The following is a 144179-nucleotide window of genomic DNA, read 5'->3' on the forward strand; positions in this document are numbered from 1 at the left end:
CCTAACTAACCTAAGGACATCACACAACACCCAGTCATCACGAGGCAGAGAAAATTCCTAACCCCGCCGGGAATCGAACCCGAGAACTCGGGCGTGGGATGCGAGAACGCTACCGCATAGTGCTGTCCATAAATCCGTAACTAAGAGGGGATAGAGATCTCTTCTGAACAGCACGTCGCAGAGTATCCCAGATATGCTCAATAAAGTTCATGTGTGGGGAGTTTGTTTGCCAGTGAAAGTGTTTAAACTCAAAGAGCATTCCTGGAGCCACTCTGTAGCAATTGTGGATGTGCGGGACATCGCATTGTCCTGCTGGAATTACCCAAATCCGTTGGAATGCACAATGGACATGAATGGATTCAAGTGATCAGACAGGATGCTTACGAACATATCACCTGTCAGAGTCGTATCTAGACACATCAGGGATCCCATATCACTCCAAATGCACACGGCCCACACCATTACAGAGCCTACACCATCTTGAAGAGCCCCCTGTTGACATGCAGGCTCCATGGATTCGTGAGGTTGTCTCCATACCTGTACACATCCATCCGCTTGATACAATTTAAAACGAGACTCATCCGACCAGGCAACATGTTTCCCGTCATCAACAGTCCAATGTTGCTGTTGACGGACCCAGAGAAGACATAAAACTTTGTGTCGTGCATTCATCAAGGGTACACGAGTGTTCCTTCCACTCTGAGAGCCCGTACAGTGATGATTTGTTGACTGGTTCGCACACTGACACTCGTTGATGGCCCAGCATTGAAATCTGCAGAAATTTGTGGAAGGGTTGCACTTCTGTCACACTGAACGATTCTTTCCAGTCGTCATCGGTCGCGTTCTTGCAGGATCTTTTTCCGGCTGCAGCGATGTCGGAGATTTGATATTTTTGCCGGATTCCTGATATTCATGGTACACTCGTGAAATGGTCATACAGGGAAGTCCCCACGTCATCGCTACCTCGGAGATGCTGTGTCCCATCGCTTGTGCACCGACTATAACACAACGTTCAAACTCACTTAAATCTTGATAACAACTGTACCAGGCACTTGTTGTCTTATATAGGTGTCGCTGACCACAGTGTTGTATTCTGCCTGTTTATCTCTGTATTTGAATACGTTTGCCTGTACCACTTTCTTTGGGGCTTCAGTATATATATGCTTTGATGTTGAATTATAATAAACTGAATACTACATTTAATACACAGCATGCCCAAGTGCCTGGGAAAAATTTGTTCAGTTTTAGACTTACGCTTTGCTGCTAAACCGGTGATTGTATTTGACACTAAACTTTCTGTCGCAGCAGACGAAAACGTACGAATACGTAACTTTCAATATTTTATGAAAATAAGTAAATTTTTCAACCAAATTCTTTTTATTTATGAACTGATAAAAGATAGAAGCTTTTAGGCTAACGTTGCCTCAGGCAAGCCATTCAAACAAACATAATCATATAACTAAAGTAAATGAAAGTACTTTTGCCAGCGATGAGATCAATAATGTGAGGCACACTTTAGTGTAATGTGGGTTATTCATGAGAAAGACCTATGTTCCACTGAAAATGCTCGTGCTGGTGAAAGGTGGTCTTGTCTTTCACAAACATTTTATGTAGTGTAAAAAATATTCTGTGCGGGCCCCAAACTGTGATCTCTGTGGATGGTGCGTATACAGTGACGTAATGTGGCAGGGACAAGGTGCAGTGTGATGAGCACATTAGCACTTGCTGGATGTCGACATTCGTGCCTTGGCGACGCCTTGTGAAGCTGTCACAAACACCTCAGAGAAAACAGACATACCAGAATGTAAACACTAAAGACAAATGAAGACTGTTAATCTAAGACTTTAAGTTGAGTTCAGTTTGGTCAGATGTATTGAAGGATGTATTTGAAGTTATGGGTCATTGATAACTGGATCTATCTTCACAATTAATGTACGTAGTTGAAAAAATCCAGAAGATTATGTTCGAATATGTATTTATCGTATAGTAGCCGGAAATAGTGAGACACACTCATACATCACCTCGCTGCCTGAGGACAAACTCGATGGCCGTGGTATGGAGTAGCCAGACCACGAGAACAAAACGTAAAGGCGAGTGTACCTGAAGAAGAGAAGTAAAAGGAAACTTTGACCACATCAGACAGACAGATCCGCCACGTAGTGTTCCTTAGTTGTGCTTGTGGAGTGACAGTCAAGTCAGCTCTCTCTCTCTCTCTCTCTCTCTCTCTCTCTCTTTGACACACACACAAACACGCGCGCGCGCGCCCGCCCACACGCGAAAGGGAAACACTGTAACACCACATCTGTAATGATATTTTGGTGTCCTCAGAATAAAAAATGATAGCCACCTCCGTGTACAATAGAACAGATACATCTATACATTTCAGCTTTATATTAATTAGGACACCAGAAATAGCACAGATTCTGCTGCTCAGAAAGTTTCTTCCTTCAACTGATGATTATTGACACAGTCCCTTGCATAAAATGCATTTGTAGCTTAATGCTGCATTTATACATAGTTCAAATACTCATTAGAATAATGCTTCTAAATAATAAATATGTTAGAATCTATCCTACTAGTCAAACTTCCTGGACACACAAAGCATTTGACGCTTAATTCCTCCTCTGAATACACATTATTGTTTATATATTTTTTATAGTTAGGCTTACAATCATAGTAAATGTGTTTAACAGTGAAGTTTACCTTGGGTACCACTGCCTTAAATTGCTTCAAAAATGCTAATGGGTGTACAGAACCATCTGGTTTGAAATTTAAAAATTCCTTCTGGTGAGCTACAATATTGTCCAAAGATCTGATGATTGTATCTATAGACCCAATGTTCTTTTGTACTTTTAGTTCAAGTAATTCTTAAGCTCCTCCAAACTAACCATAGTATTGGCGTTAATACTTACTTCACCACATTCTTTATTTTATTCTAGTGCCTCTACCTGATCTTATATCAATGAGATTTGGGAATGTATACTTCCAAATGTCTGTGTTGACTGTCAGTACCAGTCTGAATTACCGCGATTGACGGTTTAGCATCTGCGTGTGCTCATAGGCTGAATAAGGGAAGTAGGCTTGAGTCAGCTTGATGTAACAGTTTATTAACGAAGCCCTGCGGCCAGAACAGACAACAATACACTGCAATCAACAACTTGTGCGAAGGCGTGAGTAAAGTTGAGTACGGTAAATTATTCCGTATCTAACAGTTGGATTCATGCATTAGGTCAAGGAGTAAAACATGGAACAGAAAACTACAATCAAAGAGTAAATCACAGAACAAATGTCGCTTGTGTATAGCGTCTCTGGTGTTCAGCGGGGAAGTTTCGTGCACTGTACTTGGAAACACCCGTGCATGTCACGGCGCTGGATGATGACAGAAGACGCCACGTCAGCCCCCGTGGTGGAAGCGGAGCGTCATTATAAATAATAAATTGAGATGTCACCCGTACCTTGAGGTGCGTGGTGGTGGGTCAACTGTGGCCTTCGGCTGCATCTGTGTCAATGATGACATTGACGGAGTGATTGCTGAGTGAGGCAGAAGTTGTGGTAGGTCAGGTGTCGTTGCTTCCGGAAAGACATACGCAGGTTTCATGCAGTCAGTGGAGACTGTAGTCAGTTTCCCATTGATCAAGATGTCCACAGTCTTGCTTCCTCTGGTTACGACACAGTGTGGGCCGGAATATGATGGTTTTAGTGAGGGTTTAATACCATCCTTTTGTAACATGACGTGTGTGCAGGAGGAGAGGTCACAATGGACAATAGTCATGAACATGGTCTCGAATAAACCAAAAGGAGTGATTATGGCTGTCTTTGGAATGTCACGTTCAGCTATAGGTATCTGTGTATAGGCCTTTGTACAGTCTAACACAGTGAACACTACTGATCCACTCAATGTGTAATTGTAATGGTGCAACAAGGGTACAGAATAACGATAGGGTATTGTCCGGGCGTTCAGGGCTCTATAATCACCGCACAGCCTCCATGCACCTCCCTTCTTTGGCACTAGATGTAATGGTGGGCCTAAACGTCGTGGCCTGCAAGAGGTAGGGGGTCCATCAGTAGTCTGAGTATGATGGACGGTATCGTGTCTTACCTCCTTAGGTGCCCCGGGTAGTCACATCAGGGCTGGAAATCTTCACATTAGCTCTGCGTAATAGCCATCCACTACCTGGATTACCTTGGCAGTATGGACAGCAGCATCTCGATGGAATCTGAAAGTTGTTAGGCCGGTGGTGTTGTCGACCAGACGAGAGTTCCTCATGTCAGGCAATAGGTTGTAGTGGGCAAGGAAGTTGGCTCCGATGATTGGTTCGGCGACGTCCGCGACCGTAAAGTCCCATGCGAGAGCACGCCGCAACCCGAGGTCGAGTTCCGAGTGCATCGTGCCATACGTCATAATCCGGCAGTTATTAGCAGCTGTGAGGCAAATGGGTGTAGACGGTCACTTCCGATGTAGCATGGGTCGAGGAAAGATTGACAAATCTGAACCAGTCTCTGCTGAGTACTTCCAGGTGGAACATCGGTCACTCACAAACAGGCGCCTGGATGTCGGACAGCAACCGGAGGAGCCGCTCCCTTCTGATCGCCGCTGCTGTTTGGGTAGTCGCAGAGTGTCATACACTTACGTGCTTGCTTGCCAAACATGCAATGGTACCAACAGACTGCTTGTTCTGTCCCTGTCATAGATGAGGTTGTCGATGATCGGCTGCGTGAGCGACAGTGGAATCAATGTCAGCTCCTGTTGTCCGTGTCGCGGCAGTATAACAGCTCACTGATTTGCCGTGTTTACAAGTACACTTTGTTGGTGAGAACATCATAATTTGCGCGTGAAACAGTTGTCACCGTGCAGGCGCACGCCGCGGTGGCGGAGCTAACTATTGACAGTGTCATTGTCTCTCGGATCTAAGTGGCTAATTCAGCCACTGCATCTAAAGATGCATCAGTCTGCAACACCACGATTGCCTTCACTGGTGGTGGTAACCAGCTGCTCCAGATTGTGCACAGTAAGCTGTCCGGGACAGTACCTGCGTCTACTTTACTCCGCAGATGACGTAGGTACTGTGAAGGTTTCTTGTCACCGATGTCCTCTGGGGCAAGCACCTGCCGGATTTGTTCTTCTTGCGAAGCGGTCAAATGCCAAATTAGTTCTGGTTTCAATCAGTCATAGCTGTTCATTCCCGGCAGGCTAATTACGATGTCTTGAACCTCGGCGGCGTACTGGTGATCTAGTTGGCTGACCACCAGTGCGAATTTTGTGGCATTGACCGTGATACCCACGTAGAAAAATTTTGCTTCAACTTGCGCAAACCACAGGGATGGATTGTGCGGCCAGAAGGGTGGTAGTCGCACCACTAGATGCACCACAGAAGTATCTGTCAGCTCCGGTGGATTCGCCATCTCAATTTCTTGCAAGGACTTCTCATAAATTCAGCGGGCATGCAGGAGATCATGTCAGGGTCACCAACTTGTCGTTACCGGTTTGAATTACCACGATCGACGGTTTAGCATCTGCGTGTGCTTGTAGGCTGAATAAGGGAAGTAGGCTTGACTCAGCTTGATGTAACAATTTATTAATGAAGTCCTGCAGACAGAACATAGAATAATACACTGCAGTCAATAACTCATGCAAAGGCATGAGAAAAGTTCAGCACAGTAAATTATTCCGTGTCTAACAATTGCATTCACACTTTACGTCAATGAGTAGAACGTGAAACAGAAAACCACAATCAAAGAGTAAATCACAGAACTCCCGCGCCCGGGTTCCCGGGTTCGATTCCCGGCGGGGTCAGGGATTTTCTCTGCCTCGTGATGGCTGGGTGTTGTGTGATGTCCTTAGGTTAGTTAGGTTTAAGTAGTTCTAAGTTGTAGGGGACTGAAGACCATAGATGTTAAGTCCCATAGTGCTCAGAGGCATTTGAACCATTTTGAAATCACAGAACAAATGTCGCTTGTGTATAGCGTCTTTGGCGTTCGGTGGGGAAGTTTCGCGGCACTGTACTTGTAAACACCCATGCGTGTGACGGCGCTGGACAATGACAGAAGATGCCACACTGACGATTTCTCCTACCCAATCTGTAACTTGTTAGGCAAATTTAATATTAGTGTTTCCGTATTAGAAATTTTATCTACTTTCATAGGTATCTGCTCTAATGTTCACCCACGGTTTGTGATACTGGTTTTCACATCTTTAATACTAATAGATAATTCCTGTGTGGTTGTTTTAACACTGTCTGACAATTCTTCTAACATAGCAGTTAATACCACTAGATATCCTTCCATTTTGCACATAGTGGCAGGCATACAGTAATAACAACATTATACTCAATAAATATCACTGAAACACAATTATGCACTTTTTGATGCCAGTGCTCGACTCTAGAAGAAAGTATAGATACAATTCCACACACTTAAAAAAATAGGACAGGGCTTTTTACTGCTCACCTAATCCGGCACAAAGGAAGCTGTACTTCTCTGCCGATACGTCACACGCTGGCACGTGTAGTTATTGCATAGTCAGCTGACTGGCTGCCACGCTGTGAAACAAAGTAGTGCAGCCGTAGCGTCGGGCGGCTGCCACAGGGATCGCCGCTGCACTCGTAGCCCCGATATCAGCACTCGGAATAGTTCTGTATTGTCGGTGTACTGCTTCTCAACTCGCGTGCCATAAGTTTTTAACTCTAGCCCACAAATATAGCTTCCTGTTGACCTCATTGCTGTGATGAACAATTTCCTTTTCTGCAGTTCTGTGTGACAATTGAAATTCCTTTGGGTTTCACCAAATGAAAATTATTTATTCTTAAGTACTTCAGTTACTTCATTTGATTCTAAAGCATGTGCTCAAATATACTTCTTTCACTGTTTACCTCGGTTGTTCTAGACAATGTTGCATTTCCTTTCCCTACATTTTGGAAATTCTTCTTATTTGTGATAAAACTCTCTTCTTTTTGTCCCTCTTATCTGTGCCCTGCACTTGGGGTGCCAAACTTCACTGTTACCTTCCAATTGATCTGTCACCCTGATGTTGTCCTGAATAATTTTTGCCTTAATTATTTTATAGTGTGACAACCTTACTTGACTTACCTCGATGTAGTGGGCTTGCTATGCGGTGCCACTAATTCTTGCTATGAGACTACTTCTCCATCTGCAGAGGGTCGAGAGCTGGAAGGGAGTTTCAAACTATTCGACCTACTAAATGACACGAACTTCTGCAATAACTCTTCTGTATTTTGTTGCTCCAATATAACAATTACACGGTTGGGTCAACACATATCTTATAAATCAGTACCTCACATCATCATCTCAATACAGACTCCTAGAATGAACAAAATAGAGCCTCCAAACAGAGTCGAATAGGATAGAAGCTGAAGTAATGAATTAAAATTTGTGCCAAGACTAGGACTTGAACCAGGGACTCCCACTTGTTAGGCTGTTGTGTTATCCACTTTTCTTTTTCTTTTTTTTTTAATTTTTTCGGTATTGTTAGGTTCGTTTGGTCTGGGCAGACGTCACACAACATCCGTTCAAGTTGCTCGTCGATTCTTGTACTCAGTTTTTCTTTTATTACAGAGGACAATCGGCCCTCTGAAATCCACTAGACCACCCGGGCATTGTGACTAGCACGGCTGCACAGACTGTCCTAGTCCAGCGCCATCCCTAACACAAATTTAGGCTCAGACAAGAGTCCACAGAAGGAATTTTTCTAGGATAATGAGTGCAGCCTTGCTAGCCACAGTGCCTGGGCAGTCTACTGGATAACACACCTGCCGAGTGACCAGGAGACATGTGTTAAAGTCACGACCCGGGCACAAATTTTAATTCGTCACTTCGGCATCTATACTTATCAAAGATACAGTTGAGATTCACTGTGTCTCCAGACATACATATTTGAGCCAGGGTAGAATAGACTGACATTTCCCTTCAGCTTCTTTCAGCTGTTCTTAGGGCACTGCCACTGACAGCAGCACCTCTCGTCCTCTGCCTTCTGAGACGCTGCCGAGCCGCGGTGCCGAAGCGTAAGCGACCCTTCACGCTCGATTGCCGTCACGCCCCGACTGTCGAAAGTTCTCTACGTACTAACTACTTAACAATGTTTTCACATGAACATTTTTCATCTGATTGTGAGGAAGTGGTGGAACGCGTTTTTCTGAATAATGAACATGTCACACCACAAATGCTGCAGATTGTCACTGAAAACAGATGACGGGAAGTTATCTGTCGAACCTTTTATTATGTTTGGTTTGTGGGGCGCTCAACTGCGCGGTTATCAGCGCCCGTACAATTACCCAATCTTTGCTCAGTCCAATTTCGCCACTTTCCTGGATGATGATGAAATGATGAGGACAACACAAACACCCAGTCATCTCGAGGCAGGTGAAAATCCCTGACCCCGCCGGGAATCGAACCCGGGACCCCGTGCTCGGGAAGCGAGAACGCTACCGCGAGACCACGAGCGGCGGACAAATCTGTCGAACCTGTTAGCAGTCAGATGTCACATACAGGGTGAAAGGTATTTCAACCGACAAACTCTGGGAGGTTGTAGGGGACATCAAAACAAATATTTTTCCCTAATGTCATTTTTTCCTATGAGGTGTATTTAAACCGGTAGAGGTGTTTTCTCTGGTGGCAAATTAATTAAACCAACAAACACTTTTCCATTTTTTATGACCAAGATACAACACATTAAGACAACACAATTTCAATTACAGTAGATTTTCAAAAATGCCTCCATTGACACGTAAACAAAGGTTACACCGTCGGATGGTGTTCTGTCAGACACGGGCAAAAACCCCAGGAGTATCCTGAATTGTTCCTGCTGCTGCTACTATTCGGGCAACCAGATCCTCTTCTGATGCAACAGGTGTAGCGTAAACAAGGTTGCGCATCTCTCCCCACACAAAAAAGTCCAGAGGGGACATATCTGGGGATCGAGCAGGCCACGGTACAGGACCACCTCTGCCAGTCCACGTTTCTGGGAACCGCCGGTCCAGGCATCGACGCACACGACGACTGAAATGTGCCGGCGCACCGTCATGTTGGAACCACATGCATTGTCTCGTAGGGAGGCGGACGTCTTCCAGCAATTCTGGCAATGCTCTGGCGAGAAAATTGTAATAGTGCCTGCCATTTAATAGCCTAGGTAGCAGATACGGCCCAATTAAACAGTCCCCAACAACACCGTGTCACACATTAACGAAGAACCGCACTCGACGAGCGCTAGTAACTGTGGCATGTGGATTATCCTCACTCCAAACATGCGAATTGTGCATGTTGAAGACTCCATCATCCCGAACGTTGCTTCATCGGTAAACAACACAGAGGATGGAAATGTAGGATGCATTTCACACTGTTCCAGGTACCACTGCGAAAACTGTGCTCTGGGTGGATAATCAGCTGGTTCCAGGTTGGGACATGCTGTAAGTGAAATGGACGTAACAACAGCTCTTGAAGGACTGTTCTTACATTCGTCTGATTCGTCCCCATGTTACGTGCAATTACACGAGTGCTGATTGAAGGATGCCGCTCCACATGCTGCAAGACAGCTTCCTCAAATTGCAGCGTTCTTACCGTGCGACGGCGTCCCTGCCCAGGTAATCTGCTAAATGACGTGGTCTCACGCAGACGTTGTTACACAGCAACAAAGGTCGTATGGTGCGGCATACGGCGATTAGGATATTATTGTTGATAAACCCACTGTGCAGCTCGTCCGTTGTGGTGCGCTACGTAGTACGCACCAACCGTATCAGTGTACTCACTGCAGGTGTATCGCTCCATTAGTAAACAGAGACAATGCACTACTACACTGGTGGACAGCAGTTTCCTACAACTGAAGAGCGTAATACGGCCTCTAACAACTGCAGAGTATAATACGGCCTCCACCGGTTTAATTAATCCCTATAAGAAAAAAAGACATTAGGGAAAAAATATTTGTTTTGATGTACCCTACAACCTCCCAGAGTTTGTCGGTTTAAATACTTTTCACTCTGTCTAGTTCCTGTAACATTAATGTTGAATGTGTGGGCGCGTGTCGTATTGGCAGTATTCCATTGCTGCAACTGATTGTAACACAATAAGCAGTATACATGTTCCGAGAAGAAGTACTTTCTTTTATTTAGTTCAAAGTTGCAGTCATTTCAAAATTTACTGGTCTTTATCAGAAGACTCGGCTGCAGAGGAAACAAAGTCCATCTTGCGGCACATGCTCAGTCGCTCGAGATGAAAAACACGTAAAATCTTAAATGTGGTTCTTGCGCAGACAAAAGAATGGGCAGTCAGTGAACTTACTGATTTAAAGAAAAGAATAACCAAAAAGGTACAAAAATTTGAACAACACACAATGGAATATTGTATTAAAAATCAGAGATAAATAATAAAATGTCTAAACTAACATCAGCCATTTTGACTTTACCCTCTTGTCACACGTGACACACATGTGTGCGTTCAGCTTTTTCCGTGCAATTCCATGGGACACACTGTTATCGTGTCAGACATAATATCTGGGCCGTTTGTATGTTGGAGGTCGCTACTTCCCTACTGAATCTTTCTCTGTTGCTCTGGAACATCAGAAGTTGCTATTTTGCTATCTAAACTTTGCCTGTTCCTCTGGATTGTGGAAGTCATGTTTTACACGTTCTCAAGTTTTACTGCCACTCTTACACATATACCTTCCTGCACCAGCAGTTTTGCAACTGTTTTAGCAGGCTTGTGTATGTAACTTTGCTTCAAGATGTACCAAACTCAGAAAAATTATCAGTAAGCTTGTCCTGTGTGTGTGACACTGAATACGATTTTCACATTTCCCACACTGTGTGTTTTAAATATCAATTAAAATCATATATAAATTCAGTTTTTGGCATTCTTATGACATTCGTTTATTACACTTATAAGTATTATCATTATTGTTTAAAATTAGTCTGCAATTCTCAACAGAAAAATTGGAAAATTGACCACAGTTGGAGAATGGGATGTAATGGGCCTACTGTTGTTCAAGCAGTATGGGGGTGGACTGAGGAGGCTAAATGTTTTTGTGGTTGCCGTTACCTCTCTACGCTGATTGAATGGACCGTTCTATCTTGAGACCACAGACTCCATTCTCGAAGGTGTCGAGTCAGTGCCAGATGGAAATCTCATGCTGCTCCTTTATCACGTACCGCATTTATGCAAATCTAGTGCACACTTTTTTTTACCGTATGAAGTACTCAAAATGGGGTGTGCATAAGATTCGATGGCACATTAGATTCGAGTAGAAACTTGAATCGTTCACAGATATTACCTACCTTTGTGACCTGAAGTAGCAAAATATTTATGAAACTCCAGCAAGAAAATATAGGTATGGTATCTGTGAAATAAAGAAGGACGACGTAAATCGAGTAAGAAGTTATCGAGTTGAAAAAGCTGGTATATATTTCCAGTTCTGAATTCTGTCCACAGGCAGTGGAACAAAATCCATTACTGCCATGAGAGGAAATTTTCTTCAGTAGTCGGTTAAAATAGAACCTGTCTTTTTTTCCTCCGTCGAAATTTATGTACTTGAACCGTATCATCTTCATCTTTGCCTAGGTGTGGTGTGTCGTCTTCCGGAGCCTTGCCTTTGCTCTGCCGCGATTGGTCCGTTTGCTTTTAAATTCCGGAGAGCGCTGGGTTCTGGGAGAGACCTGCTGACGACGAGAGTATGGAGTGCTGCTGCCGGAGTGAGACGGGGAGTTTAGTTTCCGGTTGTGTGGCAGCGCAATGTTGCGGGAAAGGTGGTACAACTTCCCGTAAACGCACGTGATTGCTACGAGCGTGTGTACTCGGGATGGTGGCAGTCATTCTGGACGGGCTGTGTGGTAAGGAAGCTCGGCGTGGCAACTGTTGACGTGGCGTGTCAGCGTTGCTATGGCGGAACTGGGGCGATTGACCCAACTCGAGTTGGTGCTGGCTGCAACCTGTGGCCGAATGCTTGTCTGCCTTCTGGACTAATGGTGAGAATTTCTTGACTTGATGTGTCTCATTCAATTTCTGCGCACGTCGTCGGGTGTGTTTTGCTCTAAAGTCGTGTGCCATGATGTTTCGCAATTTTAGTAGGCTCAGGCGTGCCCTAAATCCCGATTCAATGATCTGCTGTTATGTTGTCAAGTGTAACTATCACTAGAAAAGAGTGTTAACTCTCTGTACCTTAATAACTGAACCTAAAATATTATCTGCGGTTGAAATTTTATTCTGACCCAAGTGCAATAACGATCTTGTATTTTACAATTTGTTGAGTGGTATTATTATTTAGTACTGGCTGTCGCATTTACTAAGTCGAAGATTTACGAAAGCCAGTGGGCGTCATTAACAGTTCCTGCCTAGAACATTTGAACCATGTGTTTCAATGTTTAGTAATTTTATTTTATGTGTTATAGAGAGTTGCTGTCATGCCCTATGTGGACGATTCGCCACGTTGGTGAAGTTTCTAGTTGTTCTGCTGGTCTGTGCCATATTGCTAAAGCAGACAGTCCTAGCACAGCTGACTGTAAATTTTTCCTAGTGGTGAGGAGCACGGGCTGGTTTTAAGTGCTAACTCACTAACTTCAACCATTCTCAGATATTTATTACGACTGATATTCAGGCCGTTCAGGCCGAGTGGCGAGGTCACTACGCCTTTTTGGTTATTAAATTTATCTTGTTAGCTTGTTTAATTAAAAAAAAACCTTTCGTATATGAATTTGTCTTTTGGTCTTTACTGCTCCTTTGGACGAAGTAAATTAACTGTTGGTTTTGCGTCCTTGTAGCATTATCAAAACAGCATTTGTGGTTATATTTGATTGGCCCTTCTGGCCGAATGATTAAAGTCATTCCTTTCAGTAACTTATTGTATTGGTCAATAATTAATCAAAAGTGTTGGGTCCTTCAGACCGTGATTATCTCCTTGTGTTGAATCTTAAGGTTGTCATTCAGACATTACAGTTGTGAATGTTCAGCGGCCCTTATATATATATATATATATATATATATATATATATTGCACGTGGGAAAAATATATATAAAAACAAAGATGCTGTAACTTACGAAAACGAAAGTGTTGGTATGTTGATAGAGACAATTAAAAAACACACAAACACACACACAAATTTCAAGCTTTTGCAGCCCAAGGTTGCTTCATCAGGAAAGAGGGAAGGAGAGGGAAAGACGAAAGGGTGTGGGTTTTAAGGGAGAGGGTAAGGAGTCATTCCAATCCCTGGAGTAGAAAGACCTTAGGGGGAAAAAGGACAGGTATACACCCGTGCACACACACACACACATATCCATCCGCACATATACAGACACAGGCAGACATATGTAAATGCCTTTAGCATTGTTGCTAATTTAAACGGCTCATATATCACAGGATGGTTCAATATAGGTGCATTTATTAATGGTTGCTCGATATTCTTAAAAGATTCTTAAACCCCTTTGTCCCATATCCATTTAGATCTTTGTTTTAGTAACGTTTACAGTCTAGCATTGTTCATTACTTGGCTGTGCATGTAGTGATGATAAAATCTTACTAGTTCAAGGAAATGACATGCAGGTTCTATGTGGCATTGAACCATAATAACACACTTTTAGTATCGAAACGACATTTATTTCGTCACTTAATAGAGCAAATACAGAAAGATGGCTGTCGATCATAGCACTAGAACACAAAGACAAGAAGACCAAACCAAAGATCATAGTAAAAGAACTGTCGCTTCGCATCAGAGACGCAATAGCCATAGAGCCCCCCCCCCTCCCCCGCCCGCCTACACCCCGGGGCAGTACTGAGCTCGACGGGGTGGAGCTAGCACACATCCACAAAAAAACATTTGTGTCAGTGCGGCGTGTGGAGGTGGCGTCCGGCGCTTGCGCAAAGCGGCTCGGGCATGTCATCATCAGGGTCCTGCACGTCAGACAGCTGCGCAGGCAGTGACGAGTCGAAGAGGGCTGCGGCAGTGGCAGGCGAGGTGTCTTCGGAGGCAGGTGAGCAGGGGGCGATGAAAAGTGGCTCCAGGAGGGACCACGCAGGCTTTAAACCCTGTACCGAAACTGCACTCGTGCGCCCACTGAGTAGAATCACAAATGCATTGACCCCACGCCACAATACACGGTGCGGGTCAGGGTACGGAGGTTGCAGAGCCGTATGAACAGAGTCACCTCGTAACATGATAAAATCGCATGATTTTCAGTCCTTAAGAACAAACACCTGTGGCGTGATGTGAGCGCGAGGTAGAGGTGGTCGAAGGCAGGCCACGTGAGCACGCACTCGTTCAACAAGGGCCGGCAGGACGGTAGCGTCCGTGTGCTCGACGAATTCGTGGGCAGGACGAGCGGTTCACGATACGGGACCTCCGCCGACGAAGCACTGAGATCCACACAGTGCGCGGAGAGGGTTCCCAGCAATACCGACGGCAGAGCCTCAGACCGAAGCCCGCTGTGGCACTGGAGTGCAGCCTCCAGCGTTCTGTGCCATTGCTCCACTAGTCCATTGGCCTGCGGATGATATGCAGTCGTGTGAAATTTCGCCATCCCGTACAACTCACACGGCGAGAAAAAAGCAATGACTCGTATTGGCGGCCCTGGTCCGTGGTAGGTGGTGGAGCAACCAGATCTAGCCACCCACACTGAAATGAAAGTGCGAGCGTTTCTCTCAGCCGTAATGTCCATCAGGGGTACCGTCTCAACCCAATGGGTGACGCTGTCGATCATGAAAAGGATGTATTTGGTCCTCAGATGGGGGGCAGAGGACCGACCACGTCAATGTGCACGCTGCACAGACGGTCCCTGGGGATGTCAAACTGCACACCTTGCTCCATTGACAAGGTATGCACGCGCGTGACCCCGAGCAGCAATTGTGCCGCACGCTGGCCAGACGAATCTTCGGTTACGAGTTGTGGCGTTGTCCACATTCCGGGGTGGGCAAGGTTATGTAACGCATCGAAAATCCTGCGCCGAATGGGGGAAGGCACTGAGGGATGGGGCGAACCAGTAGAAACGTCGAAGAGGATTGGAGTTGATGACCTATGCAGGGCAATAGGTTTGATGACGAGCGAAGATCCGTCATCCAAGAGTAGACATTGTGTGTCCGCGTCTTCAGCCTGAAGCCGCCCCAGTCCCTCTAATTTCAATGGGGCATTTCATCGAAATGCGGGAACTACGTTCAAAGAAAGTTGGCAAATAAAATCCGTGTGCCGGAAGGGGCGCGCTTGGAGATCTTCCGCCGGGTTGCGCATTACGTCATCATGAGGTTTATGGTCCAAAATAGATGGTGAAAGCACACCCTGCGATGTCACTCCTGAAATGTTTGACTGCCTCATAAACCGCGAGGAGCTTGTGGTCAGAGGCTGACCATTAACACTGAGTCCTTGTTAGCTTTTTGAGAAGAAACGGAGCGGCTGCATTCAGTCTGCAGTGTGCTCTTGGAGGACAGCACGTACCACCGACTCATTAGCATCGGTAGTGATAGAAATCCACGCCTCGGGGTTGGGGTGTGTGAAAGTGATAGCCTGCATCATGGCCAATTTCAAATTGCCGAAAGCATCCAACATGGGCCTAGTCCATTCCAGTTTACACGTTCCCGTTGTATTTTTACGTCTGTGCAGCGTTGTTTAAACCTCAGGGCATGAAGCAGTAATCGAAAAGGCTGAAAGGCATAATGACTGCCTTTTTCGGAATGTCGCGAAGGATGCATTAGAATTTAGTGATATGCCTTCAAACAGTCCAAGGCAGAAAAATACTTCGAGCCATGCAGTAACTGTGTGAAATGCTGAATATGAGAAATCGGATAGTTGTCTATAATAGTTGTAGCATTAAGGAACCTATAGTCACCGCACATGTGGAGTGAACTGTCTTTCTTAGGCACCAGCTGGCTGTCCGATGGTCGGAGCACACCCGAAGTCAGCAACGGCACCTGCCACCAAATCCGCACCACGGATGGCCCACTCGTGGTTCAAAAAGCTCGACAGCTTAACGTCGTAACGCCAGGATATCGCTGACATCGGTGGCAGTGTCAATGAGAAAGCGCATGCCCGACGACAAGTCCATGACATAGAGGCATCATGCTGTTGGTGCAAGTGGTGCAGCATCAGAAGATAGGCGCCGTTGATGATCATGGCATGACGTGGCGCCTAAACGTGCCCGCCAAAGTCGTTTGGGTACACACAAGGCTCGCAGGATTTGTGAGCGCCGTCTCCGTAGGTTGCATGGTACCAGCAAAATGGGTAAGCTTGGAGGAAAGTCATTGCGGCGCAGGTGGGGGATGCAGCTGGCTGCGTCGGGCGTCGTAGCTGGAGAACGCTCGGGCTGCTGCTCGACCAAGGTCAGCTGTTGTCAGGAGGGCGCAGGTAGTACCTCCTGTAGGCCACCAGGAGGCAGCTCCTGGCAGGTCGCTGAGCTGTTGAGGTGTGTGCGCTGGCCTCTAATGGTGGCGCGTGGAACTGGCGAAGCAGGGGTGACAACTGGAGGCGAAGCTGTTGTCGTCCGTGGCACAGTGTTAGTGACGAATGATTGCGTAGGCCCGATCGGCCAAGCGTAGGCAGACCTCGAGAGGGTCGGCGGAGTGCAATAGCAGGTGAAGCTCCGTCTGACACCAGTTTGACCATCCACAGAGTCCACAGTGCAGCATCGGGTTGTGCTCAGTCATCAATCAATGTACAAAGGTGCCGCTAGAGCTGCGAACGTGTGCGGTCGTCGAGGTGCTCGTCATGGATGATGTGTTGGATGGCATCAGTCGGAGGGCGAGAAAGGCCTTCTATAGGCAAAGGTTACGCCACCAGATATATTTGGGCGAAGCGGGCGACGAGCGTAGCAGATCACTGCTTATGTCAGAATGGTCGTGGAGGTGCCTCACCAGGCAGACGAAACATGTGTTGTCATCCAGGATCCCGTGGATATCCAGTAGATGGTCCACCAGAACGAACCAAGTCTTAGGGGTTGCTCTTTTGCAACGATCCTTTAAGTTTCTCTCCACCTGTTGTAGAGGCTCACTTATATTTTGGTGTCGTGGCTTGGTGGTGCTTCAAAAGGTACAGAGCAAAGGGCACTGGCTATAGTGTTAGCTCGGACAAACAACTGAAGAATCGTTAGGAAATTGTCATTTGGTTATATGCTACCCAACAATATAAAAGGAGTACATGGATGTATGTTATTATCTGTTGTGAGTTACAAAGTGAGAGAGATATGTATACCCATCATTAAAACTGGAACTGTACATACAAAATATGCATAAAATACAGATGAGTTACAACAATGTACAACGTTTAGTAACTCAGACAGACTGAGAATTTCTTTCAGCATCTGCCCCTCGGTACAAGGTGAAGAAGTCACACATCACAGTGTAGTGACATTACATGCCCAGACCACTCAATCAGTTGGCTTAAAGAATGGTGACCAGTAATTATTTGTAAGGTAAAGTTGGCACACACATTGCAGCTGGTTGACAGATTGTACATGCAGTAGAACACATTATCAACCAAAAATCGTCCACTCAGTACAGGCCAAGTGTTTTGAATTTCCATGCAGCCTTACTTGTCAATAACCAACTCACAAATCCATTCAACTGAACTAAACTTAGCTAGCATATTACCATCTCTTTCAGTTTCAGTATGTTTGTTGTATGTTTGTATCTTACCATTACTGATCTGAATATTTGTTACAGATTCTTCTTGGCATAGCAATTATGCATTAGCAGCCAAGCGTATACCAGTGCTGTTCATCATTCTCCGTGGGTTTTCCATCGCCAGACTCATTTTATGAGGTATTACTATCCGATGATTGTCAGTTTTCCAAGACAGTAATTCTGCACCAAATCTTGTCATTTTATATTTCAGTAATCAATTTATACCAAATAATATTTGCAAATTAACATTGTGTGCTATTGGTAGAGTTAGCATAAATTGAAATTTCCCAATATTCATAGGTATACGCATTTCTTATTTGATTAACTCACCTTTGCATCCCATGATCGCTGTGTTATATACACTGGTAACAGATAGTATAGGACACAGGTCTTTATTTCTAGTGTTTGTAATAAATCTCATGACATCAGTGAAATCTCACCACCAGAATCTACACTCCTGGAAATGGAAAAAAGAACACATTGACACTGGTGTGTCAGACCCACCATACTTGCTCCGGACACTGCGAGAGGGCTGTACAAGCAATGATCACACGCACGGCACAGCGGACACACCAGGAACCGCGGTGTTGGCCGTCGAATGGCGCTAGCTGCGCAGCATTTGTGCACCGCCGCCGTCAGTGTCAGCCAGTTTGCCGTGGCATACGGAGCTCCATCGCAGTCTTTAACACTGGTAGCATGCCGCGACAGCGTGGACGTGAACCGTATGTGCAGTTGACGGACTTTGAGCGAGGGCGTATAGTGGGCATGCGGGAGGCCGGGTGGACGTACCGCCGAATTGCTCAACACGTGGGGCGTCAGGTCTCCACAGTACATCGATGTTGTCGCCAGTGGTCGGCGGAAGGTGCACGTGCCCGTCGACCTGGGACCGGACCGCAGCGACGCACGGATGCACGCCAAGACCGTAGGATCCTACGCAGTGCCGTAGGGGACCGCACCGCCACTTCCCAGCAAATTAGGGACACTGTTGCTCCTGGGGTATCGGCGAGGACCATTCGCAACCGTCTCCATGAAGCTGGGCTACGGTCCCGCACACCGTTAGGCCGTCTTCCGCTCACGCCCCAACATCGTGCAGCCCGCCTCCAGTGGTGTCGCGACAGGCGTGAATAGATGGACGAATGGAGACGTGTCGTCTTCAGCGATGAGAGTCGCTTCTGCCTTGGTGCCAATGATGGTCGTATGCGTGTTTGGCGCCGTGCAAGTGAGCGCCACAATCAGGACTGCATACGACCGAGGCACACAGGGCCAACACCCGGCATCATGGTGTGGGGAGCGATCTCCTACACTGGCCGTACACCACTGGTGATCGTCGAGGGGACACTGAATAGTGCACGGTACATCCAAACCGTCATCGAACCCATCGTTCTACCATTCCTAGACCGGCAAGGGAACTTGCTGTTCCAACAGGACAATGCACGTCCGCATGTATCCCGTGCCACCCAACGTGCTCTAGAAGGTGTAAGTCAACTACCCTGGCCAGCAAGATCTCCGTATCTGTCCCCCATTGAGCATGTTTGGGACTGGATGAAGCGGCGTCTCACGCGGTCTGCACGTCCAGCACGAACGCTGGTCCAACTGAGGCGCCAGGTGGAAATGGCATGGCAAGCCGTTCCACAGGACTACATCCAGCATCTCTACGATCGTCTCCATGGGAGAATAGCAGCCTGCATTGCTGCGAAAGGTAGATATACACTGTACTAGTGCCGACATTGTGCATGCTCTGTTGCCTGTGTCTATGTGCCTGTGGTTCTGTCAGTGTGATCATGTGATGTATCTGACCCCAGGAATGTGTCAATAAAGTTTCCCCTTCCTTGGACAATGAATTCACGGTGTTCTTATTTCAATTTCCAGGAGTGTATATAAATATGAACCTTCCAGACATATATTTTTCCAACTATTATAAGGTTTGGCCAACTTTCTTCTTTTTTCTACTCCTTGTTCAACATCCATTCTCACTCTTACATATAAAAGCAATTAACTTTTCTTTGTATGGGCTTATAATTTTATTGTCACATTCTGGATTCTGGTTCCTGTCCCTTGAGACATAATGTCGTGTTCATTACCTGTGGAGGCCAATATTTAAAGTTTAAATCCTGGTACTTAGTTTTACGTGAAAATGTTTTAAATCCTGGCACTAAGTTTTAAGCGAAAATGTACGTGCTACAGAAATGCCACAATTTTTGAGAATGTAAAATTCAGTTCTCTGTATTTCGTTTACATGCACTATTCAAAAAACTTTTAAAAAATATGTGATTCTGTGTGATAAAAAGGAAAATACTATAGGCTTTGTTTAGTGTAATAAATTCAAAAAGGAGTATTTAAACAACTCTTAAATAATTGTAGAAATAAATTTTATATAAGAGAAATTATAAATTTCAAATGATTGGGGCATTGAATCTCACTTTAAACTGAGGTATCTGAGAGATCCCTCGTAGTATACGTTACAGAAAAGTTACCCCGTGAGTTAAGGGTTAAACTGTCACAATAATTACACTGTTTATAGAATGTGGTTCTTGGTGAAGCTGGGGGGAAGTTGGTCAGTGAGGACGGCGGGAGAGGGGGGATGGTTACAAACCATCTTTCAAGGGGGGGGGGGGAGGCTGGAGCGGATTTTACAGGACAGATGCAGACGGTGGGGACGGGAAGGGTTTTTCTTTTTTTACGTAAGCCGAGGGGGTTGTGGCAGGGAAGGGGGGGGAGGAAAAGAGGGAAGGCACCGTGGTCCATGAGTCGCCTCTTCGATGCCGCTCCCGATACCACAGATATTCGATAGCCAATTGAGGGCCGTCTTAACAAAACTCAACAAACGCCATTTATAGTATTTTACAGAAGATGTATTCTATAGTTGTACTTAATATGATTGATTCGAACAATTTGAAAAATGTAATACTGGTCATCCATGTAGATAGGGGTCGATAGAGAAAAACCGAAGTTCATCATTAACCTTCTTCATTGAGGAAAAACAAGTTAGAAATTACAAATTTTTACAAAACCCAACATATTCATGTTTCCACGCGCTTTTCTTTTCTTAGCTCTGCGATTACATTTACATTGTTATTCGTACCTTTGCAAAGGAGTGAGTGAATTTTAAAATATAGAAGCTCTTTTTATGCAGAGACTGATCATCTACACCTCTTGTGTATGGTACTTTTCATTTGAATAAGCAGTTTTTGAGTTATTGACGTAGGACCACGAGCATAACTCACTTTCCCGCAAAACTGATAAAAATTGGAGATTTTTGACAGTCGATTGTGGCTAAACAGGTGAATCGCTAATAGATCTTGGGTAGAGAACTCTATGCGAAATTTTATGCTCTTTCATTCCGATTTTGGAAATTTTTGGTGGGATGTATCGTTATCGAGTTAATAAAAGAAAAACTGTAGGAGTTCAAAATTTTCATGGTTTTTCGGCCCTGAAAAGTTTAGCACAAGCCAGAAATTGTCGCAGACTCATTTATTTTGGATGCCTAACTTCCTTTAGAATTATTTCCATCTTGCGCGTATTTATTGACCAGGAAAAGTCTAATGTACCTATAATAAGCGTAGTAAGAAATCACCCTGTAAAATCTTTGTTTTATTTGTATAGAGGCTATCTCTAAAACGAATGAGATTATTGAAACACAAATATCCTGCTTCAGACGTTGTTTCTGTTGTTGTTTCACTACAGTTACAATCTGTATCGAGATCTTCGTTTGAGGGTGCAAGTGCGCACTTGTCTCTCTTTGACGTTGACGACTCATGCTTTATGTTGCACTTTTCACCTTGTGAAGTGTTTCAGAATCTTCCGAATGTTCTAAAGTCTTAATAATGATGTTTGAACAAGAGTTATACTGCAGTACCTACTTGTGTCGTAGTGAAACAGTGAGTGAACACGGGAGATAACTAAGTGGGACAATACGTATTGTTGTCCAAGAGACACTTAGCAAAGAGTCCGTTTTTCTCGCAGGATGTTGTGCGGCTGCATGACAATTAACATGTGCGAGTGTAAAGGATATTAAAGTTAACATCTAAATTTTGTGTTCTAAGTTTCAATGACTTTTGTTATTTGGGGAGCAAAATAAGCGATGATGGTCGAAGTAGAGAGGATATAAAATGTAGACTGGCAATGGCAAGGAAAGCGTTTCTGAAGAAAAGGAATTTGTTAACGTCGAGTATAGATTTAAGTGTGAGGAAGTGGTTTCTGAAAGGATTTGTGTGGAGTGTAGCCATGTATGGAAGTGAAACGTGGACGATAAATAGTTTGGACAAGAAGAGAATAGCAGCTTTTGAAATGTGGTGCTACAGAAGAATGCTGAAGATTAGATGGGTAGATCACATAACTAATGAGGAGGTAGTGAACAGAATTGGGGAGAAGAGGAGTTTGTGGCACAACTTGACAAGAAGAAGGGATCGGTTGGTATGGCATGTTCTGAGGCATCATGGGATCACGAATTTAGTATTGGAGGGAAGCGTGGAGGGTAGAAATCGTAGAGGGAGGCCAACAGCAGAATACAATAAGCCGATTCAGAAGGGTGTAGGTTGCAGTAGGTACTGGGAGATGAAGAAGCTTGCACAGTGTAAGGTAGCAGATTTTGTACCTTACATGATGCTAAATCAGTACTAATACACCGAATAATAATTGATAATTGGCCCACGGGTAGGAGAGAATGGACACAGAAAAGGAAGTTGTGTGTGTCATGTCGACTAACGAGATCGGCTCAGAGGCTGGAACACGGCCGGAACCCCTAAGTAAGGTGTCTATGTGATGTCAAACTAACGGGATGGCCGCGGCCGGACCCCTTTGTCGGCTGGCACTTGAGACCACCAAAGACGTTCGGAGAGGCTGGGCCATCACAACAAGAAGCGAGAAGGAGCTATATGCGAAAGAGAGAAAGACGATTTCGCGCCACAGTGGAAAATTTGCGGAAGACTGTGATGGGACTGGCGCAGAGCGCGTAGAGATACGTGTTAAGGCCGGTTCCCACTAGAGCGCGGCAGCGCGTCGTGCGGCAGCGGCAGCGGCAAGCGTTTTCTGCTTTGACGCGGCGGCTCGCGGAATTGGCGTTCCCATCTGGAAGCGGCAGACGCTAGCGGTAGCCAATGACGGACAGCTACTTAGGTACGGGTCGGGACCCACTGAAACTCCCGGTGCGTTTGAAGAACTATATCTTACACCTACATGGAGGAAAGACGAAGTTGGGTGAAGACATACCAATTTTTCATTTTCTGTACAGTGTACTCTTTCACATATTCCATTATGCATGTTTTCTCATGCCTGACGTCACGCTCAGCGCGTTCTGTGATTGGCGGCGCGCACCTGGGGCGCGTCACGCGGCAGCGGAAGCGGTTCGACATGGTCAAACCGCGACGCAGAGCCCGCCGCGCCGTGCCGCTGACGCCGTTTCCATGGCAACCACGCCGCTGACGCGCCGTTTTGACGCGCGGCAGCCCTAGTGGGAACCGGCCTTCACAGGTTTGGCGGCAACAGTAACCGCGGGAGAATTCCGTGTCGTGGTTGGGTACAAACGCGCACGGATACATGGAAGTCTGTGTCGTGATTGGCCACCAACGCGCACGGATCCATGCGGCGAAAAACGGCCAGGTTTGCAAAAATTCTGATGGACGACTCTGGGGCCGGCTGTGGAAGAGAGCAGTCGCGGTGTCTGGCTGCCCTGCGTGGAGAGCGTGGAGAGGAGTAGGTTGGAGAAGTTACAGGCACTGAGTCCAGTAGTTACTCTCAAAGTCTGAATAGTTTAGAGCGTACGACTCCACACACGTAGCATTATCTGTTCCTGTGAGGAGAGAAACAGATTTGTACTAACTTGTGGTGTTCATATGCAATCTGAAGTGTACCTTTGCTGCCGCGCACTCGAGTCGACCAACTACTCTTGGCATATGTGCAAGTAGCTTGAGTATTGACTAGTGACGAACTGCGCAATTGAACACTTACGTACAGGAGTATACGGGCGCAAACCACGTCCACGTTGGAGATTGAAGCCAAGCTCGCTCACGGGAAAGACGGCATCACGACGTTGGCTGGGCCGACCGTCGTAATCGTCACGGAGAATTACGGTGATATTAGCAATCATCAGCCAAAGTAGGGCACTGTAATTCTAAATGAGTTCGTATTCCGCTAGCTCTCTGACTGGCGCTCTCTGAGTCTGTGTCCGATCAGGCAGAACTGCAATAGGGTCACTTGCGGGTTCAGTGTTGACTTCAGGAGTTAGGAAAAGAGGATACATTGTGCCAATGATAGGCTAGTTAGGTTAGCGAGTGTATTGTATTGTCACGTTAGGCTACAAATATTGCTCATCCTGTTCTGAATAAATCTTAATTTGGTATCATATGCTAATCACCGCATTATTGATTTCGTAGCTAGCAATCACCATATTTTTGTTTAATAATTAGAGTGTAATGATAATTTCGATGCAAATGATACTGGGGGCATAACCGCGCGTGTAAACAGAGCCAACGTAAGTTAGATAGCAACTCAAGGTGTTGTAAGACAAGCAATAGATATTTTTCAATATATCGATGATTTTACAATAAACCCCCGTACGTTGCAACAGGATAGAGTAGCATGGAGAGCTGCATCAAACCAGTCTCAGGACTGAAGACGACAACAACAACAACAACAACGACAACAAGTTTCAACAATGGAGTATAGAACAGGATTGGTGGAGTTTTAAGAAAAATGGACTTGTCGAGTTTTACCAAAATTTACTACATTCGGGAGCATTTTACGAGAGCGAATATTCAGTTTGGTCGTATATTCTTTTAAACCATTGTGTGAGTCTCCTATAGAAGTACCAAAATCCGTTAACGTGCTGGCGTAAGCTGTCGCCAGTACACCGGTCGGAAAAGCTGAAGCGGAAAGATCGATAGTGGGCGCTAGATCGAGCGCGCCTATCGCGAGAGTTTGCGACCGACGTGTGGTCTGTTGTGCGTGTGTGTCTGTCCTCTCTCCTGACAGACGAGCTCGATGCAGCTCCTACTACCGATCTTTGCGCTTCAGCTTTGACGACCGGTGTGCTGGCGAGAGTTTACGCCAGCACAGCTAAGGAACGAAAAAAAGTGGCGTCTGCCGAGTTTTGTCGGAACGGTCCCCAGCTGCGGCGACGCCTGTCTCGAAGTGACGCGCGACAGTGCCCGCAGGCGGCGCCGCAGCGCTCAGTCTTTCTTCGCGGTCTTCTTCCCCCGCACAGCCGCGGCGCCGCAGAGTTTCCGCACGAGGAAGCGGACTGCGAGGGCGGCGGCCAGGGCGGCGGCCGCCGCGCACAGCAGCAGGAAGGCGGCGACGTCGAGCAGCAGCAGGCGGTACCAGGGCAGCTCGAGCGCCGCCGACCGCATGTGGCGCGCCCCCCCGTGCCGCAGCACGTACTCGACGGAGCGCGCCGCCAGCTGCAGCGGCGGCTCCGGCCGGTCGTGGAACAGCCGCGAGCACTGGCGCGCCCTCTCAGCGTACCTGCCGGCAGCCACAGGGCGGCTGAGCGCGATCTAGCAGGTGGGGGGCGGTCTGTCGAGCTGGGAAACCGCCTCAGACTGGCCTACAAAAACCACACTCGCCACAGCATTTCGGTCTGCCAGGTGTACCCGTACGAAATGAGCGTTTTTTTTTTATGTGAAAATGAAACAATAATTTTGAATTGGAATCTCTGCCGATTACCAACTCCTCCGCCTCACTCGTCTCCTCTCCCTCCAGCTTAACTCCCGTCGCTCCGCCATTTTTGTCTCCCTCGACCTCGAAAAGACCTACGATCGTGTCTGGCATCCCGGTCTCCTGTTTAAACTCCAAACCTACGCCCTTCCTATCAACTACATCCGTCTGATGGCCTCCTTCCTCTCCCGCTGCCCCTCCTATGCTACCATCCGTAATGCCAATTCCCACACCTTCTACCCCTCTGCAGGTGTGCCCCAGGGCTCTGTCCTCTCCCCTCTCCTCTACCTCCTGTACGCGGCAGATATGCCCCAACCCCCCACCCCCCTCCAGTACACCTCTTGCAATATGCCAATGACACCGCATTCCTCCCCCTCGCTCCTACCCTCCGACGGCCCCAACGCCTTCTCCAGAATCACCTCGACCTTTCTGCCGCACGGTGTAACCGGTGGCTCCTGAAAATCGATCCTTCCGAGACCCGGGCAATAGTCGTAGGTCGTACCACTCGCTCCTTCCGGCTCCAGGATTTCTCCCTTACCGTCTGTGCCCGTCCTGTCTGCCTCACCCCCACCCTCACCTACCTCGGCCTCATCATTGACAGTCACCTCACCTGGATCCCTCATCTCCGCTCCATCCAATCCGAAGCCCACAAGCGCCTCCTCTCTGGCCGGACTTGAAGGTTGCACCCCTCTACCGTCCTCCACACCTACAAATCCTTAATCCGTCGCATCCTCTGTTATGCCAGTCCCACTTGGATATCTGCCTCCCCCCCCCCCAAATTCTATAAGTCCCTCCAGATCCTGGAGCGTCATGCACTCCGCCTCGCCTTCCGTATACGCCTCCCGTCCCCCACGCGGATCCTCTATGAACACATTCCTTTCCCCCATCTGCTACTATTCCTCGAACATATCCGCATGCTCTACACCTCCCGCCACCTCGATCCCCCTCACCCCCTGGTTGCTCCTCTCCTCTCCCATCCCCGCACCTTGCCACGTCTTCACTGTTGTTTCCCCCCTATCCTACAACTCTGCACCCTTCATCTCCTTTCCCAAGGTGGCTTCCATCAACTCCTCCTCCCGGATGATGCCCTCTCTCCCTCCTATCAACTCTGATCCTCACCCCCCCCCATCCTTTCCTCCATCCTTTTCTTGGGCTCCCTCTCCCCCCCTTCCATCCTCTTTTTTCCCCACCTACCCTCTCTCTCCCCCCTTCTCTCCCTCGAGTCCTTTTACATTTCGCTCCTCTGCCTTTCCCTATTTCCTCTTGCGTCTGCCCTGCCCCTCCCCCCCTTATGAGTCCACTCCCTCCTTTGGTCCCCCCCCCCTTTCGTTTTTCCTCTTCTCCCTCCTTGTTTTCCCCCTCATCTGTCCAGGTCCCCCCCCCCCTCCCCCCATCTGCCCTTGGCTATGGTGTGTCCTCTTTGTGCCGACATTTTACTGCAGTGTTTCCAGTGAGTGTTCACTGTTGTGTGTCTTTTATGGAGTGTTGCGAACGGCCATCATACTGTCGCTGGGTGTGCTTTTATATCTCTTGCGAACAGAAACCAGACTGTCGCCATGTTTTTTAATTGTGTGTATACTATGTTACCTGTCTGCATCCTGTGTATTTTACTCGCTTTGCCAACCCTTTGCTTTATGTTTTAACTTTCCACAATTTTCCACCGTTTTACAATTTAAGTCCCCACTTTATCGCCTGCTTTTATTGTTTCTTAACTTCTTCTTACGTTTTAAAAAGTCTGTAGGCTGCAGAGCAGCGTAATCAGCTGCTGCCAGCAGCTCGAAATACAATAAAGGAAAAAAAAAAGAATTGAATTGAAAAGTAAAAACATTTTATTCAAAGTACTGACCATTGCTTTCTATACATTTTGACCACCTTTGTGGCAATTTGTGGACAGCACGCCAACAGAAATGTTCGTCTTTTGAAGCAAACCAATCAGGCACCCATTTTTCGACTTCTTCGTAGCAATCGAAGTGTTCCTCAGCCAATGCGTGTCCCATTGATGAAAAGAAATGGTACTCGGAAGGGGCCAAGTCTGGTGAATACGAAGCTCATGATACACCACAACTTTCTGATCCCACCAAACACAGAGCACTGTCTTCTTGCCGAATCGATCTGGTTTTGCAGTCGATGTTGATGGTTGTCCCGGATTAACCCATGATTTTTACCGTTTAGGATTCTTTAATAAATCCATTTTTCATCGCCAGTAACAATTCGATGCAAAATTGATTTTCTTTCTTGCCTTTGAAGCAAAATTTGACAAATGGTTTTTCGGTTTTCTATCTGTCTTTCATTCAATTCATGTGGCACCCATTTTCCACACTTTTGGATCTTTCCCATAGTTTTCAAACGGTCAGAAATTGTTTGTTGTGCAACATTTAGCATTCCTGCCATTTGCTTCTGACTCAAAGTATCATCTTCATCCAATATTGCTTGCAATTCGGCGTCTTCCAACTTTTTTGGTGGTCTTCCACGTTCTTAATTTCTGAACAGTTGAAACCATCTTTTGCATGTTGCTTCTGATAGAGCATGATCACCATAGGCCTCGACAAGCATTCGATGCTACTCTGCAGCACTTTTTTTTTTTTCAAATGAAAACAAAAAATTATTGCTTTCCGCAAATCATCACTTTATGGTACAAAATTGGACATTGTTAACAAGATGAAAACATATGATGTTTGTTCCATGACTTGATGTATACTAAATATCTTTGACAGATGTCATACGAACCAAACAAAAAAAATTATGGCTCGTTCACAACAAATGTTCTATAGACACATTTGTATCTTAACGCTCATTTCATACCGGTACACCTGGTAATCCTAAACGAGGGCGGAGTGGCGTCACTTTTAAGCCTCCTCACGACCCTCTTCCGAAAACCTCTCTCTCGGGCACGGTGACCCGCTTGCTACAGCCCCATCCCAGTCAGGGTCTAGCCGCCGCAACAGTATGCGACCTCTAGGGCTTCGTCCGTCCGTTTTTGCCTCTACGATTGTTCTTTCCGTTGCCTCTTGCCTCCTGATTATGTGGCCAGAATACATACTTAAGTAAAAAGAAGAAGAAGAAGAATAAACCACCTCAAAGGAATTATCCGAATGGAACGCAAATCGTAGATGTGACGTCCATCTATAGACAAAAGCTTATATGGCCGGCCGTTGTGACCGAGTGGTTCTAGGTGCTTCAGTCCGGAACCGCGCTGCTGCTACGGTCGCAGGTTCGAATCCTGCCTCAGGCATGGATCTGTGTGATGTCCTTAGGTTACTTAGTTTAACTAGTCCTAAGTCTAGGGGACTGATGACCTCAGATGTTAAGTCCCATAGTGCTCAGAACCATTTGAACCATTTACAGTTTCAAAAATCGTATATCATTTATTTGAGAGTAAGAGTTTCACAAATTGAGCAAGTCAGTAATATGTCGGTCCACCTCTGGCCATTATGCGAACAGTTATTCCGCTCGGCATCGATTGATAGAGTTTGTAAGAGGTCCATGACTAAGGAATTTTTTGCTAGCGCAGTCGAGCAGATGTAATTCCGATGGATTGCTCACGCGCTGCCTGCGATGTGTAAGCTATAAGAGAATCTCAGACCAGAGAGCAATGTTGTACGCAGTAGGAACTGTGTGGCAGTAGGAGTAAGTAGTAGCCAGCAGTCTGGTGTATGGAGTTGGCAGGGCCGGTAGTGCGGAGTGATGGCACTGCCTGAGCGATGTAGTACAAGGTAAAAGCAGCCTCGCGCGTATGTACAATTGTTATATCAACTCCTATGTAAATGTTTTTAAAAAATCTCTTACTAATAATCTTTCTTATAAAAATTAACTTTTGACACTCATTCATCTCAATTTAAAGAATTTACTAATTTCTCCAATCCATGGTCATCCCGATTATTGTAAAGAAAAATCAGTTGTTTCTTTTTATACATGACAAATCTATCGGCTGGCATTGCACTGGGCTGTGCCAGAAAAAAATCTTATAGGACCAGATATATATGCGTTATCCGACGACCTTATTGAGGTAAGAATTTTCAATTTATTCAGTATGATCTCTCAGGGCCATGACGCAGCACTGCTCGGCCAAATTTACCAGTTTAGATTCACAGTCAGTTCATTATTGAAAGGTTATAAGTAAGCCACAATTTTATTGAGAGATTAGTCACGTTTTATTATTAGTAGCTTACGAAATTTATCTGTTGGGAGGTTACAAGTTGTCGGATGACCTCCTGAGGGATATCGTGGCTCATTCTGTCCAATCACCGAGTTACATCCTCAAAATCCCGAGCTATTTCGAGGCCCTGCCCATAATGCTCCAAACTAGGATTTGGCAAGCAAAAAACGAGCAGTAGAGACCCTCGCCGTGTACAGGCGAGCGTTATCTCGCTCAAATGTAAGCGCAGCATGGCTCGCCATGAAGTGTAACGAATCAGGGCATAGAATATCGTCAACGTACCATTGTGACCATTGTGCTGTAACTACGCCCCAGATGACAACCAAACGGTCCTGCACAAGAAATGAAGACTGTGACTCCTGGTTGTCAGGCCGTACAGGTAGCAACAATCTGGCTGGTATCTCACCACTGTCCAGGCTCTTTCCAGACACGTTTTCGGCGTGGAATATCATTGAGTAAAGTGGAATTGTCTTCAGTTTCAGTCCCACTGACGAGCGAAGATGTGTCTGAGACGTCCCAGACAGTAGTGGCATACCAAACTTGACTGTTACCCACCATATGGCCCAACAACCACGAGTCACGGTCTGGGGCACTATTTTATTTCATAGCAGGACCCCTTCATCGCTATCATCGATATTCCAAGCCTCCCTTTGTTGCCTTTCATGAGAAGGCGTCATCGGTTTACATTCCAGCAAAATAATAGCCACCTGCACACGGCGAGAGTTTCTACTGCACATCTTCGTGCTTGCCAGATCCAGCCTTGGCCAGCAAAGTCGCCAGATCTTTCCGCAACTGAGAACGTTTGCAACATTATGGGCAGGACCCTCCAACTAGCTCGCCGTTTTGACGACCTAACACGATAATTGGGCACAATTTTGCATGACATCCCTCAGGAGGAATCCAACACCTCTGCCCACCAATACTAAGCTGAATAACTGCTTGAATAAGGGCGAGATGTGGACCAACACGTTATTGATTTGCTCAATTTGTGAAACTCTTTCTCTTGAATAAATCAATCAATTTTTTTGAAACTGTAGTCATTTGTTTCTCTGTACTTGTATGTCACATCTATCGATTTCCGCACCCTTCGTCATGCGTTGTTTTACTTTTTCTGTCTTAGAATGAATTTCAACTCATTTTGGATGACAAGAGGAGGAGGAGGAGGAGATTAGTGTTTAACGTCCCGTCGACAACGAGGTCATTAGAGACGGAGCACAAGCTCGGGTGAGGGAAGGATGGGGAAGGAAATCGGCCGTGCCCTTTCAAAGGAACCATCCCGGCATTTGCCTGAAGCGATTCAGGGAAATCACGGAAAACCTAAATCAGGATGGCCGGAGACGGGATTGAACCGTCGTCCTCCCGAATGAGAGTCCAGTGTGCTTGGATGACAAGAGTCGACAGTCTTATTCTGATGTCGACTTTCCTCAGGACCAATTCATTAATTTGATGTTGCACCCACAGTATTCGAACTAATCCTCTATAACACCAAGTTTGCAGAGCATCAGATCTGCAACAATCCGCCCTCTTCATCGTCTTAAGTCTCTGCTGCGTTGGTCACGACGGGGAAGATTAGTGTTCTGATGAGGTTGAGATTTGTCTTTGCAGTTATGGAGGGGTTCTTCCACGTGCGAGAAAGTTTTGCTGTAAAATTTCTCGCAGTCTCAGACTTGCAATCTCCAGTATTACTGACGACAGATCCAACATAGTACAAGCGTCTGGCGAGCTCCCGTCATTGGGGCGATCTACGATCATCTCTTTAGTATTTTTGTTCTTGATTCAATAACATATTCCTTACTTCATAGCAAATTTGATGTAATTTTATTTAGTACTGGGATAGGTTTTGTCTAGACACTGCAGCTTTCGAGTCGGTCGAGAAAACCATACAAAAGGGACCTCTAATCACACCCTCACCCTCAGTCCCCCCTTCCCTCCCCTCAAGTCAGGATTTGCGTCTGTTGTTCGTGGCCCTTCCTCTTACCACTGTACAAAAATTTATGCCTAGACTACTTATTTCCGATATCCAATCTTTTTGGTATTCTAAGAGCTATTACGCTACCAACTTAGTCGTTTATTTCATCAACATTAATAATGAAAACTTTTCCATGAGGCTTTTGAAACAGTCAAACTTTTTAACAGATTCTATGTAAACTACTTACGTTTACAATTCGATCTCATTCCTCACAAGTGCTGTAGCTTCGAACTAAGAAAGCCACACAAACAACGATTTAATTGTTAATTTCATGCTGTTAGATTAAATAAAACTGTAACGGACTGTTTAAACAAACGCCAGTTTTAGAATTTGTAAGTGCACGATAAGCTGGTGGCGTAATAACACACTAGTAAATGAAGACCAAAAAACGTCCACTGTATGGGTAAATCGTGTAGTTGCAAACTTTTGTACGGCGGTAGCAGAGAGGGCCATGAACAACACATCAGAAATCCTGAGGCTGGGACCACATTTGAAGGTCATTTTCGTACGTTTTCCTCGAATAATTCGAAAACTGCGGCTCGTTGAGGAAATGTATGCGAATACAAAATTAAATTACAGCAAACTTCCTATTAAAAAGGTATGGTTCATCTTTTTCTAGGACTAATAGTTCGCATTTAGAGAGCAAGATAATACGGAAAACGCTGTAACTTTGGTGTTTTTGTAGGCCACTTTGTGGTTACTTCCTGTCTTGACAGAGTACAAGTGCCCTGTATCAAACTTGTCATATCGACTACCTCTACACCACTGTGGTACGTTGTAAACAATCGTCCTTTACATCCTGCATCGTTAACATAGAAAGGCTACCTGTGTTTTATCCTTATTAACCTCATAGAAGCGTCACTAATGGTGAATTCTGAGTAACATCTACATTTCTCATGTTGATATGTTAAAATTTGCTTCTTTTTCCAAAACACAGCGAAGTTTACACAACGTTACCTCACTAACATTCTCACGTAGTTAAATTATGACAGTATCGTGAAACAGTGGTTTATTAAACGAGGAATTCGTGACAAGTCATTTCAATAACTTATGGAAAAGCTCATTCCCGGAATAAAAATAAGTGTGTAATATCTAATGTTGTTGTGAATCCACACTAATTTTCATTTCACTAGCTATCACTGACACTGAACTGGAAAGGTCTGTACTTACTCGTGTATCACAGTAGGAAACTAAACTCCGGCCGAACAGGCCATGAAGGCCTTACGGTACCGACCGGCCACCGTGCCATCCTCAGCCCACAGACGTCGCTAGATGCGGATATGGAGGGGCACGTGGTCAGCACACCGCTATCCCGGCCGTACGTCAGAGAGCGGAGCCGCTACTTCTCAATTGAGTAGCTCCCCAGATTGCCTCACGAGGGCTGAATGTACCCCCGCTTGCCAACAGCGCTCGGCAGACCGGGTGGTCACCCAGCCCAACCCGAAAGTGAGCTGAAGGGAAGCGGTGTTACCACTGCGAGTGGCCGAGCGGTTCTAGGCGCTACAGTCTGGAACCGCGCGACCGCTACGGTCGCAGGTTCGAATCCTGCCTCGAGCATGGATGTGTGTGATCTCCTTAGGTCAGTTAGGTTTAAGTAATTCTAAGTTGTCGGGGACTGATGACCTTAGAAGTTAAGTCCCATAGTGCTCAGAGCCATTTGAAGCATTTACCATTGCGGCAAGGCCGTTGGCCGTATATCGCAGTAGATAACGTAATTCCGCACGCTAATCATATGCCAACGTACTCTCCCTCTTTCTGTTCTATCATTTGCTAAAATCTCCTTTCGGTAGCTCTAACCATTTAGGCAGTGGCGCTTTAAGGCCCGAGCGACTAAAGCCGCCGCTTGTGGTGCCAAGCTGAAGGGGCCGTCACACAGGTGCCAGCCGGAGTCGCCGACGGTTCTAGGCACTTCAGTCTGGAACCGAGCGACCGCTCCAGTTGCAGGTTCGAATCCTGCCTGGGGCATGGATGTGTGTGATGTCCTTAGGTTAGTTAGGTTTAAGTACTTCTAAGTTCTAGGGGACTGGTGACCACAGAAGTTAAGTCGCATAGTGCTCAGATCCATAGGTGAAAGTGTAAGAGGTTAATTATTGGGGGGGGGGGGGGGGGATAAGTCGCTTGGGTGGAAAAATATTCCCAAACTGGGAATACCATGGATCTTATGATTACTTCATTCTTACTGTGTGATCAGCGTATGCGAGTGGGTGTGAAACTGCTACATACATTTTCTTATGACTGGAGGTAGTTATACACACCTGGAAATGGAAAAAAGAACACCCACCATACTTGCTCCGGACACTGCGAGAGGGCTGTACAAGCAATGATCACACGCACGGCACAGCGGACACACCAGGAACCGCGGTGTTGTCCGTCGAATGGCGCTAGCTGCGCAGCATTTGTGCACCGCCGCCGTCAGTGTCAGCCAGTTTGCCGTGGCATACGGAGCTCCATCGCAGTCTTTAACACTGGTAGCATGCCGCGACAGCGTGGACGTGAACCGTATGTGCAGTTGACGGACTTTGAGCGAGGGCGTATAGTGGGCATGCGGGAGGCCGGGTGGACGTACCGCCGAATTGCTCAACGCGTGGGGCGTGAGGTCTCCACAGTACATCGATGTTGTCGCTAGTGGTCGGCGGAAGGTGCACGTGCCCGTCGACCTGGGACCGGACCGCAGCGACGCACGGATGCACGCCAAGACCGTAGGATCCTACGCAGTGCCGTAGGGGACCGCACCGCCACTTCCCAGCAAATTAGGGACACTGTTGCTCCTGGGGTATCGGCGAGGACCATTCGCAACCGTCTCCATGAAGCTGGGCTACGGTCCCGCACACCGTTAGGCCGTCTTCCGCTCACGCCCCAACATCGTGCAGCCCGCCTCCAGTGGTGTCGCGACAGGCGTGAATGGAGGGACGAATGGAGACGTGTCGTCTTCAGCGATGAGAGTTGCTTCTGCCTTGGTGCCAATGATGGTCGTATGCGTGTTTGGCGCCGTGCAGGTGAGCGCCACAATCAGGACTGCATACGACCGAGGCACACAGGGCCAACACCCGGCATCATGGTGTGGGGAGCGATCTCCTACACTGGCCGTACACCACTGGTGATCGTCGAGGGGACACTGAATAGTGCACGGTACATCCAAACCGTCATCGAACCCATCGTTCTACCATTCCTAGACCGGCAAGGGAACTTGCTGTTCCAACAGGACAATGCACGTCCGCATGTATCCCGTGCCACCCAACGTGCTCTAGAAGGTGTAAGTCAACTACCCTGGCCAGCAAGATCTCCGGATCTGTCCCCCATTGAGCATGTTTGGGACTGGATGAAGCGTCGTCTCACGCGGTCTGCACGTCCAGCACGAACGCTGGTCCAACTGAGGCGCCAGGTGGAAATGGCATGGCAAGCCGTTCCACAGGACTACATCCAGCATCTCTACGATCGTCTCCATGGGAGAATAGCAGCCTGCATTGCTGCGAAATGTGGATATACACTGTACTAGTGCCGACATTGTGCATGCTCTGTTGCCTGTGTCTATGTGCCTGTGGTTCTGTCAGTGTGATCATGTGATGTATCTGACCCCAGGAATGTGTCAATAAAGTTTCCCCTTCATGGGACAATGAATTCACGGTGTTCTTATTTCAGTTTCCAGGAGTGTAGCATCGCAATTAAAAAAATAAGAGTGATGAAAACTCCAGATTTAAACCACGGTAAATTTTTTGCATGAGCTGTGTGCGACGGAAAAACGCTTTGCTGGGCTTTCGCCGTATAGTTGAATATTGAAGGTAGCCGCTGAAGGTATTGCAGTCAGTCGTCTAGTAATCTCTCAGTTCCTTCGATATCCGACTACGAGGAACAGATCTCAGCAAGGGCTGCCACTGGGCTGACGGGACGATCAACAACAGAATCCTCACAGCCACCCAAAAATGCGCATCTCCTGCTCCTCTTTTATGACGCGCTCAACTGCATTTTGATAGTAACGCATGATAAAGCTTCGTACGTTGGTTCCCGTACGTCTGGCAGCATAAGTGTCTTGTTATTTTTCGCCATAAATCCCTTATCCTAACTCCAGATCACTTCTTTTGGGTTCAGATTAGAAAAGTGCGACACCAACTGTGAAAATGCAGTATTGTGCGGTGTGCTCGACGCCGTGAAAATTATTGTTCTTCACGTTTCTACGACGCTTTTCATTGTGGCTCGTGGTAGACCACAGCTGTGGTATGAAACGGTGGACATATCCAAATAAAAAGTATTTGATTTCTCACTTTTCTCCCAAAAATTTAGTTGTACGATGATTTCTTAAGTTTTACAACTTTCTACAAAACATCGTTAACTAAGAATTTATATTTGCAACGAAAGCTGGAATTTTGCGTGCAGTATGTAATTAGAAACAAGAAGACCTGCATTTTTCATGAAAAATGATTGTTCAAATTCAAATGGCTCTAAGCGCTATGGGACTTCTGAGGCCAGCAGTCCCCTAGATGTAGAACTACTTAAACTACCCTAAGGATATCACACACATCCATGCCCGAGGCAGGATTCGAGCCTGCGACCGTAGCAGCAGCGCGGTTCCGGACCGAAGCGCCTAGAACAGCTCGGCCACAGCGGCCGGCACAAAAATGATGGTAAATGTGATTTAATTAGCCTATATTTGATGAAGTTTATATTTAAACGAGTTAGGTATGCAGACTGAATAAAGGAAAAACTTAAAGGCCACAACAAGAACCGAACCAGTGCCACCTAGATTTCTCAATTAGAAGAATTCAGCGCTGCCGATCGCGCTACTCATTTCACGAGCGCAACACTCTAGAGTGTAGAAAAGAGTGTTTCACGAAAAGCTTCAAAGCCGATTTTTCTCTGTAATTTGGCGGAAACATTAAGAAGCACTTGTCTCGGCATATTAAACGCTGTTCCGCGGCTCCGGCCAGTGTGGCCGAGCGGCTCTAGGCGCTTCAGTCTAGAACCTCGCGACCGCTACAGTGACAGGTTCGAATCCTGCCTCGGGCATGGATGTGGGTGATGCCCTTAGGTTAGTTAGGTTTAAGTAGTTCTAACTTCTAGGGGACTGATGACCTCAGATGTTAAGTCCCATAGTGCTCAGAGCCATTTGAACCATTTTTTGTTCCCCGCGCGCGTTTCACTAGGCAGCCAGAAGCGTCGCCGTCCCTTTTGACAGTACGTACTAACACCGCGACAGCCGGAGCACAAGTAGCGTTTGCAGAGACTGCGACAATATAGGAGTTTTCAAATAAAAACTTTGCTGCTAATGTACGATTAAGAAAAACGCTGATGGCTGTTAATACGTTGGAATGTCTTAAAGTTTCAGCCACAGTGACATAGTAGCAAGGTACCTAACGCATAAGATGGACGTACTTCCAGGAGCGTAACCAATACGACTGTACTTTTGCTGCGGCTACTGTGCAATCGTGGTGTTTGTGTCTGTTTACATCCGGTTTATTGGTATGACGAAGGAAGCGCAGCAGCTTCGCCTCGCCTATCGCGTCCGTCTCCCCTCCCCCACGCGGATCCTGTACGACCTCCTTCCGTTCCCCCACCTCCTCCTTTCCCTCGAACGGATGGGGATCCCCTACACCTCCCGTAAACTCGATCCTCCTCACCCGCTGGTCTCTCCCATCCTCTCCCGCCCCCGTCCGCTGCCGCGCCTGTATTTCCACGTCCCACCTGCTCTCCATCTCTCCATACGCTCTCCCAAGGTGGCTTCCGCCAGCTCCCCCTCCCTGATGATGCCCTCCTCCCCTCCATCTACCACTCCTACCAACTTTGATCCTCCCTCCCTCTTCCTGTGTTTGTTCCTATGAGCACCCTCTCTCCCTTCTCTCCCCCTTCCCTCCCTCCTCCCTCTCTCCCCACTCCTCCCCCGGGCTTCCCCTAACCCCATACCTCCATTCCTCCTCCCATCTCCTCTGCCATTGGCATCTTTGCTCTCCTCTCGCCCTCCCCCTCCCCCTTCTTCCCCTCTTGGCAGGTCCCCGGACTCGCACACGTTACGTGGACATTCGCGCGCCGGAGATCCTCGCCATCAGTTTCTCGTGTCCAGAATGAGATTTTCACTCTGCAGCGGAGTGTGCGCTGATATGAAACTTCCTGGCAGATTAAAACTGTGTGCTCGACCGAGACTCGAACTCGGGACCTTTGCCTTTCGCGGGCAAGTGCTCTACCATCTGAGCTACCGAAGCACGACTCACGTCCGGTCCTCACAGCTTTACTTCTGCCAGTATCTCGTCTCCTACCTTCCAAACTTTACAGAAGCTCTTCTGCGAACCATGCAGAACTAGCACTCCTGAAAGAAAGGATATTGCGGAGACATGGCTTAGCCACAGCCTGGGGGATGTTTCCAGAATCATTCATTCATATCAGCGCACACTCCGCTGCAGAGTGAAAATCTCATTCTGGAAACATCCCCCAGGCTGTGGCTAAGCCATGTCTCCGCTATATCCTTTCTTTCAGGAGTGCTAGTTCTGCAAGGTTCGCAGGAGAGCTTCTGTAAGGTTTGGAAGGTAGGAGACGAGATACTGGCAGAAGTAAAGCTGTGAGACCGGGCGTGAGTCGTGCTTGGGTAGCTCAGATGGTAGAGCACTTGCCCGCGAAAGGCAAAGGTCCCGAGTTCGAGTCTCGATCCGGCACACAGTTTTAATCTGCCAGGAAGTTTCAGTTCCTCGTGTGTGCGCCGTCGTGTTTGTGTTTAGTGTTCGCCGTCACGCTCCTACGTTCACCTGTGCCGTCGAAGCCGTCAGTGTTTGTGCGCCCTGCCGACAGTTTTTAGTGTGTTTTTCGTCGAGTGTGAACGGCTTCGTGATTTTTTGTATTCGGTGTCTACTGTCTTTTGCCCGTCAATTTGTTCAGTCTTTTCTGTGTCTTCTTTATATTTTTTCCATTGTCGACCTGTGGCTGAAGAGCGGCGTAGGATGCTGCTGACAGCCCACCTTTTGTAAAGGTGTTCAAATCACAATAAAGGGAAAAAAAAGCGCGGCGGACAGACGGCGTCCTGGGGGCAGCTGCCTACCTGGGGTCGCCGAGCAGCTGGTCGAGGGCCCAGCCGAGCGACTGCTCGGTGATGTTGTGGATGCGCAGCAGCAGGCCGAAGCCGGCGTCGCGCGCCCGCATCAGGTTGGCCTCCTGGTCGCCGAAGATGGGGAAGCCGAGCAGCGGCACGCCGGCGTACAGCGCCTCCTGCAGGCTCATCATGCCGCCGTGCGTCACGAACAGCCGCACGTTGCGGTGCACTGCAACAGGTCGGCGGCCGCCGTCAAGCTACAGCTGGGTCCACTCAGTGGCCAGCTGCCAAAAACCTAACTACTGCCGTTCTATTTGCATTTGTATTTACACTGAAGAGCCAAAGATACTGGTGCTCCTGCCTAATATCACGCAGAGCCCCCGCCAGCACCAAAAGTGCCTCAACATGACGTGGCATGGACTCGGCTAATCTCTGAAGTCTTCGTTGATCCTTTATGAGTTGTGGGACGACGGCTGGCATGAATTCCTTGATGCCATAATTTACCAACAGCCGTATGTATTGTAGAAATTTTCTTTTATGAACTTCTATGTGCCACCAGTTTCGGCATTGTATTGATGCCATCTTCAGGCCCCACTCGTCACAGTCGTAAAATCACTATACACGGAAGGAGCCATATAAGTGGATCCGTGAATCAATTCGTCCTGCAACAGCTCTCGGTGGCCAGGTGTTGCAGGACGAATTGATTCACGGATCCAGTTACATGGCTCCTTCCGCGTACAGTGATTTTACGACTATGACGCGTGGGGCCTGCAGATGCCATCAATGTAATGCCGAAACTGGTAGCACATAGAAGTTCATAAAAGAAAACAAATTTCTACATTACATACGGCTGTTGGTAAATTATTGCATCAAGAATCTCTGAGGTAGTGCTGGAGGGAACTGACACCATGAATCCTGCAGGAATGTCCATAAATCCGTACGAGGGGGCGGAGATCTCTTCCGAGCAGCACGTTGCAAGGCATTCCACATACGCCCAATAATGGTCATGTCTGGAGAGTTCGGTGGCCAGCGGAAGTGTTTAAACTCAGACGAATGTTCCTGGAACCGCTCCGTAGCAATTCTGGACCTGTGGGGTGCCGCATTGCCCTGCTGGAATTGCCCAACTCCGTCGGAATGCACAACGGACGCGAATGGATGCAGGTGACCAGACACAAACCTTACGTACGTGTCACCTGTCAGACTTGTGTCTACACGTATCAGGCGCACCATACCACGCCAACTGCACACGCCCCACACCATTACAGAGCTTCCTCCAGCTTGAACAGTCCCCTGCTGACGTGGAGGATCCACGCATTCATGAGGTTGTCTCCACACCCGTACACGTCCATCCAGTCTATACAATTTGAAACCAGACTCATCCGACCAGGCAACATGTTTCCAGCCATCAACAGTCCAATGTCAGTGTGGACTGGCCCAGGCGAGGCTTAAAGCTTGGTGTTGTGCAGTCATCAATCGTACGCGACTTGGCCATCGGCTCCGAAAGCCCATATCGATGGTGTTTCGTTGAACCGCTCGCACGCCGACACTTGCTGATGGACCAGCATTGAAATCTGCAGCAATTTGCGGAAAGGTTGCACTTCTGTCACACTGAACGAGTCTCTTCAGTCGTCATTGGTCCCACTCTTGAGAATCTTTTTCCGGCCGCAGCGATGTTGGAGATTTAATGTTTTACCGAATTCCTGATATTCACGGTGCACTCGTGAAATGGTCGTACCGGAAAATCGCCACTTCATCGCTACCTCAAAGATGCTGTGTCCCATCGCTCGTGCGCCGACTATAACACGACGTTCAAACTCACTTAAATCTTGATAACCTCCCATTGTAGCAGCAGTAACCGATCTAACGACTGCGCCAGACACTTGTTGTCTTATATAGACCTTGCCGACCGCAGCGCCTATTCTCCCTCTTTACATATCTCTGTATTTGAATACGCATGCCTATTCCAGTTTCTTCGGTACTTCAGTATAATTACAGTGTGCGAAAATAATTTCGTAATGACGGAACGTGTAGCAGCTACACGTAAGGATTCTCACACTCCAGGGCCGTGAGGATGTGGAAGGGCAAAGCGTTGTTTCCTTTCAGTGGTCACCGTGTGAAAGTATGAGTGGCCGTGTGTCTGAGCTGGTAGCAGAAAGACTAACCAAAGGTACAGTGCGGGTGGTGGAAACTGTGGCGACGACTGAGCAAAGAGTCTGGCGGGCATTAAGGCTGGCGAGTGTCGGTGGGCGGAGAGGCAGTGAGTGAGGCGGCCCGGCCATTTTCGGCAGTGTTCCAGGCCGGCTGACGGGGAAGACGTCTTCGTGGTCGAGGTCACGGTGGTAACAAAAGTGTCCGAAAAATGAGCCACAGAATCGTTACTCTTGCGAGCAATGTGTGTTTTATAGTCAACGTCGGCGGGGAAACGCTTGATAATATGATAATTTTGCCACTTTTGGGCTATTTCACTGGTGGTAAGATAGGGACTTGGATTCCTGGGATGGAGTACTGGCCATCAGTTTGGTACTCAGGTAAGCCAACAATTAATAAGGTCATTCAGTGCATAGCTCAAGTGAAATGGTGCGATTTCGCGTGCGGTTTGTAATGCTTTAATGATAATTTTCCATACCTTTCTTTGTATCATAGTAGAGACTACATCTGGCCTTGAGCCGTGACAATTCTCAAGTTTCTTTCACCGTTCTGCAAGAAACATTTTACATATTTGTGTAATGAAGTATCATTGGTTAAAAACAGCGAATTTGAGATTTTTGCCACGTGGTGGTGATGAACAGCACCTTCGGGCCTTAGATGTAAAATAACTGAATAGTTAGCGGAGATAGCTGCGAATTCGAGCTCAACTTAATGTGGGGCAATTTTCGGTATTTTGGGCCGTTCTCTTTGTACTTAACTTACGGAAGCACACTTTGCGCCAAATCCGTTAGTGTTTTTGAGTTGGCTCATATCCTCCAGTGTGTTTATTAGTATAAGTTTAGGTGTTCTTTCAATGCAATTACAGCCCCGTGATTGCGTTTAAATGATTTCATAATGCCTATCTTGTGTGATTCCTTTATGAAGAGTCGAGGTCGACGGCCCCCCCTCCCCCCCCCCCCCTCCTACACACACACACACACGCACACGCATCAGCTTGCATTACGTGCCCTGCGCGAAGGCTTTCGCTATGAGAACGTAATGGAGGAAATAAATCGATGTGGCTAGGCAATTACCGTCGTGTGTAAAATCCATAGGTAGATTTTGAGCATTGATGTTTGTCTGTTCTAAGAAGCGTGATGGACATCAGTTACTTGTAATGTTTCAAGGATTCAAAATAATAATAAAAGAATACTTTCAATCCAAGGTAATTTATCGCGCTTGGTGGCGTTTCCGAAAGCGTTCGCATAACCAGTCAGATATAATTAGAGAGTATAAATCGTAGGATAACTTAAGTTTCTTTTCATTATATTAAAATAACTTTAGTTTTGCCGTGGTAACTTTACTGAGCGCCTAACAGTTTATTACGCGTTATTCTTCTAGGTTCAACTTGCTTGGTCAACCCCTGCACAATCTTTATAGAGTTGCACTAGCTCAGATTACCCTGCGGTTTGCAGGCCTTTGTCTTCAGTCCGAAACAGTTTCCACCACATGATTATGTATTTCCCTCGATTCTTTTATAGCCTGACGCCCTTAATTAACGATTAGGAGGCCCACTGACAGTAGACTTAAAGTAATGAATCATTAATTTTGCGTATATAGAAAGTGAATGAAACATAAGGAATCTTTTTGAAATAGAAAATAAATTATGTGTGTGCCCTAATCTCCCATAGTGGTCACGATTTTAAATTAAGCCCAGCCATTACATGAGATTTGAGTTAAAAATAGTCCAATAAAGCAGGAAACAGATGGGCAAATACAAAAACCTCACCCTCCCTCCAGGCTGCTCGCTCTGAATGTAGACAAGAGCGGGGAGCGTTGTCCATTGAGTACTCTCGTTCCAGCCTCAATGAGAGACAAAGTTGTCATTTTGCCTTTTGAGCCGTTAATATAGAAATACCTTGTTGCCTGCGGGACTGCTACGGTCGCAGGTTCGAATCCTGCCTCGGGCATGGGTGTGTGTGATGTCCTTAGGTTAGTTAGGTTTGGTTTAAGTAGTTCTAAGTTCTAGGGGACTTATGATCTAAGATGTTGAGTCCCATAGTGCTCAGAGCCATTTGAACCTAGCTGCCTAACGTTCACAATGTGCGAGGAGAGGTAGCCTCCAGAATCACATCAAATAGTATCACGCCCAAACATAACGAATTTATAAGGGGCGTGACACACGAACAGCCCATCTGTGTCCATTGCTGGCCAAAAGATTCAGCAAGCTCAGCAGATGGTTTTAGCGGATGGCGAGTTCCCATCAATGTGGTAGCTTCTTCTTTGGACACGAGTCACAGTTCTGCCCATCAGATCATCCGCAATGATCTTGGCTTGCATAAAGTTTCTGTATGATGGGTACTGGAACAGCTTACTTAAGAACTCGAGGACAAACCTGTTGGCATCTGCCAGCTCTTAATTATCTGTTTCAACAGGGAAGGCGACTCGTTTTTGACAAAGATAGTCACTGCTGCTGAATCGTAGGTTCGCCACAATGAAGCAGAATCAAAACGCCAGAGTATTGAGTGAGAAAACTCTGGATCTGTGGGAAAGAGACGCAAATGGGCTTGAAATTATTATAGTACACGATAAAGGGATCAATCATCAAGAAAGAGTTTGTGAATCGTTGGGAAACGAGCTAAGGTCACCACATCACATCAGACAAGGTGGTCTGATGTCACAGAAAGTGCTGCTGTTGCATGACAACACCTGCCCCAGCCCTACGCTGTTGAAACCATCGAGAAGCTGGGTGCTAAGTTGCTGGAACACCCACCCTACGTCCCAGATCTGGCCGCCTCCAACTTTCAGTTGTTGGCCCGCGCAAGGGTGCTAAGGGAGGTATTAGATTTCCCTCAGTTGTGGAGTTACAGGAAGCTGTGCAAAAATGGCTTCACGACCAGCCAAAAACCTTCTTTTCGGCTGGAACAGACGAGCTTGTCGACCTCTGGACCAATTGCATTGAAAAGGAAGGAGAATATGTTGCAAAATAATATATAAGTCGAACCATCATTATTTTGTAAATACATTGCGGAGCTAAAAGTGTAGATAAATTTTTATTCTCTCACGTATTTAATTCATATACCATTTTGGAATGTGTTGTAAGAATTGTGGGTAAGATGTTCAATTCTGGGCACTGCAGTCGGTAGATGGCGCTCCTGCAGAGGGTATTACTAGATTGTTCTTGGCCAGGATGTAGTTTAAATCTTGTTTTTTCGCAAAACATTTATTTACTAAGTCCCCCCCCCCCCACCCTCAAAATTTGTCGTTCCACTGCAGTAAACTTACCGAGCAGGTCGCTTTGTGGAAACCACTTGCTGATCCTAAGGTTGGGCGGCTGGTTCGGCAGTGAGTCGTCCTCGAACTTCCAGAGCACCTTCTGCTTCAGCCTGGCGAACGTCTTCAGGAAGACCGCCCGCAACTCCTCGGACAGGTCGGCGCTCTTGATGTTGCTACCCATGCTGAAGTAGACCACACCCTCGGTGGCGGCGTCCATGAACTCCTGCAGGTCCTGGACAGGGGAAACCCAGCTGCTAGTTCATCGTATGATTGATTTTATAAGGGCTCCGTGCGCAGATTAAAAAATTTGTGGCACGAAGTCAGTATATATTTCTTGGATATGTAATATTTAGCAATTCAGAAAATTGAATTGGTTAACTTGTTTGGAGTTGCTAGTTCTCCATTTTAGCTTGATGGATCCAGTAGGGATCCTGTTGAGGGATCTAACTTTGGTCATAGGTGGAAAGATTGTGAAATTATAGATCCAAAATCATTGTTCATGAAATTCTCATTGCTTCCTGGTACGATATGACAGTAGCTCTCATGTCCAACTGTGATAAAGGAAATAAAGCAATTCTGTATGAAAATGAAAAAAAAAAAAAGTTGTCTTCAGTTCTCTTATGGAATTTCAGGTATTAAAATGGAATTCTTGTATAAAATATTAAGGTACAAATTAAAAGAAGTAGGCAAACGCCTCTTGTACCATACGCTGGCTGCTTTTGTTAATGCAGTTCCACGCCAACACTGTACATATTGCTGTAGCCCAAAGATCACCCCCAGTCACTTCATCAAAAGCAGTAGGATGTGCCTCATCAGAATCATTTCATATTTTATTCTGTCCATACTGTGAACCAACACTGTTTAATTTATGAACAGAAAAAATGTGCGGTTATTAAACTCGTCATTTTTTGACTTCTCTTACAATAAAAATGTTGTTGATACATTACTGTCTTTCTCCTAAGATTCTGACTCTTCTAAAAAGAGTGAGGCTACCACAAAAAAATGTGATGCAGAGCTAAACTATAAAAACCAGAATATGCAGTCATTAAAAAACGAAGTTCATGAAAAAAACATACTTCTCTGCAGTCAACAGAAGGATGTCTCAGTTTTACGTTTTTGTAAAACACGGTCACAAAATTTCTATTTTCAACACTTAAAATATTAGCTTTTAACATTACAAACTGTTTACTTAGAACAGAATCTAAATATTGGGGAACTTGCATTTATGTAAAGAACATTTAAATTATAAGAGTGTAGCAGCTCTGTGTAATTTTTGTTGTGAAAGTGGTTTTGAACCCGACTGAGTAGGTGGTAGAAAAAAAACTGTTACTTTATGTGTGTACAGATTTTCTGATAGCAATATGGGTGACTTTTTTCCAAACAACAGGCCTGGGTCTAGGCTATCTAAAGATTATTGCGAAAATAACGGTAATCTGTGCAGATTTTAAGACTGATTTTCTGAGCCAAAGCGCTCACAGAGAAAATTTTTTTGATACAATAAAAGCCTAAAATCTGTGTTTGGCTGTTAGCTGTCTTACCCACATAACAAAAACTGGTGCCACTCGTATGTGTAAAGTGAATGCCAGAAACCTCTGATACCAGCTACAGCGACCGCTTCTCGCAGTTAACAAATGTAAATCACATTTTAACCTGTGCGGAAAATGTCTTGCATAAATGGAGCTATAGTCAGAGAATAGTGACCATTTCCGGAAGCTAGATAGTGGAACAGGCTTGGCTACAAGTGCAGTATATGATAGCTCTGTTACCAATGAAAAGATTGTACATTTTTTGAACATTTTCAAGGCTAACTTAGAAAACACTATTCCAAAAATAAAGTAATTTTCAGAAAGACAGATTAAAAAATGGATAACTCGAGGTGTTAGGGTCTCTTGTAAAATGAAGTGCAAACTTTTTTTATTCTAAGAAACAAACAGAGGCTTAGAGTTTCTATGTTACTTACAGAAATACAAGTTACTTCTGAATGTGTCATAGAAAAGAGAAAAATGAAGGAAAGTGATAAATATATTATGAAACTAAGTACAGGTGAAAAATTATGTAGGGTCTTATAAGGAAGAAGACAGCTACCAAAAATATAGTCTTATCACAGGATAGAAGAAATGTCACTGATTCTAGGGCAACTGAGAACAATTTCAGTTCTTGTTACAAAATCTCTGTTGACAAATTAGTGAAGGAAAAATGTGCAAATTTACCGAACACAACACTAAAGAACTTTAATGTATTCAAAGAAACAATCTATCCTAGTTTTTTTCTCTGCAGTCCAGCGGGCTGTGATGAACTTGTGAATACTATTAATTCGCTGAGGAGTAAATATTCAGTTGGTATCTATGACATCCCGGATAATTTTGTAAAAAAGTCAGCAAGGCACATGAGACCTCCTTTGTCAAATATCTGCAATTCGTCACTCTCAAGTGGCGTTTTCCCAAAGCAGCTAAAAACAGCAAGGGTAATACTGTCACATAAAAAAGCTGACCAACAGTGTAAAGCTTACTGTAGGTCTGTGTCACTCTCGTCAGGGGTTTTAAAAATTGTTGAAAAAGTATTCCTTTCACAACTGACTACATTCTCCATAAAAAATAATATTATTTCTGGACGCCCAGGAGGCTGCGGTCCAGAGCAGGCTGGCGTCAGTAATGCTGGCCAACACTATCCCAACACAACACGAAGCCATGCCAGGCAGTCTGCATCTCAGGGGCTGAAAGTTTTTTGCCCCTACCTCTTGTCCTATTTTCTATGGGGCAAGTGATAAGTGTGCCAAATTCGGTTGCAAACGATCCAGTAATTTTGATGAAGGTGCTGGACATTCACACATACTTCCTACTTTTTATATATATTGTTTACTGTCTAGCTTTGTGTCTCATATGCACAGCACATACCTTTGGGAGGGCCTTAGGAGGCCTGATGTGCATCCCAGCGACCTGCACAGCGTTGGGCACCAACGGCCTCGCGTAGTCGAAGCTGAAGTGATTGTTGAGCAGCAGCAGGGACATGTTGCGCTCCATCTCCGCCAGGGGGGGCATGCTCGGGTCACCGAAGGCCTTGCGCACGATCTCGTCTAGGGCCGGGAAGTAGACCAGATCCCGGTAGAGGTTGAGTGCGAGGGAGAGCAGAGAGTTGTAGGTCTTCTGGAAGAGGCTCATGCGGGTCGTGTAGGCCACGCCGCCCTCGGGCAGGTACGACAGCGGGTACGGGTTGCCGACCGCGTAGTTGATCCAGGAGTTGCCGCCGCCGAAGGCGCACGCGAGCACAGTCGGCGCCCGGTACTTGTGCGAGAAGGCGAAGAAGCAGTCGTGGAAGAACGTCTCCATGATGAGCAGGTCGTACGTCCGCTCCTGGGAGTCGATCAGCTCGCGAACGGCCGGGTCGTCCATCAGGCGCTGGCAGAAGTCCGTGCCCATGTGGAACAGGATCATGAACTGCGTGAACGTCGGGAGCGAGCCGTAGCCCAGGAAGTCGAACTCTGTCGGAAAGATAGAAGAACACTGTCCCTTCATCTACATACATATAAATTTATGTGAATGTGTGTGTGTGTGTGTGTGTGTGTGTGTGTGTGTGTGTGTGTGTGTGTGTGTGTGAGTGTGTGGGGCAGGGGATTCTGTAATGAGGATAATGGACAAGGAGCACTACATTAGTCGTGTGTGAAAAAGTTCAGAATTTGGATCTGATGGGAAGAGTGCTAGGGTAGTTCGTGCAATTGTGATGACCTCTGTGTCCGGATGGCTTAGTGGTCAGAGCACCTGCCTACTAAGCAGGCAACCCAGGTTCGAGTCCTAGTCTGGCACAAATTTTCAACTTTCTTCATTGGTTTCAATCGATACCCATTTGCAGCCAGTGTCTTAAGTCTTATTCGTCCTTGTCATCTGTGATACACTGAATGACCTTTGCTTTTTACAATGTCACTTCCTAGTGTCGATCACTGGAATACACTGAATGATCTTCCCTTTTTGTGATATTCTCTTCTAGAGTCGATGGAAAGGGTGGGGTGGGGGGGGGGATGAAAGGCGCAGTATCAATCTTCCACCCCATCTCTCATTCTGGGGGGAGCTCTACCCACGGCACTTCCTCCCACTGCCTTGTCTGTGCATTTTCTTCATCTTTTATCGAAACTCCGCGTTCCATGTTCTCCGTAAGTCACTTACTGTGGCAGTGTCACAGCTCTTCCCCAAGCTCTATCCGTAATACTCCCAGAACTCTCCTTTTAGCTCGCCGACTGTTATGGGGATAAAGGAACTAATAACCACGCAGGTAAGCTCCTCTTAAACCCTATCGAGCGTCATAATCGTCGTCAGATGGGCGGCATTCGAATCTGATCGGGAAGTGGCATCTGTCTCTCCACTAACGCACAGTCCGCCTTTGTACCTGGTCTGGAGTGTGGAATGAATGCTGCAGCTTCCCAAGCAACCAATTTGCTAATCTGAACCACGAATGCCGAACTCTGTCGTGGTTCTCAAACAGAGCGGGTTGGTTGTTGCGGCCGCTGAGGTAGCATCCTTTCGCACTTCCCTGTCTCGCAGTTTTGAGCTGCGATCGGAAACGGCCAGTCGAGTGAAACTCGTCGACGACCTCCCACTCGTATCTGAAGGGAAAAACTTGCGAATAAATTCATTTTGAAACGAATCTCGCAGACAGGACACTGTCTAATCAATGGCAAAATGAACTCTTGGTCAGACATAGAAAAATTTAACTATTTGACTGGAGACAGAAGAAAGCCATTGATTAGCAAATCTGCTGAATGGTAGACCTTGCACGAAATTAAAATAAGGAAATAAGATGCCTTACCGGTATTCCTAGCCCCATTCAGCTACCGAGAAGAAAACGTACTAATCTGTGCCATTATCGTAAAATATGAAGTTTCTGCAAATCTGACGGCTGAAATGAAGACTTTGCTCAATCGGTATGCATGCGGCAGATATGAAAGTAAAATATTCCGGAGGTAAAATAGTCCCCCATTCGGATCTCCGGGCGGGGACTACTCAAGAGGATGTCGTTATCAGGAGAAAGAAAACTGGCGTCCTACGTTCGAAGCGTGGAAAGTCAGATCCCTTAATCGGGCAGGTAGGTTAGAAAATTTAAAAAGGGAAATGGATAGGTTAAAGTTAGATATAGTGGGAATTAGTGAAGTTCGGTGGCAGGAGGAACAAGACTTCTGGTCAGGTGACTACAGGGTTATAAACACAAAGTCAAATAGGGGTAATGCAGGAGTAGGTTTAATAATGAATAGGAAAATAGGAATGCGGGTAAGCTACTACAAACAGCATAGTGAACGCATTATTGTGGCCAAGATAGACACGAAGCCCACGCCTACTACAGTAGTACAAGTTTATATGCCAACTAGCTCTGCAGATGACGAAGAAATTGAAGAAATGTATGATGAGATAAAAGAACTTATTCAGGTAGTAAAGGGAGACGAAAATTTAATAGTCATGGGTGACTGGAATTCGAGTGTAGGAAAAGGGAGAGAAGGAAACGTAGTAGGTGAATATGTATTGGGGCTAAGAAATGAAAGAGGAAGCCGCCTGGTAGAATTTTGCACAGAGCACAACTTAATTATAGCTAACACTTGGTTTAAGAATCATGATAGAAGGTTGTATACATGGAAGAACCCTGGAGATACTAAAAGGTATCAGATAGATTATATAATGGTAAGACAGAGATTTAGGAACCAGGTTTTATACTATAAGACATTTCCAGGGGCAGATGTGGACTCTGACCACAATCTATTGGTTATGACCTGTAGATTAAAACCGAAGAAACTGCAAAAAGGTGGGAATTTAAGGAGATGGGACCTGGATAAACTGAAAGAACCAGAGGTTGTAGAGAGTTTTAGGGAGAGCATAAGGGAACAATTGACAGGAATGGGGGAAAGAAATACAGTAGAAGAAGAATGGGTAGCTTTGAGGGATGAAGTAGTGAAGGCAGCAGAGGATCAAGTAGGTAAAAAGACGAGGGCTAGTAGAAATCCTTGGGTAACAGAAGAAATATTGAATTTAATTGATGAAAGGAGAAAATATAAAAATGCAGTAAATGAACCAGGCAAAAAGGAATACAAACGTCTCAAAAATGAGATCGACAGGAAGTGAAAAATGGCTAAGCAGGGATGGCTAGAGGACAAATGTAAGGATGTAGAAGCTTATCTCACTAGGGGTAAGATAGATACTGCCTACAGGAAAATTAAAGAGACCTTTGGAGAAAAGAGAACCACTTGTATGAACATCAAGAGCTCAGATGGAAACCCAGTTCTAAGCAAAGAAGGGAAAGCAGAAAGGTGGAAGGAGTATATATAGGATCTATACAAGGGCGATGTACTTGAGGACAATATTATGGAAATGGAAGAGGATGTAGATGAAGATGAAATGGGAGATACGATACTGCGTGAAGAGTTTGACAGAGCACTGAAAGACCTGAGTCGAAACAAGGCCCCCGAAGTAGACAACATTCCATTGGAACTACTGACGGCCTTGGGAGAGCCAGTCCTGACAAAACTCTACCATCTGGTGAGCAAGATGTATGAAACAGGCGAAGTACCCTCAGACTTCAAGAAGAATATAATAATTCCAATCCCAAAGAAAGCAGGGGTTGACAGATGTGAAAATTACCGAACAATCAGTTTAATAAGCCACAGCTGCAAAATACTAACACGAATTCTTTACAGACGAATGGAAAAACTAGTAGAAGCCGACCTCAGGGAAGATCAGTTTGGATTCCGTAGAAATACTGGAACACGTGAGGCAATACTGACCTTACAACTTATCTTAGAAGAAAGATTAAGGAAAGGCAAACCTACATTTCTATCATTTGTAGACTTAGAGAAAGCTTTTGACAATGTTGACTGGAATACTCTCTTTCAAATTCTAAAGGTGGCAGGGGTAAAATACAGGGAGCGAAAGGCTATTTACAATTTGTACAGAAACCAGATGGCAGTTATAAGAGTCGAGGGGCATGAAAAGGAAGCAGTGATTGGGAAGGTAGTGAGACAGGGTTGTAGCCTCTCCCCGATGTTATTCAATCTGTATATTGAGCAAGCAGTAAAGGAAACAAAAGAAAAATTCGGAGTAGGTATTAAAATCCATGGAGAAGAAATAAAAACCTTGAGGTTTGCCGATGACATTGTAATTCTGTCAGAGACAGCAAAGGACCTGGAAGAGCAGTTGAACGGAATGGACAGTGTCTTGAAAGGAGGATATAAGATGAACATCAACAAAAGCAAAACAAGGATAATGGAATGTAGTCGAATTAAATCGAGTGATGCTGAGGGAATTAGATTCGGAAATGAGACACTTAAAGTAGTAAAGGAGTTTTGCTATTCGGGGAGCAAAATAACTGATGATGGTCGAAGTAGAGAGGATATAAAATGTAGACTGGCAATGGCAAGGAAAGCGTTTCTGAAGAAGAGAAATTTGTTAACATCGAGTATAGATTTAAGTGTCAGGAAGTAGTTTCTGAAAGTATTTGTATGGAGTGTAGCCATGTATGGAAGTGAAACATGGACGGTAAATAGTTTGGACAAGAAGAGAATAGAAGCTTTCGAAATGTGGTGCTACAGAAGAATGCTGAAGATTAGATGGGTAGATCACATAACTAATGAGGAAGTATTGAATAGGATTGGGGAGAAGAGAAGTTTGTGGCACAACTTGACCAGAAGAAGGGATCGGTTAGTAGGACATGTTCTGAGGCATCAAGGGATCACCAATTTTGGAGGACAGCGTGGAGGGTAAAAATCGTAGGGGGAGACGAAGAGATGAATACACTAAGCAGATTCAGAAGGATGTAGGCTGCAGTAGGTACTGGGAGATGAAGAAGCTTGCACAGGATAGAGTAGCATGGAGAGTTGCATCAAACCAATCTCAGGACTGAAGACCACAACAACAACAACATGTTGCAAAACGCCGCTCATAAAAACTGGATTTTTCCGGTGCTCGTACCTCGGGTTCTGTTGGTGATAAAAAGGTAGGGTCAGGTGTTTCGGATAGCCCTTCGGCTAGGGACCATTGCATGTTCAACAGGAGGACCGTTCTTAGTGTCACTATCCTACAGTACACGGTCAAAGTATGAATATTACACACTTCCTACTGTTTAAGCAAATGGAGCAAATCGGTTCGTTCTTTTTTACTTTTGATGTGGTCTCCTGTGGACTTGACGAGGCTTATGGATATTCCATTAGTTCATGGGCGCTACCCCGGAAAACCCCACAAAAAACGTGTCTTTACTATATTTCCAAGGGACTGACGACCCCGTAGTTTGGTCCCTTTCTCTCCAAACCAACCAGATAACTATATTTCCGCCGTCACCTGCGGACCAAAACCTAGCCGACAGTTCCAAAAAAACGTCTAAAATTTTTTCTATATATTCCTAAGATCCCACCGAGCGAGGTGGCGCAGTGGTTAGACACTGGACTCGCATTCGGGAGGACGACGGTTCAATCCCGTCTCCAGTCATCCTGATTTAGGTTTTCCGTGATTTCCCTAAAATCGTTTCAGGCAAATGCCGGGATGGTTCCTTTGAAAGGGCACGGCCGATTTCCTTCCCCGTCCTTCCCTAACCCGAGCTTGCGCTCCGTCTCTAATGACCTCGTTGTCGACGGGACGTTAAACACTAACCACCACCACCACCACCACCACCACCACCACCACCTAAGATCCCGATCTCGAACAGCCTTGAAAATATTCTGGATATCTTCATCCGTTTCCAAGACACGGAGGCTCAAAGTTACCCTACTTCTGTGCGAAAAATCCGGTATGAAGCGAAATCTACATTATAAAAAACCGCAGCAATTTGTCATATTTTAAAGGTATATTCTCTGGGGGTCTATCTAGGAGAGCCATCTCCCTGTTTTCAAAAATCATTATCCGTTATCGAGAAACACCCCAAAAACTTCAAACTTCCTGGCAATTTCAAACTGTGTTCCGGACCGAGACTCGAAATCGGGACCTTTGCCTTTCGCGGGCAAGTGCTCTACCAACTGAGCTACACAAGCACGACTGACGCCCCGTCCTCACAGCTTTACTTCTGCCAGTACCTCGTCTCCTACCTTCCAAAGGCTGTGAGGACGGGACGTGAGTCGTGCTTGGGTAGCTCAGATGGTAGAGCACTTGCCCGCGAAAGGCAAAGGTCCCGAGTTCGAGTCTCGGTCCGGCACACAGTTTGAAACTGCCAGGAAGTTTCATATAAGCGCACACTCCGCTGCAGAGTGAAAATCTCATTCTGGAAACAGCCCAAAAAACTTATTTTTTGGGTACCAAAACCAGTCGCGAATTCCGAGATGGCTATGCACAGCAAATGACGATATATTCCTAAGATGCCGATCTGGAACAAACTTTCAAATTTTTTTCATATCTTCATCCATTTCCGAGATACAGGGGTTCAAAGTTATCCTACTATTACACGTAAAATACGCACGTAAAATCCGATGTGAGGCGAAAACGTGATTTATAAAGTGACGTAGCACTGTGAAATATACTGTTAAGTGGCTCCATTATCATCTGGGAACCCCATGTTGTAGCACTGAAGCACAGGCAAATTTTTTTTTGCGCGTAAAATCCGGTCTGGGGAGTAAAATTAGTTTGTCGTTATTCCAGTTTGACATAAGTAAACTATCTAAATTTTAATGAAAAATGCATTTCTTTTCATACGAGCCACAGGGGAAAGAAAGGAACCAATCGAACAATTCTTCTCTCAGAGCAGAAAAATAGCGAATACGTTCCTGTTTGTTTAAAAGAATCTGACTAAAAAGTGGGATACCAGCTGCCTCATTCTACATTCGACAGCATCTTTAGATTTTTACCAAAAATTTTGGATTACAAACATATTCCCGCTTTTTTATGCTGAGAAAGAAGAAGGCGGTGCAAGTGGCAAAGAGACGGAAAAGTAATAAACACTGGAAGATAGTAGACAGTGGTTGAGTCATACAAAGTGCGAAGCAGACAATGGCAGTGTGAGAGAAAGACAGGGAACAGTGGCAGTGGACGTAGTTGACAGTAACGGAAGAGCACTAGGAAAAGAGTGAAGGAGACAGTGCCAGCGGAACAGGAATAAAGAGAAAGTGGAGGTGGGTGAGAGCAAGTGGTAATGAGAGACAGTCTGTGGCAATGACAACGACGAAGAGAGGTATAGCAGCAGTGAGAAGAGACAGCAACAGAGGGAAGGAAGGAAAGCGGTAGTAGCAGTAAGAGAGAGCAAGAGGGGGATAGGAGACTGTAGTAGTAGGACAGAACGGATGAGCAGGAACAATGGGAGGGACACGAAAAGATAATGACAATGAGTCGGGCTGAATGAGTGAGTGAGTGAGAAAGGGCAACTAGGAGTAGATGGGTGTGAGCGATAGACTAGTGGGGGTGAGTGACCTACAGTTAGGGGAGGTTGTGGGATGGTGCTAAAGAAAGTAGAATGAGGTAGCTTTTATCCCACTTTTCGGTCAGCCTCCTTCAAATGAAGAGGAACATTTTTCCGCTGGTACTATTTTCTTGAATTCGACGAAGATTTATACGGATCGATCGGAGAACATAGACGGCGACAATGTAGGATGAGCGGGATACAACACAACGGAAAGTTATCAATTGTCTGCCTAAGGAGGCAGAGGCAGCAGTCTATTACGCGGAAGCTATCAAAAAAATGGCTCTGAGCACTATGGGACTTAACATCTGAGGTCATCAGTCCCCTAGAACTTAGAACTACTTAAGCCTAACTAACCTAAGGACATCACACACATCCATGCCCGAGGCAGGATTCGAACCTGCGGAAGCTATCCCAGTTAGAAAAGCAGTAAAGTACGGCAGATCTCGCACGCGAGGGAGGGTGGTGGTATTAACCGTTTCCATAAGTGTACTAAACAGTCTTATGAAACCAAAATGGAACGGAAGTGAATCGTCTGTAATTATGAACACTATTAAAGAAATCGTTATAAATAAGCAATCAGGAATAGTTACAAATATCTTGTGGATTAGAGGGCACAGTGGTATCTATCATAATGATATAATAGACAGCTTAGCCAAGTGAACAATGAACTGAGGTGAAATCCTAAATAACAGACTTCCTTATCAAGAAAAGCAGGGCACAGTCAATGAGAAAGCGAGAAACGACTGGAAGGCGCATTGGGATTCGACCAAGGCAGCAAAAAGAGTACAGTACGACCAGCTGCCACTAAAAGTAGCGTTATCCCCTTGGTTTACTGATTGGAAAGGAGCAAATGAATCACAGCAACTAATACTCTCGTGCCCTTAAATCTTGCCAAATTCCCAACCCGTCTGTTCTGCAAAAGTCGGAAGGAATCTCTGTTATGTGATTTTTATCAATGAAGACGGAATGTGTATCGTGTACTATTCTCGTGTACCAGATACAAGGCACAACAAGGCTGTGGCGCCACCAGCGTAGACGTTGACACCATCTCAGACAGCATGACGCAACTGCTACCAATCTGAAGCCGTCCTTCGGCTATATAAGGCCACCACAGCAGCAATTTCGACAGTGCGCGCTCTACGCGCGCAGTATGAGCGCGCAGCTGATGCGCAGCCGCCTGCGACGAGATCGGAGCGTGGGCTACCAAATGGCGGCTCGAGTTCAACCCTGGGATGAGCCAGGCTGTGGTGTTTACGCGCAGGCGCATTCCCGGTGCGCTGCAGCAAGTGCGGATCGTGGGGGCCCCCACTGGAAAATACCTCGGCGTCATCTCGGACCGGCGCCTCACCTGGGGACCACGCATCAGGGAGCTGAGAGGCCGAGCGCTCCGCAAGATCCTCTGCTGGGCCCACCCACTGCGGCATCTCGCTGTACGTAGCACTCTTCAGGCCGGTGCTCGAGTAAGCGGCCGTGTTGTGGGGAAACGCGGCGGAAACCCGTCTGCACTGCAGAGAGTGCAGAATAAGGCCCTCCGGCTGGCGCTCCATCTGCCGAGAGACTTTGGCACGAGGCAGCTCCAAGACATCGAGGGGATCCCGACGCTGCAGCGCCTCGCGACGAGGTTCTACGCATCTGCGAGGACATCGAGAACCCCGCTGGTCAGTGGACTGGGAAACCAACTTCATTAGCGCCCGGCTACCAGATGGCCAGACCTGCTCCTGGAATGATAACCCGGCACCAAGAGAAGAAGATTACAACCGATTGACAACCGCCGGCCGGGGTGGCCGAGCCGTTCTAGGCGCTACGGTGTGGAACCGCGTGACCGCTACGGTCGCAGTTAGAATCCTGCCTGGGGTATGGATGTGTGTGATGTCCTTAGGTTAGTTATGTTTAAGTAGTTCTAAGTTCTAGGGGACTGATGACCTCCGAAGTTAAGTCTCATAGTGCTCAGAGCCATTTGAACCAATTTTGTTTTATTGACAACCAAGAAGACGGGCCGAAAAGAGAAGAAAACGAATACACTACGATTCACTGAAGCAGGAACAGCAGGCTCTGCTTAACCTGCATTGACGGTGCATGGACTGCACATCTGTCTGCTGTCTGTAAATTTTGACACTCTGTTGATACTGACGAAGACAATGGTGGAAATCGTCAGAAGCTCGAGGTCAAGACCCTGACCTGAGGCCGGCCGGTGTGGCCGTGCGGTTCTGAGCGCGTCACTTTGGAACCACGTGACCGCTACGGTCGCAGGTTCGAATCCTGCCTCGGGCATGGATGTGTGTGATGTCCTTAGGTTAGTTATGTTTAAGTAGTTCTAAGTTCTAGGGGACTGATGACCTCAGTAGTTAAGTCCCATAGTGCTCAGAGCCATTTGAACCATTTGAACCCTGACCTGATGCGGCAGAAGTTCGCATACAATATACAGGGTGGTCCATTGATCTTGACCGGACAAATATCTCACGACATAGGCGTCAATCGAAAAAACTACAAAGAACGAAGCTTGTCTAGCTTGAAGGGGGAAACCAGATGGCGCTATGGTTGGCCCTCTATATGGCGCTGCCATAGGTCAAACAGATATCAACTGCGTTTTTTTAAAAATAGGAACCCTAATTTTTATTATATATTCGGTAGTATGTGAAGAAGTATGAATGTTTTACTTGGAACCACATTTTTCGCTCTGTGATAGATGGCGCTGTAATAGTCACAAACATATGGCTCACAATTACAGACGAACATCTGGTAACAGGTAGGTTTTTTAAATTAAAATACAGAACGTAGGTACGGTTGAACATTTTATTTCGGTTGTTCCAATGTGATACATGCACCTTTGTGAACTTATCATTTCTGAGAACGCATGCTGTTACAGCGTGATTACCTGTAAATACCACAATAATGCAATAAATGCTCAAAATGATGCCCGTCAACCTCAATGCACTTGGCAGTACATGTAACGACATTCCTCTCAACAGCGAGTAGTTCGCCTTCCGTAATGTTCGCACATGCATTGACAATGCGCTGACGCAGGTTGTCAGGCGTTGTCGGTGGATCACGATAGCAAATATCCTTCAACTTTCCCCACAGAAAGAAATCCGGGGACGTCAGATCCGGTGACCGTGCAGGCCACGGTATGATGCTTCGACGACCAATCCACCTGTCATGAAATATGCTATTCAGTACCACTTCAACCGCACGCGAGCTATGTGCCGGACATCCATCATGTTGGAAGTACATTGCCATTCTGTCATGCAGTGAAACATCTTGTTGTAACATCGGTAGAAAATTACGTAGAAAATCAGCATACAATGCACCATTTAGATTGCCATCGGTAAAATGGGGGCCAATTATCCTTTCTCTCATAATGCCGCACCATACTTTAACCCGCCAAGGTCGCTGATGGTCCACTTGTCACAGCCATCGTGGGTTTTCCGTTGCCCTATAGTGCATATTATGCCGGTTTACGTTACCGCTGTTTATGAATGACGCTTCGTCGCTAAATAGCACGCGTGCAGAAAATCTGTCATCGTCCCGTAATTTTTCTTGTGCCCAGTGGCAGAACTGTACACGACATTCAAAGTCGTCGCCATGCAATTCCTGGTGCACAGAAATATGGTACGAGTGCAATCGATGTTGATGTAGCATTCTCAACACCGACGTTTTTGAGATTCCCGATTCTCGTGCAATACGTGTGCTACTGATGTGCGGATTAGCCGTGTCAGCAGCTAAAACACCTACTTAGGCATCATCATTTGTTGCAGGTCGTGGCTGACTTTCACATGTGGCTGAACCTGTTTCCTTAAATAACGTAACTATCCGGCGAACGGTCCGGACACTTGGATGATGTCGTCCAGGGTACCGAGCAGCATACACAGCACACGCCCGTTGGGCAATTTAATCGGCATAGCCATACATCAACACGATGTCGAGCTTTCCCGCAATTGGTAAACGGTCCATTTTAACACGGGTAATGTGTCACGAAGCAAATACCGTCCGTACTGGCGGAATGTTACGTGATACCACGTACGTATACGTTTGTGACTATTACAGCGCCATCTACCACAAAGCGAAAAAAGTGGTCCAACTAAAATATTCATATTTCTTTGCGTACTACACGAATATGTAATACAAACTGCGCCATCTAGCGGGCGAACCATAGTGCCATCTGGTTTCCTCCTTCAAGCTAGACAAGCTTCGTTCTTTGTAGTTTTTTCGATTGACGCCTATGTCGTGAGATATTTGTCCGGTCACGATCAATGGACCACCCTGTATACATGTACAACAGTGCCGTCGCGAAAGACTTCGTGTTGTGGCGTAGCAAGACAGCCACACCACTCGGAGGTAGCCGAAAGGCACGCGATGTAATGCAGACGGGCGTGAAGTCTGAAACAGGAGAACTATTGAATGGTAGCAAGAAAAGTACGTAGTTGCTTTATACTTAACTTTTATTCTCTGATGAATACAGCGTTCTTCTTGAGACATTTATACTATAACTCTCAAAGTAGGTAAGGCTAATGGCGCCTTGCTAGGTCGTAGTCATGTGCTTAGCTGAAGGCTATTCTAACTGTCTCTCGGCAAATGAGAGGAAGGCCTCGTACGTCTAGTCGCTAGCAATGTCGTCCGTACAACTGGGGCGAGTGCTAGTCCGTCTTTCTAGACCTGCCATGTGGTGGCGCTAGGTCTGCAAATACTGACAGTGGCGACACGCGGGTCCGACATGTACTAATGGACCGCGGCCGATTTAAGCTACCACCTAGCAAGTGTGGTGTCTGGCGGTGACACCACATTCCTCCCCCGCAAATCGGCGAACGGTCGTGTTATAAGGCTTCCGCCCGCCGTGGGGAGGGCCCCATGTTGACGTATGCGATGAGGTGGGGAGCCTAACAACAGGCGAGGCTGTGCCACCCGCACCCGGCCATTCGGTCCGAGGGGAGCTAGGAAACGCCTGGAAACCTACTCCAGGGTGCACGTCAACATGCGGCGTATGCGCCCGTAATGAGACAGGGTCGACCTCCATTGCGTCGGGGTAGCCGACGCGCGATGACGCCATGTGGTCCGGAGCGGGCAAGAGTTCCATGGCGGAGGACAGCTGGTCACGGGAAGCGATCGGCGGCGCGTGACCCAGGGAGGCGGATGGCGGCTGCAGCGAAGCGTCCTCCGTGGGCTGCGCCGGCGGCGGCGGCGGCGGCGGCGCGACGCCATGGGGCAAAATGGAAGGCATCGTCGGTAACACCGGGGGATGAGGCGAGCCAGTAGATGGGTCCCCAGGGCGCTGACCGGACGGCTCCGTCGCTGAAAGCAGACGGGGAGCGGCAGAACCCAGGCGACGACAGAGGCGCAGCTGAGTGAGATGCCGACGCACCTCACCAGAGGCCCCCAAAACCAAATACATCGCGCGGCCGAGGCAGCGAAGAATGCGCCCTGCGAGCCAACGCCGTGAACCGCGATAGTTGCGATAGAATACAACGTCGCCAGGAGCAAAAGCAGGAGTCTGCCGCTGCACAGGAACCTGATGCGGCGGATGCAGCAAAGACATCAAGGTTCGATGAGGACGACCGTGAAGCAACTCAGCCGGCGAGCGACCATCGCGGGGCTGAGAGCGATACGAAGACAAAAAGAGCAACAACGCGTCCTCCCGAGAATGCGACTCTTTCAACTTCAACATCTGTGACTTGAAAGTCCGGACCAAACGTTCAGCGGCACCGTTTGACTGAGGCGAAAACGGCGCGGATGTCAGATGTTGAATACCATTGGCCTTGCAGAATGACTGAAATTCTGCGGACATGAATTGTGGACCATTGTCAGAAACAATAGTCTGCGGAAGACCTTCAATGCAAAAGATAGCAGACAACGCTTGGATGGTGGCAGAGGACGTCGTGGAAGACATCCGGACAACAAAAGGAAAATTACTGAAGGAATCGACAACAACCAACCATCGAGCATTCCAGAATGGACCAGCAAAATCTATGTGTAAGCGTTGCCAAGGGGAAGTGGCTTTCGGCCATGCAAAGAATTTCCGCGGCGGTGCGGATTGTTGTTCGGCACACGCCATGCAAGAAGAGCACATATTCGTAATCGCTGCATCGATTCCGAACCAAGTACAGTGCTGACGAGCAAGTTGTTTCGTACGCACTATACCCCAATGTCCTTGGTGGAGAAGCTTTAAGACAGAGGACTGTAACGAACGTGGGACCACGACCCTAGACTGATCATTATCAGAACGCAACAACAAAACACCACGTCGTACAAAAAGTCTCTCCTTGTGAGCAAAGAATCGGCGAACCATCGGATCCTCGATCCGCGACTTCGACAAGGGCCATTGCGTAGCAACAAAACGCAAAACGGTAGCAAGGACAGGGTCAGCAGCTGTGGCTGTAGCTACACGACGAAAATCAATCGGAAACGATTCGACCACGTCATCGGTTTCCGCATCAATGAACATGCAAGCAAGTTCGGAAGAATCGAACGCTTTATCCTCAGCAACTGGCAAACGGGACAACGCATCTGCGTTTCCGTGCTTAGCAGTGGACCGATACAAGATATCGTAGCGGTACTGCGAGAGGAAAATAGACCAGCGAATGAATGTCTGCGCGGTACGCGGAGGTACAGGCTTGTTCGGATGAAAAAGCGATGTCAAAGGTTTGTGGTCTGTGATGATGGTAAAGTGACGACCATACAAGAAATCGTGAAACTTCGTAACACCAAACACGAGAGCCAAAGCTTCTTTCTCTATCTGGGAATAATTTCTTTGCGCTGACGAGAGCAATTTGGACGCAAAGGCAATAGGGCGATCATGCGAACCATCTTTGTGCGCAAGCACAGCACCGATCCCGAAATCCGATGCATCTACCATCAACAAAAGGGGTTTCTGGGGATCGAATGGCGTAAGGCAAGTATTTGAAAGCAACGCCGATTTCAATTGGCGAAAGGCGCGTTCGCATTCCGTCGACCAGACGAACGGAACACCTTTACGGCGTAAGCGATGAAGCGGAGCTGAAATGGAAGAGGCATTGCGCAGAAAGCGATGATAATAATTAATTTTTCCCAACACACTCTGTAGCTGCTTCAAATTTTGTGGTGAAGGCAAGTCCTGTATGGCACGGAGGTGCTCTGGACTCGGATGGATGCCTTGGGCATTTATGACATGTCCCAGATACGGCAAGTCACGAGCAAAAAACACACATTTGTCCTTCCGCAAGCGAAGACCATTCTGTCGCAAGACCTGAAATAGTGTTCTGAGATTTTGTAAATGTTCTGCTTCTGTCTTTCCTGAGATCACTATATCGTCCAGATAGTTTGCTGCAGTAGGGACCGACGCACAAATAGTTTGTAAATATTGCTGAAACAATGCAGGGGCGGATGCACACCCAAATGGCAGTCTTTTGAATCTGTACAATCCAAGATGCGTGTTAACCACCAATACGCGCTGGGATTCTTCGTCCACCGGTATTTGCAAGTACGCATCTGCGAGGTCCAACTTTGAAAAATATTTTCCCGGGCACAGTTTGTCAAAAAGATCTTCCGGGCGGGGCAAAGGAAAAGTAGCAGTCACTAGTTGTGGATTCACTGTTGCTTTGAAGTCCACGCAAAGTCTCAATTTGCCGGAAGGTTTTTGCAAAATCACTAAGGGTGAGGCCCAGAGAGAAGCCTGCACACGTTCAATGACACCTTGCGATTCTAAATCTTTTAATGTTCTTGCGACCTCATCACGCAATGCGTGGGGAACATTGCGCGCTCTGAAAAATTTCGGTTGCGCGTTGACTTTTAGTTCCAAATGTGCTTCATAGTTCTTAGCGCAACCAAGGCCCGGTGCAAAAATGTCTGCAAATTCCTCACATAGACTAGAAACACTGGCTGAAGGCACAGTCTGGTTCACTGAGAGAACCTGATTCACAATAGACAAGTTAAACAATTGAAATAAATCTAAACCAAACAAGTTCACTGCAGCAGAAGAACGAAGAACGTAAAACGACACAAGTTTTGTTTGTCCCTTGTATGTTGCAAGAAGGCTGCACTGTCCTAACACAGGGATATGCTGTCCTGAATAACTAGTGAGCTGAACATTTGCGGCACGCAACGGCGGTGCGCCCAGTTGTTTGTACGTGGCGTGATTGAGCAATGAAACTGCAGCTCCGGTATCGAGCTGGAATGGTATCACTCGTCCGGCAAAGTCCAAATCTACAAAAAGTTTATTGTCCTGCTGACGACAAGAGCGACTGTTTTGTGCAACGTGAACAGACACTGGTACAGAATCACTTGCGACGTGACGGGATTGCCGTCGACGTCGACGCACACTTTTTGTGGGACGAACACAGTCACTAGTAGAGAGAGGAACACTGGGCGGAGTGGCATTAACTACATGAATGTCCATGGGCGAAGGTTCCCGAGCCTGAGCGTCCGTGGTTCGATTCCGGCGCGAAGCAAAGGGCCTGGAACGGTTGTGATTGTCTGATCTGAGCTTTTTCTGGCAAACACTTTGAACATGTCCTTTCTTGTGACAGTAAAAGCAAATAGCGTGGCGTGACGGGCAATTTTCACGCGAATGTCTAGTAGCACACCGCGGGCATGATTTCACTGCATTTGCGGGCTGGCGAGGCACACCTGGTTTAGAGCGCGGCGTCAGCTGCGTCGAAGTGCGCGAGGGCCGGTTACCGGGCCGCGCAGCGCGTCCAGCGGGCCGGTTAATGTTACACACTGCTGGCGAAGCTTCAAAAGATTCCTGAGCACAGTCAAGTGTGTCTTGCCTATCCAATATGTCTATCACTTGTTGAAGGGAGGGGTTAACTAGTTTCAAAATCTGTTCCCTTATGCGAAAATCAGAAACGTTCTGTGCTATTGCATCACGCACCATTGTATCTGCATAAGGAAGGCCACAGTCACACTGAAATTCACAATCCCTAGTAAGGCCTTGCAAAGTTGCAACCCACTCCCTATTAGTTTGACCGGCCGTACGTTTTGTACGAAAGAACGTATACCTTTTTACAACTACATTAACTGATTCTTTGAAATAGGCATCTAAAGCCGACACAATTTCTTCGTAGGACAGTGTAGCTACGTCGCGTCGGGGAAACAATTTCACTATCACACGGTACGTTTGCACACCGACACAAGACAATAAGTGAGGCTGCCGCTCGTTACCTTGAATTCTGTAGGCTGCCAGATGAAAATCCAGCTGTCGGGAATACTCCGCCCAAGTCTCTTGAGTGGAATCAAACGGTCGGAATGGCGGCGCAACTGCATGTTGTGGCTGCGGTAGCTGTGACGCGGCGGCGGCCGCATCATTTTGCAGCGCACGTTGACCCTGGACGAGCTGTCCCAGGGCATCCAATAACGCCTGCGTCTGCTGATTCTGCAAGCGATAAAATTCGGACAGTACATCTGGAGATTGTGGCGAAGCCATGACACAAGCAAATCAAATCAGAGCAAAACAAGTAGGAAGAACACGTTGACTCGTCGCCAAACTGTTGTGGCGTAGCAAGACAGCCACACCACTCGGAGGTAGCCGAAAGGCACGCGATGTAATGCAGACGGGCGTGAAGTCTGAAACAGGAGAACTATTGAATGGTAGCAAGAAAAGTACGTAGTTGCTTTATACTTAACTTTTATTCTCTGATGAATACAGCGTTCTTCTTGAGACATTTATACTATAACTCTCAAAGTAGGTAAGGCTAATGGCGCCTTGCTAGGTCGTAGTCATGTGCTTAGCTGAAGGCTATTCTAACTGTCTCTCGGCAAATGAGAGGAAGGCCTCGTACGTCTAGTCGCTAGCAATGTCGTCCGTACAACTGGGGCGAGTGCTAGTCCGTCTTTCTAGACCTGCCATGTAGTGGCGCTAGGTCTGCAAATACTGACAGTGGCGACACGCGGGTCCGACATGTACTAATGGACCGCGGCCGATTTAAGCTACCACCTAGCAAGTGTGGTGTCTGGCGGTGACACCACACTTCGTTCTCGTGTGACACATCGTAACTGAAAATCCCAGTTAGCGAAAAGTAAGATTAACGGAAATGACAGCTCGCAGACTTACTGGCGCTGCCCGCCAGGGGCACCGTGGGCTTGACGAGCTCCCAGGGGTCGCCCGGCTGGTGGAAGGGCGTCACCACGGTCAGGTTGTGGCCGCGGCGCGCCAGCTCCACCAGCAGCTCGCGGTTCACGATCCAGTGGCTGCGGCCCTCCATCGGGAACACGGCCAGGATGTTGGCACCCCTGGCGGCGGGGAGCCACCCGCAGCACCAAGCCGCCGCCGCCCACACAGCCAGCGCCACAGCCGACATCTGCAACACCGACCACACGTCCACACGTCAACACTCGTCGGTCAGCAACTCGGTACAAGAAACAAGAAAAAAAAAATCAGCCTAAGGACTAGCGCATCGTGGGTTCTATACTGACTTGCCACCTGAACAATTATGCGTTATACACTGAAGAGCCAAAGAAATTGGTAAACCTACCTAACATCGTGTAGCGGCCCCGCGAGCACGCAGAAGTTCCATAACACGACATGGTATGGACTCGACTAATGTCTGAAGTAGTGCTGGAGGGAACTGTCACCATAAACCCTGCAGGGCTGCTCTTCTGAAGAGCACGTTGCAAGACATCCCAGATGTGCTCAATAATGTCCTTGTTTGGAGAGTTTGGTAGCCATCGAAAGTGTTTAACCTCAGAATACTGCTCGTGGAGCCACTGTATAGCACTTCTAGACTTGTGGCGCGTCGCATTGTTCCGCTGGAATTGCCCGAGTCCGTCGGAATGCACAACGGACATTACGGAAATTATCCACTTCTTTGCCCACAGTTTTTTCTCGTTTTGTTTGTCCTCGCGGCTTCTAAAACAGCCAAGGCAAACTTCTGTGTTTGTTTCTATGTAAAACCAAGTAGGACCTCTTAAAACGAACGCAATGAATCGGTCGGCAAGTGTGGAGGCTGCCACAAGTTGGCTGGTTGGTCTGTCAGTTGATTGGTCTGTTGGTTGGTCGGGCTCTCGGGTCGTCGGTCTGTTGGTTGGTCGTCTGCATGTTGCCGGTTTATCGGTCTGTCTGTCGGTTTGTCGGGTGGCCGGCAAATTGATGCCTTTAACCTCAATTATGTAGGTGCCCTAACAGCGATGACAGGTTATAAAAGCACGTAAAAAGACGTAAGACAGAAAGGCCCAACTGCAAGTGTCAATATACATTTTAAGTTGAAGGGGTAACAAAAGCCTGGTATAGAATTTTTATCTATTAAAAATTGACAATGGCGCCATGGGCCGATAGTGCGGTAGCAATTCGTTGTACTTTCCAATATCCTGGAGACGTAACTGGCAGCTGCTGTGCGGAGGACCGGGGCTCGGTTCCCAGTATTGCCAGTGTTCTCCATGGAGGAGAGGAGAGGGGTGGGGAGGGGGCGGGTGGGGGGATCGGAACAGGCCTTGTGAGGCCAAATGAAGAGCTACGTGATGGAGAGATAGCGGCTCGAAGGTCGGAGCGTCGGCAACGGCCGGGAGTGACGTGTGCCTACACTGTGCCCCTCCATACAGCAAATCTCGAGACCAAGACTATAAAACGAGACAAACGGTGTACAGAGTACGAATAAAATACGTGAATACAAGACACTAGCGCACATTCAACTGTTGCAGTTTAACTGTGCGCAGAAGGGAGCACGTAAAAGTGCGAGCACAGCACGTGTACATCCTGTCCACTATCCCAAGGTTACTAATAGCAACATCAAACGCTACTTACGGGCTCTACACAGGCACCAACCAAACGACCGACCGACAAATTGGACATGTGTAGACGCTTTGGCTAACCGACCAACCAAATTTCCTTGCTGCGATGCTCCCAAAAGCCACCCTCCCACCACTTCACCCAACAAATTGTGGTGTGTGTAGCGCTGTCGTGCCAACCGCCCTAAAAAAGTTCGTTTTTGTCTCTGCGTACAGGATCAAATGCTGCTCTAATATGCATGACAGGGTGCCAAGCGGACGAAAGCTTAAGGGCAGGCATTGCCTGCAGGGAGGAGCAACTGTGAAAACTGAGTTTCTGAAAACAGCCACAAGTCGCAGTTTTTTTATTTATTTACCGGTTTCTCTCTTCAAATGAACACGAGGATCATCGTAATACGAAGTGTAAAAGATACAAATGGAGATAATATTGAAAACCTACATTGATGTAACGTAAATTATATGTTCTATTTCCAGTACGGCGAAATAAGTTTAAAGCTGACTGACAGTATTAAAGTTAAACCACTGATTGTACTACAATACTTACGTTTAAAGTACAGTAGTATGATGACATTGATAGCGCCAAAGACTGCACTGAGTGTACAACAGTACTTGTAACATACTTGGTATAGTGAGTGCATCCAAAGATAATTTACGAGTACAGAAAACGAAATTTATATTTTATTCGCCTCTCTTGCGGGCATATATATTGACATCTCATATTTTTATATGTCTGATTCATCTTTCAAAAAATATGAGTACATCTGTAAAGATTAAAATATCTCAAAACATTATAAAAATACGCATATAAAAATATCTTTACCAAAAGGCATTTAAAACTACCGTTTTTAAATTTCTGTTAGGATAATATGGCAGGTATTATATATTTGGTTGCTTATCTATAGCACTTCATCAAATAACTGGGATGACCCATACAAATTAAATTCGTTTTGTTTGTTTAATAAATTTTGCGAGTTTTTCTTCTTTTCTGCGAAAATTTCTAATTCTTCTAAAACAGTTAAAAATGGCCTTTATCTGCGGTGTGGATAATTTTCGTACTGTCTTGAATCTCACCTAATGTATCTTTAGTTGCTGCCAAATGTTGACTCAGTGCTGACCATTAGAATTTCAATGACCCTAAAAACATATTTTAAATGCTCTTCTAGTATGGCCAATGTACGTGCTCTGTGAACTTTGGCAGTTCATTTTATATACGCCTGAATTACTGCATGTGTTTTGTACATTCTCTTTGACTGTTAGTGCGTGTCTAAGGAAGCTGCTAGTTCAAAATGCTACTTTAACTTTCTGTCGTGGGAAACTTCTCACAATACGGTCTGTTACAGGACCTTTGTATGTGAGTGTAATGTATCTTTTATTTTCTACTGGCTTGCCTGTACTGTTGTTTTTCTTTCGTCTAATTTTTCTGTATAGTGTGGTACAATTTCACTATATCACGTTCTTGGTGTTTGTTGCTTAACGTTATCTTTTTGATTGTCTGTAATTCTGTAGCTCTGTCCTGGTCTGTGAGTGGTAACTGTAACATTCTATGTAAAGCTGAATAGAACTATGCTTTTTGGGGCTGTTTGGATGATATGAGTTATTCCCAGTAATTATATCTGAATATGTAGGCTTCCAGTAAACTCTAAAAGTACGTTTCCTGTTCGATCTACTAAGTGACAAATAGATAAAATTCATGCTGCTATCTGTTTTATGTTCAACCGTGAACTTAATTTTTGGGTGCAATTGGCTGAGATTGTCTATTGCATTTAAATCATCTGTGGTTCCCTTAAATAGAACTATACTGTCGTTAAAATACCTATTATAATGCAGTGTTTTCAGTTTTATATCCGGAAACTTATAAAAAGTCTAATTTCCAAGTCATTAAGAAAAGTTCTGATAAGACGCTATATAAACTATAGCTATCGCTAGACAGTCTCCCATGAATTTTTCCATTAAAGGTAAAATTCTTGAATTCAGGGCTAATTTGCAAAAAGTCTAACAGCTCTACAATCTCACCTACTACCATCGTTTCGTCCCCGATCACAAAGCGATGTAGAAATCCCTTCCGTTTTTGCATCTGAAGCAACTGTAATGTAATACATTACGTTTCATTACCTCTAATGTTTCATCAGTTGGTATAAGGAGAAATTTAAGGCAGCAGATCTTTTTGGGCACGTCTTACAAGGAGCATAGCAATATAGGTGCAAAGAATGAAGCACAAGTTTAATTTTTTTAAGAAATCCATATTGGTTTCGTGTCACACATAAGATGAATAAATGTCTGGTGACCTTCTGTATTTCCGTTTGTAGGTTTTATTTCCGATACTTATCGGAAATCAAGTCTAAAAACTGAAATATCGACATTCAGTTGACGTTAATTCATAAACTATACTTGCATCGTTGTTACAAATGTTTAAAAAAGTTCAGCCTATATCCAAATCCTCTGTTATGAAGAGCGAAGGGTGAGATTGTTTTAGAACTATAGTAGTTGCTAAATGGCTCATTTGTTGTGTGTTATTTTATTTGTTAGATGATGTATGCGACCCCCATGTGTAACGTTTCTTCTTCGAATTTGAAATGAGTTTCGTCCGCTGCTCGTGGTCTCGCGGTAGCGTTCTCGCTTCCCGAGCACGGGGTCCCGGGTTCGATTCCCGGCGGGGTCAGGGATTTTCTCCTGCCTCGAGATAACTGGGTGTTTGTGTTGTCCTCATCATTTCATCATCATCCAGGAAAGTGGCGAAATTGGACTGAGCAAAGATTGGGTAATTGTACGGGCGCTGATAACCACGCAGTTGAGCGCCCCACAAACCAAACATCATCATCGAAATGAGTTTCTTAAGTTTACCGGTAATAGTTTATGCCACATACATAAATAGATTAATAATGTTTACACGAACACCTTGTGTTTTATTTATTTTGCTTTGCCATGATGTATTTGCTCAGACAACTATATACTACGTTGCAGGTTTCAGAAATCATTTTAGTTAATAATTCTTCTAGTGGCTGAAAATTGTAATGTAGCTATCAGCCCCTACTCGAAACTTACAGACTCTCTCATGACTGTTAAGAATAGTTTGATGATGACCAGAAACTCCTAAATACGTGATAGATTCCTTCTTAGATAACTACGAAAATTATCGGCTTCCATCTGGTTAAGTAACAGAACGGAACGTGGTTGAATTTCTTTCCTCGTACAGTCCACTTCTTTGCCCACAGCTTTATTTTATTTTTTGTCCTTGTTACCTCTGAAACAGCCGAGGCAAACCCCTGTTTTTGTTTCTGTGTTAAACCAAACGGGCTCTCGTAAAACTTATTGGATTTATGATAAACAAATCACAACAACATGACGGCGCTGTAATCGCCGAGTGCAGTCGGTCGGTACGCGTGTGGGCTGACACGAAATTGGCCAGTCGGCCGATGAACTGGTGCGTGTTAGTAGTGCGCGATGAGTCGAGAATTCGGGTCGGATGGAAAGCGTGCTCGGATATACGAAGCGGTTAAAGGCGACCGCTCGCATAATTTTAAACTTTCGCCCCTGAATTATTTCAACGCCCAACTGCGCCTGACGTCGGAACCTCCGTCGAAATACATTACGAAGTAATTTAGCAAGTGAAATGCGAAGTGCGAAAAAAAAGGAACGTCGTGTCGGCAAACAGTCTGTTGCACGTCAGAAAATCAGGAAACAACGAATGAGATGCAGAGTACGCCAGGGCGAGGAGGGAGCGTGGCGCCCGCGACGATCTCGCCGCAGCCACCAGGGGTCGCTTTCCGCGCTGCCGCGGTCAGCTGCGCCGAAGCAGCCGCGCCGTCTTCACACAGGGCGGTAAGCGGCGGAATTTTGTTCCGGAAACTATTTCGTAATTTACCAATGATCAATGAACTTTTTGGAGGTATAACGTTCCTTTTCTGCACCTCGCATTACATTCGATGAATTACTTCGTAATTTACTAACTGCAAGTGCCCCAAGCTGATTTCCCAAAATCTTCGCTCAGTGAAAGATGGGTGAAAATAAGCGACCACGTGTCTCGCACTATCCATAGATATTCGACCGCATCTGAGAAAAACGACGGTCAAAATTTTCGAGGCAATTTGTGTACGTTTTAGCGAGTGTACAGAACAAACGAAGCGGTAGCATAGTGGCCAGCTGTGCCTAACAGTTTTGTACCCCGCGTTCGAAACACGATTTCTATTTTTATCTATCTATCGATGTCCGTTGAAGATTAATACCCGAATGTCTTCCAATGTCTATTGAAATGTTTTTCCTCTAATTGTACGTCCGGCGAATGACTTTAAAAGAAAGAAAAACACAAATGTAAAAATTGAGTTTTCGGTAAAATTCCTGTAGTGTATCTTCATTCATAACAACTGCAAGCGCCAGTTTACGGAAAAAGAGATCCATTTTGCGTGGTTTGTTCTCGAAATTATTGCCAACGCCTGCAAGCTTTCAGCAATGTTAACGTCGTTCCTTTCTCGAGTGAGTCGTGCGAAGGAACGTCTCTCTGGAAAAACTGCCTTCGCGCGATGCTGTTAGTGTCGGAGGGCGACCGCTACGGTCGCAGGTTCGAATCCTGCCCCGGGCACGGATGAGTGTGATGTCCTTGGGTTAGTTAGGTGTAAGTAGTTCTAAGTTCTACGGGACTGATGACCTCAGCAGTTACGTTCCATAGTGCTCAGAGGCACTTGAACCATATTTTGCTGGTGTCGGAAATTTTTTGTTTAGAGTGTTTCTACGGTCGGTATCATCCAAGGAATTGCACCAAATCTCCCTGAATAATAAATGTAAGAATTTAAGAATTAATAACGAAATATAAGGATGAGAATTTAGAAAGATTGTAAACCCTTGAAATAACATACACCCGTATATTATACAATAAATGCAAGAAAGTCATTGAGAAACCCAGTTATAATTTTACGCTTAACGTAACGACCTTGTATCCCATAACTTGATGAGAAAAGTTCGTGTATTAACCTACAAACGTGGATAGATAAGTGAAAAAAATAAGACAAGTAAAAACGATAGTCGGGTGTTGAGCTCAGGACGCAAAGGTGAGAAGCCGCGACAGTACCCGCTGTGCCACTAGCTGAGCTGTGCTTCCCGCGCGCTAAAAGGCATCTAAATTATGTCAAAAACTTTGATGGCCGTTTCTCGAAAACGATCGACTATCTATGGATGAGCCGCTAATTTTGCCACCTCTTCCATTGAGCGAAGTTTCTGGGGAATCAGGTTATGGCACTTGCCGTGTTCTCGTCGTAAGGAGCACCTTCCCCTGTCAATTAGCAGCTAGCTCACTGAAATGGTTGTTTCATATTCACACTCTCTCTGCATATTTCATTATTTTCAGTTGTTGCACTCTTATTACTGAAAGTTAACCTGGCAGTTTACTTTTATATAATGTTCAGTTTTGTTTGATTATGAATTCTGTTTTGTAGCTGTGCGTACAGCGGTGTGCTGTAGCTAATGCACGTTTCTTTTTACATTATATAGTGACATCACGATACTCACAGTATTCTTTATGACTCGGAACTTGATTGGGACTTGTTACCCTTTTTAACGATATTTTATGGTACCTTCTTTTGTACTATTTTATTTTTATTATACATATTGGAATAACATTTTGTGAACAATATTTGTCTATTTTATGGTATGAAAGAAGACTGCTAGTGCAATAGAAACCGTTTGTATCATTACATGTATAATTCGCGCAATCTACGCAAGTTGTATCGAAGCTTAAGATCACTTTTCCATGTTCTTGACGACGTTTAAACGTAAGTAATGTTTTGTGTGTGTGTGTGTGTGTGTGTGTGTGTGTGTGTGTGTGTGTGTGTGTAATATATACACAGGGTGTTACAAAAAGGTACGGCCAAACTTTCAGGAAACATTCCTCACACACAAATAAAGAAAAGATGTTATGTGGACATGTGTCCGGAAACGCTTAATTTCCATGTTAGAGCTCATTTTAGTTTCGTCAGTATGTACTGTACTTCCCCGATTCACCGCCACTTGGAACAATTGACGAGAATCCGCACGCAATTGTGCAATCGAGTCATCAACACAGATTTTCTCTGAACGTTTGGGCAGGCATTGTTGATGTCTTGATTGGGCCCCATGTTCTTCCACCTACGCTCAATGGAGCACGTTATCATTTCGTACGGGATACTCTACCTATGCTGCTAGAACATGTGCCTTTACAAGTACGACACAACATGTAGTTCATGCACGATGGAGCTCCTGCACATTTCAGTCGAAGTGTTCGTACGCTTCTCAACAACAGATTCGGTGACCGATGGATTGGTAGAGGCGGACCAATTCCATGGCCTCCACGCTCTCCTTGACTTTCATTTATGGGGGCACTTGAAAGCTCTTGTCTACGCAACCCCGGTACCAAACGTAGAGACTCTTCGTGCTCGTATTGTGGACGGCTGTGATACAATACGCCATTCTCCAGGGCTGCATCAGCGCATCAGGGATTCCATGCGACGGAGGGTGGATGCATGTATCCTCGCTAACGGAGGACATTTTGAACATTTCCTGTAACCAAGTGTTTGAAGTCACGCTGGTACGTTCTGTTGCTGTGTGTTTCCATTCCATGATTAATGTGATTTGAAGAGAAGTAATAAAATGAGCTCTAACACGGAAAGTAAGCGTTTCCGGACACATGTCCACATAACATACTTTCTTTCTTTGTGTGTGAGGAATGTTTCCTGAAAGTTTCGCCGTACCTTTTTGTAACACCCTGTATACACACACACTGTATAACGGCACAACGTATCAAAAATTTTTTTGTAAGAGTTATTTCTCAGCAAAGTGTACCCTGCAATAATAGTACAAGGTTTTCAGACTTTCTTAACACCCTGTGTGTACGTAAGCTAAAACTCCGTCCGAATAGGACCTTGAGGGCCAAACGATACCGGCCGACCGCCGAGTGTATATATAATCTGTAGTCACGAGAACTGACATACGGCTGGGAGAGCGGTGTGCTGACCACATGCCCCTCCATATCCGCATCCAGTGACGGTGAGGATGACTCGGCGGTCGGTCGTACTCTTTGGCCCCTCAAGGTCCTATTCGGACGGAGTTTAGTTTGTATATACACAGGGTGATAAAGTTTGAAATGCTTCTACAAATATTGCAGGGTACATTCTGCTGAGAAATAATTGTTAAGAAAAGAATTTTGATACGTTGCGTCGTTTGAGTTAACTAGCATTGGAGTCAGCCACTCACTCTTGCACGCACAAATTCTTTTACTTGAAGTCAGTCCTAGTGTCCGAAGATGTACCCTTTGCGCCTTTAGTTGTTCTATGTTATAAGATTTTCTATTAAAATACCTTTTAATCGAAAGGTTTCTAAATTTCATTACGATTTTTAATATGCAAAATGTTCTGTGCTACATTGCACTGTTACAGATAAACTTACAATGTCTGTTAGTCACGCGATATTTTATTTCCGAACTGAGTGACCTAACTTAGCACTATTATTCGCACCCAGCGAGCTCCTACTGGCGCCACTTGTGCGTGCGTTCCATCGATTCTAGCACTTATTCTGTCGTGTGTGTGGGGGGTGGGGGGGCGGACGGACGGACGGACGGACTTGTGTGCGCGTGCTTGTATTTGCACACTGCCTTACTCCTTGTTGAGGAGCCCTTCGTGTTGTAGGTACCTATTTGGTGCGTATCCCAATCACAGTCTCTTAGTCCCTAAGAGGCCCCAGTAAAGTTACACGTAGACTTATTTAATCGTGTATGATTGTTAAATGACTGTGTACATTGTTATTGCTAGGAAGGTTAACTTGTAATGTTTTTGAGCGGGCCGCGCCTATACTGAAGTTTTAACTGTCGATTTCCTTGAAAATCTGTAATTGCCAGTTTAAGTATTGATATGTGTTAATCTGAATCAAACTTGTCTACTGTTTGTTTCGTATGTGTTGACAGCCTTGTATCGGCAACCGCTCTTGTGCGCAAGTTTTAATAGTCGGTTTCCTCGAAAATAATCTTTAACTGCCCCGTTAAGTACTGCTGTAAATTTGTAGCAAACCTTTTTGTTGTCTGGTATATGTTGACAGCGTTGTATCGGCAGCCGCTCCTACGCATAAGTTTTAACAGTCGGTTTCCGTGAAAGTAATCTTTAACTGCCCGTTTAAGTATTGGTGCGTATCTTAGTTTTCAGCAAGCTTACTTGCTGCGTCTTGTTTGCTACGTATTTTGACAACGTTGTACCGGCAGCGGCTGACGCGTTGCTGTTCTGCAGGTCCGGAGGAGGGCGGCCCTTTCCCTTTCCCTTCTGCTTCTGCGTCCCTCCCACCATCGCACGAGGCCCGGGTGTTGGCACGCCTCACGGGATTCTGCCGAAATCCCGTTCAATCCTCACGTTGAATAGTTTGTCATTCTTTTGATCTCGTGCCACGGCGGGGGCGACCCAGGATTAACACTTGCGTTTAATGATTTTCTGGAAGTAATTTACTCACTGTTTCTGTTATTGTAAGACCCTCGTCGGCGTGTGATGAAAGCGTTTAGGCAAACTGAGCACTCACTTTCTTGATTTCTTTTCAAGAAAGGGTTAAACTGTAATCATTTTAAGTGTTTTACGGGCCAAGTAGTTAAAGTATTAATTTCATTTATGTGGTAATCAGTGAAGTATTGCTGTTTGCTTCGGTTTATGATATGTATGTCATTTAACATTTGTTGAACTTACATTCAAGGCCTTTGGGATGCTCGTCTCCGCAAGTTTCTTTAATCCATTAACTGTTTCTAATCGGGCCACCATTGTACTCCACAGCTGACATGTTCTTAGAGTACCATTTGTCATGTTATGAACTATTTGTAAGAATTTGGCAAGAATCTTGGTAACTGTTAGTTGGCTTATGATGGACTTGTTATTAATAAAAAATATTTGTTAGGGAATGGTAAGTGACGCGTCAGGATGAACCACTCTTCCATCTGTTTTCCTTAAATTAATCCCGATCCTTGTCCTGGACCTCAACGCTGTTGTTACCTGATGACCCTACTGTTCTGGATGTTCTGGAGATAACTTTTTACTTGACGAGAGCAAACGACTTCAATCTAACGTACCTTTTCAACACAATATGTAACAGTAGTCTTGGTTTCTAGTAGTTTATACTCATTTATTCCGTTTTGCTCGAGCCTTTTCTGTAACCAATCAAACGCCGGCCGCTGTGGCCGAGCGGCTCTAGGCGCTTCAGTCCGGAACAGCGCTGCTGCTACGGTCGCAGGTTCGAATCCTGCCTCGGGCATGGATGTGTGTGATGTCCTTAGGTTAGTTAGGTTTAAGTAGTTTTAATTTCCAGGGGACTGATGACCTCAGATGTTAAGTCCCATAGTGCTTAGAGCCATTTGAACCATTTTTTATTTTTTTTGTTACCAATTTCTCGGTGTTAGTCTCGTTCATGGGAATATAATTGTATAATTGTCGAAACCTACGTTAAGGGTTCTGATACATCTGTGTTACGCAACTAGTTTGCTGATTGTTTCATCCTTTCCAAGACTACTGCTACACAGTTAGTGTTCACCCTGGTGTTAAAGATTTTTTTACCCAGATGATATCCTTCCAGCATTTGACAATCAGACCACTTAATAACTTGCAACACGCTTGACACAGAATTTCAACCCTTTACGAAACATTTTCTCGCTGACACCTCACAGAAAACGACGAAAGGAAAAAAGTTTCTGGCTTGCAAAGTATTCGCTCATTACGCAGACATTAGCACCAGGCATGACATTTTATTACTCTAGTAGAAATTCTGTTGGCGACACTTTTGCAGATAGTATCTACATGTACCAGTACCTGCAAAATAGTATCATTCTGAGACACAGAGATACGACGCCATAAACATTGGGAAGCATGGAAACCTTTGCTTAAAACGGAGTGGGAAGTGCCCGCACTATACTCATCCAGTGCTTGATAGTGAGAGCTCTTAGCGAGTTGGAACAAACTTTAGACATAATTTCAAACCTTTTCTGTACTTTTCTCTCGCTCACATGTTTAACATCAAATATTTAATTGGTGAATAACTTTGATGCGTTTATTAAACTTATGGAAAAATGCTACGGATACACAAAAGATACATTGCAATACATTCTCCGTCCGTATTTACAAGTCTACGGACGCTGGGGTAATTTTTAGATTCCGCAACTCACGTTTTTTTTTTCCCTACATCTACGTGATTACTCTGCAATTCACAATAAAGTGCCTCGCAGAGGGTTCAATGAACCCACCTTTAAGCTGTCTCTCTCTACCATTCCACTCTCGAACGGCGCGCAGGTAAAACGAACTCTGTAATTTTTTCCTGTGCGAGCCCTGATTTTCCCCTATCGTGACCCTCCCTATGTAGGTGGGGTGCCAACAGAATGTTTTCACAATCGGAGGAGAAAACTGGTGATTGAAATTTCATGAGACGATCCGTCGCAACGAAAAATGCCTTTGTTTTAATGATTGCCACTCCAATTCACGTATCATGCCTGTGGCATTATCTCCCCTATTTCGCGATGGTACAAAACGAGCCGCCCTTCTTTGAACTTTTTTGAGACGAAATACAGGTCGAGCTCATTTTCATCCGGAAAAAGAAGTTCCTTCAAGATTGTTTGAAAGAGAGGAAAAGCTGAAAATCTGATGGCGCAAGATCAGGTGACTAAGGTGTGTGCGGAACTACTTCCCGACACACCAACTGTGCAGCGTTTATTGCCCGTGTAGCAGAATGTGGGAGGGCGTTACCGTGCAGCAGCGTCACTTCACGCAGTCTTCCTGCTCGTTGTTCTTGGACTGCGTCTGCAAGTGTGCCGGTTGTTGATAATAAATGTCATCAGTGACGCTCGCACCTCGGGGAAGGCATTCGTGGTACAACACACTGTTCCACCAGAAACATAACGCTTTCTTTTGTGGATGCGCGCAGTTCTTTGTACAGGGAGTTACTGCTTTGTTTGGGTTCAACCAGTCCTTTCTTTTCCTTATGTTATCATAAACACACCATTTCTCGTCACCCGTAACTATGCAGGGTACGAATGGTCGGTGTTGTTCACGAGACAATTTATGACGAGCAAGCAGAGATGCATACGTGGCCACCAGCTGATTTTTGTGATTTTGGCTTAGAGTGTGAGGCATCCATACACCATATTTTCGAGCCTTCTCCCACTGCATTCAAACCCCGATGTTCTTCCTGAACGCAGAGACTCTCTAATCTCAAAACTATCTACCTCGATACGAAGAGGCTTTTTGCCGTGCTCTGTCCACTGACGTTACCGCCATACGCGGCGTAAATAAATGTTTCTGGCTGCCCCGCTGCTGTCACCGTTCTGTTGATTCACGTGGCTCTGAGCACTATGGGACTTACCATCTGAGGTCATCAAGGGCTTAGAACTACTTCAGCCTAACTAACCTAAGGACATCATACACATCCATGCCCGAGACAGGATTCGAACCTGCGACCGTAGCAGCAGCGCGGTTCCGGACTGAAGCGCCTAGAGCCGCTCGGCCACAGCGGCCGGCCGTCTATTGAACTCCGACTAATATGTCGGAAGTGTTCAGATTTCTCCGCCTGGCACTCCATTTTATAGCGTCCGAAGCTCCACGCACTGCCTCCAAATGAGAGAACGACAATACGTAAACTCAGATGGCAACAATGAACTACAAATAAAAGACTGACAATTGATGAATAAACCCAGAGCAATATACAAAACAAAAACGCTAAGAACTCATACATCGACCTAATATTTACCACGTTTATAAAAGTAATCATACGTTTTGAGGTCCTTTATAGATGGGATTTAGATTCTTTTAAGAATCGTATGTTTACCGGTAGGACCTAATAGAAAGTAATATCGATATTGGACTAGTAATCCAAGGGTTATGGAAAAGTGATCGCAAAAACTATTACCTAAAAACAAAAATGAGCGTATAGGAAATTAAAATTGAAATACTTTTTCATGAAATCCAAAATGTTGAACAAGGCGGAAAACTTCTGCTAAGTTCAAAAACGGTTTTTCTTTAAAAACTAAAAAACTATAGCTCCGATCGAGAAAGTTCTGCCAATCGTATTTATAATTATCGGTTGCTGTCTTCGGTTTCCAGATCCTTCGAAAAAACTGCTCAAAGTCCCGTTGTCTAGAAGTCTTTAACATTCACGTTTCTGTACTTGCTGTTTAGTGTAAGTATAGCCCGCGGTAAGTCAAAAACACTTGTTTGAAAAAAATTTTAAATTTTTTCGAGATCCCTGTTGTAGGGAAAAATGGCAGTCTCCATAATTATATGTATAATCTTCTCAGCGAATGGCCAGATAGTAACGATATTAGACTTACTTCCTTCGTAAAGAGTTGTGCTACCATACTATTGAATAATGTTCATGATTTTATTAGTTGTATGGCTCACTAAATGATTCCGGAAAACCTACACTTCTGTTGGCGATGCTTTTAACTAGCTCAGTTTTTACTTTATGTAAATAACTTTTTAAAAAATAAGTTGCTGACTTTTTCGACGCTCCGTTTGCCCTCACTCCGCCACCCGCTTGCACGCTGCAAGTTGTCACGCAGTCACCAGCGTACTGCTAAAAATCACTGAAACAAATCCAACTGTTTCTTCCTGAAAAGATATATTGAATGTTAACTTCCAACAAGGGCATCGCTGTAAAATGTTGACTGCGTCCACTAGATATTTTAAGGAAATAAGTTTATCGGCTTCTGAAGGTGGTAGGAAAAAATTTTCAAGTATGTGGAAAAATGTAAGCAACTTCTTTGTTTAAAAATTGTTTTAATAAAGTAAAACCTGAGGTAGTTAAAAAACACGCCCAACAATAGTGTAATTTTATGCAGTCCTTTTTCGATCCTTACAATTAATAAAATCGTAAAAATTAATTAATAACATGGTAGAGAATGAAATAACCCTGAAAATGTTGTAGGGCCATCCGCTGAGAACAGCTAGCCAATTATCAAGAGCGCCTTTTTCAATAAATCGACGTAGCTCAAAAAATACTTCTTATTTTTCAAACTACTGCTGTTTTTGACTTACTGTGGGCTGTACTTACAATAAATTAAGTTTGGGAACGTAGATGTTCACAAGTTATAGTGCACCCGATTTTTAACGATTTTTTCGATACAGATCGAAACGTAAGAAAGCCATAGATACTTATAAATAAAAGGATTGGTTGATCTTTTTAAGCCATACAACTTTCTCATTTAACATTTTGCGAACGAAGCTATAGTTCATTTAAGAACAACCGTTTTTTAAAGCTTTGCGAAATTTTTAGACCTTATGCGCCATCTTGGATCGAGTTTCATGAAGAAACTTTTTCTATACGCTCAAATTTTTGCAAAATTTAACAGTAGGCTGTCACAGAGCGCTTGGACTATGGCGAAGGAGGTAATTCGAACACGTATTCACTGTGTAATGTGACTGGAGTTCCGCCACGGCCTGGCACCTCGTGTGCTGAAATTAGTCGTAACTGTTCTTCGATAAGGGTGCTGCTAATATCGATATCACTCATTCGTGTATGCGCGCGCGCCTGTCGAATGTTGGTATGTTCTTGCGCGAATACAGTTTCGAAAGAAAATGGTTCAAATGGCTCTGAGCACTATGGGACTTAATATCTGAGGTCACTTACAACTACTTAAACCTAACTAACCTAAGGACATCACACACATCTATGCCCGAGGCAGGATTCGAACCTGCGATCGTAGCGGTCGCGCGGTTCCAGACTGTAGCGCCTAGAACCGCACGGCCACAACAGCCGCCCCCCCCTCTCTCTCTCCCTCTCTCTCTCCCTCTCTCTCTCCCTCTCTCTCTCTCTCTCTCTCCCTCTCTCTCTCCCTCTCTCTCTCTCTCTCTCTCTCTCTCTCTCCCTCTCTCTCTCTCTCTCTCTCTCTCTCTCTCTCTCTCTCTCTCTCTCTTTATCTATCTCTCTCCCCCCTCTCCCCCCCCCCCCCCCCCACGGCTACAGTTTCGAACGCGGAATTTAAAATTTCTGCGTTCTGTACGCTGTCTTGAGTTTTGACAGCAGGCAGAGCGGGAAACAAGCGGCAGCCCTAATGATTTTCGCCCTGAGCAGAGAACTGCGGCCATGCCACACAGGCTAGGACAGCGGTCGTCAAACTTGTCTCCTTAAAATCCAATGCTTACATTGTGGTCCGCATCCGTACTGATCTTATTACTAACTGGTAGCGTATATAAATTATGAGCTCCAGACAGACTAGAGCGCGGTAAGTTGGCCGCCGTCCCCAGGTACTTGTTAAATGTCGGCGTCATTCGGAATACTCCGTGTCAACCGGTCTTTCTCAGATCGCTGCCAACCTCAGCGACCTAACAACTGCGATCCTATAGTTGCGTAATGAATAGTTGGTTTTAGTAACTCAAAGGGTATTTGTATTGACGCTCTAAGACAAAAAGAGAAATTGAGCAAGTCAATGACGCGTTGGTCCATCTCTGGCCCACCTGTAAACCGTTATTCGGCTCGGCATTGATTGACAGAGGTCTTAGATGTCGTCCTGAGGGATACCCTACCAGATTGTGTCGAGTTGGCGCGTCGGATCGTCAGACACCGGAGCTGGTTGGAGGGCCCCGCCCGTAAGGCTCCAAACGTTTGCTATTGCGGACAGATACGGCGGCCTTGCAGGTCGAGGTGGGGTTTGGCAGACACGAGGAGAAGCGGTAGAAACTCTCGCCTTGTGCGGCCGGGCGTTATTTGGCTGAAATTTAACCTCAGGTTGGCTTCCCACATCAAACTGGGGCGAAGAATATGGTCGACGTACCGCTGTGGTGCCAAGCATGACAACCAACGGAGTGCTGCTACCAAAAGGAGCGGCACCCAACACCGCCACTCGTGGTCCTCGGGCCGTTTGTCGGGCGACAGTCGGGCTGGGACCCCACCGCCGTCTGCGGAGGGCGCCTCCAGCTACGTCTTGGCCCCGGAATCTCATTGACTGGAGTGGAACTGACTTCGTTGTTGAGTCCCGCTCCGAACTGAGCCCCGATGACCAGAGAAGATGTCTGGAGGCGCTCCAGACAGCGGTGGCGTACTAGCGTCACTGAGACACCACCACAATAATTAGATAAATGATTAAATGCCAGTTTTCTTCTACTCATTGCGTTATATTAGAACAGCCTCAGTTGTATGTCATATTCCTTGCTAGAAATATGCACCGCGTTCGAACATAACTCTCTCTGTAACAGGCTTTCAGGAATATCAATTACTTCTTTGTCAAAATACATACTACATGATTGATGGAAAATCACATATAAAGATGTGAAACAAAAACTAACAAAGAGATAGAGCGGATGGCCAGTACTTAGCTCAGTACAGCCGATAGATACACAAAACAGAACAGAAAATTTACGTATCCTAGCTTTCGGAACTTTGTTTCCTTGTCAGGGAGGAGAGAGAGGGGAAGAAAGGGGAAGAAGGGAAAGAAGATTCAGTTGCTAAACCCAGGTTATGAAGCAACAGGGGAAAGGTAAACAGGGATGGTAGCAAAGAGGGAGGCATGGGTATCAGAGGCAAGCCAAAGATATTCTACTGTAAGTACTGTGCCAGCTTCAAACCAAAGAGGATGCACACAGAAGTAAACAGGTATATAGTATAAACACAACTATGTAGGATGAAAAGATGCGTGAATGGCTTTAGCTGGCACAGTACTTAAAGTAGAATATCTTTGGCTTGCTTCTGACACCCATGCCTCCATCTTTGCTACCCTCCCCATTTACCTTTCCCCTGTTGCTTCATAACCTGGGTTAACTGAATCCACTTTCCCTTCTTCCCCTTTTTTCCCCCTCTCCCCTCCCTGACGAAGGAACAAAGTTCCGAAAGTTAGGATACGTAAATTTTCTGTTCTGTTTTGTGTACCCGAGCTGAGCTGAGGTAAGCACTGGCCAGCCCCTCTATTTCTTTGTTAAAATACGTACTATTGCACCTGATCGGTACGAGTTGCCTGTACTGGAGCATAGATAAGACATTGCCCCCCCACCCCCCCCCCTTACATCCGCTTACCCCACTGTGGCTGCCATATTGTTCCTCTGTCCTTGAGGTGGTCAGCCGACTTTACTTCGCCCACGGCGCAGTTTTCCAAATTCAGTTAAAACTGAACTCATCTTGAGAGATTACTGTCCCTATAAATCTCTCTGTTACTGAACAGGGGACACACACTCTCGAGAAGCTCCTAACTTTGACATCTTGGATCCGGCAGTCAGTTGCTGGTTGCACGTGGTACTTTTACTACCGCAGTTAGGCGGCCAGTGGGCGAGATGGGCGCCGCAGGAGGCGGCGCTGCTGCGTTACGTCTTGCGTAAGCCTGGCCTCCAGATCTGCCAGTCACTCATCTCCTCGCCTGTTCCAAAGTCCCTTACTTTGTTTTATGTCCGTATCTTATTCTTCCCTTTTCCTTTCACTCGCCAAAACGACCTCGAAGTGGGGTGTGTTGGGCGGTAGGCAACCGGTCTCCGTGTGACTGCGGTCATGTGGAGCCACTCCAGCGTGCAGGTCTCGCAGCACTGACGCACACTCGGCACACGTCAACTTTCATATACAGGGGCCGTTCAGTACACAAGCACCATTTTCTTCAGTCGTTAGTATACAGGCTGATGCAGAAGTAGCTGCACGAACTTCCCGGTAGTAATGTGTGCACCAAAATAAGGCAGCCTCTGTGTGCTATACACGTACCACACTTCAGTGCAGCGAATCGGAGAATGTTTTCGCTCGCTCGCTCGCCCGCCGGTCACGTCGGAGTATCGGGGAATGAAGCTGCCGAGGCTGCAGTCAGACTACCTAGGCCGTTTAGCTGTTCTGTCACTTCAGATGATTTCGTGTTGCCGCGCGTGGGAACACTGCGCGCTGCTGGTCTTTTCTATACGGAACAGACTGTGGGAAATTAAACGTTTCCCGACGGCTCGGACTACTCCTTCCCTCTTCGCGACGAGATACTTTCAACTCCGCTGAGTACTCGGCACCGTCGTTTGCCGCCGTCATTTGTCGCCGTCATTTGTTAAGTGGACACCCCGCACATCTCTGTGCTCACTTAACTGACCTTTTACAGAGCGCCATTTTCTGACCCGATGCCGATTTTATAACCGTTCACGCTTCAACTTACGTTTGCCATCCGAAGGATCAGATATTTTAGCACATACAAAAATGGTTCAAATGGCTCTGAGCACTATGGGACTTAACTTCTGAGGTCATCAGTGCCCTAGAACTTATAACTACTTAAACCTAACTAATCTAAGGACATCACCCGAGGCAGGATTCGAACCTGCGACCGTAGCGGTCGCGCGGTTCCAGACTGTAGCGCCTAGAACCGCTCGGTCACTTCCGCCGGCTTAGCACATACAGTTCGAGCTGTATATCGCGGTAAAACATCTCCTAGTGGTAACATGGCGAAGGAAACTTTATTTCCAGCCATTTGAACATCTACTTCAAAGGGGACACGATCATCTTCAGCAATCCCTCTCCGCCAGTCGATTAGATTCCGAGTATTATCGACTACAAATTCATTCGGCAATTGACCATTTTAAGCTATGACGCGAACGCTTATCACCTCGGTTATTTGGCGCCCTAAAGCAACAAAAAAATTCAGAGCTATGCAGCAGAGTAGCGATCACAAGTGAAACATAAACCACACTAAATTAATTCTTCTCAGAAAGCAACGACGCGAAAGGACCCGAAATTCAACTGTCACGCGCTGTGCGTTCACTCCAGCACAGGTTCAGAACGGTGTCTGTGCAGACTTCTTACCGCTCTCGCAATGTTGCAGGCTCCGTCCATCTCATCCCGCATTCCCAATTCTAACGCCATACACGACCACCTCCAGCCGGCCCTACAGGTAGTAGTCCACAGGTTGAGAACCGGAGATCTGGCGGACCCAGCAACTGGCCACTTATCGGGACAGGCAACACCGAGGTACGCTCTCGCCTGCCGACTGAAATGTGCAGGGGCACCGTCGACAACCCTGTACAGGTACACGGTGTAATGCCTACCACAGACGACGTTACGCGTCGTAACTCGGAAATAAGTTTCAGACAAAACACAGTTAACATTTTACTCTTACTCTGATCCGTACATTACACCCACGAAGATCGTATAGTTACTTTTGAATCGGCCTGTCTCTGAGTAGTGCTTAAACGAAAAGGTACAAAAAGTCGTAACAAATAAATTGGTTGAAATCTGCATCTGGCTCTTGGGATAACGTACTGAGACATCTGGCGGTGAGAATGTAATGTCCAGTGTGATCGTACGCGTATTCAGGAGACAAGCAGGCAGCTGCGTGTTCCTTTCATTTAAGGGTCAGCGCAAACTGAGACGCGTGTGAAGGACGTGACATTACACCGCGACGCGCACGTCCTACAATGTGTCGTGCACCTCCTGAGACGTGTAGACATTGGGTGCCCACGGCGGTTGTCAACAGAATCGAGGCGCGCCCTCTGTAATCTTTGTCAAACGATTTTACAGAAACTATTCCCTAATTAATTTATTTAAATTTATCAGACGTAGTTGAATTTTTACTTGCACATAGGATTCAAACTCGAGAAAATGGATTCCATGTAGAACGTTCACTACCGATCGCATGCGGGCGAAGATGAAAAATTTCAAACATCCCTCATATCTCATAAACCTGTCGAGACATCAAAGCGAGATTTTGGCAAATGATAGTACACAAAGAGGAGAATATTTTGGCAAACGATATACACACAGCTTTATCAACGGCGGTACAGCAGAACCTATAGTTTGTTTTTTCAATCCACTATTGTAATTTTTAAGTCATCAACAGCTAGTGAAAGAATTTCCTAGTATGAAAATAAGCATAAATTTCCGCTCTTGTGTTATTGAGAAACTGTACAGGGAGGTTTTCTGTAAGCTATTATTGATCTCAGGTCGCAATTTGCTTGTTTAATAACACTGATTCAGGATTCTGTCGCAATAGGTGATTTTGTTTCGGCAAAGAAAGCAAAATTTAATGTGGCATTGTGGCGCACAATGCCATCACGAAGCTCTGTTTACTAACTACAGTCAACTGTTCACTTACCAAAGTTTATACTGTCTTATTTGTTTACGCGGTGTACACATCATAGTCGCCAATGATGCTGTGTCGAACGTTGGTGCAAGATTTGTTTATAGGATTTCGCATGGCTCGCGGCTACTGTATTCCAGTATCCGTAATGTGGTTTGACACACCATCGACCATTTACAACACAGACTGCGCATGGTCTATGTGACACACAAACGTTCAACGATTTTACTGCCGACAGCAACATCGTTGGTGGCTGTGATATATACGTAACAGGATCGTACTATCTTTGATAGGTCAACACAGTTGACTTCAGATAATAAACATATCCCCGTGCGAGTTCTGTGAGCCATCATATGTACAAGAAAGAGAATTATATGACTGACAATTCATGTTTCCTACCTGCTTGTTTTTAACTGTGCCTAATCACATGTTAATTTCAAGGTACGTAATACTACAGGGCAGTATAGATGATTTAATTTACCCGTGTGTTGAAATATGTAGTTATGCGAAGTAATGATTTCTCTCTTAGTTTACAGAATTCGATAAAGGGATAATGTAGCCCCGAAATATGTTCTGTTACTTAATTATATCAATAATACACAATGTAGAAAGGCTCTATTCAGTGCGTTGTAATAATTTTGGGAACAGAGAAAGGTCAGATTCCACCCATGTGCTTTGACCCAGAACGTCATATTTCGAGTAAAAACGATCGTTTACCTGCTTACTAAGACAACCTCAGATAAAATTTAATAATAGGCCGATTACAGTTTTCAACATGGCGGCTGTAAGACCATTATGGTCGAAAACAGACGTAAGGTTTTCAATCGGCTAAGAAAATAAATTAACGGGACACCATCGGAAATGAGATGTTTTGGTCGGGGACTAACTAAAAAAGGTTAATAAGCCGAAGATGTATCAAAACAACCAAAAAACTGGAAAATAAGACACACGAATTGATCTAGAATAAATGAAACGAAACTGTACAGAAAAATAAAAAACTGCGATCGAGTAATTTGCTTGACTTACATAGCTTAAACGAAAAAAGAAATATCACACACACACACAATCACCAAAACGAGATAATGTAAAAATGACACACGATTTTCTCTAGAATAAACCGAGCCAAAAATTACAAAAATCGGACATTTGCAATCGAATTCTTCTCTTGACCTGTATAGCTCATACGAAGACAGGGATACCACACACACTCCCAGAAAACGACGACTTAATAGAAAAGCAACACAGACAAAAATTCATCCAGACGAACCAAAAGAAAATACATAAAAAAATAATTTGGAATCGCAGTAGAAACGAAAATTAAGAGGTCAAAAACCGAAAACAAAAAACTAATAACCAAAAACTCACTCCCATTCAACCAAATCGTTACTACAAATTACATTAAAAAAAAATAAATCTCCACCAGAAAAGTGAGACGCCAATAACAAAAATACGACTCCTTAAAGTTCAGTCGAAACCATATACGCAGCTCCACGACGACATCACTTTCGAAAAAAACACCCAAATTTTGTGAGAAAAAATAGAACTGTAATCGCCAATAGATTCTAGATCGAAAATTTAAGCTATGCTCCCAGGTTCTACCCAAGCAATACCCACATGTAGTACGTCACGGGATAAACAGCACAGTTCACAAATATGATAGATTACACAAACAACTAAGACAACCGGACATAACATTTAATAACAGGCCACTTACATCTTTCGCAGCGTAAACTGATATCATATAGGACGACATGGGTCAAAGCAGATGGGTGGAATCGGACCGTGCCCTTAATCCTGATTTTGCGTATGTATGTTTATTCTCTAGCACATAAATAGCGATGTTCTGAATTGTTTGAACGACATACTTTCTATTGCTTCAGTTACTACACAAACTTTATCAGCATTATTCGTAATGAATTTTGCTTTGACCATTAAATAAACTTCATTGCTAGATACTTAATTCTGATACTAAACGCCTACTTTTTGTATCACTGGGGACCTTACTAGTTGAGCAAAGTATACAATAAAATACGCACATTTCTGCACTCGTTTTTTTTTCTGTTTTTCTTCATCAGACTTCCGTCTGGTCCACCGTCAATACCTCTCCTGCTCCAATTTCTTCATGTCACACTTGCAACCTGCGTCCTTAGTTATATGCCGGATGTATTCCAATCTCTGTATTCCTCTACAGTTTTTACCCTCTACAGCGCCCTCTAGTACCAAGGAAGCTATTCCCTGATCTCTTAACAGATGTCCTATCATCCTGTCCCTTCTTCTTGTCACAGTTTTCCATATATCCCTTTCCTCGCCGATTCTGCTGAGAACCACCTCATTCCTTATCAGTCCACCTAATTTTTAGCATTCTTCTGTATCGCCACATCTCCAGTGCTTCTGGTTTCCTCACTACCATACAATGCTGTGCTCCAAACGTACATCCTCGGAAATTTCTTCAAAATAAGATCAATGTTTGATGCCAATAGACTTCTCTTGGCCTGGGATGTCCTACGGTCTGCTTTTTATGTTCTTGTTTCGTCCCTTATGTGCAATTTTGATTCCTTCTACTTCGTGGTCCTAATTTCGGTGTTAAGTTTCTCGGAGTTCTCATTTCTGCTATTCCTCGTTACTTTCGTCCTTCTCAATCCATATTCTGTAGTGGCTAGACTGTTCATTCCGTTCAACGGGTCCTGCAACTCTTCATCACGTTTACTGAGGATAGCAATGTAGCCAACGAATCTATTGGTATCCTTTCACCGACTCTTAAATCTTTCTTTTACTTCAGTCATTGCTGCTTCGATGTATAGACTGAACGGTAGGGGCGGAAGATTGCATCTTTTACATTTCGTTCTTGGCCTTCCAGTCTTATTGTTCCCTCTTTCTTCTTTTATATTCTGTGTATTATTCCCCCCCTCCCCTTTGCTTTTACTTTACTCCTATTTTTTTTTGGACCTTTCGAACATCTTGTACGATTTTACGTTGTGAACGCTTTTTCTAGGTTGACAAATCCTACGAGCGTGTTTTGATTTTTCTTAAGTCTCGCTTCCATTACCACGCGTAAGGTCAGAACTGCCTCTTTGGTGCCTTAACCTTTCCTAAAGCCAAACTGACCATCTAGCCTATTCTACATGTTCCTTTTCCATTTTTCTGTATATTATTCTTATCGACAGCTTGGATACACGACTGTTTTGTTTTTATATCTTTATTTTACACGCTTCATTTCGTAGGATGAAATAAAGGTGCATATTTTCACCGTCATTGAACGAGTCGGTACATGAAATTATCAGAAAAGTTACGGGAATCCTATGCAGACGACAAACTGTTGAGTATATATTACCATTGTCGACAACATAACGGAGATATTGACTTATTTCCAGGAAATCCGCGACGAAATGGAAGGAATGAGCCTTCAGGAAATTCTTCAGCTCGGACTTGAAAGTGAGGGGCTACTGCTAATGTTTTTGAAATCCTTGTGGATGCAGCAGAATATGCGGGCGTTACTGTACAAGAGTTGAGGAGGTGCGATGCAAAAGCAGCCTGTCAGCTGACTGTGCGAAGGTCAATTAAGCGAGGTGGATTTCCGCTCAGACGAATATGGGGCAATATCCACAGCAGCAGAAAAGCATTTGATGGGAGAACTTTTCGTTGCGAATAGTAAGGCAGGGAAGAGAGTGAGCTGCTGGGAAGAGCCCGGTAACAGCGATGTCCTCGTCAGGATCGACTGCAAACCAAAGACAAGAAGAATAGTTAAAGTGTATGTGCCAACGTCGTAAGCAGAAGATGGAGTAATAGAGCGAGGTCAGTATATGAGGATATTGAGCAAGTAATTCAGGAAATAACGGGACATGAAAATGCAGGGCACTGTGGATGGTCAGCACAGTTTCGCAATGAGTCGTCATTATAGACTTAGGTAGAGGCAGGTTGTGTGGTTTACGTGTCGCGAGCAGATAAGGCGACACAGCCTGCGGTGCGTTCTTGTTTGTTCTGCGTTTAGTGTTGGCGCTCTAAACGCCACACAGGGTTACCAGGTGTCTGCCAGTCGTGTAGTCTAGTGTAGTGTGCGGTCGCAGAGGATTTCTCAGCAAGGCTGGTATTTACGTGCCTACGTTGTCTTGTACGGAGTATGCGGAGAGGTGTGTGTGTGTGTGTGTGTGTGTGTGTGTGTGTGTGTGTGTGTGTGTTACTGCTTCATGTTGAATTGAAACTGCTGGACGGATTTGGATGAAATTTGGAATGGCCATAGCTTATGCCCTGAATTAACACATAATAACCGTGAATAAATACATAGTACATGCTTATCAAAGGGGTGGGGTGAAAAATTAAGTATAGTCCACGACGCGCGAATGCTAGTACTTCATTCGTCCAGTATTTGAGAACGAGAGCACTTAGTGAGTTTCAGCAGACTTCACACTTAATTTCAATCCTTTACGAGACCTTGTCTCGCTGACAACTCTCACAAAATAATGACAGGAAAAAAGTTTGCCGGGCGAAGTGGCCGAGCGGTTCTAGGCGCTACAGTCTGGACCCGCCGACCGCTACGGTCGCAGGTTCGAATCCTGCCTCGGGCATGGATGAGTGTGACGTCGTTAGGTTGGTTAGGTTTAAGTAGTTCCAAGTTCTAGGGGACTGATGACCACAGCAGTTAAGTCCCATAGTGCTCAGAGCCATTTGAACCATTTCAACCAAAAAGTTTATCACTTAGTACTTTTTCGCATGAAGCATGACGTTTTAACTTACTACTTTCTTACTAATGACTGTATTCGTAACACATTTTGCAGGCAGTGTTCACATACATCACTGCACGTACCAGAAAAATTACATCACTGTACCACACATAGTTCAGGAGATATGACGTCAGAAACATCGGGCTGCGTGGAAGTTAAACTGCAGGGCGAAATTCGCTGGAGATATACATTTATACTCTAGATTACATATAAATGGGTAATCGATTATGTAATTACAAAAATGATTCAAATGGCTCTGAGCACTATGGGACTTAACATCGGAGGTCATCAGTCCCCTAGAACTTAGAACTGCTTAAACCTAACTAACCTAAGGACATCACACACATCCATCAGGATTCGAACCTGCGACCGTAGCGGTCGCGCGGTTCCAGACTGTAGCGCCTAGAACCGCTCGGCCACTCCGACCGGCATGTAATTACATGTGAATGTGATAATTGTGCAGTATTCTGTCACTCAGTCATTGTAGATGTGGATACCGCTGGTGCTCTGCTAACCACACACGCACACTCCAGCCGAGCGGTCTAAGGCGCTGCAGTCATGGACTGTGTGGCTGGTCCCGGCGGAGGTTCGAGTCCTCCCTCGGGCATGTGTGTGTGTGTGTGTGTGTGTGTGTGTGTGTGTGTGTGTGTGTGTGTGTGTGTGTGTGTTTGTCCTTAGGATAATTTAGATTAAGTAGTGTGTAAGCTTAGGGACTGAACACCTTAGCAATTAAGTCCCATAAGATTTCACACACATTTTGAACATTTTTTGAACGCACACTCAGAGCTGTGCGACACGTTGCGTTGTCCTGCTGGTAGATGTCTTCGTGCCGAGGAAAAACAAACTGCGTGTAGGGCTGGACTTGGTCCATAAGGATAGATGCATGCTTGTGTCGGTTCACTGTGCCTTCGAGAATAAGATCATCCAGCGAGCGGCACGAAAACATTCCCCAGGCCGTAACGCTCCCTCGTCCGGCCAGGACGTTTACGACCTGTCGGCAGGGAGGTGGCTTTCAGACGTTCCAAGCCGACGGAGCATAAAGCGCCGTTCATGTGCAAACGCCTCGTGTCGGTACTCACTGCACGCCCAGCCGCAGCACCGCGGCGCTGAACTCCAGCTCTCGTCGCCGATCTGCAGTCGGCACGGGTGCCTGCTGCGGCGGCACACAGCCAGCAGCGTTCGCCGAACTGTCCTCGAGCAGACGCTGCCGCCAGCCCCTCGGTTCACCTGGGCGGTCAGTTGCTAGACAGCTGCACGTCTGTTGGCCCGCGCACATCTCCACAGCCGTCGTTCAGCCCTGTCTGTCACCTATGGACCGCGGTGCTCCACAGTTGCCTCGTGCGCCGGTTTTGGGTAGCGCCATTTTGCCATGCGCTGTGTACTTGAACCACGACAGCACGTGGACAGGCTACGTAGTTAGCCGCTTCGGAAATGCTTCCACTTTCCGCACGAAAGCAAGTGGTCGTGCCCTTTTGGGCGCGAGACAAACTGCTCCGTCTGCGCATTACGATGACGACTGCATTTTTTCCCGCGTCCTCCCCCCCTCCCCCCCTTCCCCACTCCCCCCTCCCCCACTCCCCCCTACCCCTCCCCCTCCCCCACTACCCCCTCACTACACTGCTAGTGCTGCCATATGACGTCTGCGAGTGGTTGTTCCAAGTTGACGTCAAACATGCGGCGGGGGAGGGGGCGCATACATTGTGACTGGGCCGTTTTTTAATAAATAAATTCCAGCCCACACGAACGTATGGGTGCTTTTTCGCAAAATTAACGAAAAAAGATTTCTTGACCTAATTGTAGTCTGAAAACCAAATTAAAACGCAAAAAACCAGGGCTGAAATACCATCAGCAACTTGTCTAATAGAGATCTGGCAATCGTTCGAAATCACTCGTTTCCCTTCTTCCACGGTTTCGTCGTCAAATGGTGTGCTGGGACGACGAGGGCTCCCTCCATCTTCAGCGACTTTCCGACCTCCTCCGAAACGCGTATACCTCTCGTAAACCCTCGTTTAGTCATACGAGTGTCACCAAAAGCAATATTTACCGTTTCTAATACTTTGCTGCGCTTCATTCCTGTCTGATACCAATATGTAATACTAATAATCTCGCCCACATTTACACAAAATTATCACCGATACTACCAACACACATCTAACCATTCTGGCAGGTCGAAACAGACTAAACATCCGATAACACTAACTCTGTACACACACACACACACTTTCCAGACATACTTACCTACGCAAGAACTAAAAATCACGCGAATCAATCTAATACAACACGCGAAATAACAAAATTCGGTTTACTTTTTGAACACACACTTGCATTTCAATGTCTAAATTTCAGGGCTAACTTTTGGCCAATAAAATAGCATGGAAGCTAAGAGTCTCAAAAATGGCAGTGGATTAAAGAACTTGCAGAATTTCATATATTTTATGGTCATTAATGTAATTGTTTTTCATTATTATTACATTAAAAATGTTTATATACGGGTATATTAGATTGGTGCAAAACTTCGTGTCGTTTTCCTTTTGCGTGTCGGTATGCCGATTGTTATGCGTTTTCTTATCCGCTCTCATTTTTATTTGTAGTTCACTCTTGCTACTTGAGTTTACATATTGTCATGTCATTTGGAGCTACTGAGTGGAGCTGTCAACGCTACAAAATGAACTGCCAACTGGAGAAATCGGAACATTTCCTACATATTCGTCTGTTTTGAGTTCAGTAGAGGGGTGACAGCAGCGGAGGCAGCCAGAAACATTTGCACGGTATGTGGGGATAACGGAAGTGTAGAGACCAAGCCAAGAAAATAGGTTTCTCGTTTTGAGGAGGATGGTTTGGACGTAATAGACTTTCAACGTTCAGGAGGCCTACGGTGTTCGATGAAGATCTTTTAAACGTTTTAATCGACAATCCCTCAAGTCAATGAACTCTAGAACTGGCAAATGTGATGAACTGTGCACTCTTTCCACCATCGTCCGACATTTGTATGCTGTGGGGAAAGTTCAAAAACAGGGTTTATGGATACCTCACGCTCTTAGTCACGAAAATCAGCGTGTGGCCGTATGTGCATCTCTGCTTACTCATCAATTGGCTCGTGAACGATACCGACCATTGCCAACCCGTATCGATAGTGGTGATGAGAAATGGTGTATTTATGGTAACACAAGAAAATGAAAGGACTGGTTGAGCCCAAACAAAGCAGCACCTCCCCGCACGAAGATCTGCGCACATGCACAACAGATCATGTTATACATCTGGTGGAAAAGTGACGGTATGGTGTACTACGAATTGCTTCCGCGCGTTGTGGTCATCACTGCTGACATTTATTGTCAACAACTGAGACGTTCTGCAGGCGCAGTCCGAGAACAGCGACCAGGAAGACTGCGTGAAGTGATGCTACTCCACGGTAACGCCAGCTCGCATTCTGCTAGACTGAGGAAAAGCACCACACAGGTTTTCACCTTTTCCGCTCTGTGTCGAACAGCCTTCAAGGAACATTATCCCCCCTGCAGGTCCGGGGATTAGAATAGGCCCGAGGTATTCCTGCCTGTCGTAAGAGGCGACTAAAAGTAGTCCATCCCCCTCACGGGGGTAGTTAGCGCCTGCGTCCGGAGACGGACGGTTCCACAACCTATGATTGTGGTCTTTTTGGTTTTTCACTTCTCGTTTCTTCCTTCCTTTTGTTGGTTCATTTCTTTGCTCTTCTCCACCTCACTGTCTTCCTTACTCTTTCCCTTGACTTCTCCTTGCCTTCTCATTGCCTTCTTCTCATTGCCTTCTTCTCATTGCCTTCTTCTCCTTGCCTTCTCTGGTCTCCGCCTCAGCGTTTGAGACAGTCTGTCCTCTTTCTCCCCCTCTCTCTTCTTTTTCCTCTTCTTCCTTCCTCCCTGTGCGTGCCTGAAGGCCGACCCACGCGTTCGCACGCGTAGCCGGTGACGGGGTAACGCGTAATTCCCCGCCCTGGGTAGACATGTAAGGCACGCGCGTACCCCCTGGTAAAGGCCAGGCCCGGGGAGGGGTGATTGCCTGAGCTGATACCTTCTGACCATGCCGATTGGTCCCTCCGTCTGTTTCTCGGGAGGTGTGACCTCAGGTGTAAACATTCACCTAAGGCGGGAGTGCCCTCTGAGAGGGTCCCCACAAGGAAGGAGCGCGCCATCGGAGACGCTGGCAATCATGGGGGATTCCTCCGCAATGGATTCTACTCCATCTCTTTCGACTTCTGCCCAAAAACGGAAACGTGACCAGCCACCAGTGACAAAAGTACTACCGCCTGCCCCACAGTTCCTCGTCGTTTCTCGATCTGAGGACGGAAAGGATTTTTCCTCTGTCAACCCTTTCGTTATCCAGAAGTGCGTAGATGCCATAGCCGGATCTGTCAAATCTTGTACCAGGTTGCGTAACGGTATCTTATTACTAGAAACTGAGAGTGCCTTTCAGGCACAAAAACTGCTTCGGGGCCACACTCCTGTACACGTTCCCTGTCCGGGTGGAGGCCCACCGAACTTTGAATTCGTCTCGTGGTGTAGTCTATACTAACTCCCTCGACGGATTGACTGACGAGGAGATTCAATCTTTCCTCGCTGAGCAGGGCGTGACGGCTGTCCATAGGGTCATGAAAAAGGTCAACAATGACCTTGTACCAACCCGGACACTTTTCTTGACCTTCGATAGTGTTAAGCTGCCATCGCGCATCAAGGCGGGCTACGAGGTTATTTCTGTTCGCCCCTATGTCCCGACACCTACGCGCTGCTACCAGTGTCAGCGTTTCAATCACACTCGACAGTCTTGTTCCAATGCGGCTAAATGTGTCACTTGTGGCAGGGATGCCCATGAGGGTGACTGTCCACCTCCGTCTCCTCGTTGTGTGAACTGTCAGGGTGACCATGCCGCATCCTCCCGCGACTGTCCTGTCTATAAGGAAGAACACTGTATCCAAGAAATTCGGGTCAAAGAAAAAGTGTCCACCTCGGCTGCTCGCAAGCTATTGGCTAGTAGGAAGCCCGCGCTGCTCCCAGCGGGGAAATACAGTACTGTCCTCGCCTCTCCTCGGACTACCGGGGAGATAGCAACCCAGACATGCGATCTGACCTTCAGCACTACGGTCGTCCGTTCGGCCAGTGCTAAGATCGCGCGGTCGACGTCTCCTCTTCCTCCCATCACCCCACAGACACCAGCCCCTTCATCAGCTTCTGCTAAGACGAAGACCCCGAAGTCAGATGCACGGGCCTTCAAGAAGGAACCATCCCGTGCAGACTTCCTACGTACCTCGACCTCCCAGCCTTCGACCGGTACTTCCACCAAACGTCCTTCCAAGAAGGCTCATAGGAAGCACAGTTCTCCTTCTCCGCCACGGCGCATTTCTTCTCCTGCGCCACCCAGCGGTTGTCGCCCCAGGCCGTCATCCGTTTCGCCTGGCCGCACCGCTGGTAGCCGTACATCTGGCCGTTCACCGGCGGAGGAAACTCCCCCTCCCGGGCATCCTCCCGAGATGGCCGATGAACCTATAGACCCAATGGACGATGACTGTCCGCCTACTGATAGCGGCGGCAGTGCTCGCTCGAAGCCAGGCCCTCAGCGGCCTTCGAGGTGACCCCTTCTTTCATCTTCCTTTTCTTACGATGGCACTTATTCACTGGAATATTCGCAGCATTCGCTCCAACCGAGAGGACTTGAAGTTGCTGCTCCGCTTGCACCGTCCGCTCGTCGTAGCCCTCCAGGAAACGAAGCTACGCCCATGCGATCAAATTGCCTTGGCACACTACACCTCTGTGCGTTTTGACCTACCCTCTGTGGTAGGTATCCCAGCTCATGGAGGGGTTATGTTGCTGGTCCGGGATGATATTTACTACGATCCCATCACGTTGCACACCGGCCTGCAGGCAGTTGCCATCCGCATTACTCTCCCCACTTTTACGTTTTCCTTTTGTACCGTTTACACTCCATCGTCATCTGCCGTTACCAGGGCAGACATGATGCAACTTATTGCTCAGCTACCTGCACCATTTTTGTTAACTGGAGACTTCAATGCCCACCATCCCCTTTGGGGCTCTCCAGCATCCTGCCCGAGGGGCTCCTTGTTAGCAGACCTTTTCATCCAGCTCAATCTTGTCTGCCTCAATACTGGCGCCCCTACTTTTCTTTCGGACACATCTCACACCTATTCCCATTTAGACCTCTCTATATGTACTCCGCAACTTGCACGCCGGTTTGAGTGGTATGCCCTTTCTGATACATATTCGAGCGACCACTTCCCGTGTGTTATCCATCTCCTGCAGCATACCCCCTCTCCGTGCTCATCTAGTTGGACCATCTCCAAGGCAGACTGGGGGCTCTTCTCTTCCAGGGCGACCTTTCAGGATCAAACCTTCACAAGCTGCGATCGTCAGGTCGCACACCTCACGGAAGTCATTCTCGCTGCTGCTGAATATTCCATCCCTCACCCTACTTCTTCTCCACGTCGCGTACCGGTCCCCTGGTGGACCGCAGCATGTAGAGACGATTTACGTGCTCGTCGACGTGCTTTACGCACATTTAAACGCCACCCTACAGTGGCGAAATGTATCAATTATAAACGATTACGTGCTCAGTGTCGTCGTATTATCAAAGAAAGCAAGAAAGCCAGCTGGGCTGCTTTCACAAGCACCTTCAACAGTTTTACTCCTTCTTCTGTTGTCTGGTGTAGCCTGCGCCGGCTATCTGGCACTAAGGTCCACTCACCAGTTTCTGGCTTGAAGGTCGCGAATGGCGTCCTTGTGGCCCCTGAGGCTGTCTCCAATGCCTTCGGCCGCTTTTTCGCCGAGGTTTCGAGGTCCGCTCATTACCACCCTGCCTTCCTCCCCCGCAAACAGGCAGAGGAGGCTAGGCCACCTGACTTCCGCTCCTCGAATTGTGAAAGTTATAATGCCCCATTCACCATGCGGGAACTCGAAAACGCACTTGGTCGATCACGGTCCTCCGCTCCAGGGCCTGATTCTATTCATATTCAGATGCTGAAGAACCTTTCTCCTGCGGGTAAAGGTTTTCTTCTTCGTACTTATAATCGCATCTGGATTGAGGGACATGTTCCCGCATGCTGGCGCGAGTCTATTGTTGTCCCGATTCCTAAGCCGGGGAAGGACAAGCACTTGCCTTCCAGTTATCGACCTATCTCGCTTACCAGCTGTGTCTGTAAAGTGATGGAGCGAATGGTTAATTCTCGATTGGTTTGGCTGCTCGAGTCTCGACGCCTACTTACCAATGTACAATGTGGATTTCGTAGGCGCCGCTCTGCTGTTGACCATCTGGTTACCTTGTCGACCTTCATTATGAATAACTTTTTGCGGAAGCGCCCGACCGCGGCTGTGTTCTTTGATTTGGAGACGGCTTACGACACCTGTTGGAGGGCGGGCATTCTCCGCACCATGCATACATGGGGCCTTCGCGGTCGCCTCCCTCTTTTTATTCGTTCCTTTTTAATGGATCGACAGTTCAGGGTACGTGTGGGTTCTGTCGACGCCTTTCGCCAGGAGAATGGGGTGCCACAGGGCTCAGTTTTGAGCGTCGCTCTCTTCGCCATCGCGATCAATCCAATAATGGATTGCCTACCAGCTGATGTATCAGGCACCCTTTTCGTGGACGATTTTACCATCTATTGCAGCGCGCAGTGTACACGTGTCCTGGAGTGCTGTCTTCAGCGTTCTCTTGACCGTCTTTACTCCTGGAGTGTCGCCAATGGCTTCCGTTTTTCTGCCGAGAAGACGGTCTGTATTAACTTCTGGCGCTACAAAGAGTTTCTCCCACCGTCCTTACGACTCGGTCCCGTTGCTCTCCCAATCGTGGAGACGACCAAATTTTTAGGCCTTACATTTGACAGGAAACTTAGCTGGTCTCCATATGTGTCATATTTGGCCGCCCGTTGTACCCGTTCTTTAAATGTCCTCCGTGTTCTCAGTGGTATGTCGTGGGGAGCGGATCGAACCGTCCTACTTCGTCTATATCGGTCGATCGTCCGCTCCAAGCTGGATTATGGGAGCTTCGTATACTCCTCTGCACGGCCATCCATCTTACGCCGCCTCAACTCCATACAACATCGGGGTTTACGACTTGCGATCGGAGCATTTTATACTAGTCCCGTAGAGAGTCTTCATGCTGACGCTGGCGAATTGCCACTCACCTACCGGCGCGATATACTGCTTTGTCGGTATGCCTGTCGGCTACTGTCAATGCCCGACCATCCGTCTTATCGTTCCTTTTTTGACGACTCTCTCGACCGTCAATACGGGTTGTATGTCTCTGCCCTGCTACCCCCTGGAGTTCGCTTTCGTCGCCTCCTTCAACACCTTAATTTTTCACTCCCCGCAACCTTTCGAGTGGGCGAGAGCCGCACGCCACCTTGGCTCCAGGCTCAGGTCCGCGTTCACCTTGACCTCAGCTCGCTCCCAAAAGAGGTTACCCCCGGTTCGGTCTACCACTCCCGTTTTTTGGAACTTCGTTCGCAGTTCATCAACATGACTTTCATTTATACAGATGGCTCTAAGACCAATGACGGGGTCGGGTGTTCCTTTATTGTCGGGACACAAAGTTTCAAATACCGGCTCCATGGCCATTGTTCGGTCTTCACAGCTGAGCTCTTTGCCCTCTACCAGGCTGTTCTTTACATCTGCCGCCACCGACATTCTGCTTATGTCATCTGCTCCGACTCCCTGAGCGCCATCCAGAGCCTCAGTGATCCGTACCCGGTTCACCCTTTTGTACACCGGATCCAACGCCCTCTTCAGCAGCTGGTGGACGTCGGTTCTCCGGTTAGCTTTATGTGGGTTCCTGGCCATGTCGGTATCCCTGGGAACGAAGCTGCAGATGCCGCGGCCAAGGCTGCGGTCCTCCAGCCTCGGACAGCTTCTTGTTGTGTCCCTTCGTCCGATTTTAGCAGGGTCACTTGTCGGCGCATTTTATCGCTGTGGCATGCCGATTGGGCTGCACTTACAGACAACAAGCTTCGGGCCTTAAAACCTCTTCCCGTGGCTTGGACGTCCTCCTCACGCCCTTCTCGGCGGGAGGAGGTAGTGTTGGCCCGGTTAAGAATTGGACACTGCCGGTTCAGCCATCGCCATCTGCTGACGGCTGCGCCGGCGCCGTTTTGCCCATGTGGGCACTTGCTGACGGTTCGACACATTTTAATGTCCTGTCCAGATTTTAGCACACTGCGTCTACATCTTAACCTGCCAAGTCCTTTCGATGCCATTTTAGCGGATGACCCACGAGCAGCAGCTCGTGTTCTTCGTTTTATCAATTTGACAAACCTCTCTAAGGACATTTGATGATGCTGTTTTTTAATCCTATGCCTGTCAGCCTGTCTTTTATCGTGTTTTCCCTTTTAGTTGTTGTTTTAAACTTGTGCCTCGCGGTGCATTCTTAACGTCGTCAGGGCGCTAATGACCATTGAAGTTGTGCGCCCTAAAACCACAAAAAAAAGGAACTTTATTTCCGAACGAAAATGCGCTCCGAACATGGCTCGACGGGTTCTTCGCCTTAAAACCACGTGATTACTACAGTCGCGCGATCGAAAAGTTACCCCAGCGTTGGCAGACTGCTATGAATAGTGAACTATATCTCACTGATGACTGAAGCCTCTATTATGTGTACCTATTGTGTTTACTGGACTTGGAAAAACGCTTCGAAGTTATGCACCAAGCCAGTATTTGATCGTTATCAAAATTGTGCGCTCTGTAGCACATTCAAAATGAGGATGTTGGAGGCTATTTTTGCGAGGAAGGGCGGGGGAAGGGCGTGGTTGGGGAGCTAGGGTTGGGGGGGGGGAGGGGGGGAAGTGAAGACAGCTGCAGAAACACAATACAGTTTCCCGTGACCTCCTCCAGAAACGAGAGGTCAGTCCGCCTCTGGTCATCAAAGCGGCACTGATGCATTCTCTGAACTGTTCCTGTCTTCATGGCAGTGGAAGTACATAAAAGCGGTCCTTAACATACCTCCAGAGGAAAAAGTCACCAGGTCAGATGACCGGTGGGCGGAGGGGTGGGGAGGGGGGGGAGGGAGGGGACAGGGAGAACGTCTGGAGGCACGCCGCGTCCACCACTGCTCCCTGTCCCCTGTCCAGAGATGCTGGAGTTCATCATCGGTGCTCCAATGAGGCGGTGTGCCGTCTTGTCGGAAGATGAAATTCTCGGAATCAACAGTTAGTTGTGGAAAAAACTAAGACCTTAAAATTTCAAAATAGGAGGTAACAGTCGCAGTGATAAGAAAAACGGCCCTTACAGCTTCGACTGTGAAACTGCACAGAAAACATTAACTTTCGGCGAATTTCGTTCACTCGTAACAATTCGTCAGGATTTTCAATCCGTGCACCGCAATTTCGTGAGGATTATCAGTTCATGCGCTAGAAAATGGAGTGCCGTGTGGAGAAGTCATGAGTAGAATGAGATTTTAACTCTGCAGCGGAGTGTGCGCTGATATGAAACTTCCTGGCAGATTAAAACTGTGTGCCAGACCGAGACTCTAACTCCGGACCTTTGCCTTTCGCGGGCAAGTGCTCTACCATCTGAGCCACCCAAGCACGACTCACGCCCCGTTAGGAGTCGAGATGCTGGCATAAGTAAAGCTGTGAGGACGGGGCGTGATTCGTGCTTAGGTAGCTCAGATGGTAGAGCACTTGCCCGCGAAATGCAAAGCTCCCGAGTTAGAGTCTTGGTCCGGCACACAGTTTTAATCTGCCAGGAAGTTTCAAGTCATGAGTTCTTTCAGTGCCCCAAACTCTGACATACTGGCTATCAACCTTCCCAGATAAATTGGTTCCTTCGTCGCTGACCATCAGATTGTAGGCGAAATGTTCATCCTCGAGTGCCTTCTGCATTTCGCTGCGAAATTGTAGGCGCCGGCCATAATCTTCCGCTTTTATTTCTTCTACGAGCTACAGGCGTTACGGTTGGAAATGTAACCGCCGCCGCAAAATCTACAGTACGGTTTGCTGCGGTGTTCAAAGTTCGTGGCATGCACTGGCCGTTGATCACTTTGAACTGCGTACGAACTTTTCTCTCGCACTCTCCCCGACTGAACCTGGCACACTCTGTCGACCGGTGTATTTAGTTTACAGGCGCACCCAGTGTTCCTAAATTGTCGACACGAACGCACGATGCTCAGTTTACATTGCGGTTCTTTTCCGTAATTCCTTCTGAATGCACGCTGCACTGTTGTAACAGATACACATGTCGCATGTAAAAAAAAAAAAAGAAAAAAAATTACTTGTCGCCATTTTGTCAACTAGTGGACTCGACGCAATCTCAGCGAGTTCCCAGTTCTGTTAAACACACATCAAATATAGTGGCCCTGTATCACAGACGCAGGCAATGGTTTGAAAATGAAAGTACTCGTTCGAAATTAGTTAGCGCTAAAGGTGTAACTGTGCCAGAAAACTAAATAAATAATAAAATTACAATTAAATCAATACAATTAGCTGCTGAAGGGCGTTGATATACATCAACGGGGACAGTTGAAAATGTGTGCTCCAACCGGGACTCGAACCCGGGATCTCCTGCTTACATGGCAGACGCTTTATCCAATTTTTTTTTTTTTTTCAATATTGTGCGTTGCGTTTGGTCTGAGCGGACGTTGCAAGACATCCGTTCAAGTTGAGCGTTCATTCCTTTACTCGGTTTTTTATTACAGAGAGCCCTCTGGCCGAACACGGAGCATTTTGTTCGCTTTCATTGTTTGATCTGCTCGGGGCGGACGTCGTAAGACACCCGTTTAAGTTCGTTGTTGATCGATTAACTCAGAGGGCAGCTAACCGTCTGACCGAACACTCTGAGCTACCGCGCCGGCTCCATCTGAGCCACCGAGGGCACAGAGGATAGTGCGACTGCAGGGATTTATTAGTCCACACACTACATTCGTAGTGCCCCTGCTATCATACCCATTACACGCGGCAGACAATCCACCGAGTACCGTAAGAGTTCAGGAAAATCGTGTGCATCCGCACTGAAGGTCATGAGCCGGTTAGCCTTAAACGATATGAAGATGGCATCTGTTCTTTCGGACATGTCCGAAAGAACAGTTGCCATCTTCATACCTTCAAATAAATAATACAGGAAATGTATTCACAGTTGTCAATACGAACATGACGAGAGAGATATATACAATAAAAAGAATATATCCATACAGGCTTAGATAAGCCACTACAAGGCAACGGTGAGGAATGCAGTATTATATGCTGCTGAGACGATAACACTAGGAAGAAATGGGGCAGAACAACTAGAGAAAGAAGAGAGAAATCAGACTCAAAAGGGCAAGGTTTGCTGGACATGTAGTTAGGATGAGTATGGACAGAGTGACGAAGAGAGTGTGGGAAACAACAGGGAGGACAAGGGGAAAGACAGTAACCAAGTGGGTTGTTGAACTTCGGAAGGACTGGTTGGAATTGGGGATCAAGGTCGAAGGAAAGGAAAATTGGAGGAACAAACATACACCGACCAATATGCCGGGGATCAATGACAGAGAAGAATACAGGAAAAGAATAGAGTGTCACAAGAAGAGCCGACAGGAGAAACGGAAACTGAAGATCTCGGTAGAAGAGTGGGAGAGAAGAAGAGAGAGAATGAAGAGGTTCTGGGAGAAGAGGAGAATACAGTCCACGAAGGGGCTGCCCGTGGTCCTACAGAGGCCGTAACGTAAGAAGAAGAAGAAGAAGAAGAAGAAGAACCGTCAGCTGTAGAATGGAATGACAATAAAAAATTCGTGCCCGACCGGGACTCGAACCCGGCTTTCCCGCTTCGGGCGAGGAGTCGCATTAACTGCTCTGGCTCTCCCTGCAGGACTCGCGGGCAGACCCAAACTTCCACACGTCGTGGGTTCTGTGTCACGATCGGTATTCGTACACACATTACGTGATTCCCGTACAGGGGAGGAAAGTCGCTGCCTGATACGTACGATATCACAGTTCCTGTTTTGCAGGTTGCGTGCGTGCGTGCATCTCCGAAGTACATTACATCGTTCTTCTTAACAACACAGGCACTGTAATGTCGTACATAAATAATAGAGTTGCTGGTTTCCTATGCCAGCGAGTGTTGGAATTGTACAAGTATTGGGTTTGGCATAGACAGCAGGTGCGGTCACCATGCGAAAGAATGTACCACTGCCTGAATGGGACGTTTGCTGTGGGCGGGGCTCACGCGAGTGAATAAAAAGTATCGCGTTTTAAAACGTAGCTGGCGACTTCCAGAATTCTCCGCCGTGTTCGAGAGTGGGTAGTAAACACCACAGCAACGCACCCTCGGCCACTCACCTCCAAGCGGGCCTTCATGCCGGACTGCGCACAGCGAGTGTTCCCGACCTGCCACACCTTCCACGACTGAGCGACCGCCGAAGCTCACTCGTAGGTTTTGGCGCGAATCTCTTTGCACTTACGTCAGAGGCGGAATGCGCGCAGTGGGGGGACCCTGGCCTTGGAACCGGCCGCGGCTCATCCACGGTCAGGATTGCACGTCGGGCCCGCAGCGTTGCGTCACCCAGACCGCACACTGCCGACTCACGCGCGACGAGTCGACCGGGTGGAACGGCGTTAGGTCATTAATCACTGAAGCGGGCGTGGGACTGCGGCTGGTCAAAAACTTGTAGCAGTAAGAAAATACCAACAACCGTACTTCCGTTTATAAAATACTTTAATTACACGACCAGTTTCGACACTGGATTGTCATCTTCAGGCCTGTAGGCAAACTGAGTGCTGATATGCAACCGTCGGTGCTTCAGGACAGGCACCGTGGTGCTCTCCTCATCTGGCAGTGTTTAACAAAAGTATGCGATGGATTGCAGAGCACAATCAACGTTGCGATGTTAATGCCCTTTATTACTTGATGACTGGTTTCGAGTCTAAGCTCATTATCAAATAATCCTGCAAGCTATGCAACAACACACATTGCGACACACACATGGCTCTTCATTCACAGTATTGAAGTATCTTCCTACCGATAGTCAGTGCTGTTGTATCCCACAGGGAGACGTAAGTGTGGGCTTCGGCCTTCGCCCTGCGACGCCAGCCTCGCGCTGGGCACCGTTTCAGACAGCGACGCGAAACGGCGCCAACCAGGAAGTCCGTGTGAGGTATAAAGCGGGTTACTGGTGTCACACTGGCACCACAGTTCTACCCAGCGCCACTGTGAGAAGGTCGTCACAGCTCTCTCACCCTCATCTCACCCCCTTCTTTCGACACCCCTGCCATGGTCAAAACCGCGACACCCAACGTCGAAATCACGCGATTTTCGTACGGCAAAAACATCTCACACACACACCGCCGCTCGAAATCGGACACGAAAAGGCCTCATAGAGTGGGATAAAGAGCGCCGACAAAAGCACTCCGACACTGGTTCCCAGACATTTCGCAGGTCGGAAACGACAGTTTGCAGTGCGATGAGCGACGGAACACATTCTCCACGTGCTTCGACCCTGCTGACACCTCCGGCCGTTCCGACCCTTCTCTGAGGATACTGCGGGGCTGCAGCGCCATTGAACGTGTCGCACCCTTTTGCAGGCAGCGCGACCGCAATTTTCGCTCACGTGCACAGGTTGGACCCACTAGGGACCGTTCAAAAGCATTCGACGGAATTTCGACATGATCCCAAGTATCAGAGGGTACTTACAGTGTTTGTCATCCCGTTTCCCGTCCTATGGCATGATCACACACACTGCCTATCTAACCCATATTAATTTAGGCAAGTATCTGAAAAAAACTATTCGATGCAGGACCTTAATATTTTCACTGTGACACTAATAGTCAACTGCACTAAAGTCTACTTTATCCATTTTATAGTTTTTAAGAAATACTTTTTTAAATATATTAACAAAAATATTTTTTTCTACAGAAAATATTTTTTTGCGAACTTTCTAATGGGGAATATTAATAAATGCAGCACGAGAGGTGGCTTTTATGTTATGTGGAGTCTCTGAAAATTTCATTCATTCATCTACGATAGTTTCCGACATAATGGGGCGTGTGTACTGAAAATTTTAGTTTGCGGGAAATTGACTTCAAAGAAAAAAACTTTTGAAATTTGTTACTTACAGTTAATTAAAACTGTCCTGCTGCATATGATGGCCCTTCTTTGGCCTCTAGCAGGTCTTCCAGCTTCTTTTTCACCTTCCTGGATGTTTGTCTGGTTTTCTTGGCCATATTAGATGCAGAACTGTCGGCATCGGCTATCCTCATTTTATCGCATTGTTGCAGCCCAGTGAACATATTTTCGCCAGGATTAATTCCCAGCTCTTTCAGTACCCAACGCTCTCCAATATTACCACAGTTGAATGTAATAACAGCATCATGAACTCCTAGTTTCATTGTATGGATGCCTACAAGTACAGTTTTAGGAAGGCGGTTCCAAATTATGATGTTCAAACATTCATTTGGGTTCTGTGTCTGCCCAGACAGACATTTCCTTAGTAGGTCAGGATGAGCCAAGTCTCTGAAAATAGCTTTAATTGCTGTAAGAGCAGTAAGAGAAGGAAGAGAATGCTGGTGAGAATAAGATTCTCCAGTTGCCTGAGCCCTATTGTATGTGCACCAAGAATTTTCTCCTGATGGACACAATCCATGACATGGTTTATCATCAGTAGAGGACGTTGGGTGTAGGCTTCACTTGCGGGAGCTTCTAAATAAATAGCTGTGAAAGAGGTGAGTACATTCACAAACAAGCACTGCAAACTTAAGTATAACAATGACTCGCAATCACACTTCAGCAAAACTAACCGCGTGTTTGAAAGCGTGTCGTTGACAAACAACAGAAACAAAAGAATACCGACCGTTGCATTCGAAGGAGAGCCAAAACACTCTGGAGAAAAAAAAACCCTAACGTGCAATGTAGGAGATATAAAGATCTAAAATATATGCAGAAAAGTGGGTGACAGAAAAGTGGAAGTGGCACATAAACATACGTGGTAGGAAAATGCTCTTTAAATGCTCAAAGAAAAATTTCTTCAGCAAAATCTTTTTCAGAGTACTTAAATAAAACCTTAATCTATCGAAATATGATGAAAACCGAAAATCGATTTTTTCGACCTGAACCACGGTGTGGTCCCCTCAACACGCGCATAAATAAAAGGGCTAGACGTTATTAAGATCTCAGAGTTCGGCAACACCTTCGCTGCCACCCACACGGCATTTCCCTTGACCACATTAGAAATGTACAGCATGCTCAAAAGTATCCGAACGACCTGAATTGCATTTCACCTGATTCGCATGCAACCCACATAACGCAGCTGTCTAGCAGGTCCTCTAATCGCTCCTCGGTACAGTCGTTTGACTATTGAAAATGGTTCTAACAAATCACCACTAGAAAATACTGCTCCGTATCGCAATATATCAAGATGTAAAGATATACCATGATACTACAAATATCAGGAAACACCTTATCACAGATAAGACTATCCTTAAGGCTTGTAAGCTCACATTTATTACAATAAATAACATACCTGAAATGTTACCACTCTCATTATTACGTCAGATAGGTGACGCACGTAGTAAGTTCGTCGTATTCATGATTTCCTCTCCAAAGTAACATGCCGTACTTATTTTTTAAGTACCCAGGTCATGCAGACTAAGCAAAGATTTCGTGAGTGACGGAAAGTAACAGTCATTCCTGACTATGCATACAGACAGTGATACACCTCAATTAATCGTGATATTCCCTCTCTGCCAAGTAAACGTTGGGTTGAACCACAGTCAGGAGTGGCGATATGTAGGAACTCTAACACCAGTAACCTTTATTATACTAGCTATTTCTAGTGTGAAGCACCCTCTATGTAGGGTCACAGGACGCCTAATCCATCTTCTGTTTGAACTTCTGTATGTCGATAAAATTGGTTCTGAACTGGGAATGCAACTCAGACCGCCCTTAACGCGGAATTTGATCCCTTCGTGACAATACAGCTCGACTACAATTTGTTGTTTGTTCAAAACTGCAGAACCTTCAACATCTCCACATATTGCGCGTGAATGGGCTCGAATCCTGGCCCAAAACTAAAGTTTCCATTATGTATTATCAATCTCTAGCGTGATATCACCTAGCTGCTGGTGGATAATAATTTTGATTTTTAATGTATTTTCGTTCGTTGTCAACACTAACGCTATCTGACGTTTTCGACTCCCAGTGAGACACAGAAATATTTGTTACATAACTAAGTTCAAGGATGCTGGTGGAGAAAAATTCGGTAGCTGACGTCTCTTTGTGTGTAGTCAACGACGATATGTATGGGGTTCGGTTTCCAGTCAGCACTCAACTCTTCGCCATAGTATTTCTAGTTCAAACATGCTCACATTCCGCTGCTGGTGTAACAAACCCATATTTAACGTTCGTTTTCTCTAGAATATAACAGCGATAGGTGTCGGCTTGGAGTCCTGGGAAGGAAAAAATTAATGTTTCATCTCGTCATTTCAGTTAAAACATCTAGCTTCTGCCGAGAAAGTCCAATATACGCAGTTGATTGTGCTTCGATAACAATCTGATTAGGTCCTGGGTTCGAATCCCTGTCCAACACAAAGCTTTACCACAAGGCATTTCAAGTAAGTTACTTGTGAAGAAGCGATATTTAACATTCTCGTAGTTCGTTAACAGGGACAATAGATGCTGGGTAGGAATTCCTGTCCGTTAAAAATGTTTGCGTTATGTAAATTAAAGTTGATATTTGCCAACTGATACTGTCTGAAATTGAGGTGTATCACTGTCTGTATGCATAGTCAGGAATGACTGTTACTTTCCGTCACTCACGAAATCTTTGCTTAGTCTGCATGACCTGGGTACTTAAAAAATAAGTACGGCATGTTACTTTGGAGAGGAAATCATGAATACGACGAACTTACTACGTGCGTCACCCATCTGACGTAATAATGAGAGTGGTAACATTTCAGGTATGTTATTTATTGTAATAAATGTGAGCTTACAAGCCTTAAGGACAGTCTTATCTGCGATAAGGTGTTTCCTGATATTTGTAGTATCGTGGTATATCTTTACATCTTGAGATATTGCGATACGGAGCAGTATTTTCTAGTGGTGACTTGTTAGAACCATTTTCAATAGTTAAACGACTGTACCGAGGAGCTGCGTTATGTGGGTTGCATGCGAATCAGGTGAAATGCAATTCAGGTCGTTCGGATACTTCAGAGCACGACTGTGCCTGTCCAAAGTTTCTGTACCACTTCAGCCTGGCGAGTGTTCAACCGCCTGAAGATAGGCAAACTGCACCAAAAAGCGTCGAAGGCGATGTCTAATCCTGAGGCGGTCTGGCTGATTTGGTGGCGAAATCTGAAATTACTGTCAACCTACTAACTCAGCCGGAAAACGAAACGGGACATATCTGAGCAGTACGGAAAGCAGTCTTGATGTCGAAGAGTGATGTTTCGTCAGCAACAGGTACTACGAGTGACTGCAGTAAGTGTTTCCAAACAAAACACGCAGTGCATACCGACCATGTTTTCAGCGTGTTAAAGATATTTTGAGCGCAGTACGGACACGAAGACAATCAGAGCAAGAAATCAAACGGAATGAAATCAGCCTATAACGAGCCACCGGAGACCACGTGTCCCTGCTGCAAAAATACTCAGAAAATGCCGCTATACAGCCTCAGAAATGTTGTCGGCAGAGTTGTGGTTCGTCCCGAATATACACTACTGGCCATTAAAATTGCTACACCAAGAATAAATGCAGATGATAAACGCGTATTCATTGGACAAATATATTATACTAGAACTGACATGTGATTACATTTTCACGCAATTTGGATGCATAGATCCTGACAAATCAGTACTCAGAACCACCACCTCTGGCCGTAATAACGGTCTTCATACGCCTGGGCATTGAGTCAAACAGAGCTTGGATGGCGTGTACAGGTACAGCTGCCCATGCAGCTTCAACACGATAACACATTTGATCAAGAGTAGTGAGTGGCATATTGTGTCGAGCCAATTGCTCGGCTACCATTGACCAGACGTTTTCAATTGCTGAGAGATCTGGAGAATGTGCTGGCCGGGGCAGCAGTCGAACATTTTCTGTATCCAGAAAGGCCCATACAGGACCTGCAACATGTGGTCGTGCATTATCCTGCTGAAATGTAGGGTTTCGCAGGGATCGAATGAAGGGTAGAGCCACGGGTCGTAACACACATGAAATGTAACGTCCAATGTTCAAAGTGCCGTCAATGCGAACAAGAGGTGACCGAGAGTTGTAACCACTGGCGCCCCCATACCATCACGCCGGGTGATACGCCAGTATGACGATGACGAATACACGCTTCCAATGTGCGTTCACCGCGATGTCTCCAAACACGGATGCGACCATCATGATGCTGTAAACAGAACCTGGATTCATCCGAAAAAATGACGTTTTGCCATTCGTGCAACCATGTTCGTCGTTGGGTACACCATCGCAGGCGCTCCTGTCTGTGATGCAGCGTCAAGGGTAACCGCAGCCATGGTGTCCGAGCTGATAGTCCATGCTGCTGCAAACGTCGTCGAACTGTTTGTGCAGATGGTTGTTGTCTTGCAAACGTCCCCATCTGTTGACTCAGGGATCGAGGCGTGGCTGCACGATCCGTTACAGCCATGCGGATAAGATGCCTGTCATCTCGACTGCTAGTGATACGAGGCCGTTGGGATCGAGCACGGCGTTCCGTATTACCCTCCTGAACCCACCGATTCCATATTCTGCTAACAGTCATTGGATCTCGACCAACGCGAACAGCAATGTCGCGATACGATAAACCGCAATCGCGATAGGCTACAATCCGACCTTGATAAAAGTCGGATACGTGATGGTACGCATTTCTCCTCCTTACTCGAGGCATCACAACAACGTTTCACCAGGCAATGCCGGTCAACTGCTGCTTGTGTATGGGAAATCGGTTTGAAACTTTCCTCATGTCAGCACGTTGTAGGTGTCGCCACAGGCGCCAACCTTGTGTGAATGCTCTGAAAAGCTAATCATTTGCATAGCAGAGCATCTTCTTCCTGTCGGTAAAATTTCGCGTTTGTAGCACGTCATCTTCGTGGTGTAGCAATTTTAATGGCCAGTAGTGTATTAAGAAGTGCACTGCCTTCCAGCGTGGGGAGACGACGATGGTGTGCGGTAACACGGCACTTCTCCTTCGCGATCTGCGAAGCTAGTATGTCGTGTACTTCAGTAGGCATTTGCCTGTTAAATGCAGCTACCACGTAACTGCATTCAGTTTGTGGCGGTGTGGGCCAAGACAACCTGTCAGAATGAGCGAACCACATTACTGGATTATCCGACCTCCAGGGAGGTTGTATCGCTGCAGTCGCACTGAGGGTCGCGTTTGCCACCGGTTCAGACTTTGAAAGTGCTCGTCTCGGTGGGCGTCGAATACGCGGCCTGGTTGTTCGCGAGTGCTTCTGTGCAGAGCGACTGACGCGAGAACTTGTGTACGGAGCGTTTAATCGTTCTGTAGCGCAATTCAGTTTTTCCGGCGTCCGACACTTCCGTGACTCGGGAACTCACGGTCACCAAATGTTGTTCGACACACCATAAGCGATTAATTACATTGAAGCGCCAAAGAAACTGGTATAGGCATGCGTATTCAAATACAGAGACATGTAAACAGACAGAATACACCGCTGCGGTTGGCAACGCCTACATAAGACAACAAGTGTCTGGCGCAGTTGTTGTATCTGTTACTGCTGCTAGAATGGCAGGTTAAGAAGATTTAAGTGACTTTCAACGTAGTATTATAGTCGGCGCACGAGCGATGGGACACAGCATCTCCGAGGTAGCGATGAAGTGGGGATTTTCCCGCACGACTATTTCACGAGTATACCGTGAATATCACGAATCCGGTAAAACATCAAATCTCTGACATCGCTGCGGCCGGAAAAATATCCTGCCAGAACGGGACTAACGACAACTGAAGAGTCTCGCTCAACCTAACAGACGTACAATCTTTCCGCAAATTGCTGCAGATTTCAGTGCTGGGCCATCAACAAGTGTCAGTGTGCGAACTATTCAACGAAACATCGATATGGGCTTTCGGACCCGAAGGTCAAGTCGTGACCATCGATGACTGCACGACACAAAGCTTCACACGTCGCCTGCGCCTGTCAACACCGGAATTGGACTGTTGATGACTGGTTGGACTGTTGATGACTGGAAACATGTTAGAGGTCTGAATTAAAAAACGCCTGCAGTCACAATTTTTCGTTTTTCATTCAGTACACGATGCATTTCGGACCCTGTGGGTCCATCTACAGGTGTAATTCGTCTGAATACATGCTTCATTTGTTATCTTAAATGAGATGGAAATGCATATTCCTGTCACGAAAAGGCTTGATGTTAGGTTACGAATTTCGTAAGTCGGACCGGAAAATATGTGCGAAATAGTGTAAATTTACCAAATAACCCAAGAAAAGCGTTTTAACGTTTTAGCAACAGTATAAGTGAGCTGTGCGTAGCTCCAACACCGACTCAAAGGAAGGCCTCGGCGCTTGCTGGTGACGTCACGTCAGCTAGGCACGGCGAACGCCACGTCTGTTGCAGGCAGAATCGCCTGGGCGTGCTTATCACTATAAATCTCTTATTTTTGGACAAATTGTTTGGTACTCTTTTGGATTCTGCAGTTTTATTTAGATGAAAGATTTTCTTACTATCGTAAAGCTACAAATGAAGATCATAGTTCTGTATTACTGAATCGTGTCGAAACAAACGGAGATCAATATGAAAAGATGCTTTGCCCCATTTCAAGCTTCGGAAATTTTACATTCAAGTAACCATATTTGCTTGATCCATTTTGTTATGGAAACTTACCCCAACCCCCTTACAATGAACTCGTTTTTTTATTTATTTATTTTCGTTTGACATCGTCATTGGAAATGTGAACTAATTTACATGTGTTAATGTCCAACTGTTCCCAGTCATTAGATTACAGTCGTTTTCAACTAAAGGAATTCTAAACAGGGAACAGCTTCATACATCGAAAATACTGCTAAGCTTAAACTTTTTTAAACATGCACATTAGAAATATAAATATTCCCCTCTTGCAACTGAAAGGAGAAACTTTATAAGGTAAAAAAAAATTATTTGATAAAACTAGTATCTCTCTTTTGCCTCTTCTGTCCCCCACCCACTCCCCCAACGTGTACAATCGCAAGATATTTCATTAACATTCAGTGCTCCTCACCCCATAGTCAACCAAGATACCTAAAGAAGAGCACCAATATGTTCAGTTTCTTGTAAAAGCAACCCAGTACAAACGTAACTTCCTCAGATTTACAAATAAGGTAAAGAAGCACGAATTCTGTTGCTGCTGGACCATGAAGTTGTTTTTGTATGTCAATCCTTAAAACAGGGGGAAAATTAAGTTCAGGGGTACGGTATTTGTTAAGAAGCGTAATGAATTGCACAATTAATTGATTGCGGAAATCACTCAGAACAATGTGTGTCGGTCAACTACCGCCAATAGTTTCACATTTTCCAGTGTCAGAGAGGGAGACACCACCATTATGAGTATGCTTGCAACAGACCTGGCGTTCGCCGTGCCTAGCTGACGTGACGTCACGAACAAGCGCCGAGGCCTTCCTTTGAGTCGGTGTTGGTAGCTCGCGCTCGTGCCATCTCTTATTTTACATCCTGTCTTTTTCGTGTTGCCACCACGTTATGTTAGTTTAAATTTCTGTTGTCACTGAGTTGCTGCTTTGTCTGCCCGTGAGCGGCAGCAGCAGCACCTATCGATATTGCCCTCACGTGTTATCTTTGCTGCACTGCTATTACTTCCCAGTTGTCGTCTGTCACGGGGGTTAGTTGGAACCTGCCAGTCGTGGAGTTGCAAAGCGGCACCAGTTCAGCCAGTTGGAGCAGCAGTGAGGCCTGGATGTCCATGGCTGACCCGTCTGTTGCCGCCACGCATCACCTGAGCCAGGGACGGTCTTCGTGGGTCGTCGGTCGGTCATCCTACTGGACGACGTGAATTGGCTCGCCGATCGCTTATGGGTTGGCTGTGTGTGTATCGACTACCAATTTGTCTTCGTTATTGCACAGCCACTGCTCAGTGTCGTTTAAGTCTTCGTGCAAGTATTTGTCAACCTGTGTGTGTGTGTGTGTGTTTCGTATTATTTCCACTGTGTGTGTGTGTGTGTGTGTGTGTGTGTGTGTGTGTGTGTGTGTGTGTTTCGTGTTATTTCCACTGTGTGTGTGTGTGTGTGTGTGTGTGTGTGTGTGTGTGTGTGTGTGTGTGTTTCGTGTTATTTCCACTGACAACTTGTTTTAAATGTTGTCGGTCGGTTGGAGCAGATCAGCAAGTGTCCTCGCGGCGCAGTCGGCCGGGCCCGCTGGCGGTCTCTACGCAGTGTCGGAGCGTGTGGGGGCTGTTCCGAGTGCTACGAGGTTCGTGGCTCACCGACCCAGGACATCAAAGTTGAGTGGTCATTTAAGTACCTAAGCCACGTCTGTTGACGTTGTTCCCTCGGTTGGTGGTTCGCTGTTGTTTATTCCTGGGAGCAAGAGCGAGTGTTAGAGTTGGTGAAGATTTAGCTGCCATGTGGTGGATTTGACTATATTTGTCGGTTTGAAATTAAAGTGCACCAGCGGAATTTTCTGCCTTGTGGCCGTTAGTGTTCCGGTTACCTGCCCTGGTCACTGATGTAAATTCAGGCAGTGTCCTTTCGTCACCTGTTGTTGCTGTCCAACATGGTATGTAGTTTTTGACTGCTTAAAGTATTTTTGGTTGTGGGCGGCTCTGTCTGTAACGTTGTGGCTTTGGAATTCTCGTATACTGGTCGGTGATGAGCAAGTCGTCTTCTCGGTGGGTCCCTGTCTGTCTCTTGGTTGTGTTGCCGGCGGATCGAGTATAGTTGGGCCGACTTCTTGTCTCGCCTAAGCGAACGTTAAGATTTGAAGGGCAGGCAGAGACCCCTGGAAACTTCTGAGCGCCATTAGCTACACTGCCTTCCTTGTTGGCGTTTAACAGTGTATTTTTTAATGGCTCATAGCCGGTGGTTGGAATTTGTATGCTCGTAATTGTGTTTTTAAAATCAAAGGCCTTCAGCCGTTTTAAAAGCAAATTTTACTACATTGGGCAAGTCTTACATTGTCTGAAGATAATGCTTGGGCCTTCTGCCTGTTGAAAATTTACTGTATTGTTTTAAAGCATCGGCCTTCAGCCACTTTAAGTCTTAAGGATCCTACTTATCAAGTATTACCTTTTGGAAGATAAAGCTGTGGGCTTTCTGCCTGTTGAAAATTTATCGTAGTTGTATTGTTCTTAAAATGATGGGCCTTCAGCCGGTTTAAAATTTTGGATTCTTACTTCTCAAGTCTTACATCACTCGGACTTAAATACTATTTAAGGTTAAAAGCTTTGGGCCTTCTGCCTTGGAAAACTGGTTGCAGTTTTTTTTTTTTTTTTTTTTTTAAACAAAGGCCTTCAGCCGTTTAAGAGTGAGGTTTCTTATTGGTCATAAAGCTTGGGCCTTCTGCGTATTGAAAGGTTATTGTAGATATGTTGTTTCAAATTTATCGTCCTTCAGCCGCTTCTGAAAACTTAATCTATCTGACTAACCAAGTCTTACATCGCTTGGCTTTAAATACTACTTAAGGTTAAACCCTAGAGTGTTGTCTAAAAAAAAGCAGTTGTATTTAATTCATGGGCCTTCAGCCGTTTTAGAATTAAAGACGCTTTCTGTCGATAGTCAAGCTTAGAAGTTGCGCTGTAATGTTTGGAGAACTAAATGAAGTGTTATGTTTGGAGTGTAACTGACAGCCGCTCATTCTTGTCCCCTTCCACAATTCCTACTTCTTGTCCTGTCCTGCGGGTTTAGCAGGCCGTTTCAATAAGTTTTTTCCTCCATGGTTTGAAACATATCACTTCATTCAAGAGACACATCTGGAAACACATGTTTGTAAACACTTCACAGATGTTTTTGTACATGGTGTGGTCAAAGATGAATTTTTCATAGTGCTAAAAATTATTAAACAATTGGCATATGCAGGTAACAATTGACATATGCATTAAATAACTTTAGATCTTTTAAAATTACTGTAATAGCTGTGGCTTGCGAAATCTGTTCATTTAACATCGATTCATTATGTAATATAATGAAGCCATTGGTAAGACCCTAAATCTGTTAGAACAACTGGAGATAAACCTCCACAAAATAAAAAAAAACGGAAACGATGTTAAATTATCTCTGGCATGATTGCCGAAAGAGCACAATGGTGGAGCGCGTACAAGTGCTTCGGAGCTCACCGTTCGTCGTACAAGTGTTGAATATGGAGCTTCGCAGCAGACCGCCCCTGTGTGTTCACATGTTGACCCAACGACATCGTAAATTACGACTGCAGTGGTCACCGGACCATTTGGATTCGACCGTCGATCGATGGAAACGTGTCGGCTGTTCGGGTGAATCACAAGTTTGCTACGCTAGGTCGCTGGTCGTCTCCAGAAACGCCGTCATCGTTGTGGACGGCGCCTCGAAACGTACAGTACGCCACGGCCGCACTATTATGCTAAGGGAGACATTCTCCTGCGCTTGCAAGGGACTTGTGGTAGTAATCGAAGACATGCTGACAGCTGTGAAGCATTCCTTCGCGCTTGATGTCTTTCCCGACGGCGATGTCATCTTCCAGCGGTATAAATGTCCGTGTCTCGGAGCCAGAATCGAGCTACAATGGTTTGAGGGGCATTGCAGCAAACTCATGTTGTCTCGGCGACGAAATTCGCTTTACGTAAATCCTGTGGAACCTATCTGGGACGCTATAGGGCGCAATCACCGCGTACGCAAATCAGCGGCCCGTTACTTAGGTAAATTACGTGACCTGCGCGTAGACGTCTATTGCCACAAACCTGCCAACAAACTGTCTGCTCCCTGGTACGCACAATCAGTGATCGTATTTCGTTCCAAGGACGGACAAACAAGCTATCAAGCAGGTGGTCATAATGATTTGGCTGATTAGTGTACGTCAGAAATGTTTAGATTTCTCCATTTGGCTCTCCATTTTCTAGCGTCCAAAGCTTCACACACTATCTCCACATAACAAAATGTATGTCTGTAAACTCAAAAAGTAACAGTGAAATATAAATAAAAATGACAATCAATAAATAAACCCAAAGAACCCTTACAAATCAACACAAATACCCCAATAAAAACCAAACCCAACAAACTAGACCCTCCAACTTTCCAAGAAGTAAAAAAAATTCTTAAAGAACAAAAAATTATAAGGCATGTGCAGAAGATCAGGTTTTTCTTGAAATGTGGAAACATGTAAGTGACACAGTCAAGACCTACTTACACATGGCTCTAACAAAAACTTGGGTAACAGAACGATTTCCCGAACATTGGACCACAGCTATCATCCACCCAATACACAAAAAGGGTGATAAGAGCAACCAAGACAACTGCAGAGGAATCTCTCTCCTAGATTGCACATACAAAATTCTATCCAATATCCTATATGAAAGAATCAAGCAGCAATTAGAACAGGAGTTAGGGGAATATCAGGGAGGTTTCAGACCATGGAGAAGCTGTGCAGAGCAGATAATTAGCTTAAAACTGATTATGGCATACTACAAGAAACGGAACAAACCTCTGGCAATAACATTTGTAGATTTTAAGAAGGCAGACTATCTCCACAGATATTCAGTATTAAAAATTTTAAGAAATCTAGGACTCCATCCAAAACTAATCAAAATAATACAACTCACTCTAACCAACACCAACTCAAAAGTGAAGTTTAGAGAAGAGATCTCGGAACCATTCTTCATAAAAACAGGCTTATGACAAGGTGACTGCCTATCACCAATACTGTTCAACTGTGCACTGGAATACATAATGAGAGAATGGTACAAGGACAATCCAAAGATGATAAGAATTGGAAGTGCAAAAGATGATATTACCTTAAACTGCTTGGGATTTGCTGATGATCTTGATCTCCTAGCCAACACCGTTCAAGAAGCCAGGCAACAAGTGAAATCACTACAAGAAATTGCAGAGGAAGTAGGCCTTAGTATATCATTTGAAAAACGGAGATTATGCTAAGTGATCCACCACTTGCAAACAAAATTACAATAGGAGAACAGGAAATCAAAATTGTTGATAAATTCAAATATTTAGGCGAAAGAATAACAATCAATCTAAATGAGAAGCCATCATGGCAGAATAGAATAAAAAAACGGAACTACGGAAATTACATTACCAAAACTACATACAACAAAAAAGCCTATCTGTAGATGCAAAATTAAAACACTATAAAACAGTTACACAACCAGAAATAAAGTATGCAGCTGAAACTCTTAAAAAAAACTAATACAGCAGAAATTGACAGAATACTAAAAACAGAAGAATCATTAGGACATGTATAAATAAACAGTATAAAATAAACGGACATTGGGGAATAGCATCAAATGAAACAGTATATAAGAAAATAGAACCAGTCATGAGCACGATCAGGAAGAAACGCATCTCATTCTTTGGACATCTGATGAGAACTCCAGAAAACAATTAGTAAAAAAAATACAAAAACTGTGGAATAGCAAGAGCGACATTAAATGGATCACAGAAATTAAGGAAGATATAAAAGAACTCCAAATTACAGTAGACGACCTAAAAAACAAGACAGAGCAACCAGAATATTGCAAGACCCCCGCAAACCAGACTACGAATGAAAATCAATAAAAGGAGTACAGGAAGAGTCGTCTCAGATGAAGAGAGAGAAACAGAAAATATCTGAAAGAATGAAGAAATATTGGGCAGAAAGAACAGCAAAACACCTTTCATATAAGAATAGACTCTAATAATTATATTACCTAAATATCATATTCAGCTACTGTTGAGCCAAATTGTATCCCTGTGTAACAACTTGTTTACAACTTTGTATTTTTGACTAGAGTGGTCCAATGAAGGCCATAAAATAAATAATAATAAAAATAAACCCATAGCAACCAGAATACGAAGATGCAAAATAAAACGCTACGAATTTATGCACCAACCTTATACTTGTCTCTGTCAAGTTTTCGCGACTAACTCGCTGAATCGATCTCGATTAAATATGGTATGGAGAGAACTTGATCACTGAGGGAGAACACTGGTTATTTTACAAAGTGCATAGTAAAATATTCTTATTGATCTGAAGAATATTACGCTAATTCAGGAAAAATATTCATTGTTTGAAAAACCTATTTACTCTTTGACTTTTGATCTTTACCATAATTGTGAAAAAAATGTTTTTGTCGGTTAATATGTGCTACATAATACAATTCAAAGTAATGAATGCACTGCTTACGCGATCTTTAATGTTCTCAGTCCATACTTGCACACTACTTGTTGCATAACGCACACACTGTATGCTGTAGCCTGCAGGCACTTCGGTGCCCGTGCCGTTCCGTACCCACTGTTCGGCAGCGACGCTGGGCAGGCTGACGCTCCACGCATCGTGCGTTAGGCCATCTCTGGAGGGTAGGGGGAGGCACACCACGACCTGTGCGTACCCAGACACAGACATTTTAAGGCAGCTGACGTTATCGCGCTGCAGTAGCTTACGTACTCGCCACGACACACACCACTGGTGTACGGATGCAACCGTGATTAACAGCTAGTTCAATAACAAATGTGACCAGCCGGTGTGGCCGAGCGGTTCTAGGCGCTTCAGTCTGGAACCGCGCTACCATTACGGTCGCAGGTTCGAACACTGCCTCGGGCATGGATGTGCGTGATGTCTTTGGGTTGGTTAGGTTTAAGTAGTTCAAGTTCTAGGGGACTGATGACCTCAGAAGTTAAGCCCCATAGTGCTCAGAGCCATTTGAGCCATTAACAAATGTTGGGATACAAACATATGTTTCTTAATTTATATTTGTAACTGAGCCTTGCACTCTTCCCCTCTATATGTAGTACTTCTGACATCAATTTGTGATTTTCGTTCAAACAGTGTTCAGCAAGTGATGAATGTGGCTTCTTTAGTCCGCAGCTTCTGTGGTGTTCTCCGAACCTAGTTCAGGCTGACCTTCCAGTACGTCCGATACTGACTCTCGTCGCAGATGATCTCACAGGCACCACTTTTCATGGTGGCTGATTATGTTTTGAACTGAAGTGACTAATGTCTACAGGACATTTAAAACTACAGACTACAGAGTCTGCATCTACAACTACACTCATGCGCATAAATTGAGGATAATTGCAGATTGTAGTGCCACACAACGTGGCACTACACAAAACTGACGCTAATAGCATAGGCACATAGGGAACACACACGACACAGATCTGTATGTCCACGGTATTGGTGATAAGTTGAGAAAACCGTCCCGAAACACATGTTGAAACATCCCCTTATGAAAAATTGTACATGACTGTGCTTAAACTGACACACAATATTTTTAGCGCAACGCAATCTGACTTTCAATAATCCCTACAAAAGAGTGGCCCTGGCTAACATTAACCTATACCTTCCACAAATCCCTTACCTCACCAAAAATCTTCTTTACTCGAACTACTGCAATACAGCGAGCGCCACTACTGCCAGCTAAAAAAAGATTCAAACTACGGAAGGCACTAACTACTGATAGGCATAGTTAGCAAATGAAAGATTTTAATAGAGAGCAAACAATGTATTTACCTCAATAGTGTTCAAAAGTCATAATGTATATAGCAGTTCATGATATCCAGTATTGCAAATTTCAAAACTCCGCCATCTCTCTCCTCACATCCACCACTGCTGGCGGCTCACCCCCAACTGCGCAACGCTACGCGCTGTTCACGTCCAGCTGCCCAACACTACAATGGCAGACAACAATGCAAACTAGCCACAGACTGCACACAGCACAGCCAGTGATTTTCATACAGAGAGCGCTACGTGGCGGCGGCGTTACCAATATAAGAACCTAAACAGCCTACTTACAATGTGCTACAAAAGGCCACTGTTTCCTGCACGTGTACCCGGACATCAATATGGGGTATGGTCACCATGCACACGTACACAGGCCGCACAACGGGTTGGCGTACTCTGCATCAGGTGGTCTTGCAGCTGCTGGGGTATAGCCTCCCTTTCTTGTACCAGTGCCTGTCGGAGCTCCTGAAGTGTCGTAGGGGTTTGAAGACGTGCAGCGATACGTCGACCGAGGGCATCCCAGACGTGCTCGATGGGGTTTAGCTCTGGAGAACAGGCAGGCCACTCCGTTCGCCTGATATCTTCTATTTCAAAGTACTCCTCCACGATGACAGCTCGGTGGGGTCGTGCGTCATCATCCATCAGGAGGAAGGTGGGACCCACTGCGCCGGCGGGGGTGGCCGAGCGGTCCTAGGCGCTACAGTCTGGAATCGCGAGACCGCTACGGTCGCAGGCTCGGATCCTGCCTCGGGCATGGATGTGTGTGATGTCCTTGGGTTAGTTAGGTTTAAGTAGTTCTAAGTTCTAGGGGACTGATGACCTCAGCTGTGCTCAGAGCCATTTTTTTTAACCCACTGTACCCCTGAAAAGGCGGACATCCTGGTGCAAAATGACGTCCCGATACACCTGACCTGTTACCGTTCTTCTGTCAGACATGCAGTGGTGTACGTGCCCCAATCATAATCCCACCCCACACCATCAAACCACGACCTCCATACAGGTACCTTTCAAGGACATTAAGGGGTTGGTATCTGGTCCCTGGTTCACGCCAGATGAAAACCCGGCGAGAATCACTACACCTAGACTCGTCTGTGAACATAACCTGCGACCACTGTTCCAATGACGATGTACTATGTTCTTGACACCAGGCTTTACGGGCTCTCCTGTGACCAGAGGTCAGTGGAATGCAACTTGCAGGTCTCCGGGCGAATAAACCGTGTCTGTTCATTCGTCTGTGTGTCTGGAGACAACTGTTCCAGTGGCTGCAGTAAGGTCCCGAGCTAGGCTACCTGCAGTACTCCGTGGCCGTCTGCGGCCGCTAATGGTGAGATATCGGTCTTCTTGTGGTGTTGTGCACTATGGACGTCCCGTACTGTAGCCTCTGGAGACGTTTCCTGTCTGCTGGAATCGTTGCCATAATCATGAGATCACAGTTTGAGGGCCCGTGCTACGACCTGCTGTGTTTGACCAGCCTCCAGTCGCCCTAGTATTCTACTCCTCATAACATCATCAATATGTGTTCTTTGAGCCATTTTCAACACACAGTCACCATTAGCACGTCTGAAAATTTCTGCACACTTACTCGCTGCACCGTACTTTGACATGCACCAACACACTTCTGCGTATGTGGACTGCTGCCAGCGCCACCGTGCGACGACCGCAGGTCAGATGCACCGCATGGTCATACCCCGAGGCGATTTAAACCAGCAAACCGCCCACCAGAGCGCTGTTTCACCATGTACCAGCATTGTCCTTAATTTATGAGCATGATTGTATATGATTAACCATGCAATTCACAATAAAGTGCCTGACAGAGGGTTCATTGAACCACCTTAAAGCTGTTTCTCTACCGTTCCACTCTTGAAAGTTGTGTGAGAAAAATGAGTGCCTAAGTCTTTCTTCCTATGTAGGTGGGCGTCTACAGAATACACTGTGAGGAGAAAGCTGGTGATAGTTGAGCCGTGGCGGCCTTAATTTTGGCGGGCATGGCACTCCACTGTGAACATAACCTGCGACCACTGTTCCAATGACGATGTACTATGTTCTTGACACCAGACTTTACGGGCTCTTCTGTGACCAGGGGTCAGTGGAATGCAACTTGCAGGTCTCCGGATTGCCGATATCGATCGTGATTTTATATCGGGAGCGAGTGTTGCCGGTTTTTGCCGAGCCCTGCTACTGGTAGTTAGCTGAAGGCCACGTGGCTGGCAAGTTGCTGGTTTTGGGGCGACTCCAGTTGTCCGATACGGGCCTCGAGAAGCCGCCAGTGGTTAAATCGGTCGGAGAAAAGCCTTGCCGGCTGGATTGAGGATCGATAACGGCGAGCTGCGGACGCCGCAGGCAACCTGGTCGGAACGGCCGCTGGTGGCCGAGCGGTTCTAGGCGCTACAGTCTGGAACTGCGCGACCGCTACGGTCGCAGGTTCGAATCCTGCTTCGGGCATGGATGTGTGTGGTGTCCTTAGGTTAGTTAGGATTAAGTTGTTCTAAGTTATAGGGGACTGATGACCTCAGATGTTAAGTCCCATATTGCTCAGAGCCATTTGAACCAAGCTGGTCGGTAAGTTGCCGGACAATTTTACGGCACCTCGGTGACCGCCTGTGCGGATTTGAGGCAATAACACCCCTGCTTGGAATCCTCACAGTCCTTCACACCTGAGTGGACTTAATAGTTGTTTTTTAATTGATGCTTGTTATCGTAAGGCCACGTTCGTGTTAACACGCCTCTGAGTCATTGTCTGTATGATCATCGGTCAGTGTAACTGACGTTAATTCGTTGTTCCAGGCCACATTCTGTGCATGTGTGCGAGCATTCTCTGTTACAAACTGAGTTGATGAAATTAAAACTGTAACTTAGCCTGTGTCGAAGGCAAGGCACCCTTTTGTAGAGGAGTATGCCCTAGTAATTGGATTTGCAGGCGCTAATATGTCACATTGTTACTTTTCAAGTAATTATAATGAGTATAAGCTTATAACTTGTATATCTAGTCGCTTCCGGAATAAGTCAATATCCCAGAATGAAATTTTTCATTCTGCAGCGCAGTGTGCGCTGATAGGAATTAATATTGCCCACATCCTAGACATTTTCCTCTGTAGCCATATTTGGGCAGATTACTGTTCCCTTGTGACGTGTGTCGGCTGCGGACGTCGCGTTCCTGTTTCCTGGGTCCGGAGCAAAGACGAGTTTTCTTTCCGTTGCGGCGACGTTTCCGTCGTCGCATGTCGTTTAGATCGTCCCGCAGTCTGGCGACTCTGCCACTTCATTTGATACGTGCCACGGCGGAGTGTCGCCAGTTAATCGGGAACTCCTGGTCTGTTCAATATTGTGAATTCAGCAAGCATATAAGCTTTGAAGCGTGTTCTGCAAGCATGAAGTTCCTCTTCACTATACCTGCTCTTTAACTACTCGTTTAAACCTTACACCTTATTGCTAACTCTGTAGTGCGTTAAGCCTTTTACTTAGAGGTATGAACTGCTGAGTTTTTCCTTATTATCCACAGTCATTAGCTAACTCCACTCATTGTAAAACTTGCCTGCTTGTTGCCTGTGACAACTGCGTGCTGTATTTTCCAGCTTATCTTGTGTTCTGGCGGATTGTACATACATCAAAAAAGTTTTGCATCACCCCCGGTTCCCAGAACTCCTGAAGATAGACGTTGAATGTGGATATTGTATCACACACACAGACGCTTTGACTGTTCAGAGATGTCACTAAACCCGCCCAAAGAAACAATCCTGCATGAGCAGCGCCTTTTAGACGGAGGGGGTCCGACAGCCGATCATTTCCAGTCATTCTACCAGGGAGGAGGTACACGGCTCGTGTTGTCTGTAGTTCAACCATGCCTAGACGGTCAATACCGCGGTTCGATCGCGTCCGCATTGTTACTTTGTACCAGGAAGGCCTCTCAACAAGGGAAGTGTCCTGGCGTCTCCGAGTGAACCAAAGCGGTGTTCTTCGGACATGGAGGAGATACAGAGAGACAGGAACTGTCGATGACATGCCTCGCTCAGGCCGTCCAAGGGTTACTACTGCAGTGTATGACCGCTACCTACGGATTATGGCTAGGAGGAACCCTGACAGTAAAGCCACCATGTTGAATAATGCTTTTCATGCAGCCACAGGACGTCATGTTACGACTCAAACTGTGCGCAATAGGCAGCATGATGCGCAGCTTCACTCCCGACGTCCATGGCGAGGTCCATCTTTGCTACCACGACAGCATGCATCGCGGTACAGATGGACCCAGCAACATGCCGACTGGACCGCCCAGCATTGGCATCTCGTTCTCTTTACTGATGCATGTTTCATATGTCTTCAACCAGACAATCGTCGGAGACGTGTTTGGAGGCAACCATGTCAGGCTCTATGCCTTAGACATACTCTCCAGCGAGTGCAGCAAGGTGGAGGTTCCCTGCTCTTTTGGGGTGGCATTATGTGGGGCCGACGTACGCCGCTGGTGGTCACGGAATGCCCCATAACGGCTGACGTGAATACCATCCTCCGACCGATAGTGCAACCATATCGGCAGCATATTGGCGAAGCATTCGGTTTCGTGGATAATTCGCGCCCCCATCGTGCACATCTCGCGAATAACTTCCCTCAGGATAACGACATCGCTCGACTAGTGGCCAGCATGTTCTCCGTACATGAACCCTATCTAACATGCCTGGGATAGATTGAAAAGGGCTGTTTATGGACGACGTGACCCAGCAACCGCTCTGAGGGATCTACGCCGAATCGTCGTTGAGGAGTGGGACAATCTGGACTAACAGTGCCTTGATAGTATGCCACGACGAATACAGGCATGCATCAATGCAAGAGGACGTGCTACTTAGTATTAGGGGTACCGGTGTGTACAGCAATCTGGACCACCACCTCTGCAGGTCTCGCTCTATAGTGGCACAACATGTAATGTGTGGTTTCCATGAGGAATGAAAAGGGCGGAAATGACGTTTATGTTGATCTGTTCCAATTTTCTGTACAGGTTCCGGAACTCCTGGAACCGTGGTGATCCAAAAACTGTTTTTGATGTGTGTATATTTATTCCAGGGTCATTTTCTATGTTTCTGCTGGTGTGTACCTGCTGGGAGTCATATTTTAAACTACATTCCTTCTCAGCTTTGCTTGTTTTTAGGGGATTGTGTATTTTATTGCCTAAGGGATTTTATTAAGGCTTATAGATTGTTAAGCGCTTTCCAACAGCCACAATAAATGGCGTGATTTGTTATCCTTTCTGCGTTTTCCCTGGACGTTGTCTATTTGTTTAAGGTGCTATCCATGCTTTGGAATTGTTAGTACGTTTAGTGGCAGTCATTTGTGATTCATTTTACTGGTAAAACTCAGTTTGTTGAACGCGCCTGCAGCCACACCTAGTTGGTGTGACTTCTTACTTGTATTTGGAAACTGTATATTCCTGATTTCAAGTATTGATCTGGATGACCTCACACTCTCCGTTATTTAGACTCAATTGTCACTTTCCGGAGAATACAGACCTCTTTTCTAAATCATTTTGCAATTAGTTTTGATCATCTGATGACTTAACGAGACGGAAAATGGCTGCGTTTCCTATGTCGTTCACGTGGATCAGGAGCAGCAGAGGGGCTGTAACACTTCGTAGTGGATCGCTAGATATTACTTCTGTTGTACTCCATGACTTACCGTCAGTTACTATGAACACTGATTTTTCTGACAGGAAATCGCGAATTCAGTTGCACAACTGAAACGATAGTCCACAACCACGCAATTTGATTAGGCGTCGCTTATGAACTACAGTGTCGAAAGCCTCCTGGAAATCTAAAAATGCAGAATTAATTTAACATCCCCTGTCGATAACACTAATTACATCGTGAGAATGAAAAGCTGATTGTATTTTACAAGCAAGATATTTTCTGAATCCGTGTCGGCTATTTCTCAATAAATCATTTTTTTAGGGTAATTCATAATGGTTGAACACAGTATATTTCCAAAATCCTACTGCATATCGGAGTTAGTGATATGGTTCTGTAATTCAAATGGATTACCCCTACTGCCTTTCTTGGATATTGGTGTGACTTTTGCAACTTTCTAGTCTTTAGGTACATATCTTTCGTCGAGTTAACGGTTATATACGATTGGTAATTACGGAGCTATTGTGTCAGCATCGTTTGAAAGGAACCTGAATTGTACATAATCTGGACTGGCGCCCTTGACTTTATTAAGTGATTTAATCTGCTTCGCTACGCCGCGGTATCTACTTCTTAGTAACTCATGTTGGCAGTTGTTGTAGATTCGAATTCTGGATTATTTCCTTAGTCAACTTTGGTGATGGAATTTCGGAAAACCGTGTTTAGTAACTGCGCTTTAGTGGCACTGTCATCAGTAACTTCACCGTTGTTATCGCGCAGTGAAGGTATTGATTGCGTCTTGCCGCTGGTGTACTTTGCATATGACCAGAATCGCTTCGGGTTTTCTGCTAGATTTCGAGAGCGATTTTCATTGTGGAAGCTATGAAAAGCATCTCGCATTGAAGTTCGAGCTAAGTTTCGAGTTTCTTTAAAACTCAGCCGGTCTTTGGTTTTGAGTTCTTTTAAATTTGGTATGCTTTCTTCATTGCTCCTGCAACAGTGTTCTGAATCGTTTGTGTACCATGAGGGCATCAGTAGCATATCTTATTAATTTATACCGTCTATATCTCTCAACTGCTGTCGATACTATTTCTTTGAATTCAAACCGCAGCTGATCTACGCTTACAAAGTCAGATCGGAAGGAGTGGAGACTGCCTCTCAGAAAGGCGTCAAGCGAATTTTTCTGATTTTTTAAAAAATTAACGCACTTTCTTATTCGTAGTTTTATTTCCAACATTGATTCTGGAAATGCGGTTCTAACTGCCGGATTTTTACCTCCATAATAGATTTTTGCTGTCATGTAAACGCACAGCCGGTTTTCGAATCTGCATGAGCTGTCAGGTTGTTCTTAAACATTTTCAGCTGATCTGCACGGCGTGACTTTTGTGTAATGTTGAAGTTGAAATGTAATATCTACCAGGAAGTTGTCTATCTCCGATATTTTGTTGAAGAGAAACACCCAATGTGCAGACTAAATCAGAACAGCTGATTTCCAGACGAAGTGTTTTATCGATCTAGCAGAATCACTTCAGGCCTTAAGATGTAAACACGACAGCGAAAAACGGTTTCCAAAATTGGATTTTCGTCGTCGGGAAGTTGTGTAGCATGGAAACGTAGTGCATAAGAGTGCACTGGATCGTTGAGACAACTAGGCTCAACCTACGATGCATGCCCTAGCGCGAGAAATTTTTTGATAATGGAATCGGAAAAATATCAGTTTAGAGCAGTTTCCTAATTTGATGCCTGTAATTCAACACTGATGGTTTATTATTTAATTGTATAATTTTTCAGTACAAATTATAATTTAGCTATTTTATGAAATTTCAAGAAAATAAATGGAACTGGAATTTTTGAGGTATTCAACGCGATTTCTTGACATCGCTGTATATAACTATATTGCTAATAGTATGAGTATTATGACGAATATATATAATGCACTTTTTCCTAAAACCTCATTTTCTTATCTGACATTTAAATTTCTTACTAAAATGTTCATGGTGATCCCGTGACCTCGTTGTGACGTCATGAGTCGCTAAGTGGGGCCAATGAGATTATAGAGGCCCAGCAGCGAAGTCCGCCGCCCAAGGGATATCACTATTTCATTGAAAGCTTGCCACCTAAACGAGTTAACTTCGTCGAGAACCTGCATGCATTTACTTACGCGGTCAAGAATTACTGAACTCGTCTGGAGTACGTAGTTGCTGTTGCTGCGACACGTGCTCTTTTTCTCGTGGGCCTCGCTTAGCGACGAGCAGGGCGTGGCGCTTACGTCACAGCACGTGACACTGCAAATCTTACGACTGCCAGCAGCCGGCAACTACGTATTTCACCCCACGAGTTCAGTAATTCTTGACCGTTTGTTTAAATGCATGCAGTCTCTCGGTTAACACCTTCAGTGTGTGGGTACCTTTTCACTGGCATACTGATTTTCCGTGGGCCCTGCAAAGAGCCGAGCGTTCGCCAAGTATGGGGGACAAGGCGCTTAGTGTTACGTCACGAGTTCGTCGCGAAACCCGTACTTATCGTCGGGACCCGTCAGTAAGCCGTCTGCCACACGCTGCGGACTTTCGGTACACTGAACTTTGCCCGCGCTATCTCGTTAAGCGATAAACTTATCTGAATGTGGCTTTCCCATTGCCGCAGAAACCACGCCTGATGATATCGCTGCATCGCTATTTTCGAGGTACTTTGTACAGTTTTAGCTCGATTGACTGATCTCTGTTCGAACACTTATCCTTGTAAGACAGGGGCGGGCAGGAATCCTGCACGTGTGCGGTGCACTTGCACGCGTGCAGTTAACAGGTCTTCTGCGTGCACACAGGGGCAAGCTGGCCACCCGCTTCCCTCCTCTCCCCACCATACCTTCTGTCCGCTCCTTCCTCTGTGATGTGTTTTGTTTCCTAGCTTGCTTTGTTGAATGAAGGAATAAGGTTAGTAGGAGTGCTTGAAAGCAATCATGGATTGAAAGAGTACTTATTACCTTCGATAAGTTTTATTTAATTATCACAGGTGGAGTTTACAATACGTTTAATGTCTGGAACAAAATTTCTACATACAGACAAACGCAAACAGTTACGTAAATTTTCATCACTGATGTTTGCTCTTAACCGAGACTTATTAATTTTCATAAGAGAAAAACATCTCTCACAAAGGTATGGCGAGCCAAACACTGACATTATCTTCGCGGCTTCACGATAGAGACGAAGAAACTCTTGCCGTCGAAAGTCGTGATAAAAGCCTATTACACGTCTTGCCAAAAGGAACTAGTCTCTCAGACGAGAATTACACTGTAGATCTATTAATTCCATTTGCAAATTGGGATAAATATCATCTACAGAAACAGCAAATGGTCTCGAGAACCATTTAAAAGCTTGGGATAAATATGATATATCCCCAAATCGCTTGAGAAATTCCTCTTTTATTGCACTAAGTACGGAAACATTCTTTGCAGTTCTGTTCTCGCACAGTAGACAGAGTAGGAAAATGCACTGCGTTCCCTGGCGATAGTTGTCGTCCACACAGCTCAAGCTTGCACCTTTTCAGCCATTTCACAAATTAGCTGATTTTCTCCTTGCAAACCTATGTTCAATGCATTCTTGTGTCTGTTAATGTCCATTATAAATGCAAGGTCGGCAACCCACTTTGGATCTTCTAACTTGGGGTCGTACCTTCTTTAAAAACTGTTTTATTGGTATTCTCAGCTCAAAAAACTTTTGAGTACATTACCGCGGCTAAGCCAGCGGACTTCACTGTGGTATGGTATGTCACCGTAGTCTTCCCCAGTTTCAGCTAAGCCCGTGGGATCTCAAATAATTAACTGCCAGAATAGCCACTTGCATGACGTCCCCCAGTTTTGCTGCTTTTGCACAGAGTACTTCTTGGTGCAAAATTCGGAGGATGTTGTACAAAGATTCTTCTGTACACTGAGGCTTTTTTCTTAGTAATCCAACCAATCCCATTTGTTCCCCTTTCATTGCAGGTGCTCCGTCTGTTGTCACTGACACCAAACGTTCCCAGTTTAATCCAGCTGAATCGACAGCTTCTTCAACGGCTTTTAGGATGTCCGCGCCGATGGTCGTGCTTTTTAAAGATATCATATCTAAAAAAATTCTGTTATGTGCAGAGCTGTGTTTACGCGCGGTGTCTGAAATATATGTGGACTCATCAAGTGCGATGGTAAATGCAATAAACTCCTCCACTGCACTCCTTAATTGGCGGTAAACGTCACCTGCCATGGCACTTAAACGACGACTTACAGTCCGCCGAGAAAGAGTGATAGCTCGAAACTGATTTGCATTCAGTGGGCAAAGTAAATCAGCAGCGTCAGTCATGCATTCCCTTATAAACTCACCTTCAGCAAATGATTTCAGAGCTCTCGCTATATTAAGCGCAGTCTCATAACTTCCACGTACCGCTGGGCTATCATTGCTGTCGTCCTAAAAATTTCAAAACAGTGCTCTATAAAATGTTAAATCAGTTAGATGAGAGACAGGACGAAAGAAAGTCGCAGATCTCTCGTGACAACAGCAACTTACGTCAGATTCATCTAATATCGTCAGGTCGCTCTTCTTAAGCTTAGTCGATTTCCCCATCCGCTCATAATCCGACAATAAATTGTACTCGTCCTTGTGAAATTTATTATAATGGCGTTAAATACTAAACTTCCGCAGGCCAGCAAGAATACTGCCACATATTAAACATTTCGAATTTTCACTTTTTTGCACAAAGAAGAAATGATTCTCACATTCCTTTTTAAAAGATAGCAAATCTCCACTTTTCCGTTTCCTTGATTCACTCTGCATTTTCCGGTTCTTGAAATACAACGTTCACTACGTAGTGGTCGCTTCGCATCGACGTCCGCAGCTTAGCCTGGCACTACACTGCCGCAACCTGCCGGCTGCCGCCACAGCCCCGGTCGACGCCTGCACGCGAGCAGCACACGTGCAGCGCTGTGCGCTCATGAGCCGCGTGCAACGTTTGCCCGCCCCTGTTGTAAGAGGTGGTGATGAATCGCTGACTCGAATCTGTCGCCTAGCCCTCGTTTTATCCGACGCGAGTTTACCTTCCTTCCGGTAGCCACCTCCTTACCTGAAAGTGCTAGCAGACAGGACGCAAATTTAGGCTGCTCTTGTAATCGCAGTCATTAATACATTTTCATGCTGTGGCAACCGAAGGCATCCGGCACAAGAAGTCATCCTCGATCTGCCATCGGCCTTGTCAAAATGGGCGGAGAGCGTACGGAAGTTCGGGGCACACTCTTGCCCCAAGGATGGGAAACTGCCGCTAGTGGCGGGAGAATCAGCAGTGATCAACGGCTTGAGGATCCAGAAGGCAATGGAAACCACGGCATCAAAGACACATAGCGTGCATCCACAGAACATGAGGCTTGTTCCTGAAAAAGTGTCGTGATAATCTCTTTGGCAAAAGATTCCAGACTATTCTCCATTCGGAACACTGGCAGCGGACTGTCAAGGGAAAGGTGACCATAAGAAAAAGATTACATAATCAGCAGAGGGATAACATTCTAAGAATAGGGGCGTCAAATGCCAATTGTTGGAACGTGCTAGGAAAGGTAGAAACTCTGAAACGGGAAATGAAAGGCTCAGTTCAGAAGAAGTAGGAGTCAGTGAAGTGAAACGGAGAGGTGTAAGTAGGCTGTTTATGTTTTCTTTATGTAAGTAGGCTGTTTAGGTTCTTATATTGGTAACGCCGCCGCCACGTAGCACTCTCTGTATGAAAATCACTGGCTGTGCTGTGTGCAGCCTGTGGCTACTTTGCATTGTTGTCTGCCATTGTAGTGTTGGGCAGCGGCAGCTGGATGTGAACAGCGCGTAGCGTTGCGCAGTTAGAGGTGAGCCGCCAGCAGTGGTGGATGTGTGGAAGGAAATGGCGGAGTTTTGAAATTATATATATTATGACTATTAAGGTAAATACATTGTTTGTTCTCTATTAATATCTTTCATTTGCAAACTATCCCTATCAGTAGTTAGTGCCTTCCGTAGTTTGAATCTTTTATTTAGCTGGCAGTAGTAGCGCTCGCTGTATTGCAGTAGTTCGAGTAATGAAGATTTTTGTGAGGTAAGTGATTTCTGAAATGTATAGTTTAATGTTACTCAGGGCCATTCTTTTGCATGGATCTTTCATAGTCAGATTGCGTTGCGCTAAAAATATTGTGTGTCAGTTTAAGCACAGTCTTGTACAATTTTTCTAAGGGGACGTTTCATAGACTATTCTCCATTCGGAACACTGGTAGCGGACTGTCAAGGGAAAGGTGACCATAAGAAAAAGATTACATAATCAGCGGAGGGATAACATTCTAAGAATAGGGACATCAAATGCCAGTTGTTGGAACGTGCTAGGAAAGGTAGAAAATCTGAAACGGGAAATGAAAGGCTCAGTTCAGAAGAAGTAGGAGTCAGTGAAGTGAAACGGAGAGAAGGTAAGGTTGGTTGGTTGGTTTGGGGAAGGAGACCAGACAGCGTGGTCATCGGTCTCATCGGATTAGGGAAGGATTGGGAAGGAAGTCGGCCGTGCCCTTTCAGAGGAACCATCCCGGCATTTGCCTGGAGTGATTTAGGGAAATCACGGAAAACCTAAATCAGGATGGCCGGACGCGGGATTGAACCGTCGTCCTCCCGAATGCGAGTCCAGTGTCTAACCACTGAGAAGGTAAGGGTTTTTGGTCAGACGATTATAGGGCGATACTAACAGCAGCAGAAAATGGTATAGAGGAAGTAGGATTCCAGAACGAAATTTTCACTCTGCAGCGGAGTGTGCGCTGATACGAAACTTCCTGGCAGATTAAAACAGCGTGCCGGGCCGAGACTCGAACTCGGATTGAAGTAGGATTGGAAGGTAGGGCAGAGAGTGAACAGTTCAGTGACAGGGTTGTTCCCATCAAACACGAGATATCAAAGGCAGATATATGCGAGAACTATTACACAGTCAGCTTAACAGCTCATGCTTCAGTGCTTCTGACAATCACACACACACACAAGGCTGGAGAAGAAATTTGTGGATCAGTTAGACGACGATCAGTGTGGGTGTATGAAAGGTTGGGAGGGGGAACCAAACAGCGGTCCCATCGGATTGGGGAAGGGTGTAGGCCGGGCCCTTTCAAAGGAACCATCCTGGCATTTGCCTGAAGTGATTTAGAGAAATTACGGAAAACCTAAATCAGGACGGCCGGACGCGGGTTTCAACCGTCGTCCTCCCGAATGCGAGTCCAGTTTGCTGACCTCTCCGCCACCTCGTTCGGTTTTATGAAAGGTAAAGGCACCAGAGAGGCAGGCCTGGCGTTGCCTATTGATATTTCAAGCAAGACTCGAGAAAAATCAAGACACGCCCATAGGACCGGCCGACCTAGAAAAACCGTTCGATACTGGAAAATGGTTAAAGACGTCCGAAACTCTGGGCAAAATACGGATAAGCTATAGGGAAGGACAGGTGGTATCCGATATGTGCAAGAACCAAGAATGAATAACAATACTGCGAGACCAAGAAAAAGTGCTCGGATTAAAAAAGGTGCAAGACGTGGATGCAGCCTTTCGCCTCTTACTGTTCAATCTAGTTGTTCAAGAAGTATGACAAAAATAAAATAAAAGTTAAAGTGGGGGATTAGAATCCAGGATATCAATGATAATGTTAACTGATGACATAGTCATCCTCACTGAAATTTAAGAGGAATTAGAGGATGTGTTAAAACATCTGGAGGAAAATGAGTGGAGTGTTGTGTGACAAGGTGAGCACTGGATTGGAAGGGAAAGTGTACAAGTCGGTGGTAAGGCCTGCTATGATATAAGGGGCAGAGACATGGCCGATCACAGTAGCCCCGTAAAGGAAGATGGAAGTGGCGGAAATGAGGATGCTGAGGTGGATGTGTGGGGTAACAAGGAAGGACAGGATTAGAAATGAATTTGTTAGAGGAGCTGTGAAAGTGGGGCCCATGTGGAAAAAGATAAAAGAGAACAGACTAAGGTGGTACGGACACTTGCAGAGAAAAGGGGAAGAGCATATCGGAAACAGAGTCAAAGATATAAAGATTGAAGGAGCGAGAAGGAGAGGAAGACCGAAGATGAGGTGGAAGGATAAGATATCCGGGGACCTAAGAGAGAGAGGATGGAAGAAGGAAGAGGCAATGGATAGAGTACTATGGAGGAGAAGGATCCAGAAGAGCAACGCCAACCCTACGTGGCGTGGGACAAGGCGACGATGAAGAAGAAGAAGAAGAAGAAGAAGATGTGTTAAATGGAATGAATGTCTAATAACTACAGAACATGGACTGGGAATAAATCGAAGGAGACGAAAGTAATGAGAAGTAGTAGAAATGAGAACAGCGAGAAACTTAACATCACAATTGGTTATCACGAAGTAGATGAAGTTAGCAGATTCTGCTATCTCGGAAGCAAAATTACCCATGACGGACGATGCAAAGAGAATGTCAAAAGCGGAGTAGCACTGGCAAAATGGGCTTTCCTGCCCAAGAGAAGTCTACCAGTATCAAACATAGCCGTTAATTCGAGGAAGAAAGTTCTGACAATGTACGTTTGGAGCATACCACTGTATGATAGTGAAACATGGACTGCGGGAAACCCCGGAAAAGAAAAGAATCGAAGCATTTGAGATGTGGTGGTACAGAAGAAAGTTGAAAATTAGGTGTACTGATAAGGTAAAGAATGAGAAGTCGCATCCACATGCACATACAGACATACAGAAAACAGAGCAAACGCACTGCAAATGTGGAATATGCGGATGGAGGCGACTGGATGAATACGGTGCTATACCACGCCTCCGGATCAGAAAAATAGTGAATTTCCGCCAAGTGTTGGGGAGCTGTACTACATTTACAAGCAGTGACCCGTGCGTGACTCGTGTTGGTGCCATCTCTTATTTAACATCCTGTTTCTGCCGTACTGCACCTCGTTGTGTTAATTTTCAATTACTGGTGTCACTGTGTTGCTGCCTTGTCTGCCTGTGAGCGGCAGCAGCGGCGCTTATCGATATAGGCCCTGCCATATTATCTTTACTGGACTGCTATTACTACCCGGTCGTCGTGTGTCGTCCAACGAGCTGGAACGCGCCAGTAGTGGAGGTCGGACCTTGCAGTCGGACAGTTGGGACGCGGCAGAAGTTGGGTCGGGCTGGAGCGGCAGTGAGGTTCGCATAGCCATGACTCGCCCGACCGTTGCCGGCACACATGTCTGGAGACGGTCTTGGTTGATCGTCGGTCGGTCGTCTAGTCGGACGACATATACACTCCTGGAAATTGAAATAAGAACACCGTGAATTCATTGTCCCAGGAAGGGGAAACATTATTGACACATTCCTGGGGTCAGATACATAACATGATCACACTGACAGAACCACAGGCACATAGACACAGGCAACAGAGCATGCACAATGTCGGCACTTGTACAGTGTATATCCACCTTTCGCAGCAATGCAGGCTGCTATTCTCCCATGGAGACGATCGTAGAGATGCTGGATGTAGTCCTGTGGAACGGCTTGCCATGCCATTTCCACCTGGCGCCTCAGTTGGACCAGCGTTCGTGCTGGACATGCAGACCGCGTGAGACGACGCTTCATCCAGTCCCAAACATGCTCAATGGGGGACAGATCCGGAGATCTTGCTGGCCAGGGTAGTTGACTTACACCTTCTAGAGCACGTTGGGTGGCACGGGATACATGCGGACGTGCATTGTCCTGTTGGAACAGTAAGTTCCCTTGCCGGTCTAGGAATGGTAGAACGATGGGTTCGATGACGGTTTGGATGTACCGTGCACTATTCAGTGTCCCATCGACGATCACCAGTGGTGTACGGCCAGTGTAGGAGATCGCTCCCCACACCCTGATGCCGGGTGTTGGCCCTGTGTGCCTCGGTCGTATGCAGTCCTGATTGTGGCGCTCACCTGCACGGCGCCAAACACGCATACGACCATCATTGGCACCAAGGCAGAAGCGACTCTCATCGCTGAAGACGACACGTCTCCATTCGTCCCTCCATTCACGCCTGTCGCGACACCACTGGAGGCGGGCTGCACGATGTTGGGGCGTGAGCGGAAGACGGCCTAACGGTGTGCGGGACCGTAGCCCAGCTTCATGGAGACGGTTGCGAATGGTCCTCGCCGATACCCCAGGAGCAACAGTGTCCCTAATTTGCTGGGAAGTTGCTGTGCGGTCCCCTACGGCACTGCGTAGGATCCTACGGTCTTGGCGTGCATCCGTGCGTCGCTGCGGTCCGGTCCCAGGTCGACGGGCACGTGCACCTTCCGCCGACCACTGGCGACAACATCGATGTACTGTGGAGACCTCATGCCCCACGTGTTGAGCAATTCGGCGGTACGTCCACCCGGCCTCCCGCATGCCCACTATACGCCCTCGCTCAAAGTCCGTCAACTGCACATACGGTTCACGTCCACGCTGTCGCGGCATGCTACCAGTGTTAAAGACTGCGATGGAGCTCCGTATGCCACGGCAAACTGGCTGACACTGACGGCGGCGGTGTACAAATGCTGCGCAGCTAGTGCCATTCGACGGCCAACACCGCGGTTCCTGGTGTGTCCGCTGTGCCGTGCGTGTGATCATTGCTTGTACAGCCCTCTCGCAGTGTCCGGAGCAAGTATGGTGGGTCTGACACACCGGTGTCAATGTGTTCTTTTTTCCATTTCCAGGAGTGTATCTGGCCGGAGATCGCTTATGGGTTGGCTGTGTGTGCCAACTCGTGATTCGTCCTACACTCCTGGAAATGGAAAAAAGAACACATTGACACCGGTGTGTCAGACCCACCATGCTCTGTTGCCTGTATCTATGTGCCTGTGGTTCTGTCAGTGTGATCATGTGATGTATCTGACCCCAGGAATGTGTCAATAAAGTTTCCCCTTCCTGGGACAATGAATTCACGGTGTTCTTATTTCAATTTCCAGGAGTGTAGTGTCGCTCAGTCGCTGCCGTTAGCATTGTGTAGTCCTTCGTGCAAGTGTTCGTGAAACTGTGTTGTTTATGTGGTTTGACTGACAAGTTATTTAAAGGTCGTCGGTGTACTGGCTCTGAGTCGTTTGGTTGGCGTGGAGTAGCAAGGAAGGACAGGATAGCCACCACTCGCCCGACGATTGCCGACACACACGTTTGAGTGGCAACGACCTTGCTTGTCCATTTGGTCGGCCGTCTCATTAGATGGCGCGTATTTGGGTCGTCCTCCGCTTATGGGTTGTCTCTGATCCGTTCTGGTTGTTGTTCCAGTGTCCGCTGTTAGTATCGTTAGTTTTGGTGCAAGTGTGGAGCGGAACTGATCTTTATCATTGGTCTGTTGACTGTTTGTCGGTTGGGATGCCATCCGATCGAGAATGGTTGGGCCGACTGCCTGTCTCACCTAATTTCAGGCCGACCTTCGAACATCTGAGCGCCCTTGGGTGTACTGCCCCAATTTTTTAAAATTTGTTCTTGTTTGTATTTGTATGGGTTCTAGCCGATTTTTTTAAAATTAGAGTTGTCTTGCTGTTAAGGCCTTCAGTCTAAATTAAGGAACTGTTTCACGTAAGGCCTTTGGTATAAAAAAAATTGTTATGGAGTGTTAGGCCTTCAGCCGATCTGAATTTAACTTGTTTACTTCATTATTTTAAACATAGCTGCGTAACAGCAACGGTTCCACGTAATTAGATTAAAAACAGCCGACCAGTTGCAAAGGATAAAGTAATCTTTACCTAGTTTTCGATAGATTTAAATCTATCTTCTTCAGAAGCATAAGCGCTCTCCAACTTCAATGTACTTAATTTTATTTATCTGACAAACCCTACTCTTAGTGCTATATTTTATTTGGACTAATGGAGCTATGGAGATGTTTGTAAAAATGGCAATGACATATCACTCCATGTTAATGTAATACGGCCGCCTTCTGAAAAAGATAGATTTAAATCTATCGAAACCTAGGTAAAGATTACTTTATCCTTTGCAACTGGTCGGCTGTTTTTAATCTAATTGTTTACTTCAGTCTAAATAAAGAACTGTTTTAAGATACGGCTTGCCTGTCAAATTTCTGATTATTCTTACGTTTTAAGTTATTGGCCTTCAGCCGTTTTTAAATTCAAGTGGCTTTCAGCCGGTAGTAAAGTCCCAAGGATTAAAGTTGTGTGTGTGTGTGTGTTTTTTAAAAGTCTTTGGGATCTTGTAATGTTTCATCAAATAATAAAGTTGTATGTTCGAGTGTAACTGACAGCCCCTTATTTTGGCCACGTTCCACAATTTATATTATCTGTCCTGTCCTCCAGCTTTAGCAGGGCGCTTCAAGCAGTTTTAGAACACGGAACTAGAGGTTATGTCCTGATCGCATGGGTATAAGTATAAAAAATCGATAGAATTGCGAAAAATGATGGGAAATACGTAATTGCGTGTCTTCTGGTTGGCGCAAAACAATTCTTGTACATGGGGGCAAACATGCGACAACAAGAGGAATACGAGAATTCTTAGACATGGAAGTGAAGGGCGTCAGGGAAATAGTCGCCTTTTTTCCGTCGAGGCAGCATTCTACTGTATGTCTATTGAGGTAACAGTTATACACGTGAGTTAACTACTGTATTTGACGCTTTTCAGGAAAACAAACCATCTGCCTCTAAACTAACTTGCATCTGCGTTAAAGGATGACGGAGTGGACTGGGTGATCGATTGAGATGGAGCTGTAACGAGGTACGATTTAATGGTTGACTGATGATGCATTTTAGAGAGGGAGGGAGATGTTGGGGCAGGTCATTTGACCATTTTTTCCACTGTTCTGTCAGGATTCGTCCGTCACGTGACATAGCCTGAGTTCGACTCGTATACAACCACATGTTCTGCATTTGACTTAGAGCACTGTCTACTTACGATCCTCAACAGCAAACCACTTGAAACGTCCCCTTAGAACAATTATACAAGACTGTGCTTAAACTGACACACAATATTTTTAGCGCAACGCAATCTGACTTTCAAAATTCCATACAAAAGAATGTCCCTGACTAACATTAATCTATACCTTTCACAAATCACTTACCTCACAAAAATCTTCATTACTCGAACTACTGCAATACAGCGAGCGCCACTACTGCCAGCTAAATAAAAGATTCAAACTACGGAAGGCACTAACTACTGATAGGGATAGTTAGCAAATGAAAGATTTTAATAGAGAACAAACACTGTATTTACCTTAATATCATCAAAAGTCATAATATATGTAATTTCAATACTCCGCCATCTCTCTCCTCACATCCACCACTGCTGGCGGCTCACCTCTTAACTGCCCAACGCTACGCGCTGTTCACATCCAGCTGCCGCTGCCCAACACTACAATGGCAGACAACAATGCAAACTAGCCACAGACTGCACACAGCACAGCCAGTGATTTTCATATAGAGCGCTACGTAACGTTGCCAATAAGAAACCTAAACAGCCTACTTACACTCTCCGTCATCAGAGGACTTCCATCTCATGTGTGATGAAACGTGACCATCCTGTTTCGACACATTCCTCTAAACGAACGAAGATTTGGGTGATGTACTCCATTCCCTTGTCGCATCTCGGGTATAAAATCGATACTTAAGTTTCATAAGTAAGATGGTTTTAAGTTAACGATAGGTGTTTGTGAGACACTGCAATCCTGTGTATACATCTGCTTGACAGATGTGCTGTTTACAGAGTTAGTGGCGGGATTACGTATAATTTCACATGTCGGACGCCGCTGCTATGCGTTTATCTGTTTCCTTGTAATAGGTATTCTCCATGACTATCATTTTATATAGGACTGATGCGAGCATACTACGCGTATAATTTCTGAACCGTGATCGGATGTGAAAGTGGTCGCTACACACATGTGGAAAGCTACATTGTGCACGTATCACACGGAATCGATATTTTAAGGAAGTGGTTTGTTTTCATTTTTACAGTTTGTTACCATAGTTTATCGTAGAGAAACCTGCAGGAAGGATGTATGTCATGCGCTGCATTCCACACGACTGACAGGTCGGAAACTGAAGCGATCTAACATTATAGCCTGCTTTAAGTGCAGAACCATGTAGCCTTAGGGTTGCGTGTGTTTGCTCCCTCTTACCAATACCCTCCCTGTACTGATCCCAGACACTAGAACAATACTTTAAAATTGATAGCGTGGTTGATTTATGTAAAATGCTTTGAACTCCATCCGTCTGGAACCTCATCATGCATAAAAATCACCCGTTTCTTGTTCTACTTATCCGTCTATTACATCACAGCACTTTCAAATCTACTACTATACACAGCTAACGGGTGCTGACCTGCTCGACGTAGGCGCGTCTGGAGAAATCTTGTGCACTCGGATGGGCGAGGACTCGGCAAACTCCGTTCATTCAAGAGACGTGAAACGTGGCAGTCTACTTCTAGTCAGCTGCAGATTAAATCGGTGATGGTACTGCAAGGTGGATTGGTCAAAGGCAGTGCGAGAGTGTCTTTGTCTCTCATTTTATCCTAAGACTGCAAGAATGCTCCGTGACTCCCATCCGCATAGAGATACATCGTAAATTATGCACTATGCTCGAGGTGCTAGAAATATGTAGAGCGCTGTCTGGTATACTTTGACGGTGTATATGTTCGAGAATTAACAATGAATGGACATACCGCACAGTCATCTATCCATATTCGTAATGACACTCGCGAAGTAGAGAAGGGACAGTTTAGCGATTATACGGAAATTGGGAATGATCGTTAACAATCTCTCTTGTTGCCATCATTGGTCATTGTTGAAATTACTATAAAATTGCTAAAATTGTTCGCACTATCAACTGTGACACGTATTATTACAGTACATCGGCGGTGTCTTTCCCACCCATCCGTCCACTAGTACCCTGTTGGTTACCACATAATGATTGACTGTCTTTGCTTGTTTGAGATGGAGAGTGAGTTTTGGTGAAGGGTGTAAGTAGGCTGTTTATATTTTCTTATTGGCAACGTTACGTAGCGCTCTGTATGAAAATCACTGGCTTTGCTGTGTGCAGTCTGTGGCTAGTTTGCATTGTTGTCTGCCATTGTAGTGTTGGGCAGCTGGATGTGAACAGCGCGTAGCGTTGCGCAGTTGGAGGTGAGCCGCCAGCAGTGGCGGATGTGGGGAGAGAGATGGCAAGTTCTGTAATTTGTCATGAACTGCTATATATATATATATATATATATATATATGATGGCTATTAGGGTAAATACATTGTTTGTTCTCTATTAATATCTTTCATTTGCTAACTATCCCTATCAGTAGTTAGTGCCTTCTGTAGTTTGAATCTTTTATTTAGCTGGCAATAGTGGCGCTCGCTGTATTGCAGTAGTTCGAGTAATGAAGATTTTTGTGAGGTAAGTTATTTGTGAAAGGTATAGTTTAATGTTAGTCAGGGCCATTCTTTTGTAGGGATTTTTGAAAGTCAGATTGCGTTGCGCTAAATAATATTGTGTGTCAGGTTAAGCACAGTCGTGTATAAATGTTCTAAGGGGACGTTTCATATGTCGACCCTTAGCCTAGGATACCTCACTGGAATCTTCTGATTTTTTTCTTGTAGTTTGTGTATTTAGTGTAGCTTTTGTTTATTGCTAGCGCGTAATTATAGAGAGAATTTCCTTGGTAGTTGTGGTTTTTCATTGTTGCACAGTAAAACAGTTGTGGCATGCATGTAGATTTGCACCAAGTATTTCGCAGCTGCGCTTGCTTGCAATTAACTAGATATTATTTTCAGTTCTATGTTAATGTGTTCTCTTATTTTTGCTCTTCAAATTGTGTTTTTTCTGTGTTGTCGTGTGAAATATTGTGACAATAATGGCGTGTGAAAAACGTAATACTAGGCTCCAAAGTAAACTGAGAAATGACAGTGAAGACGAAAGCAGTGTGTTAGCGCCACCATGTAATGAATTAACTAATATTCAAAGTAGTAATTTGGTAATTGTACATAGGGAAGTGGAGCGGGCTGCAAACAATGGTGTAGACAGTGAAACAATTAGTGAACAGGGAAGCATTATCGATCGATCGGTCAGCAACAGCTCCCCTCAGGAATCCGAAATGACAGAACACAATATTGCAAATACTGTAGACTTAGGTTTTGGGTCCTCACCGTTTTCTCAAATGAGTCAAGACACATTTTCTGCTTGTCAAAATGTGAATGGTGCTGGTGCAAATGCACTGCCGAAAAGCAAAGAGGAACAGATTCCAGACACTAATGCATTGTTATTACAATTAATGCAACAAATGGGACAAAAGCTTCAAAAGTTAGACACAATGGAACAATACCAGAGACAAACACAGCAACAGTTAGACACAGTGGAACAAAATCTTAAAAAGTTAGACACCACACTTGAACAAACACGTGAAGATTTAACTACTGAGTTACATAACATCGAATCGAAATGTCAAAAGGTCTGTAATGACGTAAAAACACAAATTTGTGAGCATTTCCAACCTATTTTTTCGCGTCATGAAAATGCATTACAGAATCACGAAGCAGCCATAAAAGAACTGCAAACTATTGTTCATGAAAATCATGAGACCTTGTAAGCTAAAATTGACTCAGTTGCATCTACCGATTCGGTTACGCAACTTGCAAAAACTCAGGAAAATTTAAAGGACACAGTAGATACCCTGAAAATTGGTTCAGAAAGAGACATGGAGGAAATAAGTACACTATCGGAGAAAGTAGCCGAACTTTCGGATCAGGTCACTAACTTATCTACAAAGGTAGATGATGATCTGAATGACACAAGACCCGTAGCCTTCACTGACACAGAAGAGCATGAACAAATAAGAAAATTCAAACAAAATCAAAATCAAATCAATACACAGTACAAAAGAGAAATCTGGGAAGTACAAGATCAGTTGACGCAGGTAATACAAGAATTACATATTTCAGAGGACACTCGCGCTCCAACATGGGAAGAGGAACTTAGAAATATGGAAAAGCCACAAAATAATAACACAGGGCATTTCGGTAATTATGAAAGAAATTGGCAAGGTACACCGAATTTTGAGATGGAACCGCCGACACGACATAACAATGACCGATATGCTACTCGCCGACACGATGATTTTGACTATAAGCTGTTCATTACTACACGTAAATTCAAAACGTTTAAGAATTCTGCCAACGACATTCATCCACAAGCGTGGCTCCATCAATTCTCCATTTGTTTTCCTCCCAACTGGTCATTAGAGCACAGATTAGAATTTATGTGTGGCTACTTAGTTTATGAACCAGCTGTAAGAATGTGATCAGTCATTCACGATTGCCGCAGTGAAGGAGAATTTTACCATGCCTTCCTCTCAGCATATTGGTCTCAAGCCACACAAGACCGAGTAAAACATAGCATCATAATGATGAAACGTTTCGAACAATCTGAATTTTCCAGTCTTATGAAATATTTTGAAGACATGTTGCATAAGAATCAGTATCTTTCAAACCCATACAGCCCCTCAGAACTCATCCGCATTTGCTTAATGAAATTGCCTGAACATTTAAGAAATATTATTTTGGCAGGACGTTGCAAAGACGACATTGAAGCTTTTCAGGGACTCCTACAAGAATTAGAAATTGACACACAGTCGCGGGATGCGAAAACGGGAAAACAATCACTACAGGGCACATCCGTCACAATTCCGTGACGACAGAAACAATAACTGGACACGACAAGGCTATTCTTACAACGCAAATCGTGATCAAAACAGACACCACCCATATGACAACCACTGGCAGAGTAATAATTACAGGGAAAGATCGCACTTCCATAGTAATGGATATGACAGAGACAATCAGAGAAACAGACAATATGGGAACCAAAACAATTATTATCAAGGGAGACAGAATAACTTTAGACGCAATGATCCAGCGCGCAGTTACGACTCAGGGACAAATTCTCCACCACGTGACCAACAAGAAAGAAACTATGGAATCTACCGACATGACGACAGACGATATGATCGTAACGACAGACCTGAACTGCATCATAACTGGCGGGATTCTCGTCACGGTGAATTTGTAGAAGTTAGGTCTCCAAATCCCAATAACGACGCGCGCCAACAAAGAAGAAACAGACAATGACTCGCACCGCAGGCAGCCACTTGCGCCCGCTGGCTCAGGGGAAAAATAACATTGACGCTAACCTTGAGCAAAATTTCAGTATTCTTTACCGACGTATACCACATGATAATTGCGTTAAAGTTGAAACTCTGCGTACTAGGAATAGCAAAGGGCTACACCACATTTAACATGTGAAACCATTTCTTGAAAGATAATCTGCTTTTTAACTTTGTCTTTGCCATAAAACGTTTCACTTCACGTTACTAGTATGCTTCAGAAACTGTTACCATGCAACAATGTTTAAAGTTAAATATCCAGTCAAGAACGAAGAGAACTTATTCAGACAGAAATTACGAATGCATTGTTATTGCGAACAGATGACACAGTGGTTAGTTAATGTGACAGCTACACGATTTTATCATGACGCTACTAATGAGTGACAATTTACAATGTTGCTTTTGCGGTGTTTCTGTTTCATATCTGCACAGTTTTTCTGAATTCTTCTGGAAAGTAAAACATGTTTAATAGTAACTTTTGTCATATAGCTACAATGAGACAGCCTTTTCAGTAGCACAACAATACGTTACAGCACAGTACTTTCTTCATCACGGCAATAAGCGTAATAAGTAAGATATCTATACGCAAAGCATTTCACTTTTGTTTATCATGAGGTCAGTACATTGACTTCCGCAGAACTTAGCTTTTGGAGGACGATAACTACGACACTTCCACAGAGATTATCTTACAACGAGACGCACAGTTTAGCGCTACAGGACACGTATTCGAGTGATTAATTTTGTACATAAAACATTTATTTTTACAGATTTTTGAATTACAAAGAAAGTTTTCCGTGATACATTTCATTCCATTGCTGTAATCTGTAACACCTGAGGGTATAATTACATTAAACCTCAGGGGGGTACACGCCTACTTTGTGTACCATGTTTTTGGCAAGCACAAAGAGCCCTAGCTAATATGGTATTTGCTTATACAACTTTACACATCGGTACCATATTTCTCTAACACATAAATTACACAGCTATCTGATCATTTAACAGTGAAACAAACATCTTTTTACTACGTCAGTGACACATGTTTACGCAATTACAGAGTTGGATTACTTCACACTTACGAAATTGTATTTTGTCTGTACTTTGTGCACTGTTCATATTTTTTTGGAACCATTGTGATACTATGAGAGCTTTGAATGATGTATTTGGTATGGGATCATGATTTTTAAAGAACGTTTGAGGTAGATGACACTTTTGACATGGGCAGAGAATTTTCTTTAGGTTTTGAAATTATTGCAGAAAGCTACGACGTTTTTGAGATTTGACTGAGGTGTTATGATGTTATTTTTACGACGACGATGTGTATTATGCTGTTGAGGTATGTTTATGATCAATAAGCCGATGTTATATGAGGA

At 45.7% G+C, this 144179-nt stretch overlaps 1 protein-coding gene and 1 non-coding gene across 2 annotated transcripts; one reads left to right on the forward strand and one right to left on the reverse strand.

Annotated features, from left to right (window-relative positions):
• Positions 1-19946: 19946 nt before the first annotated feature.
• LOC126109901 (UDP-glucosyltransferase 2-like) lies at positions 19947-102927 on the reverse strand. The gene is made up of 6 exons (XM_049914991.1): positions 102813-102927; positions 64161-64407; positions 46684-47267; positions 43799-44021; positions 38396-38615; positions 19947-25060 (listed from the first exon to the last, which is right to left on the reverse strand). The coding sequence occupies exons 1-6, from the start codon at positions 102828-102830 to the stop codon at positions 24766-24768; spliced, it is 1587 nt and encodes a 528-aa protein (XP_049770948.1). The 5' UTR covers positions 102831-102927; the 3' UTR covers positions 19947-24765.
• On the forward strand, positions 47518-47590 carry Trnas-acu (transfer RNA serine (anticodon ACU)). The gene has a single exon. It is a non-coding gene; the product is annotated as a tRNA-Ser (tRNA).
• Positions 102928-144179: the final 41252 nt, after the last annotated feature.

The sequence above is a fragment of the Schistocerca cancellata genome, chromosome 12, assembly GCF_023864275.1.
Source record: "Schistocerca cancellata isolate TAMUIC-IGC-003103 chromosome 12, iqSchCanc2.1, whole genome shotgun sequence".
Taxonomy (NCBI): Eukaryota; Metazoa; Arthropoda; class Insecta; order Orthoptera; family Acrididae; genus Schistocerca; species Schistocerca cancellata.

Coding starts and splice junctions, on each gene's coding strand:
- LOC126109901 (XM_049914991.1), bottom strand. Junction 47,268..64,160: donor GCCCCTGGCGGGCAGCGCCA/GTAAGTCTGCGA, acceptor TCTTTCCGACAG/AGTTCGACTTCCTGGGCTAC. Junction 38,616..43,798: donor TCCACAAAGCGACCTGCTCG/GTAAGTTTACTG, acceptor GACCTGTTGCAG/TGCACCGCAACGTGCGGCTG.